General features: G+C 35.2%; 12 protein-coding genes and 1 pseudogene across 19 annotated transcripts; 5 read left to right on the forward strand and 8 right to left on the reverse strand.

Annotated features, from left to right (window-relative positions):
- Positions 1-930: 930 nt before the first annotated feature.
- Positions 931-3439, reverse strand: LOC105155783 (magnesium-protoporphyrin IX monomethyl ester [oxidative] cyclase, chloroplastic). Its single transcript, XM_011071734.3, has 5 exons — positions 2928-3439; positions 2341-2405; positions 1925-2252; positions 1713-1811; positions 931-1352 (listed from the first exon to the last, which is right to left on the reverse strand). Exons 1-5 carry the CDS (start codon positions 3369-3371, stop codon positions 1089-1091), a joined length of 1200 nt encoding a protein of 399 aa, XP_011070036.1. The 5' UTR covers positions 3372-3439; the 3' UTR covers positions 931-1088.
- Positions 3440-3860: 421 nt separating this feature from the next.
- On the reverse strand, positions 3861-8930 carry LOC105155784 (putative protein S-acyltransferase 4). 4 transcript variants are annotated; one of them, XM_011071736.3, is made up of 7 exons: positions 8518-8927; positions 7713-7907; positions 7314-7616; positions 5939-6160; positions 4758-5235; positions 4278-4402; positions 3861-4164 (listed from the first exon to the last, which is right to left on the reverse strand). In XM_011071736.3, the coding sequence occupies exons 1-5, from the start codon at positions 8572-8574 to the stop codon at positions 4765-4767; spliced, it is 1248 nt and encodes a 415-aa protein (XP_011070038.1). In that variant the 5' UTR covers positions 8575-8927; the 3' UTR covers positions 3861-4164; positions 4278-4402; positions 4758-4764. The 4 variants fall into 4 exon arrangements, with proteins under 4 accessions (XP_011070038.1, XP_088733832.1, XP_088733830.1 ...); XM_088877706.1 differs by having other exon boundaries at positions 4278-4398; positions 7314-7907; positions 8518-8930; XM_088877704.1 differs by having other exon boundaries at positions 7314-7907; positions 8518-8929.
- Positions 8931-11987: 3057 nt separating this feature from the next.
- Positions 11988-15786, reverse strand: LOC105155785 (putative protein S-acyltransferase 1). Its single transcript, XM_011071737.3, has 6 exons — positions 15250-15786; positions 14773-14952; positions 14388-14693; positions 13199-13420; positions 12449-12890; positions 11988-12357 (listed from the first exon to the last, which is right to left on the reverse strand). The coding sequence occupies exons 1-5, from the start codon at positions 15346-15348 to the stop codon at positions 12450-12452; spliced, it is 1248 nt and encodes a 415-aa protein (XP_011070039.1). The 5' UTR covers positions 15349-15786; the 3' UTR covers positions 11988-12357; position 12449.
- A 509-nt stretch (positions 15787-16295) lies between these two features.
- Positions 16296-20179, reverse strand: LOC105155786 (histone-lysine N-methyltransferase, H3 lysine-9 specific SUVH1). Of its 2 annotated transcripts, none has more exons than XM_011071740.3 (4): positions 20041-20179; positions 19578-19621; positions 17174-19373; positions 16296-16627 (listed from the first exon to the last, which is right to left on the reverse strand). In XM_011071740.3, the coding sequence occupies exon 3, from the start codon at positions 19367-19369 to the stop codon at positions 17228-17230; it is 2142 nt and encodes a 713-aa protein (XP_011070042.1). In that variant the 5' UTR covers positions 19370-19373; positions 19578-19621; positions 20041-20179; the 3' UTR covers positions 16296-16627; positions 17174-17227. The 2 variants fall into 2 exon arrangements, with proteins under 2 accessions (XP_011070042.1, XP_011070040.1); XM_011071738.3 differs by having other exon boundaries at positions 19559-19621.
- Positions 20180-25683: 5504 nt separating this feature from the next.
- Positions 25684-35828, forward strand: LOC105155787 (alpha-L-arabinofuranosidase 1). The gene is made up of 18 exons (XM_011071742.3): positions 25684-26085; positions 27219-27427; positions 27933-27987; positions 28204-28412; positions 28986-29104; positions 29207-29354; positions 29805-29874; positions 31149-31294; positions 31417-31462; positions 31556-31608; positions 32104-32248; positions 33189-33307; positions 33391-33462; positions 33539-33642; positions 34236-34292; positions 34390-34585; positions 35110-35256; positions 35618-35828. The coding sequence occupies exons 2-18, from the start codon at positions 27251-27253 to the stop codon at positions 35765-35767; spliced, it is 2013 nt and encodes a 670-aa protein (XP_011070044.1). The 5' UTR covers positions 25684-26085; positions 27219-27250; the 3' UTR covers positions 35768-35828.
- Positions 35829-36440: 612 nt separating this feature from the next.
- On the reverse strand, positions 36441-41084 carry LOC105155788 (uncharacterized; annotated as a pseudogene). The gene is made up of 2 exons (XR_016064139.1): positions 40928-41084; positions 36441-40507 (listed from the first exon to the last, which is right to left on the reverse strand). The product of XR_016064139.1 is annotated as an uncharacterized LOC105155788 (transcript).
- Positions 41085-41972: 888 nt separating this feature from the next.
- On the forward strand, positions 41973-54735 carry LOC105155789 (vacuolar protein sorting-associated protein 52 A). Its single transcript, XM_011071746.3, has 21 exons — positions 41973-42128; positions 42289-42466; positions 42559-42641; positions 42749-42806; positions 42907-43002; positions 43377-43478; positions 43875-43958; positions 45404-45484; positions 47168-47311; positions 48245-48336; positions 49003-49084; positions 49531-49713; positions 51323-51438; positions 51539-51597; positions 51805-51905; positions 52499-52549; positions 52854-53033; positions 53139-53273; positions 53589-53663; positions 54067-54124; positions 54221-54735. The coding sequence occupies exons 2-21, from the start codon at positions 42458-42460 to the stop codon at positions 54523-54525; spliced, it is 2094 nt and encodes a 697-aa protein (XP_011070048.1). The 5' UTR covers positions 41973-42128; positions 42289-42457; the 3' UTR covers positions 54526-54735.
- Positions 54736-57107: 2372 nt separating this feature from the next.
- On the forward strand, positions 57108-60837 carry LOC105155790 (E3 ubiquitin protein ligase RIE1). The gene is made up of 4 exons (XM_088877649.1): positions 57108-57769; positions 59479-59598; positions 59866-60163; positions 60445-60837. Exons 1-4 carry the CDS (start codon positions 57282-57284, stop codon positions 60604-60606), a joined length of 1068 nt encoding a protein of 355 aa, XP_088733775.1. The 5' UTR covers positions 57108-57281; the 3' UTR covers positions 60607-60837.
- An 862-nt stretch (positions 60838-61699) lies between these two features.
- PSRP5 (plastid-specific 50S ribosomal protein 5) lies at positions 61700-63186 on the reverse strand. Its single transcript, XM_011071748.3, has 2 exons — positions 63033-63186; positions 61700-62276 (listed from the first exon to the last, which is right to left on the reverse strand). The coding sequence occupies exons 1-2, from the start codon at positions 63109-63111 to the stop codon at positions 61915-61917; spliced, it is 441 nt and encodes a 146-aa protein (XP_011070050.1). The 5' UTR covers positions 63112-63186; the 3' UTR covers positions 61700-61914.
- A 76-nt stretch (positions 63187-63262) lies between these two features.
- LOC105155792 (Ubiquitin carboxyl-terminal hydrolase family protein) lies at positions 63263-65397 on the forward strand. Its single transcript, XM_011071749.3, has one exon. The coding sequence runs from the start codon at positions 63522-63524 to the stop codon at positions 64815-64817; it is 1296 nt and encodes a 431-aa protein (XP_011070051.1). The 5' UTR covers positions 63263-63521; the 3' UTR covers positions 64818-65397.
- Positions 65398-67430: 2033 nt separating this feature from the next.
- On the reverse strand, positions 67431-72058 carry LOC105155793 (uncharacterized). The gene is made up of 2 exons (XM_011071750.3): positions 71931-72058; positions 67431-71517 (listed from the first exon to the last, which is right to left on the reverse strand). Exon 2 carries the CDS (start codon positions 71388-71390, stop codon positions 67617-67619), a length of 3774 nt encoding a protein of 1257 aa, XP_011070052.1. The 5' UTR covers positions 71391-71517; positions 71931-72058; the 3' UTR covers positions 67431-67616.
- Positions 72059-72234: 176 nt separating this feature from the next.
- LOC105155794 (transcription factor IIIA) lies at positions 72235-75100 on the forward strand. 3 transcript variants are annotated; one of them, XM_011071751.3, is made up of 6 exons: positions 72235-72504; positions 72674-72802; positions 73691-73976; positions 74089-74324; positions 74453-74596; positions 74732-75100. In XM_011071751.3, exons 1-6 carry the CDS (start codon positions 72376-72378, stop codon positions 74885-74887), a joined length of 1080 nt encoding a protein of 359 aa, XP_011070053.1. In that variant the 5' UTR covers positions 72235-72375; the 3' UTR covers positions 74888-75100. The 3 variants fall into 3 exon arrangements, with proteins under 3 accessions (XP_011070053.1, XP_011070054.1, XP_088733776.1); XM_011071752.3 differs by lacking the exon at positions 72235-72504 and adding an exon at positions 73457-73604; XM_088877650.1 differs by lacking the exon at positions 72235-72504 and adding an exon at positions 73446-73604 and having other exon boundaries at positions 72676-72802.
- An 11520-nt stretch (positions 75101-86620) lies between these two features.
- LOC105155796 (calmodulin-binding protein 25) lies at positions 86621-87810 on the reverse strand. Its single transcript, XM_011071753.3, has one exon. The coding sequence runs from the start codon at positions 87534-87536 to the stop codon at positions 86877-86879; it is 660 nt and encodes a 219-aa protein (XP_011070055.1). The 5' UTR covers positions 87537-87810; the 3' UTR covers positions 86621-86876.
- Between the last annotated feature and the right edge of the window lie 24362 nt (positions 87811-112172).

A 112172-nucleotide genomic window follows, 5' to 3' on the forward strand; every position in this document is an offset into this window, starting at 1 on the left:
TGCAGGTTCAACAATTATTTTGGACTAAAATTACCCTTATAATGGTGAAGATATACCTTTTCGCATGCATTAACGCGTCAAGACGTATGAGGGTTTGGTCATAAAAAGATTTATTTAACTTACGATAAGTCAGTAATAAGCCAACGATGGTTAATGTAGATTTGTTTTCTAATTTTTTGTTAATATCAGCAAATTCGGTGAATTCTAACTAATGAATGTACTTATTTTAATATCATGAATACTAGATATAATTTTCCAAGCCACAGGGAATTACATTAATTACAACAAATCTCAAGAAAAAAAAATGTAATTATCTCTTTATAATTTTTACTCCTACTGCAACTATTTTTTCAATTTAATTACCTATTACACCCTTTAAATACACGTCTAATTCATTCATGAATCTTAATAAAGAAACAATTTTTAAACCCATCAAAGTTCAGACAAGCCACATACAAGTAGAGCTAACATATTTCATGATGAATTAGCTCCTCAAATTGCTAGAGCCACTTAAAATAAAATAAAAAAAAAAATTCGCTACATTATAAATGATCGCGATTTAAAAATTATGATAAATCAATACTATTAACTAGAGTAAAACAAAATCAATGCGTAAGCTTAAATTTTATTATGATTAATCAATATTTTTCATGATAGCTATGTCTAATATTTGGACTCACTGATCAAAAAAATTTCAATTTTTTTTAAAATAATAAAATTATAATTTATAATTTACAAGAATATTTTTGTCGGTTTAACATAAAATGAATGAAAACCTATTAAAAAAACTAATGGATTGAACTGATTGTAGACACTTGTTAAAATCATGGGGATATTAGTAATTTTTGAAATAACAAGAAGTATTTATAATTATGTCAAACTTTAGAAGAAACTTGTTGCTATTTACTCTTTATATTGTCTTAACATATCTTTAACAAACGAAACCATTCCAGCAATATTTGGAAACTGTATCAGTAGCAAGAATCATACAATAGTTGCTGCTCTACCTCGTACAATGACTTTTATACAACAAAAAGCTGCATGCTCTATAGGACGGCAACGAGTGGGGGGTTACTATCACGAAAGAACTAGTAAACTACTTGAGGTTCAAACTCAGCGAAGTCCATTGAACCAGATTCAATGGGTTTCATGAGGTATGCAGCCAGTAGCTCAGAAGCCAGGCTGGCGATAAGGGGAATCCTCTTCAAGTTCTTCACCAAGGGAATGTCGTCCGACTCTCCGACTGCAAGCAGCTGCTCATTGATCTCCACCATCCTGTCCAACTTCCTCTTGAATTCTGGGTTCTCAACATCCAGTACGGCTGGGAAAATTCTTGCAGTCGTGCGGTTTGTCTGCATGAAGAAGATGAGCATAGGTAAAAGGTTATACGGTTATGAATGATGATAATATTTCGATCTACAATCCCATTTTATTCAAAAGAGTTTGCAGTCTGACCCAATAGTTGAGAACTTGACCATGCATTACCCAGAGATAAATTTGTGTTCTTCAATATTTTACAGGCATCTTAGCATCAGTAATTGATCGGTGGCCATTATTATACAAAATTCTATAGCAGCAAGAGAACTTGAGGGACTGTTAGCTTAGGAGCATTATATGAACCAAGTAAATTTGTCTTCTTGTTTTTGTATAAATGCGACAACCAGTCCGACATTTCCTAACAAAAGACCAAGAGTTTGAGAAAAACGGGTTACCTCAATGATGACATGCATGTCGAATTCCTTTGTGTCAAGTCCAATGCCCTCATAGAAAGCAGTTCTTTGACAGTCATTAAGGTACATCGTCACATAAACCTGCATATCAGATCATCAAAGATGTAAGAGAAAGACCTACAAAAGCTGCATATACGAATACAGCTACATCTTAATAGAAACAACAAGTGGTTCCAGGACTTAAGAGGTACTACCGAGAGACAGAAGAAACGTGCCCACAACTTCGCCTTCCAGTCATTGAGGAACTGCGGCTGTGCCTTCATCAACGCAGAGAAGAAATCACCGTGTCTGTTCTCATCCTGGCACCAGTTCTCAAAGTACTTGAAAATCGGATAGCATTGGTACTCAGGGTTTTCCTTGAGATGCCTGTATATCGTGATGTATCTCCAGTACCCAATCTTCTCGGACAAATAAGTTGCATAGAAAATGAACTTAGGCTTGAAGAAAGTGTATTTTCTCGCCTTTGTTAGAAATCCCAAGTCCAGAGCCAAGTTGAAGTCAGATAAGCCTTTGTTCAAGAACCTGTCAAAAGCAATTCCCTTCCTTTCAGCATTCAAGAAATATATGCAACTAATTAAGTTAGAGGGGCAGAAAAGATTTCGATTCTTACCCAGCGTGGCGAGCTTCGTCCCTAGACATGAGGGAGAAAATCTCAGCTACCACAGGGTTTGTTTTCTGCAGAAGAAGTAGTTACATAAGTTGAGCTGGAAAAAAGCAAATACTGTGCTGAGCAAAACACAGAGCTAAATGAGAGAGGCAATGACATATAAGTTTGTACCTAACTAAGCAAACAACTGCTAATATCAGTAGAGAAAAGTGAATGATAGCACATTTGCAAATTTATGTAAATCCAGCTTCCATATGCTCCTTGATGAATGCCATCATTGGAGCAGGGATATAAGGGTGAATAACAAGACTTTTATGCTATATTTTTATCCTGTCAGACCACAAATGCCACACCTTTTTATGCTATTGAACCAAATGTGCTAAATGCATAAATTGTGGTACTAAAAGTGCATCAGCCTCTATTGCATGCCGTTAAAAGTGCCTTTTTCCCAGGAAAAATATACTCCATTCTATCCACTATAACAAGGACATAATATGAAGCATGATGATGACAGCAATTGCACCAGAAACTTCTATGTAGACAAAAATCAATAACACAAGAAAATGCTCTAGAATTCAAAAAGAACATACCTTCAGCCTCCTTCCCAGCTCCTTGTAGAGAAGGAAACCAGAGAATTCAGCAGTGCAAGACCTCTCCAAGAACTCCACAAAGATTTGCCTCAAGGGCCCTTCAATCTTGTCAGCAGCTTCCTTGAACTCCTTGTTCCTCACAAAGTGGGTCTGGTTGAAATCAGTCTTGAACTCCTGCAGCAGGGCCTCAAACTCATCCATGTTCAGATTCTTGTTGATCTGAGTGTTGAAAAGCTGCTCCATTTCATCAAAGTCTGTGGTGTAGAATCTTGGGGTCAAAAGTGTCTCCTTTATTTCTTGCTTCTGACTCTTCTTCTTGGCCACAGTAGATGATGACATTTTGATGGTGAAGAATCTTGTTGATGGGACTCTTGAGGTTCCTATTCTTGGGGTGGAGCTGCTGAACTTTGTAATGGGTTTTACAAGAGCCATTTCTGCTGCCATTCTTTACCCTTTGTGGAACAGAAATTGAAGGGGGGAGCTAAGGAGCAGCAGTGGGAGATAAGGTGGTGTTTGGGGATTATATAATTTGGTTGAATGATGAAAGTAATTGAGGCTAATCTATCCAATGAAATCTATGAGTTAAATGGGTGTCTGACACGTGGCATGCTACTACTGGGCCAGTACGATTTTATTGGTGGTTTTGGGGTTTTCTGGTGGACAAGAGTTCTTGTGGTCTAGTTCTCCTCCACAGTAGATTTTCAGTTGGAAAACTTCGCAGATACTTATATTATCTTTTTCTTGATCTTTTGTTCATAATTTGAAATGAAACTCGTGGTAACTTCTTGTATTAGCCAATAGTTAGTACCAGCATTCTTACCTTTCAAGTGGTTGATCACGTTTGTCTTGTCTGAATATCAATCAAGAATCCTTAAAATATACAATTCATAGAATATCATCGAATGAGAGAAGAGCTGAGTGGTAAGTCCGATATGTTGCACTAAATCCATTCAAGAATTTTATGTCCTAATGAGAAGAGTCACTTTTGTGCAAGATTTTACAAGCGCACGCGCACAGACACTGAACTTAAGAGAGAAACAACAAAGCAGAGGCAAAGAGAGAATCACTATTCACAAAACCAATCTACAGTCTTTCAGTTTCACATGATTTCTCCCTCAATTTTCTTGCATAACATGTATATTATTGCAGACAACATTGTCTATGACTTCAGTAATTTCTGCTGCAAGCTTGGATGTCGAGGTTGAAAGCCGGCAATGAACTTAGAATGCATCTGTGTCTGCATTCAAACTATCATAAGATTAGTACTCTTTTATAAACCACATGGCCAGATATCGGCCAACCATTGCTGGATAGATTTTTAAATCCCACCCATCTTGGTGGAATTATTACCTTTGTGGCCAATGGGCTGCGTTGCTGTTGTATGTTTTCCGAATTTTGATCCCAACTTTTGCACGCAACATGTCCATTATGCCCTCTTTTTTTTTTTTTTCTTATCTATTTTCATCCATGCCTAACTGTGACATAATAAAATAAATATCCATTAAGCATGTAAGCAAATAAAAGGGAAGACTTAACCAAAATTCAATTTATGATGCTTCCTAGTTCCTCATGCTTACTATAGCACAAAAACCTTGCTTATTTAGGGTAAATATTTGTATAATTAGCTCTAACGTCAGGGGGTGTTATGTAATTTACCTTCATTTGTATTGCAAACACCACCTAAATTTCATAGGTTCATAAATGCAAAAGCATCAATGACGACGATTTTTATGTTTGGTTTTAGTAGTGTACACAATCAAGAAAACAGCCTCAGCTGAAAAATGCAAAATCAGAGTCATCATATAAAGAATATATAGCAAGAAATTTTACCTGTATTTTATGCTTGTGCTGATGCTTTAGTTTGTTCAGATATCATGCCGTCACATTTTTCATCCGCATTGGCATCAATTTCAACTTTCAAGCTACTAATTGTCTCCTTTAAGTCTGGTTCAAGAGGACCGAGCTGGTCAGAGTAAGATCTTTCACTTGCTTCTCTGTCTTTTGTGTTTTCATCAATGTCGTCGAATTCCAGACTACGCAGAATATCAGGAAGAGTGAGACTGCTGTTCTCACCAAACTTGTTTCCCATTTCAATATACGTTTTTTCTTTTGAGCTAGTGATACCATCCATGAAACTGTGGTCGGAGAGTTCCGTAACTGTAACTTCATCCTCCTCTACTATTGCTCGGAAATTGTTCTGGGAAGGTGGGATTTCAGAGAGAAAGACTTCTTTAAAGTTCTTGATCATCCCTTTGTTATATGGATTCTCCTTTCTGCTGTATCGATACCTGAAGTTCTCATATGTAGTCTGCATAAAATGATTTCTCATTAAAGATACACAAACTAACAAAGGGCGAATTCATTCATGTATGCAGAAAAAACATGAACCAGTCAAATGACATGTTCTGCCATATATGAGGCAAGGGCGAATAGGAAGAACCTCAACCAAAATGCTAAGGCTAATGGACTTCAACCCCCAGACCTAATAAACGAGATGAAATAGCTACTAATGAGTACATTACAAAGACACTTAATAGCAGTAGAATAGGACTAATGTATGACATTAAGGGTAGATTACAATAACTAATTATGGTGTTACCAGACCAAAACCTTCTAATTTCAGTCAGAGTAATTAATAAAAACACTTTATTGGAATGTAAATTCTTGACTCAAATAAAGCAAAAGAAACACATTATTCTGTGTTTTAGCTTGACAATTGAAATAAAACTGTAAAAAAGAATCAATGGATTACCGTGAATGCAAACTCATACTTGATTTGATACTGAGATAATAACAAACAATTAAAATAAGATGTTTGTGCCATGAATCTCTAATGTATAACAGCATCTCCGGTCGTCAATAGGAGAAAGAATTATCAGAAACTTTCCTGAGACGTAAAAGGAAATATACTGATTGGAAATTCTAAACGTCAAGAATTACTGACAACAGTTGCGGTCAAAGCCAGAAAATGCTAATATCTAGCTTGCGCACAATTTTTAAGGAAAGATCACCTGATTCGTGCAAATCAAGTAGAAGTGAAAAAATGTCAGGCCACCCACAAACCAAAAAGCAATGAAGCAGTACAAGATGAGAACATCTGATACATAATCACTTGTGATGGCTTTCCAAACACTGCCTTGCCGGTGGAAAATATTGTACCACGAGAGCGCGAATACGTATATGCACAAGATTGTTGATGTTGTGATGAACATATAGAAGAACCTGTAATTACGCTGCATTTATGTACAAACAAAGGTAAATGTTAGTTCAGGCGGAAGATGAGAAGTGTAGAAACCAAATGACTGTTCTACAAGACTAAACCAGTTAGCTGAATTTTAATTGAGTTCTTAAAGCCAGAAAATAGTGTCTTTAGTGAGAGTAGTTTTGTTTTCCAGTCACCAACAAACTATGATTGTCCCTTTGCTACAAGTATCAAGCAGAATTCTTCATCTCAAATTAGTATTATTCACAATTTGAGATTCAAATGTGTATTTTGTCATACATATCCAAAAAGCTGCAGCTAATAAACTGAGTGAAGAAATATATATGGAAAAAAAAGAGGATCTTTAGATACAGATATGCCAGGACATCAGCTAAAATTGATTTTTATTAACAGCCGCTGTAGTTCAGAAGGCACTTGATATTCCTAAGAGTTGCCTAACGCAAGGGTCATTCGTCTAAGGGCCAATATCATCAAAGCAAAAGATTCAGAGGATTTCGAGAAGTGGGTGACCCATATAATTTGACTGACATGTATGTATGGGTTGCAATCCGTGAACTATCCACATAGTGTGTGTCCAGGGACCATACTGATCGTTGGGACTATGTGGATTCAAGAAATAGTTGGCCAGTAGGCACAGATCTTTGACATACCTGTTAGCTTATCCACTGCCAAAGAGTAGGCAGGTGTACACTGGTATCTGAAGGGACAAGCTCAAACATTATATCCAGCAACAACCTTTCCTAAGTTTTGGGCTTAATAAAAGAGGTGCATTTGAAACTTAAAACCATAAAAAACTTACCAACTCCACTCCAGGGTCTAGATATACCTCAAGTTCAATTATACCTAGACTTTGTCCTTGTAACATTCAGAGGCTTTTTCATGAAAATTAAGCATCTAGAAAGGAACAAGCCAGTATTTGAAATTTTACAAAGCACCCAATTACTTTTCATGCCTGTATTAATACAGTTCAACATAATACCAAGAAACTAAATTTGACAGGAGTTGGAATAGACAAAATGAATCAAATTCAGTGAGAAACTTGCATTGCATTTGAAGCAAGCCAAACATATATTCGGATGTAAATGAAAAACATCCCTATCAACCGGCATATTGAAAAACTTTAAGCCATATCAGCATTTGTTTAAGCATATTAGAATACTCACTATACCAATGCATTGACCAATCCATGGGCAGTGATGATCAAATTTCTGAACACAGTTGTTGCAGATGGAGCAATGAGACACGCGGGGAGGACGGTAGAGCAAACAGGTGTCACAAAATTTCACTTTGATTGTGTGTCCATTCACAAGCACATCCTTTGTTCGGGGAAGTTTCAAATGAGGAGTTCTACCATACTCTACTGAAGGAGTGTCTATTTCAATTGTTTCATCACATTCAGGAGGCTTTTTATTCCTAGGGACAATTCCAGGATCTCTACTAGATGTAATAAAGAGAAAGAATACATCCTGCAAAAAGAAAAAAGAGTTATCAACAAACAACATGGTTAGCACTATAACCACTATATCAACAAAATGGTCATGAGTTGAGAATGGTTTACTCACCAACATGGTTAGCACTATAGTCACAATGATTACAGAATACCAAGGAACAGCATCTTTATTCTCACTGAGCGGGTGCCTGATGATAGATAAGATCTTTACACAGAATGCCACGGCTGGACTGACAATTAGGAATGACGACAAAAACAAAGAAGCTACGTCGGGACCAAAGATCAATCTTCCTCCAAACAAGAATTTCTGTAAAATTCAAAACATCAAACAAACCAAACTGTAGGCAGATTGAATCTTGTGTCATCAAAAAGCATATTATGCTTAGATTTCTGATTCAAAAGAATCAGCCCAATAGCACTGTCACACGGAAGCAAAGTGAAATGAAGATATAGATACAAGTTCATCCATGACCGTGCACATATACACACAAAGAAATGCATACTGCCCTCATAAATACCTCAAAAAAAAATTCTCCAGTCACTGCATACCAAGTATATTTTCAACTCAAGGGAATTTTCATTTTCAACTTGAACTTGCAAGCATCGAAAGCTTAAAGGCAAACCTCAAACGAAAAAAACCAGTGATAGTAACATAGTATATGTTGTTCACAACTTTGGTCTTAGTAAATAACCTCCAAAAACTACTGATAATGTAGAACATACAAGGAGCATTTGTGCCACTGTATAATTTCTCTCAACAGATGGAAAGCACTTAATCAAACACAGCATGAACATTTCCATATCGCTACAGTTCCTCTGTTTATTCAGATATCAAAATTCACAAATGCTCTTCTCATCCAATCTTCAAACATCACAAACAATTGATCAAAACAACCATGAAAGGAAAAAGGGCTTACATTATTTCCTCTCCAAACTTGATAAAGCCTCTTAGTTTCGGGTTTTGCTACGTCCATATAGCTTCAACGTACAAACAAACGAGGAAAAAGAACAAAGCAAAAACCCAATTCCAAGCGTTGTTAATTTCGATTGACAAAACCTCCTCTGTTTCCTCCTCCTCCTCGATTCTTGGCAACAGCCTACATACGAAAAGACATCAAAAATATAAAAGGTCCCGCCTTTCCGACATTCTTGATCATGGCATGCAACAACATGCAATAAGAGTTTTATGAGTGGTTTGAATTTTCAAGAAATCGGGAGATGGGGTTTGGCTAGAGACGGAGAGAAGAAAAAACGAAGAAGAAGAAAGTATGCACGGGATGATCAAGAAAAAACTGCCACTTGCCCTCTCCAGATGGATATTCTTAGTAAGAATATTTTGTTCTTCGCTTAAATCTGGTTTATTTTTTTGTAATTTGCTTTTCTTTTGTATAATATGTACAAATTATGAAACATTTTCTTGTCATATCACGCCCACACCTGTATTATATGTTCATACTTTTAAACTATAATAATTTAATTTAATTATATTTTTTAATTTTAAAAATTAAAAATATTTATGTCATAAATCATTGATGTGACACTAAAATGCATTTTCCAAATCCTGACCTTATTTTTTGCTGAAGATAAGGAAATATTATTATTATTTATAATTTTTATGAGACAATTAATAATTCCGTTGAGAGAAAAAGAAAAAAAATCTTTAAAATGTATCATAGAGAAATAGTTTGATTATACATATTGATATCACCAAAAAGCAAGATCGATTAGATTTGTATTATAGGGACGCGATTCAACACGCATTACACAAGAATTTGATACCAGTGACACTTATTCTTTAAATGAGAAAGTAAGAGTGTATTTATACTCATACAATTGTGTTATTTAGGATAGTTATGGATAAAATAGTACTTTAAATTCCCCATCTACGTCCTATTAGTAACTACGATTTATTAGCTGAGTTATTTTAAATTTCGTTATACCATATTAATTTGGTAAGTTTGACTTGGATCTTTCTTTTCAAGAATATTATCCTCTGACTTGATTCCTTTCCTCCATCAGCACATATTATAAAGCAGATTATTTATGATCTTTGCCTAATTTTATGTATATTTTTATTGAATTTACAAATGATAGCATAATTTATTTGATTGGCTTCCAAAAAATTTCTAATTTTTTAAAATACTCTTGAGATCATATTATGTTTTGATATACAATCGGAAACTATAAATTATTAGCATATGATTGATTTTATTGAATTTTAATATTTTAATTCAAAATAGAATCCATCAAGTATCAACTTTCAATATGAAGGCATCGTCATATAAGTCGGCTTGGGCCTCATTGCATAGAAGCTAGAGGATCCCGTTAAAGCACAGGCAGTCTTTAGTTCATACCTATTTTTTAACGATCACAACCTTTTTATCTATATGGGTAGTTGAGGACTGTAGATAGTCCTCTTTTAACGTTTTTCATTTTTCAATTTTGCATTGATGCAAGCTACTTTAACCCCCTACGATCTCGTATCTAGCTTTCCATGTAGTTTCTATAATCAACTATGAAAATACAAAAATATAAGGGAGAAGCGGATGGGAACTAAGGCTTCTTTGTTTGAGAATAACCCTGAGAGCCCGACCAATGAGTGATAACATAGGAATGATGAAGAGTAGAGTTCGATAATAACTGACCTCCTAGTTGGAGGGCAGGAGCGAGAGGGAAGCGAAGCCTGGCGGCGCGTGACTGCTAGGTGGCAGGCACGAAAGAGGGGGCTGGGTAGTCCTTATATTCTTTATAACCTAACTCTATAGACTACAGAGCTAATGAGCTGATACCTTAATACAGATCCCAAGCATTTTTGAGTTTAGGAAATGAATGTAGTAAGGCTCTATTAATCGATCTCTACAAGTCAGCTAGCTTTCAAGAGGAACTAGTATCTTTAGTGAATGACCAAAGGGAAGGAATGTAGCTTTCTAGAGGAAAGACAGTAGAAAACAACTCCTGAATGGACTAGATGAAGGCTCTCTCGATATCTAGAAAGGGAGAAGCTTGACAGAGCGCTATCTATAAAAAAGAAGAACTCAAAAAGGACATTTTGAAATATTATATCGTGAGAGAAAAGCGGTCAATAGGTAAGAGATCAGGAGTTGTCAGAGCTCCTTGCTTTAGGACTCTAACAGCAACTTGACCACTTACTGAATCTGATTTCCTTGAAGCATGGAAGACGAGGGCCTCTCTCCCCTCTAAGTCACTACTCGGAAACTTGATCTCATCGAATTTCCAGTATCTTAATCCGAAATAGAGTCCATTAATAAAATGCACAAAATTATTGGCTTCCAGCTTGTAGATTCGTATATAGAAATTTAAATGAGTCGAGCTTGAGCTTATCTTATAGAAATTTCAAGACTCACAGTCAAACTTGCAAAAAAATAAATTCAAGTTGCTTTTTGAGCTATTCGAGTCTGAAAATTCAGTTTATTGTATTATTAAATAAATTAGTTGTTGTTTCTCTTTATCAAACATTATATCATAATTAATTAAAAATAAAAAAACCTTAATGAATATTGATTAATCACGATCATGTAACAAGTTATAGTGTTTTTTTTATAGGTAAAGGCCCTAACATCAATCGATGAAATTAATCGTGTTTTCATTAATTGTTGAACTCATACTTTGAGTTTGTCAAATGATGCAGTTTGACTCAATTGGTGTCTTATTATGCGAAACATTGTCCATTCTAATTTTATAAATGACTTTCAATTTTGTCTTAACGTATAGTTAGAGAGGAGAGACCTTAAAATTTATAAACTATTAAAAAATTTCTCGTTTATAACCAATATCAAATGCATATTCTATGACAGAAACAGAACCCCAAAATAGGAGAATGCAATGAAAATGAGGGGGGGTTCTTCTCCATTGTTCGAGTTTATTCATATTGATTTCGTATGTACTTGGTTTTGAGTCAATTGGAAATGCTGGGAATAGGGTTTTTATAATGTTTAATTTTGGCCACTAAATATAAGTTGGACATATACAATTATACATATATAAATGCGGAAAATTCTAGTTCGAATTCGATTGGATTGAATTTGTATCAATTATACGACAAGTATAATATATTTGTCTTTAATTAGTGTATAGTTAAAGTGATCAATCACATAGCAAGTGTGATACATTTGCTCTGTGATTGGTTTGACCGAATCTGATCCGGGCAAGAATTTTTCATACAAATATTATACTTATCCTACAATCTGATCCTGATTCCGATTCGACCTGATTTGTGCAAGAATTTGCCCTGATCAAACTAATGCAAGATTTAGACAAACATGTTAAGGGTGACAATGTTGTCCAATTCAAGATTCACACCCCACCTGGAAATAAAAACTCATGTACTTGAACAATGAAACATTTTTCCATATCTGAACCAAACCACTAAAAGAAACAACAAAAATAGTTCATTTTTCTTAATTATAGTTCAAGGGAACAACTGATCACTAATCCTTCCTGAGATTCTCCTGCTTTGACAAAATAAAATTGAGTCCTAATACCCAAAAAAAATTAACAAAGAACCACATAAACCAAAAAAATAAGAGGAATTGAGAAATAATCCTGCCACATCAGTAGAAGAGGTAAACACATACAATCTCCCAATATTCACAGCAATTTTTCTTCTTTGACAAAGCACTCACTGCTAATACATGAAGCACGGATCACGTTCACGTTCTCGTTCTCGTTCACGTCCCTTCCTCCGTGTCATAATCCGTTACAATTAGCTACATCGTCAAATCTTGAAAACCTCCAACCTAAGACAGAAAAACAGCAGATAGAAGCTTCTCGAGACGACCCAAAGACATGAAAGTGGACATATTGTCGGGACAACTTTCAAAAGAGTACCTTATTGCCGAAGCACTGCAGATGATGTTCTCTTGGAGCTTACCTCGGACCCGTCATCATCGACAGTACTATTCTCAGTAGCATAGGTTTCTTCTTGATCGTTAGGTAAGAAATACGGATCAGGGCCGACTTTTCCATCTTTCTCCTTCTTCAAGCTGTCTTCAATTCCACCATAGTCCAAATTCTGAAGAATACTTGGAAGTGGTTTGCCGTCCTTTCCAAGAACGCCGACTTCCAGGTCTATCTTGCCATTGACGTCCCTGCCAAACTTTCGAGTCATCGATTCCATAACTGAGCCTTCTTCTTCAGTCACCCACTCGCGGAAGTTGATCAAAGACGGCACCTTCTTGGAGAAAAATATTTCCTTGAGGTTCTTGACCACCCCCTGATTATACGGATTTTCCTTCTTTTCATAACGGTAACGGAAGTTTTCATATGTTGTCTGTTCAATTGTACGTAAACAAAAACAACCATTAACTTACATGGCATCATATGGACACCGTTAACGTTATCGTGTCTTGAAAGTTCATAATCATCACATTTTCTTTCTGGACAGTTAACTTTTGAACATCTATAATCTATTTCCAGACAAAGCTTATAGGAAACATACTGAAGTTACTAACCTGTATTACTGTAATAATAGGAAAATTTTTCTAGTTCATAAAAATGTCCATAACAAAAATATGCGATACAAAATAAGAAGCTTTCGCTAGACAGTTCAATATAGTATTTGAACAGTAGGTGGCTAACCTGGTTCGTACTGACAAGATAGGAATGAAAGACGCTAAGCCCACCGACAAACCACACTGAAATGAAGCAGTAAACTATCAGGATAACTGATACGACGTCCCCTGCCATGGCTGTCCAAATGTGGACCGGTTCTCTAAGCAGGTTCAGCAAAGAAAATATGAAAACGTATAAGCACAAGATAGTTGATGTCGACACGAACAAGAAAAAAGTCCGGTAGTTTCGCTGCATCAAATCAACACCAGAGGAGGCAAAATATTAGTCTCCATTCTAACATAATGGAAGCATAAATGCGGAAAAATATTCGACATTTTGAACACCCTATAGGCTTCTTACATATTCTGTAAATCAATGAGGATAGAGTACTAAAACATGCTGTACAAAGCTTCCTTGTACTTACATGAGAGAAAGGATTAGTAGGACTATTTTGAGAGGATTCAGACACGAGCCATGGACCTCTCTATGTCTGACCAAAGAAACAATCTAGTACAAGTCCTTCAACATCAAAGTTGCCAACAGAACAAAGTTGCTTGCTACAAGTGCCCATTACTAATTCTAGCCTTAGTTTTCAGTGCATTTCTATAAATCTTAGGCGGCTTGGTTTTCAAGTTTCGCTATCCATAATTAGCCAAGAACATCTCAAATGTTTGCCTATATATCTTTACAAAACACGCAGTTCAATCTTTATTTTTCTTACACTAATACTAAAGACAAAACCAAACATATAAAAGACGCTTAGAAGCACACACACTTATCTCTAACTTTCTCTCTCTATTTTTGAGAAACAAAGAAACATACCTTAAACATAGTACCAAACAAAGCATTACACTATTGGAATATCTGCATTTTTTTGGTTGGTAATAAAGATTTGAACAAGTGGAGTGTTTTCTGGATCAAATGTTTCTTTACATGACAAAAAGAAGTCAATACCATATCGCTTAACACCATCAAACGACAATATGCTGACATTACCCGTTGCTTACAGTCTTTACACTACTTAATTGTTCTTTTCTGTTTGCCTTCGACGACGTTTCTTGATGGTTAGTAACATGACTTTAATCGCACAGGTCCATCAACACATACTGAACTCATGAGGCGAAACCGTAAATCATGATATAATTACGTTGTAACAAATTAAACAACCATCTAAGAACTATCATATAAAGGCATAAACTTTGATCCAAACACTTACAACTCCGATGCACTGGCCCACCCACGGACAGTGGTGATCGAACCTCTGGACACAGTTGTTGCAGATCGAGCAATGAGATGCACGTGGTGGTCGGTATAACAAACAAGTATCACAGAACTTCACTCTAATCGTGTGTCCATTCACAAAGAGATCCTTGGTTCTCGGTAACTTCAAGTCAGGAATTCCGCTGTTGACCCAATCCGTATGTGTAGAGCCATTTACTGTGCCGTCTGAATCAGGCGGGCGGTAGTTCCTAGGAACTATTCCGGGGTCTCTCGCAGACGTCAAGTAGAGAAAAGTCAAGTCCTGTAATAATTCACAATGTAAGAAGTGAAACCATATCATTTAAACATTATTTTCATTGAAATGTGAAGAGTTTCCCCACCAGAACTGTGAGGACAAGTCCCACTATCAATACAACATGGCCATACACGACTTCGGTTCTCGGAATCCATACAAGCATCCTGATACAGAATGCTAGAGCAGGCCCCCCAATCAGGAAGGTAGATAAAACCACTGATGCCCCATCAGGACCAAAGATCAATCTCCCACCACACAAAAACTTCTGAAAAGTCAAGGAACAGAGTCTATGAGTCCCTGCTATTTCATTCATGCAAAGATTCTAAGACAGTCCAATCCAAATTATTACATTCTTGGCAAAGGTTGGCATTCTAAATACTTCAAACAAATATATTTTCAAAAAAACCCATTTTACATTCAACATTTTCTACAATTTCTATAAACACAAACTAAAGAACCCACATTGAAAAATGAAGATCAATTAGAAATACACGTAAGGACAACATCATAAATTTAAACAAATCCAACAAAAACAATGAAAAAATCCTCAGAAAGAACTCACATTGCGACCCTTCCAAACTTGATAAAGCCTTATCTGTGGTCTGGGAGGATCCGTGCATGTGGAGGGCAGAGCAACATCTTGATTTTGAGGCCCACCCATCAAGAAGGCAATTGAAATTCTTCTATTCTCTCCCCTTTTACCTTAATATAAACAAAAAAGAAATCTTCTTCTTTGATTGCCTTGTAATAATAATAGAATAATTTTCTATCGGACATGCATAACAATATCATCCATGAATGGGTGAGAGAAGATCAAGATTTCCTGAGAGGGGGCAGCAGTTTCAGACATGAAGAGGAAGAAGAAGAAGCAAGAAACACGCATAAGCTTTTTTTCTCTGTTCTCCCTCCCTTCTTGTTTTTTTCTTTTTTGGGTTTTTTCTTTTTGGCATCCAATCCTTCCTAGCTACCACCCACCCCTGCTCTACATCCTCTCAACACCCAACTTTCCAAAATGACTTCTTTGCTTTCTCTCTCTGTTTTCTCTCACAAACTCATGCAACGGTTGGTTGTCTTGTCTGAATTCAAGCGGATTTCTCGTAGGTTGCTGTCATCAATTTTTGCATCATAACATGTGTCTACTATATATGATCAAATACGTCTTAAAGTCGTTGAAATATAATCTCAACACCATTCATTTTTTAATTATTACTATTATTATTAATAATAATTAAAGCTTATAATTTAAACAAGAGTCGGGATTTTAAAATGAGTAATTTATAATTTATAGTAAAAAATGACGACCCGCTAGTAATCTAGCAAGCCTAAACTAGGTGGTCTGATAACTAATCCGAATTTAAAGGTGTGATAACATATCCGATTTTGTTCCACAGTTAAATACTCAGCAAATATTATAATTTATCATATTTCACATTTTATTTCAACCGAGTCATATTTGTCCACACACACACAAATATATATATATACAGAGAGAGAGAGAGAGAATCAAATACCCCATTGAAGCCTCCTTGCTCAGAAGGACCATGGAAAGAATGCAGAACCAGACGGGACAGTGATGAAAGGAAGACACTTATAAACAATAAAAACAGATTCATCAAGGTGGTCTAGAAGAACGCATTCCACCTTAGGATTTCAACCAATAAACCACAAAATTCCCTTTACACTTTAATTTCACAGGTGGGTGTTTCGGAGTCCAAAACTGTAAAACAGCTGGTGAAACTAAAGAGCTTTGACACACCAAGTTACAAGCTACAGTTCTTACATACATTATCATACATTACGAACTACACAAATTATAAAAAACTAATGAGGAGTCCACACGCTATTGCTATCTTCACCGAACATTCTGATTCTTTTGCACACCTCGAACTTCTGATACTGCAGATTGAGTTGAGCCTCTTCTTACAATCAGCTTTGATGAACTGAGAAACAACAATGCAGCATGGTAAGAATTTATCACGTGAAATTCAAACGGAATCCAAATCAAAGACATCAGCAACTTCAAACAAACAAAATAAACATCAGAGTCTAGATTCTAGGTAGCTTAACGAATCTTAAACCTTTCCTCCTCTGATATCTTAATGCTGGAAAGGAAGATACTCTAATATGGGGATGTACTGAAGTTTTCTTGGAAGGGAAAATATTAGCTGTGTTATTTTGCTTGCTGCGCCGAAGAAGTAAATTACCAGCTCATGCTCGTAGTTTCTAGGTATATCTTTCTTAATGTTGCATTCGGATGGAAGGATATGGAGACGAGATTTCGAATCACTCCATATTAAATGAATTTGCAATACATAATAATGTCATAAGACAGCTTAAAATGGGAAAAATTCCCTCTTTTCTCATCCATATTAGTTACCAATAATACCCAAGTATCTGTACCATAACGGAAAGTTAACAATGCAGCTTAAGCAGAAAGACATGACTCAAGATAATTCATAGGTATAATATAATAAAAAAAGGCTAACCTTTTCGCCAAGGGAATAAGCACCAAAATCTATCTGTCACCGTACTTGGCGCCGTTAGTAGAAGTATCCTCTGCATTTTGCAGATTCACACAAGCACCTTTTCTTTCCCTTGTCTCGTTTCTCAGGTGGAACCATCCCATAATCATATGTTAGCTCTTGCATGGGAGGAATGTGCTGGATGGCAAAGAAAGCAATATGGAGATATGAGTCATTGTTATTTTCACGTAAAACTGGCTGCCAGAACACATTTGGTGAACAACTGTGGTTCATGAAACGGGCTACATTTCCGTTGTTTTTTGCGCTTATAACAAGCGGGTAAGGGGCTTTTCCATAACCATTAGAATCATCACGGACAGCTTCCAATGGCTCGTAGTAACGGGCAGCGTCAAAGATATAATTATCATCATTTCCACTCCCTATATCACCTGCATTAAATGCCTGGATTACATCCCCTGCATATTCACAAATAAAACCTCCAGCGCGGATGGGATCCCAAGACCTAAGTCCCCAACCTTTGTTCTTTGTCTTGAAAACCTCCAGACGGACCTTAACACCTGCTTGTGACATTCGATTCCTGCAGTTTGGAGGACAGGCACAGGTCTGTCCACACTCATGTATCAAGGATTTGTTAGTCAAAAGAACCCCAAGTGACGAATAGGGGAGAAGGCCATCGTTTTTCTGATTGCAAGGGCAATGGGTATCACCCGGTTGGCATCCACCCATGCAATGACAGCCTGAAGTGGGTTTAGATGTCGAAAAAGGTTTGGTGTATTTAAGACTAGGAGTATATGTAAAGTAAGCAGGTCCCTTTTCACCATCAACATCATTCACAAGAGCTACAGGCTGACTCTCAGCACCTGAAGTTAGATCAGGAAGGATAATACCAGCCCGTGCAGCAGTTCCGTCCTTCCACTGCTGAATTGATTTCCATAATAAAAAAGCTTCCGGCTGCCCAGGTACCCTAACCAGCTTATACTTAAAAACATTGCATCCGGATTTATTTTTTTCTACCCATGACTCCTGAATTTTGTACAAACCGTCATAAACATAGATCTTACCATTTGAACCAGCAACATCCTTTAGACCCCTTATGACTCTTACATCGTTGGCCCGGTGCAAACTCTTTTCCAGAGCAAGATTTCCCCTTTCTAGCTTCTGATCAAACATTTGTCCATCTTTCCTCTGAACTCCACCCTGACCAGAGTAAATCAACACATCACCATCATCCCCATCATCATCATATCCTCCAGATGAAACTATGCTGACAGCGATAGGTTCTTCATCCATGGTAATTTTGACACTCATATAATCTATTCCAGCCATACTTGGAGAATGTAACCCCACAATGCACAGCTCCATTCTAAAGAAGAAAATATCACCAACTTCAACCCCAGGTACATGTCCAATCCTCTTGATGCTATTTGTCCGGACTCCCTTGGTCATCAGAAGTGTACCAGCTTTAAGATCCGGACGTCTAGAAAGCCCTGGAGCCATATCCTTTGCTTCTTCAAGTTGGGTAAGGCGTCGCCGAATTAAGTCAAAGACCAACAGTATGGTTCCAGTAACATCCTTGTCACCATTAGATCTTCTGGACTCGTCAAATTCCTTAAGCCTAAATGACGTCAAGAAGCTATTCACCAGTGATTCGACATCAAACTCTTCACCATTCTCTGCTCCTCTTTTCCTTGGCCGACCCCTTCGCTTCCCTGAATTACTCGCTGCATCACTGGGATGGGCATTGAACCCACTCCCATACTGGTCACTTTGATTCTGCGACTCACTATATCCATCATCCTCAATACCGACAGATCTAGATGCACGATTCTTGGAGCCCTTGGGACGCCCCCTAGTGCCTCCATTTGCCTGAGTTGTTGGAGTCCTGAATGAATTCAGAGGAATGGGAGCTGGTATGCTGCTACCAAACCCAAAATTACCATTATGATTTCGACCACCAGGTGTAGTTTGCTGAGCGTCATTTGAGGCCACAAAAGGGTAAAATGGTTGGACCCCAGGTGGAAAAGGACCAGAGGGCGGAACACACGTAAATGGAGCGGGATGGGGGGTTGAAACTGAAGACACGCCAGGTGGATTGGGGAAAACAGGGACAAGACATCTCAATGGCCTCACATCCAACACCCTAGACTTATCAATTGACCCAGGGGGAGCATTTGACTCGGAACCCAAACCTTGCTCCATTTAACTACAAAACAACACTACTCAATACAGGTTCAAATCACCTCAAAAATGACAATTAACGTACATACAAAACCTCTCAATAACTCAGTCTCTAACTAATCCATCTACATGAAAAAAATTCTTTTCTCCACCAACAAACCCACACAAAAGTGAATGTAGTTATCAAACAACATCACCAAATTAAATCACCTCAATTTCAGAAACGAACCATATATGTACAAACTTTATCAAATTCTCCGAAGAATCTGCTTCCTGCCACATGCACAAGTACATAATCACAGATTAGACCGAAAATGTCAAGAAAAACCGAATCTTTTCAAAGATTAACACTAAATCCCTAATTTTTAGTTAAACCCTCAAAAACCCATTAGAAGATAAACCAAAAAAAAAAGGAGGATAGTTAAAAAAATGCACATGCAAAGCTAGAAAACTTGAGAAGTAAATTCTGAAAATTGACAATGAAAAATTGTTCTAGTTTAACATCTTTCAGGTACCAAAACTTCAAACAATTACTAGGCGTTCAGCAACACCCGCCCAAAAATATCAACTTCTCAAGATGAAACGTGAACTGAAAAATAAACGTGGTGTGCTCTTGCAAGAGATCTTGAAATGAAAAAAATACATCCAAGGTGGAGAGAAAGAGAGAGATCTCGAGATGGAGAAAAAAATACCTCTAGCTCTAACGTTGAGGAAGGTTTCTGAAGGCTTGTCCGTTTGCTCGACAAATGCGTTTAATGTTATGTTTCTAAGTAGCGCAGTCATACATTTTAGTGTTGCACGCGTGAGTTTCATGTGTGTGCGTCTATCTCTGCCTTTATACATATACGTTATGTATGTATGTACATAAGTATTGGCAATTTTTATGGATAATTTATACTAACATCCCCTCAAATTTGGTGTAGTTATACGTTGATCCATGTAATTTATAAATTACATATAACACCCCCTAATATTTATTTTTATCTAATAAATATATCCTTTCACTAGGCAAAATTTCCTAAATTTGTTTAATATTTCTGGAAAAATGAATAAAAAATTATATTTATCCTAATTAATTTATTACTGATTTATTGCAGATTAAATAAATTATTTTTTATGAATGGAGGGGTTTATTTGTAAAATAAAAATAAATATTAGGGGTATTAAATGTAATTTTTCAAACCACAGAAGATTTATGAATAATTACACTAAACATAAAAAAAAAGGCAGTGTACTTACTCCTATTTTTAATTACGATAAATTAACTTGAATATATTTAAATAAAATGAATGAAAGAAATAATGTATTTGTGTAAATTATTGTAAATTTTATTTTTTTCAATTAATATATTTGTATAAAGTATACTCACGTGCTCGTCTATAATATAAATATTACACTAACACCCTTTAGGAGGTACGTATAGCTGTAATTTTACAAAAAAATATGGAGTATTTATATATTTTGGCACAATTTCAAGGAGTACCAATGTAATTTATCCTATTATTTATTGTAATTATAGGCTACAAGTTGAGGCTGGTTATAAATGAAAATATTCACATAAATAACAAGATATTCTTTTGGACACCCATAAATACTCTCAAATCAATTAATGCAAATTTAGGTACAATATTTAATAATTACAATAATTGGAATTCTTACATTATTATTATTATTGGAAATTGAAATTTTTAATTAAATAATGCCTACAAAAGATAGTAGTCCTTTTTGTGGAAAAACATTAATTGCTCCAACCATTAAAAGAAAAAATTGCTTGAGCTCCATATTTTTTAATAAATTCAGTAATACATCAATTCGATCAATATATTAATATAATAAAAAATATATTACAATAAATTTATCCAAAATAAAATACATAGCCATATTGTGTATGATATAATTATATATTTTATACATATAAATTTAAAATTAAATATAATGATCTAAGCACATCCCGTCGTTCTCTTTAAAAGAAAAAATCAAGAGTAGATCACGTAGCATGCACGATTCATATTCATGACGACTAAAATGTGATTATAAAATATTTATTTATGTTGAAATGATAAATATTAATGTGACTATTGAGCATATAATTTCACGTTTTAGTTCCATAAAATAGATATATTCTGTTGCAAGTATTATATGCTTTTATTGATTTTAATTAAATTTTGGGCGTATTAACAATATAGAAATAATTAATGTCTTTATGTAAAAAATCTAATTTTACCATTGTTTTGCTAATCAAGAATTGTATGTATTGCGAATAAGGAATTTCCTATCAAAATTTAAAAAATCCTTCGTAGTGTTTGGACTCCTTTTTTTATTTTTTAGTGTTTTGTTGTGTTTTAAAGAGATATAAAGAGAGAAAAAATAAAGATAAATAAGTATGTGTTAGAGATAATATGTATGTCATGATTTGTTTTTGGAGATAATTTAAAATAAGTATTGTATGTTTAATGTTGTGTTTTGGAAGACAAAAAATTATTGTGCATTGTCAAATCATGTCTTTTTTTTTATATATATTTATGTATATGTGTGTGCATATATATGTATTTATGCTAAAACAGTTGAAAACACCCAAATAAGTTGTTTATTAATGATGGTAAACATTGGGTATGTTTTGACTCATCCGGTAGATAAATTAAAAATTAAAGCAAACATAGTGCTTGTGTTTTGTAGAACTCAGTAGAAAACACCCCTTCTGTTAGTAATTAACGTAAATTGCATTACACGTGCTCTTTGTGTTTTTGGGGATGTTTTTTTTTTAATTTTTTTTACCTTATTTTTTAGTGTCTTTTACTAAAATGCCATTACGGTATTTATATATTTTATATATACATTTTTTTTACTTATTTTGAGTTATTTTTTTTGTATTTTCATCTATCTAAAAAATAAAATAATTTTTTATATTTACTTAAAAATATAAAAAAACCATAAGTTTTTTTTTAATTTTTATTGAATATTAAATTAAATTATATTTAAATTTAAATAATTTTTGTAATTGTTAAAATCGAAATTTTAAAACTATAACTGTTAAATATAAAATTATTTTTAATTAATTAAAATATAATTTAAATACAATAATTATTATAATTATCTAAAATTATTTTTAATTAACTAAAATATATAATTAATTTTTATAATTATTTAAAATTAATTAACTAAAATAGATTTAATTATGGGTCGAACCCGGGATTAAACTGCTTAAATTCATCATGGAGTCAGCGGTTCTATGTATCACGAACTACTTCTATATTTATAACTTTTTATATTTTTTATGAAAACTAAAATTTTCAAATTATATTTAGTAGATTAATATTTTTCAAATTAATGAAAAACAAAAGGAAAACATAGGATTTTATAAAAAGTCAAAATTATTCATATGTTATCATGTAATTTTTTTTTTTAATAAATCCATAGTATAAAATTATATTATAAATTTCAATAAAAATATCAAATATCAATATCTAATTATGATTTATAATGAACTAACATATACATATAACTATTATTATTACGACGAAAAATCCACAATTCAATTGCACAACTACAATCTCATGATTTATTTTGAAAAATGCAGTATTTTTTGTATATATTACGATTTTTTAAAAAAAAATAATTTTTAACAAATGAATCTTTGACGTACATGGTTACTTTTCTGAAACAATAATAATACAAATTCAGTTGTATTATATTACAAGTTGTATTAAAAGTATTGTCATATTATTATTATCTAAAATTTCGAACTTTTTAGACATTAAATATAAAAAAATTCATTACTACCAACCCGGTCCGATTCGTTTGCGCAGTCCAACTCATTTCGGACCCAACCCAATCATGTTCCAATCCGTCTATTTAACACCTCTAAATTTCCAACGAAATACAAATAAAATCTCATACAATGAGTCATTGATCCGCTGAACATTCACCATGTTGCATGCCCTGCATCTATAAATCTAAGAGCGACATAATGAGTATCTATAATTTATTATAAAAGAGAGCACTTCTTTGGTGTCTCTTTCTTTTATGGTCTGTTTTTTTATTTATTCATCTTATATTATATTTTATTAAATAATAAATATTTTAAATAGTATTATTAAAATTTATACAGACATAGTGTGTGCTACAAATACTAATTGTCAGAGAAATAATGAGATTGACAAATTTTAGACCTTTGAAAATGATTTTTCATCTACTTCCCAAAACTAACTTTCTCAATTTGCCAAACAATAATTCATATCTAAAAATGAAAAAAAAGCATTAATTGCAAAATTTTTCAAAAAGGGAAAACTGAGTTATGAAAGAAAGTAAGCCTATGAGGCCTACTTTTATGGCAAAGTTGAGTCCCGTAATTATGAGGTCATGAGTTTCGTTTCTTGTTTATTTTAATATTTATTTATTTTATTTTAGAATATTTTTTTTTTAAATTTGAAGTAATTACGAATAATCATTGTTATTGAAAAAGTTACAGATAGCTCCTCAAATGAAAAATAATTATGAAGTCTGTGAACAGTGATATGAATATTACTACTTTACCATAACTATTTAAAAAAAAATAAAAAAGTGTATAAAAAACTTAAGGTGCGTAAATGAATAATCCATCACGTAAATCAGTGTATAAAAATATTTTATTTTTTTTTAAAAAAAGTATATAAAATTATAATTCTAATCTAAAGGGCTTATCATAAAAATTTGATGAAAATCTACAAAATGGGAATCGGGAATAATTTATAGTTTCTCAAATAACAAGAATATATTTATAATTATATTAAATCTGTGGCTATAATTTATTATATATTTTAATGATAATCATTAGTTAATTAATAATAAATTATTATGAGATGTTAATTAATGCATTAATTGTTAAATTAATTATTAATAATTTAAAATTATAGCATAACTATGTATACAAGAGAAAAAATAATAATAAGACTTTAATTAAAATGAAAGGGGGGGGGGGGTTAGGGGGGAGGAAACGTAGAAGCCATGCACATGTGTTGCTTCCACGGTTGGTCACATGATGAAAGAAATAACTTGACATGAATGAAAGAACAAAGAGGAAAATGTAGATAAAATTGACTATGTGATCACCTTATCCCTTATTTATTTTATTTTACGCTAATAATTGAAGCACACTCGATATATATATATATATAAAATTTAATTTTTTATTATATTTGTTTAATTAAATAACAATTATATTATTTTCGGAGTTTATAATTTTTGTTATTTTACAATTTTCAGTTACATTTTAAAATATATTGTGTTTAAGGAACTAAAATAAAATTAAAATAGTCTACTAGTCATTACAAATTAAATCCAAATTAAATCCGAACTTTTTGTAATTAATATTTAATTAATCGGATAAACAAAAGTCAAAAGTGCTAATCTTAGCATCAAGAATGGAGGACCATTAAAATATTACAATAAAATAATCACAATTCTAATAATATTATATTCGTATATATAATAACAATTTAACATAAAAAAATTCAATTAAATAACTCAAATAAACTCCTGCGTTCAATAGAGGACTTCCAAATCCAACCTACGTTTCGATTTAAATGCAATTTATTGTGCTGGTTTCATTTTTCCATGATCATAATAAATATTTTTTTATTATCGAAAAATTACTGGTATTCTAATTTTAACAGTTATGTAATAACTAATTCATTTTTTGTGGTGAAATGTCCAAAATACATTTATGGATTATGAATTATAATTTTATTTGTTTTTACATAATTTTCAATTATTTTTTGAACTAAGTGGATTTTTTTCTTCTTTCAAGTTTTTCAAATATTTCTATCCACATCATTAAATTTTTTTTAAAAATTAAAATACAGTAAGGATAAAGTCGACAAATTCAGACTTCTTGAAATATTACATAATTTTATCAAATATGAGGAAATATTTATAATTTTTCACTTAATCAGGGATATTCGTAATTATAGTAAAATCAACGAAAGTTGGTTGTAATTTACCCTAAAATTTATTAAAATCGTTAACCATTTCTAGCTGTTAATCAACCACAACTAATCTTGGTATATTATCTCATAATTGCGTTATTTTTTTTAATAATATATCGATTCAACTAATACATTTATATGATTAAAATTAATATATAAATTATATTAATTCAGCAAATAATTAAGGATAAACAAATTATTTGAACTCATTTATTCATAAAATCTGATAATCAATAAGCCCATTTTTAGTTCATAATCACTTATTTCATGATTAAAGGTGATTGAAGAGCAGAAGTTGGGGCTTTGATCATCAGAAAGAAGCAACTCAATAAAAGGCGCTTAGAGGTGACGTTAATGCAATTTGCAAGTGTAATCTGGTTAAAAAAAGTTATCCAGACAGGGTCTGGGTAGAGTTTGCGATAAAAGCTAGAAGCTGCTTACGTTAAGGCAAAGATAAGATGAAAATCTGGACTCCTGCTTTTGGATTTTTTCTTGGCTTGAAGCAATAAACCAACACACTCACTCACACGCGGAGTGTGTGTTCTTTTGCATAACAAATTTCAGTGTCATGAAGTGATTAATGATGAGGATGATGAGATGATGATGATGATTAGCAGAAGCAACTGACTATGAGCTCACTATATAACTGCCCCACTACTCTTTCTCTCCTCATCACAACCTGCGACTGCGACTGCCCTTTTTCTCTCTCACACAGACACGCACAGAAAATACAAAAAGTCGGAGTGAAGACTTTCCCTGGTTGACCATTTCCAGGTGAATTACTGTTCCCAAAAGGGGAAAAAGTTTGATTTTTGAGTTAATAATGTTGTTTTTATCATCATATTTGGTGCTGTGAAATTTTGGTGTAAAATCCCTTATCGGTTCGTTGTAATTCTATTTTGTGTTTCTATGATCGTGTATTCCTGTATGATGGATGTAGAAAGTGAAGACTTTTGATGGAGGGAGAAATTCTTGTTTGGAGTGTTGCACCGTGTATATTTAGCTGTTGAATTTTCTGCTTTATTGGTGATATTTGGCCAAAATTTTGAACTATCATGCAATGTTACTGGAAAAGGGAATGAATTATCTTGGCATTACTATGTATTTTGGGCAAAGGGCAAGGGTCCCTTAGGCTGAGGTGGAATGACCAACTTGGGTCTAGAAATCCCTATTCTTATCTTTTAACACCCCAGAAGAAGAAACTGGAAAATGTATTGATAAAGAAATGACGAATAAGAAGAGCCCATTGACAAATGCAAGTAAAATTCTAAAAATGAATAAGCCCGTTGAATGGTGGTGTGGATTATGCAGTTTAAGTGTTACCTCCAGTATTGACTTAAACTATGATCTTTTAGTGGTCAATTTTTCCTTCATTCTTGTATGCACTGTATCTAGTAATTGCATTAGAAACTCGGTGTACAGAGTATTAGAACTGTATGATTTTTGCAGACATGTGAATTTGAAGAATGTTATGCTAGAGAATAATGTTGATTTATTTGAAAACTCTTTTGAAACAAATTGGGTTCACTACTTTTTGTATTGCAACATATTTTTAGTCTTTGAAATTATTTTTTGTGCTCTCTTGGTACATACAACTTACAACAGTTAGATTATTTCTAATCATATTTTAAAGGCTACAAAATGAAACCGTTTTCGTACACAGAAAAACCAAGGATATTTGGATGGGTTTCCCAAGTTGCTAAAGTTTTCTGTCCAAGCTAAAAGCTCCCTTTCTTGCTATGGTTGGAAAGTCTTACATGCTGTTTTACTTAAGGATACATAAAGTCGTTGAAAATGATAGCTCTATGTTTTGGTACCTTCTTTATTTAAACTGATTTGCACCTCTTTTTCCTTCCTCTTCACTGACAAAAAATAACTGAATTAGCATCTCATTTGGTCTTAAATAGCCAGCACATACACTGGATACAATAAGGAGAGAATGGGTGCAATTACTCTGTTGCGCAGGATTCTGCTTTTCTTTTTCATTTTGCTGAGTGCTTTATATCAATCTTGTGCAACTGGGATTGGAGCAAACCAGACCATTTCGCTTTTTGTAAATGCCTCTGAAGCATCAGCAAAGAAGATACCAGAGACCTTGTTTGGTATATTTTTTGAGGTGAGATTAATCAGCCATGATTCTGTTATCTTCATCTTCATCCCTTATTTTGGTGATAAAACAAGATGCATTATAGTCATTCAAACATGTATGTCATTTGTTTATACAATTTTCACTGTGAAAAGCTGAGACAGTTTGCTTCTTCAAGCAAACGTTCCATAATCCATCTCTTGTTATTCGATTAGCTAATGGATCCGGCTACTATGGATGTGTATGTGTGATATCCTTCTACTATATTCGTGTTGAGTTTCATACAATTGTAAATTATATACCAAGAAGAAATACATTTATAACTATCTATTACTCATTTATTAAAAAGTTGGAGCCAAATATAGCCTTTTGCATGGCTTGGAGACAAGACAATCTGAAATTGTGTTCTCCTGTAGTACTGATTTTTAAAAATGAAGCCTTCCTTAGACTTCTATATGCAGATTTTAGTGTGCCATGATTGTTATGCTGGCTATATATTGAGCTTGCAGTTTGAGACTCTTTGAGATATCTGCAGGAGATTAACCATGCTGGAGCTGGAGGATTATGGGCGGAGCTTGTTAGCAACAGAGGTCAGCTGAAATTTTTTTATAACAAAGCTGCTAAAGCTTCTTGATACTTTCTTTCTCTTTTAAAATTTTGCACTGATTGATATTAAGCAAAATTCTCGTACTGTCATAGTTTAGTTACAGATTCTGAATGAAATTAGCTTGAGCTATGTAGTTTAATGCAGGTCATGTTACTTCCTCATTCATGCCAATACTTAGAGACTTGTATATATAATGCAGGTTTTGAAGCTGGGGGGCCCAACACGCCTTCGAATATTGAACCTTGGTCTGTCATTGGGGATGAATCATCTTTAATTGTGTCAACAGACCGGTCATCAAGCTTTGATCGAAATAAAATTGCATTGCGAATGGAGGTGCTTTGCGGCCATGAAGGCACAATGTGTCCAGCCAGTGGAGTTGGTATATACAACCCTGGCTTCTGGGGAATGGTACAAGTTCTTCTCTTCCAGAGCTCTAGAGGCCTAGGTTTGTTGGCCATGATGTGGAATATAATAGTTATTTTACCTTCTGTTTCCCCAGGTTCAAATCAACATAGTTGAATATTGTTTTGTCAGTTTCTATGCCTCACAATGTGCTATTCCAAACATTTACACTATATTTCCTTGATTTCTTCTGTAATTTAGTCTTCCTCTAGACTTCACTTACCTTCAAAATACTCCTAATAAAGAACAATAAGGAGTTTCTCGATAAAACTCTGAAGCACATGCTGACTTAAATTTTCGCGATCTTCTCCGCTGCAGTATTTCTTAAAACATGTTGTTGCTTCTCGAGTTAGACCTGTGAATGCGTTAGGCCACACCATTAGCTGCTTAAATGCTGAAGATCATTTCACCAAGAGTGTCGTTGTAAATTTGAAGTTTCTCCATGATTTTGAGCTCATGATGGAGCTCTATTCGTCTTGATGTTAGAATAACAGTTTCAACTGAGATCATTCCAGCTAGTAATGAATGTTTTCTTGCTCAATTCAGTTACTCGTTTTCCACTTGGACTTTGTATTGCAGAATATTGAACAAGGGAAGACCTATAAGTTGGTTCTTTATGCTCGTTCATTAGGACCAATTAATGTGTCTGTGTCACTGACTGGTTCAACTGGATTGCAGTTGGCTGCCACTAACATTGTGTAAGCATCCGTGACTCATAACCATAGCCCCTTGATATCCAAGATCTATTAATTCATCCAAGCTTTCTTCTTTCAAATTTAGAGTCGTATTTGTTCTTGCAGTGCTTCTGATGTTTCAAATTGGACTAAGCTGGAGGCTGTTTTGCAAGCCAAAGGAACTGATGCAAACTCAAGACTTCAACTGACAACGACCAGGAAGGGTGTCATATGGTTTGATCAAGTGTCATTAATGCCCACAGACACATACAAGGTGAGTTTACTTGAAATTTGATTTACTATTATTTGGTATCATAGTTTGACTGAAAGATGGACTCACTTTTGAGCTTAAAGACATCAAGGTGTCAGGACTCTTAAACACAATCATGTAATTGTCCTATTATTACGGGCACTAAAGCTTTTAATCTAATGAAATGCTGATATAAAAGTTTCTTTCGTTCCCTTGTTATTTACTTTGACAAATATTTCAGACTCAGTCATAATTTAGGATATCTAACTTACGTGCGGGATTTAAGTGATACTATGATATGCGCTGAAAGGGATAATGAAATGAGATATATTATTTTGTAGCTGAATGGCAGCTTTCCTTTCAAACTGAAATCAAAATCTCAAGTTTGAGCACTTTCTCATCGGGTAGTGATATATCACCATATACCTTCATTTTTACCTTTAACTATAGCTGAGCACTATTCTCTTGACACAGGGACATGGTTTTCGGAATGATCTTTTTGAGATGGTGAAGAATATGAGACCAGCATTTATTAGATTTCCAGGTATGACTTGTAAAATTCTTAGATGTTTCACTTTTCTTAATTCAACTCTGAAAAAATGGTGGACTACATAACCTGTTTTATAATTTTCAATGTCAAGTTCTATATGGTTCTCTTGTCGTCTGTTTTAATTGAGAAGCGGTGGATACTATCAAAGTGATACAAAAGGTCAGAAATAAATGTCAAAGATCTCATCAAATAGAAATAAAGTGATACACTCCCGATAGCATCTTCTGAAGAGTGTCTCCAATCTGAAGATGGGTTGATCATTTTTGAGAACAATGAAGAGTAACCTATTCTAGTAGAATATATTAAGAAGTTCCGATGATTAATCTGGTTATTTCTGTACGGTGTGCTTGCCTCTTGTCAGTTAATCTTTAAGTGATATCTGTCAAAAGATACGGTGTATCTTGGATGTGGTTAAGAAAGTTCATTTACTTGATATTATCCTTTCTGTACATTTATTAGAGTTAATAAAGTAGGATTATAGCTTTATGTATGCTCCCTATGTGAGTATGTGTTCTTAAGTGAACATCTCCATGATTCATCATCCCATGAGAGATGAACCATAATACATGCATAAAACCTCCCTTCTTGAGTTGCCTGACCATCATCAATCCTCTAAACCAGTTGAGTGGACAGAGGTCTAACAAGCTGTTTATTGTGATGTTGACCACATTTATTTGCTTGAGATCAGTAGCTTCTCTTATCTCTTCATCTTTTTGGCTTCTATGATCCCAGGTGATGGCCTTGATTTCCCTTTTGTTTCAGAAATATAAACTGTTCCTATTGCTCAAAGAGATAATTAATGGAGATAACATTTTCCATATTATGGTTAATCCACTTTTTGATGTCATTGATTTGAGGCCTGCCTAAATATCTCTCACTGTTTTGCTGTTGTCACTTCCTATCATTTTAAATTTACTAAACAAATGACTAATTTGCTGAACTGAGGTCCTGAACATCCTCTTTCTACACTTTCTCCTCTAAAGTTTTGCAGTGCATAATTTGGTGGCTTCTGCAAAACCATTTCAAAGGAGTCATAAGTTTTAACTTTACGAGCAAAACATTTTCTCTCTTGAACTCAAATACTCTAAGATGTCAAAATCAATATCTCAACCTTGAACTTCTTAGTTGAAGTTGCTTTAATAATGTTCAACTCTAAAGGTTGTAAAGAGTGTTGTTTGATGTCTGTAACTACTAGAGTGTCTTTAACTCTAAGGTATTGTTATGTACAGCTGCCTCAGTGCAGATTTAACTTGCATCCATGTTTTCAGGTGGTTGTTTTGTTGAAGGTGAATGGTTAAGGAATGCATTTCGCTGGAAAGAAACTATTGGGCCATGGGAGGAAAGGCCGGGGCACTTTGGTGATGTTTGGCATTACTGGACTGATGATGGACTTGGTCATTTTGAGTTTCTCCAGGTACATTGTTATGTCCTTGCGTTTGAAGCTTAGTTCACAGGAAAAAGAACAGGTGTCCTTATAATTCTTAAATGACCATCTTTGTCCTCTTTTTTGCCCCTTTCTAATCACTTCTTCTGCAGCTTGCAGAGGATTTGGGTGCATTACCAATATGGGTTTTCAACAATGGTAATGTTTCTTGTTTAATAGATATCCTCAATGTGTAACTGTTTATCGATTTTAACTCTCTTTTCTCCTTTTGTAATGTCTTATGATTTTCAGGAGTCAGCCACAATGACGAAGTTGATACTTCCAGCATCTCACCTTTTCTTCAAGTACTCATTTAAATTTTGTTGACTTCTATGCAGTTAAGACTATGCATATCCAAATTACCGCAGATGCTAGCATGCTGTATTTCAACATATCATGGAAGGCTCTCTAAAGAAACTTTTGGTTTAGCTTTGATCATTTGCTATTTTGAAGTCAGCCTGTCCAATTCCCTTTGCAAAAGCTGATATTCCTACCTTTTTTTGCCAAAGTTATTTGTTGATGTGGTTATGAAGTTAGAAAATGATGTAATGTTTTAGGCAAATTAAGAGCTGAGGACTTTCAAATCTGTGTGTAGGAGTTGATAAATTATTCATGTTGCTTGTGCCGGGTCCAAGAGTCTTCTTATCTGCACTTTTTTGGCCAATTAAATTGTAGTTCATTTCTTATTCTTAGTTACTTAAGGATTTTATAGTCTTTATGGTTAGTTCACTGGTTGTTTAGATTTTATTCCTGCTTTAGTGTATTAAACCATTAAAAGTTTCACTTTACATCAATTGCAGGAAATTCTGGATGGTATTGAGTTTGCTAGAGGTGATCGTGATTCAAAATGGGGTTCTGTTCGAGCAGCAATGGGGCACCCAGAACCCTTTGATTTGAGATATGTTGCAGTGGGAAATGAGGACTGTGGAAAGAAAAATTACCTGGGTATGAAATATTTTTGGAGTTATTGCTCAATATTTTATCTATTCTTTAATAATCTAATATATTATTTAACAATCCAAAGGGACTAAAACTACAAACATAATGACTAATGATAAATCCACAATCCATATAAATTCATTAGATCAACTCTTCTTTGCTAATACCGTTACAGAGGTCATCGAGGGATGTTTCCTTTCTTATTGAGGTTGATCAATAATTTGCTGACTTACATGATGAAAGTACGTACTTGGTCCATGGTTCTTGTACTAATGCTTTTTATAAGTTTTTTGAAATAAAATATCTTGAATTGTGTAGGAACCTTTGTCGAAGAACGTGGACATTGTTTGTAACTAATTAAAAAGGCTTAACTGCAATGATCACTTCCTTTTCGCATTTTTTGGGTACTCATGTCATTTCTAATTTCTGCTGTTAAGATTTCAATTTCAGTCTTACCATGATTAAACTAGTTTATGTGATTAGGGATCTCTATTGTGCATGTTCTATATAATGTAACTATAATCCTAATAAATGGGTCTCTCAGAATCTCAGTTAAGCTAACAATAAACTTTTTGCTTTTTCCCATCTAAACCTGTCTTTTGTATTTAACAATTAACAATCTACTTTATGCCACTGGCTAAAAAGCTCCTAACATGGGCCAGAAAGAACTCATGCAGCCATGCCAAGAAAATCTAATTTAGCTAAATTTGCTCTTGCTTACTGGCTGTAGGCTGGATGCGCTTAAAAATCCTGAAATGATCTCCAGAAGCATCTCGATCGGCATTAGATGAGCATGACTTGATTTTCCTTTAATTCGACATAGTTGTTTGATTAATTTCAGACCATTGTGTTGAAACCATTGAGCTTAGAACAATCATTTATTGCATACCATCTTCAGTCCAAATATTTCCCTGAACTTTTGGAGTTTTATTTTATGATGTTTCAGGTAACTACCTTAAGTTCTATTCTGCAATAAAAAGTGCATATCCAGACATCAAAATAATATCAAATTGTGATGGTTCTTCCCAACCATTGGACCATCCAGCTGATTTATACGATTATCATGTAAGAATATTCACTCCCTTACAAGCCCTTACTATGTACGCCCCCATCTCTGTAATATGCTTATCCCATACTTCCATGCACAGATTTATAGCAGCGCAAATAATGTCTTTGCTTCGGCACAAAAATTTGATAAAGCATCACGAAATGGTCCAAAGGTTTGCTATCATCACTTTGAAATTTTACAAGTTAGGTGCAGAGTAATGCTCTGGATAATATAAATGAGTGATGCAGGCTTTTGTGAGTGAATATGCTGTCACTGGAAATGATGCGGGCAAGGGTAGTCTTCTAGCAGCTCTGGCCGAAGCTGGGTTTCTTATTGGGCTCGAAAAGAACTGGTACTGTTGCCATATCCCAAAAGTTTATTATTCAGATATATATGCTAGACATGTTGCCTTGATATTTTCCGTTTCAGTTCTTTAGTCTTTCTTATCCCCTTTACTGACAATAACAGTTGAAAATCTATTTCCTTTACAATTATTTGAGATTTATTATCCTTGTTCCCCATATGAAGGTCAAAAGGATGAGTTTAACAAGGTATAGTTTTATTATGATTGAGGGGAGTGGTATTTGATTTTACTTTCTTCAGTTTTGATTTATCCTGATTTGATGGTAACATACCTCAATTTGGCTATTGTGATGATGTAATTATAGATTAGACATCTGAATCTTTTATTTGAATATATATGCTGGTTGACTTTGAAAACAATAATTATCTATCATGGAGCTTCTTTGAAGGCATCTCCTGAATGCCAGATAATCACTTTTAATAAGTTATCAAAACTAACTTTATTTGAAATTGTTTTCAGTTATTTATGGTTACCAATACTTTTACATTAATGTGTATCTTATCACATAATACATGCTTTATTAAGCTTATGCTCCTCTGTGGGAATGCTGATGAAGACTTGTATTTGCTCCTTCTGTTCAGTGATGCTGTCGAAATGGCAAGTTATGCGCCTTTATTTGTGAACACCCATGACAGAACGTATGTTTGACTTTGATCCTTGTTAGTTACTCATTCGTCTCATTTAGAATTTTGCTTCTCTTTCGGCTACTCTAACAAGAGCTGTTCCTTGCTTTAGGTGGAACCCAGATGCAATTGTATTTGACTCGTCCCAGGCCTACGGAACACCTAGTTACTGGATGCAGCATTTTTTCCGGGAGTCTAATGGTGCCACTCTCCTTAGTTCTACCCTTCAACCTAACCCTTCAAGTTCTCTTATTGCTTCTGCTATTACTTGGAAAGATACAGAGGATAACAAACACCTGAGGATAAAGGTGTGGTACTTTACTATTTATACTTCTAGGAGTACTAAATATATTGTGTTAGTACACCTCTTGCATTGATCCGTTTCCCATTTCGACCATAATGTTCAATTTATGACTCGGGATCTTTTGGGCCAGTCAAAGTCACACTAAATTAGCATTCATGTGACAAATCAGCAATCTTTTGTGATGAATAGGTTTGAGTACAGGGCTATATCCCTTTTACCGTGTAAAATACCAGATACATTGCCGGTGGAGCTAGCTTAAAACTGCTTCTCTCATTTAGTCTTCGATCTGTCGATAAAAATTCTTAACACCACCAATTATGTAAAAAGCCACTTTCTTTCCGGACCTTGTCCATTTAAAATTAAAGATCCGGCTTAGAGTAGATATCGTGAAGTTTCTGGCTGATAAAATTTTTTCTATAAACATATTATACATTGTCCTTCTCAAGTATGCTGTTTGAAGCCTAAAGTGCCGCATTTTTTCTTTCTGATGTTGCTGCAACATTTTCACTTCAAATATGAATCTTCCAGGTGGTAAATTTTGGAAGCAATAGCGTGATTCTTCAAACATCGATCGTGGGTTTGGAGGTGAACTCATTACAATCCTTTGGGTCGACCAAGACTGAGCTAACATCTAGCAATGTTATGGATGAGAATTCTTTCAAAGTGCCCAATAAGGTACAAAAGTCTCTATTATGAAAAATGCTGTGCATCTCTTATACTCATTTTACATTGTAGATTCCCTCCTTAAGACCGAATAGCCAAGAGGAATCTGTGTTGTTACACATGATTGCATGAGTTGTCGATGAAGTTTCCCAATATCAAACAAATTCCTTTGTAATATATTCGAACCTTAGAGGGTGTTTACGTAATTATCTATTTTTCCTGCTCTCTTGTCATTCTTCATGGCTTTCTCAGAGCCAACTGGAAGAGTGTAGATAAACAGACTGGAGGACTGTGGATAAACGGTAGATTGCTAAGCACTTTCACTGTCAATTCCTGAATCCTGAAACGTCTTCTCCTCTTCGGTTCTCTGCAGGTGGTGCCTGTCAAAACTCAGCTGGACGACGTTGGTGAGGAAATGGACGTCGTGCTTTCTCCACATTCTGTGACGTCCCTTGACTTTGTAATAAACTCAGACAATATCAGAATTTTCGGGTCTGATGCAGTTGATAAATCTCCGTACTGAATGATACCGACTGTTATAAGAAATTGATATTCAATAAATTAAAATGGCAAGTTAACTGGCATGCATGGTGTTTGTAGCAGCCAAAGCTACTTCCGTTGAGCATATACTTCTGTTCAGAATTATCAAAGTAAGATGCATATCTATATGTACAAGTTTGCTACCTATATGGGCATCTCATTACTAATATATGTATGTAACTATGATATTAAATCCTGGGTAAAAAGTTCAATAATTTTTTTTTCCTGGGATTGGGATATTTTTCTTATGAAATTTAATAACTATTAATTATTATAAGGTTAATTACACTCTGACATTCTCTTTAAATATGAAATTACACTTTTTCTCAATAAATTTTTAAAATTACACATATATCCCCTCTAAAATTTTTTTATTTATATCTAATGGCCTTTTCTCGTTAAGGTTTAGAAGGAAAATGTTGATGTAAATAAAAAATGTTAAATAATTTTTGTTATTTTTGTCCTTATTTAACATTTCTATATGATATTTTTGTACTTATTAGGGGACAAATATAATATATATCTAATATGATTAATATCTTTATATTCCTTACAAGTATAAAATTACTACATAAGAATGTTAATATATGTATACATGGAGTGTGGTTAATGTGATTAAATCGTAGAATTTCATTGTTGCAAGCCAATACTGCCTCTTCCATAAGTTCAACTAAAGGTTTATTAGAATAGAAATGAAACCAAGAGGAAACCTAATAAGCTGATTGAAGTACATATGGGAACAATAAGATGATTCTGTCGCTTATAGCAACCGGCATCCTTAATAGACAAAAATACATGACCAGTAGTTCTGCAATACCAAATCAGACAAACATATGCAATTCCGGTCTGCAGAAAACATTGTTCTCCTCATCCTCCAGTACTGGATAAGCAGCAACAAGAGCGTCCTGCGCACCAATATAGAGAGAATTGTAGATTTTCCAGTACACTTCTCTGACCTTCCTTGCGGGATGGAATAGTCCCTGAAGACAATAGTTCAGTACAATAGCTGCTCCCAATGCAACCCTCATTCCCTCAATAGCTTCCATGACAGCATTGATCACATGTGGGGATGTCTCAAAAATGTTGGGCCAAACATAATTCATCAGATGGATCAAAGCATCCTCGCATCCTAGACCAGCAACCCCCAGGGCCATGTGCTTAACAGCAGAAGCTGCAGTTTGCCGATGAACCAAATCTCTGTCCATGAGAGCATCCTCCAGTAATGGAGTTACTGCATATATGTAGTCTTTACCCATCTCACCAATGTACTCAAACAGAAAAGAAAGTGACTTCAGAACACCATTCTGAACATTGAGCTCAGGCACACGGTATTCATTCATCAACGCAGGCAGAACTGTAAAAGGTGAGCATGTTTCTGCAACAATTGCTATGGCCACAGTTGTGCACACACGATTTTGACGTTCCTGAACCTTTAGGTTATTTAACAGTGTTGCGAGAACATCCTGTGGCCCAATAGCCTTTGCAATATAACCAAAAGTATTCACAGTTGCTCTACGGATACCCTTTTTGTGTGCTTTGAGCATCTCAAGAAGCTCAAAACAAATTCTCATCCACTCCCTTGCAGGGACAAACTCAGCCCCACGATCAGCAATTCTTCCAACAAGATCAATACAATTCTCTTGGACCTTCTCATGTCGATTCTTCAAGATAGGAGTCAGCCGAGGAAGCAAATCCTTAATAGGCGGTGTCATCTTAGTCATACCAATAACATTCACAATAGCCTTGAGAGCACCCAATATTGAACCCAAAACCTCTGGGTATTCCTCACCCAAGTACTCATACAATACAACACCAAGGTGGCCCATAAGTTGTTCTTCTCCACACTGTTTCATAACCACAGCAATCCTAGATATAAGATCTGCTGCTTGTTGCCTCACTTTGGCACTCTTATTGTTGAGCCGCCATTTTATGGTACCACATATCTGAGGAAGATATGGTTTCACTCTCTGACCAAGGGAGTTGACAACAGCACCAAATCCATTAAGCATAACATTGGCATCATCACTGGTCTGCTCTTGGAATGCATAGAGAATCCCATCAATTAATAACTCTTCTAACCGAGCATCAATATCAGATGCCCCCAAGTTAGTAACCACTTTTTCAATTGTCTCCATAACCATCCTTCTATAGGGCTCACTTTCATCTTTCAGGTCTTCCACAATTCTTCCTACTATATCAGCAACACCGACTTTGTTAGCTATCTCCACTGTTGTCTCAACAAGCTGCTTGTAATTTCTCCGGTCCAAGGCCATCCTTCGGACCCAGAAATTACGGAAGAACTCTGGAAGAATATCATTTCTGATATAATCCGCCTCCACACCTTCTGTACTCACACACTGTTTCACCACTTTCAGCACAATTTTCTTCATTTCTTCATCTGGTGACTGGAATTCACGAATCAGAATAACCATAACTTCCTTGGTATAGTAGCTGGCATATATGGCATCCATCAGTGGTATGATAAAACCAATGGCCTTCAGAAAGGCAGCCAAGACTTTCCCACGATGGGATCTGATACCCTTCCACAAAGGCTTCAACACTGAGTCAAAGCTTTCAATACCATATGGGGCAGCAGCCTCAGCAAGCGCAGCCAAAGACAGAGCTGTGATGGTTCTGACTTTCTGATTTTCATCATTAAGCCCGTGTTCAATTATCTCAACAAGGGACCTCAAGTGGGGAAGAACGGCACACCCAATTAAAATTGCAATCTGCTGCACGATTTTGATACCCGTGTGACGAGCTTGCCATGATTTTTTACTCTGACAGACAGCTTTCAAGAATGGCAGTAAAGCAGGAATCCCAAGGGCAGAGGCAACAACACTAAAAGCTCTCGCGGTGGTGTTCCTAACATACTCATCAATGTTATCAATGTCTGGCCGCATAGCAGCAATCATAGTGGCCAACCCTGCTGCCTTGCTCAGATTTGATATTATCTCTCTACCTTCTACACGAGCATAGTAATCCTCATCAATCAATAGAGGCTCAATAACCACCAAAATTTTGTGAACATACGGACGGACCAATTCATCCAACTTATAGAGTACCCTATCAATAACTTTTACCAACAAGTGTCTCTCCTGGTCTTCCAACGTTGGCTGCATGAGAAGTGGCAGGATACGGTTAAACAATGGACCAGCACCAAATTCCCTTGCCTTATCTGTGAGCTGTCTCAGAGCAGTTTTCCTCTGAGGTGGAGTACCGTTTTTAACTTTTAGCAAGAGTTTCATGATCTTTCGCTCTTTCTGCTCATCTGGAGATAACTCCTCTTCATTTTCTTCATTTAGCAGTGAACCAAAGTACTGATAGTCCTCAGGTTTCATAAATGGCAAACCACCAGGCAACTCTTTCGGCACATCAAACTGCTGACCTCGATTTTCTTCAGGAATATTATACAGAGGTGTGCCCATTGGAGTTGGTGTAGCAAGAAGCTTCCGAGCAGGGGTTCTGATAGGAACATAAGAAGCAGGGGGTTCTAGAATCTTATACCCTTCTTGTGGAAACATCGCATCGAGTTCCTCATCAGTTAATGGCCTGTTCCTTTCCTCAATATCCTTCTCCCATCTCAATAGATTATACTGCTCAGGAGTCATTGCGCTCCGCATAATGGCATTAGGAGTTGGGGTAGCCATATCAGCAGCCCCAAAAGGAGTGACACCAGGTGTATATGCTGCAGCAGGGGTAGCACCGGGTGTAGCGCTGCCCATGGTGGCAGGAGTCTCATCCCACCTTGACCTCTGCCTTTTAGGAGTTGGAGTAGCCATCCCTCCCAGCTTCGGCGTGGCATCCCAAGCCATTCCAGCAGGGGTTGCTCCAGGTGTAACCCCACCAGCAGGAGTTGCATCTGAGTCGTTCAGTCTCCCTGGAGTTGGAGTCTCATCCCATCTGTTTTTCCTTGAAACTGATGGTGTTGCATCCCCAATTCTCCCAGGTGTAGGGGTTGCATCCCACCTCCCAATTCCAGGTGTTGAGTCAGGCAAATCCCAGTCAGACCCTGCCTTAGCCTTTTTCCCCTCAGCACTCTCATCCTGAGACATATCCCACCTATTCCTCTTCTTTGGCTTTTCTACGTCTTTCTCCTTTGCTTTTGCCTCCTCTTCTTCCTTCTTCTTCTTTGCAATCTCCCTCTTCACCTCCTCCTCCTTCCGCTTTAGTGCTTCTTCCCTCATCACATCAGCATAAGTTCTCACCTCAGGCCCAGGCGTCTTGTCCAAAAATGGATCATTCCTCTCTGGAGATATGATCCTATTTAACCTCCTCCTCCGGTAGTCATCTTCCCTATCAATAATCTTACTTGGCTGCTTAAATCCAGATATCTCATCCTCCTCACCAGTTCTTAAGGGCTCCTTAAAGAACTGTTTTGGAGCAGTAAATGATGCCATTTTTTTAGCAATTTCATTCTCAGTTGCATCGAGATTATCCTCCTCATCATTCACGGGGATGGATTGTTCATAGCCCTCAAACTTGTTTGCACTATAGAGATCTGTATCAAAGGTTAGAGAGGTGAGTGCAGCAAGGTCCTTCTCCATTTTTTGCCTCTCTTCTTTGACCCTCTGAATCTCTGTGTCCACATCCATTTTCTTGATCTCAAAATTCCCTCAGAAATGGAAATACAAAACCCTCCAACGTCCAAGTCCTTCAGCCAATAAAATCAGCAAGTATTTCAAGAAAAACCACTTAATATCCTAACTTTAATCCCCAAAACCTGTTACAATGAAAGAAAAAATCAGGACAGATCAAACTACACCAAATTATGGGGAAAAGGAAAAGCTCTTCTTTCATCAATTGCCAACAAGCCACAAGGACAACACACCGATACACATGTAAAAACACTCCTTATACTTAAATTTACGCGAGAACCAGCAACAACAGTTTCAAACAGAAATCAAATACACCAAAAGAAAGAAAGTAGGGTTTTGGTAAGTGTCGAATATCTTCTGATCGACTGTTTATATTATTTTTTCCTCCAAATCAGTGAAAGCAAAGATGATAACGCGCGGAAAACATAAAAGAACAATATGAAAACATAAAAATTGAGTAAGAAACGACGCACACAAAAAGCAAAAACGGATACAATGAATGTGTCCGAAACTAGCGATTTCAATAAATTGGGAATTTAACTCACCTCATCTTTTGGGATTTCTGTGGAGTACAAGGGGGGGTGCTAACGGATCGAGAGTGTAATAGGTACCCGAACTATGTGTAAATGGAACCCTACCGACTGAAAATGGTGAACACCTGTTATTATCGGATTCGAGTTCGATATTCTCGGATCGTCCGCTTTGTAAAGTCCGACCCGAGAATAATAGTGACAGGGCTCAATTGGCAGCGAACTATTGGGCCAACCCAATTATCGACCCAAGTTTTTCCGGCCCAATAAGGAGAGGTTAGTCGAAATGACAAAAAGCTCCTTCAGAATATCTTTATAGCCAACATTTGTCCAAAATACTGCTATGTTCTTCAACATACAAAATTTACCGGCTAAACTCCAATTTACTTTGTGTATTTTTTTCGAAAAAGTTGAAAACTCCCTTGTGTTTTTAAAATAAACAAAAAATTCTCTATATTTTGTAAAATTCAATGCGATATCCCTATTTCATTAGCAAAGTATAGGAAACACGCGTTAGCTGCGATTTGTGTCTGGATAAATAATTATATTATTTAGTGGGAGTATTATTAAACTGAACATATTTTTTAAAAATTAATTTTTAAAGAAATCAGTATAAATATATTAATCGAAATAAAATTTATTAGTGTAAAACAGTATAAAACATAGTTAAAATAATCTTTAATCAGTTAAGTTTATTTAAAAGTATATTTTTTTTCAAACACTATTCAAATTTACTTTTATATACTTTTCACTTATTTTACAAATGCGACCCATTTTTAATTGGGATAATTACACTCTCATTCCACGTGGTTTGATATAATTACACGTAAACCTCATGTGGTTTGATGATATTAACAAATTTGATAAATTTTAACTAATGGATGGACTTATTTGTTAGATAGAAGTAAATCTCAAGGGTGTTAGATATAATTTTTCAAATAAAAAATAGTTTACGTGTAATTAAATAAAAATTAAGGTAAATGAATTGTAATTATTCCTTTTTAATTTTATTATATCTTCCAACTTTTTCAACATAAAATACTTCTCTAATAATAGGAGTTTTTGCAAAAAATCCGTGTAAAGATTGGAAATTGAAGTGGAGAAAGCACGAGGGATTTTCACTTTCAGGGACATCAGGAGATATTACTGTGAGTACTGTGGCCTTTGTTGCTCAAAGTAGTCTGTCATCTCGTTCAATATCCTTACTCTCCACCAGGTATGTTTATTTTCTTGATTGTGTATCTACATCTCGACGAAAGAAATCGCTATATAGTGTTTTGTAATTTTGGTTGGTATTGTGATTTTCCCCTTTACATTGTAGTTAAAAGTTACAAAATCCCATGAATTCTACCGACAGTATCCCATCTCTCAAGTAGGTATTGCACTTGATACTCCAACATCTGTGCCATTCGTTGGCGAAGGAGAACGACGAGCTATTAAGCCAAAACCTGATGATCTGATCTGAGATCACTCCGTTAGCATTACTCTCTCCGACTTGTATTTCTCCTTGTGTTGTTTGTCGGGCCGCAACAAGTTTCAAAGAAGATGACTGAGGTAACTACCAATCAATCAACAACTTCTCGCTTAAAGTTTAATTCGATCTACTCAATATTTATGATATTTTTACTGCGGCATTATATGGATAGGTTGAGGCAAATGATGGTCCGACACCTGTTTTAGATTTGGGAGCCGTTGTTGGAGAATTGACTGTTGAAGATGATGCAGCTAGGTAGATCGTAATTTCTCCAGATACTATTTTGTAGGTCGTATACATGTTCAAGGCATAAGTTTTACGATTTCTTGAATATGTGGTGTGCCCTCTCATTTTTCTGTCAGCGATGATGTCTCACTGGAGGGACTAGAGCAAGAGCTTCAAGATTATAAAACTGATGATGTACGTGTAGAACAGGTTTTTGCGCTCTGTTTGTTGATAATATCCATAATTTGCTGCATCTTTTTATTCGTTCATGGGTTTTCTGTGGTTTCCCTTGTAGGTAGTTGCTATCATACTGTCTAAAGGTACAAAATTGCGGGACTACACCAAGGATGTCGAGAATAATCTAAGGCAAATTGAACTCGACTCTATTGAGGTTCTGATTGAATACACTAGTTCCTTTGTTTTCATCTAGGCATTGATATTGATCTTGTTTCCTGCGATATGTTTTTTTGTTTCAACAGTTTCTTGTGCTGTTGGTTAATCCATCCCGGAATGTATCGTCCTTTAATAGATTTTTTACATGATTATAACTATCAGAGCTCTAAAGGGAGAATAGTTTGTAACAAACACAAGTTCCATTAGAATTTAGACATGCCAAAGGTCACTCGATAATGACGGAAGTTTTGGTGGTTAGCATCTGCTTGAACTAATATATCCATGCATCTAGAATGACTATGTCTTAAGTTTTGTAATTCATTTGAGCTATGCTCACTTGTGCAACTCCTTTTCCCTTTTTGTTCAAGTCAGGATTACATTAAAGAAAGCGACAATCTAGTCTCACTTCATGATCAAATTCATGATTGTGACACCATCCTGGCGCAAATGGAAAAGCTTCTAAGTGGATTTCAGGTATCACATCATATACTTTATTACCGTTCAGTTGCTTCTCATTTTACTGAAAGTGTTACTTGGGCATCAGGCACACAAATTTCACATGCTAGGTATGGCACTAGATAAAAACACTTGAAAACATTTAAAGTAGGAGTAAACAAGGATTAAATTGGGATTAAGGAGAACCATCTGTTCTCTTGGTCAACTTTTCGGAATTATGCAAATAAGTTAAGTTGCTGCATTTTTTATGACTTATTTTGTGCAAAGTTCTGAATAAACCTCCTTGTTATACTGCCGATCATTGTGTTTCTTACTTTAATAAATAACCTCTAGTCAATAATTTGTCAATCCTCTATCAATCTCTCTACAAGTTGCACCACAAAGATCATACACTAATTTCCTATAATTTGGTAGGCTGAGATAGGTTCAATAAGTTCAGATATAAAGGTTCTTCAAGAAAAATCTATGGATATGGGGCTCAAGCTGAAGAATCGTAAGGTAATGTTGTTCGTCATACCTCTTTAAAATTTCAGTGCAATTGTTGGACAAATAAGTATGTCCTAGGGCCTATTATGGTGAAAATTTCTTTCTTTTCTAAGTTTGCTTAGTTGGTAATTTTTCCATGCCATCATTTTGCTTGTTTGTCTATCCTTTTCAATGTAATGTAAAGAAGCAGTATCTTATTGTGCACGTCAAAAGAATTATGAATGTCCATCCGATAATAAAACAAAGTTTCCTGGATAGCAAAATGAGAATTTCCCGTAACCTACAACTAAATCATAGTTGGTCAGGTAATTTCAGTCTGCAGTGTGCATCTTCTGTCTAACTTATGTTGACAATGTTTGTTTAAATACTCACAATAAGACTTTAGGTCCTTTCTTGCTTGCTATATCTCGGTGACCTTCCTTTGCTTGCTTGGTATTTCTATTTTGGCAGGGGACAATACAAATTGGCATTAAAACATCTAATATGTGTAGTTATTAAATATTACGTGAGAAATTTCTAATAGTATAAGCTTTTAGATCATTATTATGGTATTGCAGTCAAGCCTGAGTTGAAGTCCTGGTATTCTAACTTGCTGCCACCCATTCATTTAAAAGAATTTAATGTCTTTATGTTAAGTTTTTGGAAAAGGGTACCGTGTTCATGTATGGAGGCATGTTGGAGTTATTAAATCTTAGACCACTTTGGTCTCTAATAGTTAACCTTTTAGATGAAGTGGTCATTCAGTAGTACCTTTTTCTTGCTACAGCTGATTGTTATGCTTCTCCTTAGGTCTGTGTCATTGTTTTCGTCTATATCATGCATCTCAAACTCTATTATCTATGGTACCAGTCCTGAGTGAGAAACAAGTTTTCTTCTCTCAGTTGAGAGATTCTTATGTGAAGAACTGAGCTTCCGTCTTCCAAATCATGCCTATGCATATGAACTTGAAGAGAGAAATAAAGTGAAAGAGCAACAAAAGATTAGAAAGAAGCAACTTTAATTTATTCATTTGGTATTGTTTCTTCTCTGATATTTTTGTTTTGAGTTTTCCAATGAGCAACCCTTTTTGGATCACATGTTTGAAGTACTAGAGTTGTTAACCTATTTGGTTGACATTCTAAAGACAATTGAATTTGAGAAAAAGTGATTCAGAAGGGGGAAGCTAGTAAAACAGGTCCTAAAGTTTGGCATTCTAGAAAATTTTGGGCTGAAGTCCCTTAAACCATCCAGTCCTGGATATGCAGATATCCGGACCGCTTTTTGCATGCTTTACACAACTATCCATGTGGATACAAGACTGCAAATGCAGTAACTTTGTGCTTGATTTGTTGTTATAAAGAGATTATTTCTCTGTACGGTTGTGCAAATTGTTTTCACAAGCTTTTGTGATGTTTCAAATAGCTTCCGTGTTATGCCCGTTATATCTGAAGCCATGATAAGCACTTGTTAATGTACAGGCAGCAGAGTCAAAATTGGCTAAGTTTGTTGAGGATATCATCATCCCACCAAGAATGGTAGACATAATAGTTGATGGAGAGGTACTTCAGGCTTTTGTTGGTGTGGTTCCTACCACCCTCTTCTCTTACTCTTTTGATATTTCATTTCTAAAAATCAAAATATATTCTGCACTTGACTTGAAACTTTTTGGTTGCAACATTTAGATCTTTTCCTTATATCTTTAATGTTTTCCATCTTTGATTTTTGTTCTTGATGAAGCATGTAATGTGTTCTTTTACTTATATAAGGCCATTAAAACATCACACCTCAAATTAGAAATGACCTGGTCAAGCCACCAATAGTTGGGACCAGGATGGGACAAATAAATGAATCGCAAATAATACCCTGGTGTTCTCAAGAGGAGGAAGTGATAAAATGTAAGGCTTCTAGCAAAACTTTCATGGCGTAAAGCATCTGAAAATGTTGAAAATTAGTTTTGAAAATTCCATACAACCATCAATAATGTTCTAGGTCATCAATCTAGTCAATGAAATAGAAACAATAGTAGATGCCTTGTCTTGTTCAATCCACCTTTAGAGCTGAATTAACTCACTTATTCAAAATTGTGCATCTCGAAGGAAACTACAAGTACCTGAAAAATACAAACAAGGGATGAGTTGCATAATCAATAAGTGATTTAAGGATTCCCTATTGGATCAAGGATCATCCAAAAACCAGTACAATAATACATGTAACATGAGATACTTATCAGCGATCAAAGAACATTGAGTTCAATAGCTTTCATTTATCCAAATCCATGAATCGAATAATTATTTAGCTTGTAGGCAATATACTATGGCCAATTATTATATCCTATGGCAGAAAGGTCCACTAACTGGCTATCCATGGTATATCAATCAATCAATATTCCGGTTCTATTCCTGCTGGATCCAATACAATGGTCGGAACTTGTTCCCTAGCCAACAATTACATAGAGGCCCAAAGACATCATTGGCAAATTTGAGAGCTCAAAAAGAGAACATATATGTCCATGTAATTGCAAATCAATTCAAAAATACAATTTGCACACATGACAAAGATTCTTTACCCTATTTTTCTGAAAGAACTGATTGTCCTTAAATATAAAGTTTTATTAGAAATCTGAAACCTCTGATTTAATGACAATGAATCCTTGAAACAATGAGATATATAAATTGCTCTCTGGAATAGAAGTAGAGAGAGGTAAGAATCAACTTACCTGAATTTGCTCAAATCTCATAATAACTCGAAAATCGGCAAAAACTTCACTAATGGTCCTCAATAGAACTCAAATAAACCAATGACAAAATAAGCCAGACATGAATAAAGTTAATTTGGCCTGCATGTTGTTATATGGACTTCCAGATGAATACAATCCTAAACTTTTCCAGAAAGGAGGTGTGTGAGATGAAAATCTCATGCATGGTTCTTGAGCCAGCCCTTCCTATCTTATGCTTAGGGCTTTATTCTCTAATGCTTGAAGCTGTGTCTGTTTCTTTAAGACTTAGAATGTTTTAGTTCTATATCTGTTTTGTTGATATGCTTTGTTTCTGTAACTTATACCATAATTCTAGGCACATCATCTTACTGTGGTTGGAAATCATGATACTAATATATATTACATTGGGCTTTTCTCCATATATTTTAATTCTCAACCTGTGGCCAATGGTGCTGGATGGTTTACTAAATTACCTTATTGCATTATGTCATGGTTAGTGAGCTAGTATTTTGTTAAATATCTTCAGGTGAATGAGGAATACATGAGAACCCTTGAGATTCTCAGTAAAAAGCTGAAGTTCGTTGAAACTGATACCATGGTGAAGACTTCCCAAGCCTTAAATGATGTTCAGCCCGAACTTGAAAAGCTTCGTCAAAAAGCAGTTTCAAAGGTATGTACAAAATTAAACAACATCAACTTTGGAAAGGGGAATTGATCTAGGTAGCATTCATTTCTTACTTGTATTCTGGATAGTTATCATGCATTCTACTCTAAGTTTGTCTGTTCTTCCTGGTTGTGCTGATTGCCAAGAATGTTAAGATATTGGAGAGGCTAAAATGCAGTAAGATACTATATGTCAGTTGGTCTTAAGTATGATCAATACCCTACCAACTCTGGTGAGTTTTCAGAAGTTTGTTGCATTTTGGAGTTCTATATCATGGAATAAATACACTACCAACTCTGATGAATTTTCAGAAGTTTGTGGCATTTTTACCTGGAGTTCTATATCATGGGAATTTCCTGTGTGTGATTAATTTGTATGCTTCCTCATGCAGCACCTTTTCTTCCAAACTTGTCTTCCTTTGGAACTGTGTGTTCGTCTTTGTTACAGGAAGACAAGCATACAGTTCTAAAGGAAGTAGGCATGTATTTTATGCTGGGGGTTGGTGTCCTGCTGTGCTTATGGTGTATTTTACACTGTTATAAGGGACAAACCAGCCTGAGGAAATTTTATACAGACAGAAATGAAGTGTCATCCGTGGATTGGCAAAGACAAATATTACTGGAAGAGTGCATGTTTTGCTGCCAGCTTAAATATTAACATTATGAGTTTACGACCTTTTCTTTTTTTTCTAGATGAATATGCCCATGGAAACATCATTATGACTTTCTATACAGGGAATTTAGAAGCCTTTCAAAGATTTATGCTGATTATGTCTTCTGCATCATGTCCATTTTGCGGCAAAGTCATTGCAATTTGATCTTTCTGTAAATATATCATGCTGTTAGGATTAGCCATTGTATGATTAATTGCTTGAAAGTTAGGTAATTCTTTGATATATACATCTACTTAATCATTTTTCTTTTGTGCCCCTTGTGATAGGTATTTGACTTCATTGTTCAAAAACTTAATGCATTAAGGAAACCCAAGACAAATGTCCAGATCCTTCAACAAAGTGTTCTTCTTAAATACAAGTAAGTTTTATTACATAGAATTTTGAGAAATGCTTCTATGCATGATGAGATATTAGAATTATTTATCCTGAAGTTATTGCTTAACCAGATAGAAACGTTTTGCTATTGTTTTGCTGTGCTTATATACGTGCATGTGTGTGTGTCTATCTATAATCTTTCTCTTTACCAGGTTGATTGTTGAAGGTGTGATATAGGTGTTATAATGGTTGACTTAAATTAGATGCGATTAGATTGGGGGCTAGGCCCTGTCAAATAAACTCTCCACATTACCTCATGGATGAGGTATTACATTAGCTATGTGCAGATTGTAAACGCAATGTTTCCTACGTCAACATCATAATTTATATTTTGACAACAAATTCTTTGTCTGTGGAGAAGATGGATCCAGAATAATGTCTTACCATCTCCTTGAAAAGAAATCAGTTGCCTAGCAATTTCACGAATCTTTATTTCCTGAGCACATGAGAATTTTATCTTGCACTTGAAAAATATTAAAAGGTGTTGCATGGTTGGTTGGGTGGATAAAGTGCTTCATTGTCTTCTTATTGGCTAGTAACACTGTTGTGCTCAATGTGCAAATATATCGTTAACACAGGCCTGACTTTGTGGTTTCTGTAAATAGTACATCAGATATAACACTTTTCATATATTTTGTTGCACGTGCAGATATGTGATTTTGTTTCTTAAGGAGCAGGGGAAAGAGGTATATCTTGAGGTTCGTGCTGCATATATTGACACCATGAACAAGGTAAAATGCATTATAGCAATTACCTTGTGTCTTCATTTTTCGCACTTCAGTTTTAAGCTCTGCTGTATTTTTCAATTATCATTGGTAGAAGGTGACTATGTGGCTCTTCTAACTGCTTGTGTTGCTTGCTACCATAACAGCATGCAAATAGATTTTGAAGTATAGAAAAAATCTGAAGAATTGTTAACTGGCTCTGCAAAACCTTAAGATGCACGGTTTAAGGGATTTGCAATTCTTCATTAATCTATCTTATATCAACTAGGACTGATGTGCCACATATATTATTAATTTTCTTACCGGATCTTGGCCTTCTTTGGCAGTTGTTGGATCTTTCTTTACTAATGTCTTGAAAGGCTCATCAGCACTTTTTTCTTTTCTCTTATGGTAGTTAGCCTCCTCTGTGTGAGACCTTATTCTCATACATTCAGTTGCTACTTTTTTTGCAGGTTCTAAGTACAAAAATCCGAGCTTATATTCAAGCCCTAGAGAAGTTGCAACTAGATATTGCAACATCCAGTGATTTGATTGGTATTGACACCAGAAGCACTAGTCTTTTCTCGAGAGGAAGGGAACCTTTGAAAAACCGTTCTGCAGTTTTTGCTTTGGGAGAAAGAATAAACATTCTCAAGGTGTGCATCTACTTAATGTAGCACATTATTCTAACTAGTAGTTTTCAATGTATAGCAACATGTTTTATTAAACTAAGGGATAATTACATTTTTACACCTAATTTATGGTCTATTCACACAAACCACCCCTGTGTTTTGTGTTATTATGGAAACCACCCTGGCACCTAAAGCAGGGGTAGTTTGTGTAATGATGTTGATGTTGTATAATTTTCCAAAAAGCAGGGGTGGCTATAAATGATGGTGAACTTATGCCTAATTTTTTGAAAGGCAGGGGTTGGTTAGTCGATAAGTAAAGGCGTGTAGATGCAGTTATCCAACGTAATTCATTACCTTGTCAGAGTTGACCTTGGTGTATTTTTTCTTTTAATATCTGCAGCTCTTTCTTTTTTCCAACTTTCCTCCTTTAATATCTGCAGCTCTTTCTTTTTTCCAATTTTCCTCTTTGTTATCTTTCTTGCCAGTAACTGAAGAAAACACAAATCCATGTTCTCTTTTATCTTTATTCGGTTATTTTCTTGGGGATGCTTTTCGATGTGCATGAGTATAAAAGACCTCCGCATTTTCTTTTTAATTTTCCGACTTACATTTGAATTAGTTTTAACACACATATTATTGCTTCCGGTCATAAACATAAACCACATTCGATTTGGATAGTTTAGTGTACTCCATCAATATGGAACTATAGGGAGTAAACATTCCTCATAAATTTCTCGCGATATCTAGGATGTCTGCTTCAATGTCCTTATTGAGGTCTTTATAAGAGATGTCTTACAGATTAATTTGCGACTGCTCCATCATACCTGCTAGAGTGCTGCTCAGGATTTGGAATACATTTAATAGATATCCAAATTTGAGATGCTATGGTGACTGTTTCATGTTATCTTATTCTAGGTCCCTTGAGTTCTATGATTGCTCATGATTAAATGCACTGTTAATTTCAGGCTTTTATTGTTTATGTTCCACGACTCATCTCATTTCCTCATATGGGAACAAATATGAATTTCAATTATAGGGATGTCACAAATGATATATCTCAGGCTATATGGAAACATTTGTTGAATGGGAAATGTCCTGTCTGGGCAGTGATGGCATCCATCTTGATTCCTTTTACTTTTCTAGTCAAGCAAATGCTTCTTTATATTGAATGTGGCAATTTAGACCCAGTTCTACCCAAGGGAAAAAGTATGCAAGGCAAAACCATTGGCGACAAATAGCACATTGTTTATTATCATTTTACACATCCTTTTGCATTTAACTTAATCTGCATGGTGCACTATAACCTGAGCTAAGAATCAACTGGGGCAGAAATGGACTGCAAAAGGTGAAAGCCAGTAGGAAACAGAAAAAGGTTTGGACCGCAATTTTGTTGACACCAGTGGGAGGAAACATAATAGAAAATGATCTCTTTAATGTGAAACTCAGTAGATCGCCTCTTATTGTTTAAGGCTTCACCCCTTATTTCATGGCACCAGTGTTGTTTTATGTTATCATAATCAACCTCTGTCTATAATGAGAGAAGCTGATTTTATAATTTTGACTAGGAATAGTTTATTCTCATCCGGCTTTCCACAGAATTAAGTAATTTGACTGTTCTCTTATTTGTCTGCAGGAAATTGATGAGTCTGCATTGATTCCACATATAGCTGAAGCCAACTCTAAAAAGTATCCTTATGAAGTCCTTTTCAGGAGCTTGCACAAGCTGCTAATGGATACTGCTGCCTCAGAGTATATCAAACTCCTTTTGTTGAATTATAGTAGTGTTTAACTTTTTGTAACAGTATGTATTCTCTTCAATATCTTGATCTTACATGGTATTTATTTTCAGATATCTTTTCTGCGATGAATTTTTTGGAGAACAGTCTATGTTTTATGACATATTTGCAGGTATCTGCAACTGATCTTAAATCTTTAAGTTTACCAATAACTGCTGTCCATAAGATGATATTGGATATCTTGATGAGTGACGACAATGAACCTTTTCCTCTTGACAGCATCAATCTCTTTCCCAGAGCACATATTTGTTTCTAATGATACACAAATTAAGTGATCCATGATAATGATATTGAAACACTTCATTTGCTGAATTGTCAGGTCCCTTTTCAGTAGTTGACGAGCATCTAAATACAATTCTTCCAAATTGTTTTGATGCAATAGGTCTGATGCTCATGATTCGCATTATATATCAGCACCAGGTAACATGATGAACAGATAACAGTGGCTGTGTTAATTTGAATTTCATTCCCAAACAAATGATCGTAGCCGTATTATTTAAATTCAGTCTATGCCAATCCTTCCTGCTATAATTCCTATCGATCTGTATGAAGTCAAGTTTCATTTTTCTTTCACAAGCAAAATTTTGGGTTTGCTAAGTATTTATTTTCCTTAAATGACGGCAATTGTTGCTGATAATGATGGATCTAGTACTTATCATTAATCATTAGATTCTCAAGACCAAGCCAAATATTTTGCAAGTTTTTCTTGTTACTTTTTATTTTTTTTTTTTTTGGTTTAGCATGTTATTTAACGCCTGTTAAGTGTCTGGACTTGAGTGAAGTTAGGTAGCTCTCTCTCTCGCTCTCTCCCAATTTGCAGATACTACTTAGGGGGTGAATGCTTTATAAAGCCTCATACAAAAGTATGGCATTTATGCATCTGAATACGGTTTTCAAGTTCTATCCTTAATACCTCATCTGTATGCATATTATGTATACTTGCATGGTCAATCTTTATTTTGATTCTGTTTGTAGTTTTGGCCTTTTGAGTTTCTTATTTATGTTTTTCGCAGCTTATAATGTCTCGGCGTCGAATACCATGTCTAGATTCGTACTTGGATAAGGTATGTATAATCTTTACTAAGTGCATATGTGGCACAACACCTGCATAATGGATTTCTGCCTGTGGTTCTCCCTGCATGCGTGGTTTTGTGTTTATACACACGAATGGCTTTAGGGCATGATTTGAACCTTTAAGCTCATCTTTAACTCCATGTAAATGTTTCTTATTCTAAAAAATCAATTTTAAATTTTTAATTGCTTTGAGGTCTTTTGTGTAGACGCTGAATATGATTTTATCTTGGTGCATAACTTGGAATAATCATTTGGCATAAATATATCAACACATTGTCTAATGAATCTGTGCAGGTAAACATTTCTTTATGGCCACGGTTTAAGATGGTATTTGACATGCACCTCAACAGCCTGCGAAATGCCAATGTCCGGACTTTGTGGGAAGATGATGTACATCCACATTATGTCATGAGGCGCTATGCTGAATTTACAGCTTCTCTGATTCAGCTTAATGTTGATTATGGAGATGGTCAGGTTAGAGATACAATATAGCTCTTAGCTTTGTGTCCTTGCTAACTGTTACGTTGATGATTAGACTTGCATCATCATTGTTAATGATGATGTAACTACGTTTCACAGCTTGAACTCAACTTGGAAAGATTGCGAATGGCTGTAGATGATTTGCTTGTCAAGCTTGCCAAATTGTTCCAGAAACAAAAGTTGCAGACAGTATTTTTGATAAATAACTATGACATGACAATTGCTGTATTAAAGGTAATTCCGGTACTCAATTAAAATAGGATGCAAAAGATGAAGTGAATCATGGATTTTTTAGCTGATTGAGCTGCATCTTAAGCACACTGATAAAGGAGGCATGTCTGTGCACATAGATGGTGGAGAATGGGAGCTGTAACATGGGCTGCTGTAATTAAAAAAAAAAAAGAAATGGAAATTAAGATTTTGGCCTCATCACTAGATATAAATCATAGATTTGTATGCACATGCAAACTTGTCAAATACATAGACGACTTCATATATTTTTTTGTGTATAATAGCCTGCATCCTTTTTGTGCTTCATGCATGTTTCAGGAAGCTGGTTCTGAGGGGGGGAAAATCCAACAACACTTTGAAGAGTTGCTGAAAAGCAATACAACCATTTATGTGGTAACTGTGACGGATCTTCTTAAGCCTACTTGAGCTGAAATAAGTCCTTTTTATCAAATTATAGTTGGACAGTTTCAGTCCATTATTCTGCTGTTCAGTTATCTCCTGTGAATAATGTTCGTTTTGTCCGAGGAACACCATTATTGTTATTCTTCTCTTTTTGGTTGATAATACCAAGGTTCAAAATCTTTGTTCTAGTTTAAAGAGTTCTCCATTTGGATGAGTAGCATGACATTGAGCAAAATGTGTTCCTTAAATTTCCTGATGGGTAATGGAGCTAATGCAAGTGCTCTCTTTGCTAGGAAAATATTGGCCGCTCGAGGCTTGGATAATGTTATAAGCTAACCTTAAGTGGCATCATGTAAACTCTGTTGGATTTATGGGTGATGAATTTTTAATGCAGGAAGAACTTCTTGTGGAACACTTCAGTGATCTAATCAAGTTTGTAAAGACTAGAGCCTGTAAGTGTGCCGCATATTTTTAAATTTCACTCATCTGTAAATTTATGTTTATGTTTTTCTCAAGCAACCTTTTGAATTTTTTCCTTGTTTTGTTAGCTGAGGACCCAAGTTCTAGTTCTGAGCGTCCACTCACTGTGACTGAAGTTGAGCCTATTGTCAAAGATTTTGCCAGCAGATGGAAAGCTGCCATAGAGCTGATGCACAATGATGTCATCACTTCGTTTAGTAACTTCCTCTGTGGTATGGAAATCTTGAGAGCTGCATTGACTCAGCTATTGCTTTATTATACCAGACTTTCAGATTGCATGAAGAGAATTGCTGGAGGGTCTGCTTTGAACAAGGATTTGGTTTCCATTTCTTCAATAATGTATGAAATTAGGAAATACTCGAGGACCTTTTAATAGTTAAGTGTTGGCATCTATAGAGAAGTTCCTTTCAATATGTATGGTTAAATAAGATGTGTATTTGGCATTATCACCGTGCATGCACTCTAATGTTTTTCTCTCAGGTTCCAAACATCCGAACCGTGTAGGCATTGTTGCTTTGCTTGCAACACCTGTTTCTAAACTCATTATAGAGAGGAATATTTAATCTACTTTCATTATTATCAAGGACTATTTATGGGGAAGTTAGAAAGGTAGGATGAGATTTCAAATTAATTCTGTTATTTGCAACAGTTATTTAAGTGTTTTGCAATTGGAAGATGTTGATGAGAATTCTACATTTCTAGCACGGTAGTCTGTATAAAAATTTGGTTGTCTTAGGTTAACCTCATAAATTCAACTTTATGTGTTGTATGTAGAGGAACAGCCACTACAGAATGCACTGGTCTTGGAGACAATCCCAACTTTCCATATATTTTTGGAAATACCTTGTGGACTTTGATAAAATTTCACATTTGCTTCTTCCAAGGTTTTCTTTGAATTGCATTTGGCAGAGGCAGCAACCTGTTTGAGAGATGACAAGTAATTTGATGAGTCTCTAAATATACTTGAGCTGTCCATATCCATCTCCATCCTGTATCTCTCCTCACTACGTCCTCTTCTCAACCTCCTCTCCGCCCCTAATCCGATTACATGAATCAACCCAGCCCAAATGGTAGATAGACATATGGAATTGGACATGCATATCAACAACTTGTAGATACTCACTCCTGACCGCATCATACCCTCAAATACTTAGAAGAATCCACTTGACCATCCTGATTCTTTGTCACCCAACATGCCCCATAAATTAAAATGGCAAGTTAACTTTCAAATCATCAATACTCTCTTGATTCCAATTATCGTTTAATAATTAGCTCAATCGTTCATTTTTTGTAGTGAATTTACAAAAAGTATATTCTTTTGAACTATAAATAATAATTCTATTTATTTTTTAAAATTTTTATAGACTTAGTGGATATATTTTTTTTAAATTTTTTCATCCACATCGTCCCATATTTTTATATTTTATTTTTTTTAAAAAAGTACAACAAGGACATCATTGACAATTCCAAATCTTTATTTAAGAATTATATAATTTTTTCATACATTATGAGTGTATTTATAATTTTTTAAATAATAATAGGGTATTCCTACTTACACCAAAACTTAAAAAAATTCGTTGTAATTTACCATAATTATATTTTATTTAATACTTGGTTGGTTAAATAGACATAAATTTGTGAATAATTATAAAAGATACATTGGGCCCTTTGTTTTGGGCCTGAATTCATTAAACATCGTAACGGGCCATTTTAATTTTCAATACGTAATTTGGCACATTTTGTTAAATAAATAGTAATAATTGTTAATGAGATGTTTTGATTATTTGGTACATAGTCTATAAATGGGATTTTTCTTTGACGCTGAACGATCTATTTTTCAAAAAGTACAATCACTACCATTCCCCAACTTCAACTTTAGTAGATTTTTCCATAATTTCAAAAAAAAAGACGTTGAAAAAAAAAAAAAAAAACTCTCCTATAACTAGAGACATAATCAAATACAACTTCTATTATGAACTGTCTTAAAATAGTCGAGAAAAGAAAGACTAAAACACGACTTTTTATTTATTTGTTTATTTTTACAACAAAAATCATATCAACGATAACAAAAAAAAATAATAAATATTTTTTTTTCTAATTATACTACCGTTATACATTTTCGCTAGCTAATGCGTGTAAGAATGTATGTTTTTTTATCCTTATAAGTGAATTTTGGTTAAAAAAAATTTGTTTGACTTGTAATAAGTAAGTAATAAGTCAATCGGGGCTAGATATACATGTTTTCATTCAAATTTTTTTCTAATATCAACAAATTTAAAATTTTTTTAATTAATGTAGGAATTTATTCGATAGACAAACGTCAGAAATATTAGATGTAATTTTTTAAATTACATAAAATTTAATAAAATAATTACATCAAATCTTAAAGAACGGGAATCAACTATCCCTTAAAAATAACAAATGAATAATAGCATGTACATTGTAAAAACTTGGAGTCGATGAGGATCATAATCCATTGAAATTGTGTGGTTGTGAGCTTTACCACTTCTAACTCTATCAAAGGCATCTTTCTATCCCTTTTGCTTCCATTGTTTTTTTCTATTGTGGTGGAAAGTAGTTGCTTTTGAACTAACATCCTTATTTCATTAAATACATCCTACCATATATTTTTTTTTATATATAAAATGTGTAATATTATGAAATCTCCCTTTATATTTATATATTCAAACCTTTATTTATTACATATTTAACACCTTAACTAAACAGTCAAATCAAATTTATAAAAGAATCCAATCTCAAGAAAATGATGAAAAAAAGGAATTTTTTCATTTTTATTTCCCTTTTTTTTTCTTTTCTCTCCATTCTTGCAAAACTGTATTTGTACGAGGATTTAGGATGTCTACTTGTCTTTTAGTCAAACCATTTGTGTTGTATGAGTGGACATTTAGACAACATTTTCATCACCCACCCTACCCCCCCCACCCCCACCCCCACCCCCTCGGCCCCCACCAAACTACAGCCATTTCCAAGTTTCCTCCTCTCCCCTCCCCCATAAGTTCCTCCACCAGTCTTCACTCTTAGCCCACATTCCTCAGCTCAACTCCTCCACCCCAATTCAACGCTAAAAAAAGAGCTGTTTTTTTCTTATCTTTTTTCCTTGTTTAAGTGATGGAGCAAGAATACCCGCGACCTTTACTCGGCAGCGACGATGTGGGCACCAGCAACTCCGTGGCCACCTCCTTTTCACACCCTTTTACCAGAATATCCACCAACCCTGACCAGCACAGAATCTTGATAGGTGATGAACCAGAAAATTACAATAATAGCGATGATAACGAGGAGGAGGAGGAGGATGCTGATGGTACAGCTGCTCCACTGACTGGAGACTGCGGCTACTCGAGACCCTTTTTGTTTCTTGACATGATATGGAACTTGGCTTTTGTTGTGGTGTCTGTTTTTGTGCTTTTGGCCACTGTCCACGAACGGCCCTCCACCCCTTTGAGGCTGTGGGTTTCTGGTTATGCTTTGCAGTGCCTTCTGCATGTGGGATTTGTGTGGGATGAATGCGAAAGACAGAGTCTTGATGATGATGTTGATGGGGGTTCTGATTTTCTTTTTTGTAGGGTGTTCTCTTTTTCTGCTCTCTGTCACAACAGGTAATTTTTGGATTAATCTTGGATTTATGTGTTCAAGCTTTGAGTTTGAGATGAGGAACTGTGTTTTTGTTTTGTTTTGTTTTGGATGTTTGTGGGTTAGTTCTGATTTTTGTTTATAAGTGTTTGTTAGTACTGCTGTCCATGTTGCAAGGCAGAAAATGACAGATAGAGAAACATTTCAAGTGTTGACTTGTATACTGTATGCTAGTTTAAGTTCTGTCTATTCATTTAAGGATTGGGTTCTGAAAGATTGAAGAAAAATAGTGTGGAGCCTATTCATATAGTAGTATTTATTTGTTCATTTATTTATTTATTTTTGTGGAATGTTGGTGGATAGGGTGTCATTGCTTGTTTACATTTGAGATTGAACTTCTCAAAGTATTTGTTGCTGCAGTTTTGTGGACATACTCCTCTTTGTTTCTGCTAACCGTTTAATTAGATTTCTTTCTTGTAATATTTGAACTCTCGTAGTAATTAATAATGGTTTTCATTTATGTGGATGTGCGAATGAAAAAATAGTGGCTGTTGAGATGTTCGAGACCGACTTATACCAGTGGTTGTGATCAAACAGTAGGATGGTAGATGTATCCTTTAGATCCGATAAAGTGTTTCTTCTTCACATGTATCTTGTTACTGGATAAGAGTATAAAGTGTACTATTCCTACACTGGACTATGAAAACTAGAAGGAAGTTTTTGAAGGTAGTAGAACCGAATGCATGTAGCACCCAGGTACAGTGGCTGGACAATTGAAATAGAGTTTACATGAGGTTGAATGATAAGCTACTAAGAAAAGTCTAGGTTGAGGGCTTGCTTCAGATGAGAATTTTAAGATGTGTACGAGGCAGATGAGAAGGATTACAGTATGAACATGATCATATCACCAGGCCAGCTGATACGACCAATTTCTGAAATTGATTAAGCTAATTTCAATGATAAATCTTGAGTAGGAGGTCCCTCAGAAATCAGAATGAAATGAAAGTTATGTTGTTAGAGGAATTAGTTTCTGGGTGTTAATAATAAATACAATCATATACATTTTATAAGAACTTATCAGTGGAAACATATTCATGACTTCACTAACTTTTATGGTTTTTATGCAAGTTCTGATATGTATCAGTGTGCAATTTTCAGCAATAATATTCGAAGCAACCACTGTTTTTCAATCTTTTCTCATGAATGAATGTAGTTTTGTACTTATGTGCACATTCGTCTATTAATGAGGCACATCAAGATCTATTCATGGAAATGGAGATTCTTTCGTATCATGAAAATAAAAGAGGATATGATTATTTGCAATGTGAAACAACACGAATCATATGAGCTGAGTTTGTGGTTAGCCCTTTTGCAATGAAATGATTGCTTGGTTAATTCGTAGCATATAGGTGCATAGCTGTCATCACCTGTCTTTTTATTACATCTCTATCCCCTTTTCATTTTGAAACTAGCCAAGGCCACCTAATAAAAAAGTGGAGGAACCAACCCAATTTAGTATTGTTTCCTAGTCATACTTGTAATTCATAGCTGTTGTCTTTTACGCATTCAGGTCCATATTCTCTACTTATTATCCATCCTTTGGTTATAGATAGCAACCCATGACTGAGCTAGTTGGTTCAATGGATTTCTTGTTACTGAAATGTTGGCAGATTGGAAATTAGTATTTGGACGACTGGAGATTCTGCTAAAGTTCTCTTTTCTTTGTCGTTGTCAGCATCATCAAGAAGTTGGAGTCCATTAACACTGTTGTTTCATCAGTCTGGTGGGTTTTCGGGTTTTACTGGATAGTAATGGGAGGCCAGCCCCTTCTGCAGGATTCTCCCCGTCTTTACTGGTATGTTCTATGCCTGTACATTCGGAAAAGAATGTAAATAGTTGTAACAAGTTATCTGTGTGTGTGATATCCGTACACGCGAAAGCGCGCACACACACATATATAAATTTGATGTGTTTGTGTGTTTCCACTGCTCTGAGTCGCCATCTCCATTGTATTATTTTCTCGAAGGGGCTCAGTTTCTTAGTTCTTATCATGCGAATACATTATTGATTTGCTTGGAAGTATTGCATTAAAGCCCTGAGCGATGGATTCTCTAAACTGCAGGTTGTCGGTGGTCTTTTTAGCCTTCGACGTATTTTTTATGATCTTCTGCATTGCGATGGCGTGTATTATTTTCCTTCTGTTGTTCTGTTGTTTCCCAATTTTAGCTACAGTTGCCTATGCAATGACTATTGGAGATGGAGCCTCTGAAAATGATATCAGGTCTCTTCCTAAGTATTTATACCGGCAGCAAAATACTGTAGGGACATCTGAGGGTGACAAGAAGCAAGAAGTTAAATTAACAGCGCTGCCTGGCAATAGTATTTACACAGCGGAACTTGTTCTTCACCCGGAGGACTCTGTAAGTATCTATCGTTTCTCTCATCTGGTTGGCAACATGAGAATTTGCCTTGTCCATCTATGTGCCTTTGTGAACCCTTCTGAGTCTTAATATTATCCTTTAATATATGTTACGTATCTTTTTGTTGTTCTTATTGCTGCATATCTCAATATCTTGGACTCGTCCCAACTTATTGTAAGTTTGTAAGTTCAGCTAACGTAGCTGATTCACGTGGTTCTTCTTTTTCCTATACTTCGTGCAATCGAATTCTAACTAGCCGTGCGACTATTTTTACAATGCAGGAATGCTGCATATGCCTTTACAAGTACGTGGATGGAGCAGAGTTGTGCACACTTCCCTGCAACCACCATTTCCACCATAAATGCATTACTAAATGGCTCCGCATCAATGCAACCTGTCCTCTTTGCAAATTCAACATTCACAGAGGCGAGACGTTGGTCTGACCAATCCAAACTAATACTTATTCAGACCTGTCAACTTACAAGATAGAAAATGACAGAGAATCAAATGTTCCTAGTTTCTTGCAACTAATGTACAGTAGAAAAGGCAAATTCCCTGAACAGTCAATGTAGAGGTAGTCTTGCTTTGGTTATCTTTTATATAGCAAGAACTCGTACACAAGTATGTAGTTTGATTATGAAATATTGGAAGAGCTGTTTTGGCCATTAGTACAATAGTAGACACCAACAGAGACAGATTCCAACTCTTCACCAGAAGGGATTATAAAAAGTAAGTGGGCATTCCTCCAATCTTCTAAAGCATGCTTTTGTGCTCCATTATATCTTATTAATAGATTAACTTAGCCAAATTCAATGTCAGCACCTACCATTGTGGACTTTAGTGTAGTCTGATCAATAGTCAAAAGATGACAACAACGAATAAATGAAACTTCACCATTCTCTTCCTCACAGAAAGAGAACAGGAAACACTGAAGCAATGGTAAGGAAATTGACAACCTAGTGTTGCCTTAGTCTAAAAGACCACATAGTAACACACTCAACAACTAGGATCATTTATCCAAAGTTCTTGTAGCAGCCTGTAGCTATTGATACTGCACCAAGGTCAAGTGTTGGCGCCACACACCAATATCTAAATGAAGGATAAGAATGGACTAAAATGGATGGGACAAAACAAGGTTTACATCTGTTGCAGCCCCACGTCCTCCTCTTTCTAAGTAGCATGAAGAACACATTTTTTTATGTCACCAAGATGACCAACTTCCAACTGCAAAATGGCAGAAGTAGGTCAACATCCTTCTAGACTCGAGATAATGATACAGTACTGTGAATAGCAACTCCTTCAAGTAGCATGAAGAAGACAATCCCAAGTCACCATTATGAACAATTACAGCCAATAAGCTTCAAATTACTCCTGTTTCAAGTGAACCAAGTTCCTGCTTGGGCTTGAGCTCATTCAGCATGAAGATCGCTAGCAGTGCCTCGTATAAAATGAAGCCTTAATTCATTCATAAACGGTAAAGAGAATGACTGTAAAGTGATATAAAACCTTATCATGGCTGTGATAGGGAAAAATTCATTGATAACAAGAAGTGAACAGATTTATATATTAAAGTGGATAAACACATTCCTATTCCATCCAAAGTCAACTTCCAAAGATATAATTGAAACTGATACAGTTAGGTCGCATTTACAATTGACAAAACTGAAATCTTGATGCCGCGAGAGAAGAACTGCAATAAACAGTACAGAAACAAGTTAGCAGTGGACCTGCAACATATCTAGAGTGAACATCTAAACATTCTTGTTCTTTTTCAACTTGGATGGTGGCCATCGTCCCTTCTTCCTTAAATGGCGCTTCCTTACAAGCCTCTTTCTCCTTAGCCTGATCTTCTTTGCCATTTTCATTCTCAACTTCTGCTCGAGCTTTAGCTGAAGCTTGGATTCCAAAGGCAGGTTCTCAATGGGTACACTTTCCTCCTTGCTGTCTGAGGGAGGAGTAGGAGACTCCGGAGTAGTGGAGTCTGTTCCATCAACATCTGAAGAAGCCTTAACAATGAATGCACCTCTATTATTGAGAAGAAAAGGTGCTTGAATTCTGGCCCCAACAAAGGATTTCGGATGCAAAGCAATTGACTTGTTGCACAACCTGAAGACTAATAACAAAAGAACAATTGCCATAGAACTCAGAAACAGCAGTTTTAAGGCTAATAAGAAACTTTACAAATGAGGATCATGATTTTCAATGCCACATATGCTCCCGTCCCCATAGCAACAACCTTAGCTCCTGATCCTCAAACAACTCAGGTCCTAAAAGCTATTTTTAAATGATTCTGATATCTCCCTAAGATTTGCAATACTACAATCAAGTAATGCATATCTATAACAAGATGCAGACCATATGTTTGCCGAAATACCTCAAAGACAGACCTATAAGTGACTGGCCATCCTAAAAGATATAAACAGGTTTGGCAGCATATCACATTGACAAAATTTATTAGTTTAAACAAATTTTTAGGTCAATTTGCAGAGCAGAAAATAAATATACAGTGACAACCGGGGTACTAACAAAAACAAGAAATAAACGGACACATTCATCATTCCCGGAAGACCCAGACGACAAAATAAAAAAAGAACAGAAAATGCAATCCATACCACAAAAGCTCCAGTTTTTCTAGTCAAAATTTGCCAACCAAAGAAACTAAATGGTTGTCTGCAATCCCAAGAAAAAAAAAAAAGACTTCCATAAACATAGAACAACTACAAGTTAAAACAAAGGATACTTCACTTAAATTCACATAAAAAAAAATCACATTCAGACAGTAATGAACAGGCTAATCTTCAGAAATCAAGACTACAAACTGTACAACATTGTAGCATAAGTATTTGTACAAGGCAAGCATTATACTCACAGGTGGGAGCAGCGAGTCCGGGCGTGGAGGATGGAGGTGAAGAAAGAGAGGAGAGGGCAGATGTGAAGAGGAGAGCCATCTCTCCGGTGTGCTTTCAGACTTTGGATAAGCCTCTTTCTGCACCTTTTATTGTTCAATTAAAAGGATTTCGGTTTGGTGGCAAAATGGAAAATATGATATTTACTTTTCTCCCCTTCAACTATTCGAAATTGACATTTTAACCACTATACTCTACCTTGGTGCTGCGTTTTTAAATTAACAAGATGGTTATGGCAAATGGCAATCTTCCAACTCCATTTTCTTTAAAGTAAGCACTATACACATGATATGTTAGACTTCTTTCAATTCTTAGGATCCTAAGGTAATGGATACCGGCAATTTAACACCAAAGTTCTCCATTGACGTTGCAATGGTGCGGTGTCCAGCTGAGGGGAACGGCGGCGTAGCGTGTTAGTCGCCGGAGAAAAGAAGTGTGTCTTCTCCGGCGTTATGAGAATCTTAGACAGATTCATCAGCACATCCCTTTCTCCACTTCCCCGTGGCCCATTCACTGCCACAATCCAAACCCGCTTCAAGAAACCCGCCAACACAGCCCAGACCCGCCTCGAGACGCGCACCCGGGACCCCAAACTCGATGTCCTCGCCTTCCACCGCCGCCGCCTCACCCTCATCCTCGGCCTCTACAGCCTCGTATCCGCCAAGCAACGAGGGCCCTTCGTCTCCTTACAGCTGCTCTCCCGGTGGGTCCCTCACGCCGGTGTCAATACCCTCTCTCCCGGCGAGTTTCTTCGGAAGTACCCACATGTTTTTCAGGTATTTACCCACCCTGTCAGAAGGAATTTGTGCTGTAAATTTACGTCGAAATTTGTGGAATTGCTTAAGCTGGAAGAGGAAATTGTATGTAATATGGAGAATGTTAATGTGATTAAGATAAGGAGGATTCTGTCGATGTCTGTGAATGGTAGAGTTCATTTACATGCAATTAGATTGATGAGAAGGGAACTGGGTTTGCCTGAAGATTTCAGGGAATCCGTAATTAGAAAGCATGGTGAGATATTTAGAATGATAGACTTGGAGATAGTGGAGTTGGTTGATTGGAATGAGAATGAAAGGGCTTTCAATTGTTCAGCAGAGGTTGAAAAGTGGAGGGAAAAAGAGTTCAGAGAGAAATGGTTGAGTGAGTTCGAGACGAAATATGCATTTCCAATTAATTTTCCAACAGGTCTCAAGATAGTTCCAGGGTTCAGGGAGAGATTGAGGAATTGGCAGAGGCTCTCGTATGTGAAGCCCTATGAGAGGGTGGAAAAAGTTCGAGTTCGTACTTGTGGAGGGGTTGAGAGGTATGAGAAACGGGCTGTGGGAATCATTCACGAGCTTTTGTGCTTGACGGTGGAGAAGATGGTGGAGGTAGAAAGGTTGGCGCATTTTAGGAAGGATCTTGGAATAGAGGTTAATTTGCGCGAGCTTCTTTTGAAGCATCCTGGGATTTTCTATATATCGACAAGAGGGAATACTCTAATGGTTTTTCTAAGGGAAGTGTATAGTGGAGGTTGTTTGGTTGAAACAAATATGGTTTATGATGTTCGGAGGAAAATGTTGGAGCTTTTACTTTTGGGTTGTCGCAATACCAGGGAGTTGAGAGAGCAAGAGGAAGCTGGAGAAGATAGAAACGATGCAGCGAATGATGAGGATGGAGGTGGTAGAAAAGATGGTGACTTTGTTATTCCAATTTTAGAGAGCTATTCTGGCAATAATCATGGTTGTGATTTCAATTATCAAGGTTAGAGCTTAGAGGGCTATATGAGTAAAAAGGCAGTTAAACGACTCTAGGAATGTTGGATTTGCAATGGAGCATGCAATTCTCAGTAACTTTGCCAAGTGAGCTTGGCAGATGAAATGACTGGGACTTTGTATAAGTCTTGAACAATACTTCCCAGAAGGCTATGCTGTTATCATTTCTCACAACATGTTAGAAGATTCAGGTTCATGACTTGTTGCTTTGTTTATCTACATTTGGGCTTCAGTTTCAACCAGAATCCCTTGTATTGGTTCATCATTGGCATCAGAGATTGTATATGTGGCTGAAAATTCTTTTTGATGCCACGGTTGGCTGGTGGAAACTGCTGGAACCTGTATTCCTATACTGAGCAAACAGCTGCCGTGCAGGAAAGGAGGATGGATTATGGTAAAGGGGGTGGGGGTTAAGCATGCAAGATGGCACTTCCACTTTTCCAATTTTTGGAAAGTTATTCAGGCTGTAATCTGTATTTGAAGTGGAATTGACATGAACTATCGATCTTGGTGTCTTTGTATTTTGAGCTGTACAGTTGGATATGTTCAAAGCTGGCATAACAATATTCTCCAATACAGCAATTGCAACATCGTCAAAATGTCTGGACAGAAGAACTTAAATCAATAGAATCTCATTGTTGCAAGCCAAGTACTGCCTCTTACATAAGCTCAACTAAAGCTTTATTAAAATATAAATCAAACCAGAAGGAAACCTAATAAGCTGATAAGCTGATTGAGGTACATATGGGAACAATAGAGGACTGTTGCCTATAGCAACCGGCATCCTTAACAGAAAAATACACAGCCACACTTGCTGCAATACCAAATCAGACAAACACATGTAATTTGGATCTGCAGAAAACATTGTCCTTCTCATCCTCCAGCACGAGAGAAGCAGCAACAAGTGCGTCCTGCGCACCAATATAAAGAGATGTTATAGATCTTCCAGTACACTTCTCTGACCTTCCTTGCTGGATGGAACAGTCCCTGAAGACAATAGCTGCTCCCAATGCAACCCTCATTCCTTCAATAGCTTCCATCGCAGCATTGGTAACATGTAGAGATGTCTCAAAAATGTTAGGCCAAACATAATTTGTTGGATCGATCAAAGCATCCTCACATCCTAAACCAGCAAACCTGAGGGCCATGTGCTTAATACTTTAGGGACAGCCGAGGGTGACAAGAAGGAAGTTAAATTAACAATGTATGGCAATAGTGTTTCCACGGCAGAGCTTACTCTTCACCCTGAGGACTCTTTAAGTATCTACCGTTTCTTTCATCCAACCCGGCAACATGAGAATCTGCGTTGTGCATGTATGTGCCTCTGCGAACCCTTTTTGAGTCGTAATATTATCCTTAAACATATGGTACACATCTTTTTGTTGTTCTTATTGCTGCATATCTCAATATCTTGGACTCGGTCCCAACTTCTGAAAGTTGAGCTAATGTAGCCATTCACGTTGTTCTTCTTTTTCCTTTGCTTCGTGCAATCGAATTCTAACTAGCCGTGCGACTAATTTTACAATGCAGGAATGCTGCATATGCCTTTACAAGTACGTGGATGGAGCAGAGTTGTGCACACTTCCCTGCAACCACCATTTCCACCATAAATGCGTTATTGAATGGCTCTGCATCAGCGCAACCTGCAAATTCAACATTCACAGAGGCAAGACGTTGGTCTGACCAATCCGAACTAATACTTATACAGGGCCTGTCAACTTAGAAGATAAAATGACAGAGCAGCAAAATGTTCCTAAATTTCTTGCAACTAATGTACGGTAGAAAAGGCAAATTCCCTGAACGGTCGATGTAGAGGTAGTCTTGCTTTGGTTATCTGAGATGTAGCAATAACTCGCACATAAATATGTAGCTTGACTATTATTGGAAGAGCTCTTTTGGCCATTAGTACAATAGTAGACACCAACAGTAACAGATTCCAACTCTCCACCAGAAGGGATTATAAAAAGTAAGTGGGCATTCCTCCGATCTTTCTAAACATACTTTTGTGCTCCATTATATCTGCTTAATAGATTAGCTTAGCCAAATTCGACGTTAGCACCTACCATTGTGGACTTTAGTGTAGTCTGATTCATAGTCAAAAGAGGACAACAACGAATAAATGAAACTTCACCATTCTCTGCACAGAAAGAAAACAGAAAAGCACTGAAGCAAAAGAAAGGAAATTGACAGCCTATGTTGCCTTACTCTAAAAGACTACATAGTAACATACTCAACAACTAGGATCATTTATCCAAAGTTCTAGTAGCAGCTGGTAGCTATTGATATTGTCACAAGGTGAGCCTTGGCGCTAACCCAATGCCAACATCTAAATGCAGGAAAAGAATGGACTAAAACTGTTGGAACGAAACAAGGTTTACTTCTGTTACAGCCCCAAGTCGCCGTCTTTCTAAGTAGCAAGAAGAAACATATGTTTTTATTTCACTCAACTCACAGCAAGACAATTAGATCCCGGTTTAGAGCTTTAGTCATAAAACTATGACATTTTTCTCCAGTACAGCCGTGCGGTCCAGTACAGCCGTGCGCAACCACAGAACAAGAGTCGCCCAAATGGCCGAACAGAAGAGCAAAAATCATAGAATTTCATGGTTGCAAGCCAAAAACTGCCTCTTCCATAAGTTCAACTAAAGGTTTATTACAATAGAAATCAAACCAAGAGGAAACCTAATAAGCTGATTGAGCTACATATTGGAACAATAAGATGACTCCGTCGCTTATAGCAACCGGCATCCTTAATAGGCAAAAATACACAGCCGCAAGTTCTGCAATACCAAATCAGACAAACATATGCAATTCCGGTCTGCAGAAAACATTGTTCTCCTCATCCTCCAGTACCGGATAAGCAGCAACAAGCGCGTCCTGCGCACCAATATAGAGAGAATTGTAGATTTTCCAGTACACTTCTCTGACCTTCCTTGCGGGATGGAATAGTCCCTGAAGACAATAGTTCAGTACAATAGCTGCTCCCAATGCAACCCTCATTCCTTCAATAGCTTCCATGACCGCATTGATAACATGTGGGGATGTCTCAAAAATGTTAGGCCAAACATAATTCATCAGATGGATCAAAGCATCCTCGCATCCTAGACCAGCAACCCCTAGCGCCATGTGCTTAACAGCAGAAGCTGCAGTTTGCCGATGAACCAAATCTCTGTCCATGAGAGCATCCTCCAGTAATGGAGTTACTGCATATATGTAGTCTTTACCCATCTCACCGATGTACTCAAACAGAAAAGAAAGTGACTTCAGAACACCATTCTGAACATTGAGCTCAGGCACACGGTATTCATTCATCAATGCAGGCAGAACTGTAAAAGGTGAGCATGTTTCTGCAACAATTGCTATGGCCACAGTTGTGCACACACGATTTTGACGTTCCTGAACCTTGAGGTTGTTTAACAATGTTGCGAGAACATCCTGTGGCCCAATAGCCTTTGCAATATAACCAAAAGTATTCACAGTTGCTCTACGGATACCCTTTTTATGTGCTTTGAGCATCTCAAGAAGCTCAAAACATATTCTCATCCACTCCCTTGCAGGGACAAACTCAGCCCCACGATCAGCAATTCTTCCAACAAGATCGATACAATTCTCTTGGACCTTCTCATGGCGATTCTTCAAGATAGGAGTCAGCCGAGGAAGCAAATCCTTGATAGGCGGTGTCATCTTAGTCATACCAATTACATTCACAATAGCCTTGAGAGCACCCAATATTGAACCCAAAACCTCTGGGTATTCCTCACCCAAATACTCGTACAATACAACACCAAGGTGGCCCATAAGTTGTTCTTCTCCACACTGTTTCATAACCACAGCAATCCTAGATATAAGATCTGCTGCTTGTTGCCTCACTTTGGCACTCTTATTGTTGAGCCGCCATTTTATGGTACCACATATCTGAGGAAGATATGGTTTCACTCTCTGACCAAGGGAGTTGACAACAGCACCAAACCCATTAAGCATAACATTGGCATCATCACTGGTCTGCTCTTGGAAAGCATAGAGAATTCCATCAATTAATAACTCTTCTAACCGAGCATCAATATCAGATGCTCCCAAGTTAGTAACCACTTTTTCAATTGTCTCCATAACCATCCTTCTATAGGGCTCACTTTCATCTTTCAGGTCTTCCACAATTCTTCCTACTATATCAGCAACACCGACTTTGTTAGCTATCTCGACTGTTGTCTCAACAAGTTGCTTGTAATTTCTCCGGTCTAAGGCCATCCTTCGGACCCAGAAATTACGGAAGAACTCTGGAAGAATATCATTTCTGATATAATCCGCCTCCACACCTTCTGTACTCACACACTGCTTCACCACTTTCAGCACAATTTTCTTCATTTCTTCATCTGGTGACTGGAATTCACGAATCAGAATAACCATAACTTCCTTGGTATAGTAGCTGGCATATATGGCATCCATCAGTGGTATGATAAAACCAATGGCCTTCAGAAAAGCAGCCAAGACTTTCCCACGGTGGGATCTGATACCCTTCCACAAAGGCTTCAACACTGAGTCAAAGCTTTCAATACCATATGGGGCAGCAGCCTCAGCAAGCGCAGCCAAAGACAGAGCCGTGATGGTTCTGACTTTCTGATTTTCATCATTAAGGCCGTGTTCAATTATCTCAACAAGGGACCTCAAGTGGGGAAGAACGGCACACCCAATTAAAATTGCAATCTGCTGCACAATTTTGATACCCGTGTGACGAGCTTGCCATGATTTTTTACTCTGACAGACAGCTTTCAAGAATGGCAGTAAAGCAGGAATCCCAAGGGCAGAGGCAACAACACTAAAAGCTCTTGCAGTGGTGTTCCTAACATACTCATCAATATTATCAATGTCTGGACGCATAGCAGCAATCATAGTGGCCAACCCTGCTGCCTTGCTCAGATTTGAGATTATCTCTCTACCTTCTACACGAGCATAGTAATCCTCATCAATCAATAGAGGCTCGATAACCACCAAAATTTTGTGAACATATGGACGAACCAACTCATCCAACTTATAGAGTACCCTATCGATAACTTTTACCAACAAGTGTCTCTCCTGGTCTTCCAACGTTGGCTGCATGAGAAGTGGCAGGATACGGTTAAACAATGGTCCAGCACCAAATTCCCTTGCCTTATCTGTGAGCTGTCTCAAAGCAGTTTTCCTCTGAGGTGGAGTACCGTTTTTAACTTTTAGCAAGAGTTTCATGATCTTTCGCTCTTTCTGCTCATCTGGAGATAACTCCTCTTCATTTTCTTCATTCAGCAGTGAACCAAAGTACTGATAGTCCTCAGGTTTCATAAATGGCAAACCACCAGGCAACTCTTTCGGCACATCAAACTGCTGACCTCGATTTTCTTCAGGAATATTATACAGAGGTGTGCCCATTGGAGTTGGTGTAGCAAGAAGCTTCCGAGCAGGGGTTCTGATAGGAACATAAGAAGCAGGGGGTTCTAGAATCTTATACCCTTCTTGTGGAAACATTGCATCGAGTTCCTCATCAGTTAATGGCCTGTTCCTTTCCTCAATATCCTTCTCCCATCTCAACAAATTATACTGCTCAGGAGTCATTGCGCTCCGCATAATGGCATTAGGAGTTGGGGTAGCCATATCAGCAGCCCCAAAAGGAGTGACACCGGGTGTATATGCTGCAGCAGGGGTAGCACCCGGTGTAGCGCTGCCCATGGTGGCAGGAGTCTCATCCCACCTTGACCTCTGCCTTTTAGGAGTTGGAGTAGCCATCCCTCCCAGCTTCGGCGTGGCATCCCAAGCCATTCCAGCAGGGGTTGCTCCAGGTGTAACCCCACCAGCAGGAGTTGCATCTGAGTCGTTCAGTCTCCCTGGAGTTGGAGTCTCATCCCATCTGTTTTTCCTTGAAACTGATGGTGTTGCATCCCCAATTCTCCCAGGTGTAGGGGTTGCATCCCACCTCCCAATTCCAGGTGTTGAGTCAGGCAAATCCCAGTCAGACCCTGCCTTAGCCTTTTTCCCCCCAGCACTCTCATCCTGAGACATATCCCACCTATTCCTCTTCTTTGGCTTTTCTACGTCTTTCTCCTTTGCTTTTGCCTCCTCTTCTTCCTTCTTCTTCTTTGCAATCTCCCTCTTCACCTCCTCCTCCTTCCGCTTTAGCGCTTCTTCCCTCATCACATCAGCATAAGTTCTCACTTCAGGCCCAGGCGTCTTGTCCAAAAATGGATCATTCCTCTCTGGAGATATGATCCTATTTAACCTCCTCCTCCGGTAGTCATCTTCCCTATCAATAATCTTACTTGGCTGCTTAAATCCAGATATCTCATCCTCCTCACCAGTTCTTAAGGGCTCCTTAAAGAACTGTTTTGGAGCAGTAAATGATGCCATTTTTTTAGCAATTTCATTCTCAGTTGCATCCAAATTATCTTCCTCATCATTCACGGGGATGGATTGTTCATAGCCCTCAAACTTGTTTGCACTATAGAGATCTGTATCAAAGGTTAGAGAGGTGAGTGCAGCAAGGTCCTTCTCCATTTTTTGCCTCTCTTCTTTGACCCTCTGAATCTCTGTGTCTACATCCATTTTCGTGATCTTAAAATTCCTCAGAAATGAAAATACAAAACCCTCCAACGTCGAAGTCCTTCAGCCAATAAAATCAGCAAGTATTTCAAGAAAAACCACTTAATATCCTAACTTTAACCCCCAAAACCTGTTAAAATGAAAGAAAAAATCAGGACAGATCAAACTACACCAAATTGGGGAAAAGGAAAACCTCTCCTTCCATCAATTGCCAACAAGCCACAAGGAAAACACACCGATACACACGTGAAAGCACTCCTTATACTTAAATTTACGCGAGAAAATACACCAAAAGAAAGAAAGTAGGGCTTTGCCAAGTGTCTAATATCTTCTGATCCACTCTTTATATTATTTTTCATCCAAACCAGTGAAAGCAAAGATGATAAAACGCGGAAAATATAAAGGAACAAAATGAAAACGTAAAAATTGATTAAGAAACGACACGCACAAAAAGCGGAAATGGATACAATCAAATCAACTAAAGATCCCAACATGCATGTGTACGAAACTAGGGATTTCAATGAATTGGGAATTTCAACTCACCTGATCTTTTGGGATTTCCGTGGAGTACAAGGGTGGTGCTAACGGATCAAGAGAGCACCCGAACTATGTATAAATGGAGCCCTACCGACTGAAATTGGTTTAAACCTTTTTATTATCGGTTTTGAGTTCGATATCGGATCGTCCGCTTTGTAAAGTCCGACCCGATAACAATAGTGAACGGGCTGAATTGGTAGCGAACTATTGGGCCATCCCAATTATCGACCCGAGTTTTATCCGACCCAATAAGTAAGGAGAGGTTATTGCGAATGACAAAAAACTCCTTCAGCATATCTTTATAGCCAACCCTAGTCCAAGATATCGCTCTTTCGTTGCTCTTGTCCGGCCACGGAGCTGGGACTTTTTCTCCTCCCGTCGCCGCCGCTCTCCGGCTCTGTTCTTCTACATACAATGTGTACTGGATAGATGCGTATTTATACGTATAAGAATGGAAATTGAAGCGGAGAAAGCACGAGTAGTGATTTTCAGGGACATTAGGAGATATTACTGTGAGTACTGTGGCATTTGCCGCTCCAAGAAGTCTCTCATCTCGTCTCATATCCTTAGTCACCACCAGGTTTGTTTATTTCTTGATTGTGTATCTACATCTCGATGAAAGAAACAGCTTGTTGCGATGTTGTGCTATAGTGGTTTGTAATTTTGGTTGGTGTTGTGAACGTATGTGGATTTTTGTTGCAGTTTGATTGTTATTTGGTGAATGATTTTTTGGTTTTTTGATGGTGCAGGAGGAAAATGTAACTGAGGTAAATAATGGGACAAGCGGGGGGGATAAATTGAGTACTTGTGAAGTGTGCAGTTCGAGTTTCCGGAAGCCTGCTCATCTGAAACAGCACATGCAAAGCCATTCTCTAGAGGTGAGCGTTCTTATTCAGTTTTCTATTTAAGAATTTTTCGTATACTTGCTAATTTGGAGTATTTGGTAACTATCCTGAGTTGTTTCGGAAAAGAACGTTGGAAATGCTTAGAAGTAGATAGAATGCTGAAGTTAAATTGTGTTATGGGAGAAACATAATGTTAGGAATGTCTTTAATGGGTTGATTGGCATGCATCTTTTTCCTATATATAGAATGCTTGGACATAAGTATTTAGTCTACTCTGGTTTTGAGATTGCAAAAATCATGTTATGGAAGGAAAATATATATGCTATATATATATATATATATTAATATATGCTATGATTTGCGGCAATATGTGCTAAGTGTTGTTATAAGCATTGAGGCACGACTCCCACATGTAGTCCCAGATTATGAGAATCACAATGCAGTGCGGTGATGAATCTAATAATGGTCAAAATTTGAGAGTAACAACTGGCTTTTGTATGGATAACCTTGAACTTTAAGTACCATTGTCCGAGTCTTTTACTATTATTATTTTGTTGCCAAATGCCAATATTCTGCCTTCGAGCCCAAGTTATTCTTTTGTTGGTATTTGAGCTTTTTCTTTCCTATCCTTTATTGTACTGTTTGTTATTTCTGGTACTGTGTCTGTTGAAAATAGATACCTTGCAGATTGAAGTAGGATGGACAAAAAGAATGATCATGTATGATTTGGCGTGAGGCATTGGATCCCACATAAAAGAACTCCAAAATGCAAGAGGCATCAAGTACCTTGAATGGATTAGTACCAGGTGGGAGACCGCCTGAGAAGCTCTGTCAAGTGAGCCTCTGTCACGCTCGTCATTCTTTCAGGTCTGAGGATATAGGACTATGCTTGTTTCTCAAGGTAAAATTGTTCTGTTGCAGAGGCCTTTTACATGCCCAGTGGATAACTGTCACTCCAGCTATAGAAGAAAGGATCACTTGACCAGGCATATGATCCAACATCAAGGGAAGTTGTTTGAATGTCCTATTGAGGAATGTAAAAGAAGATTTGCATTTCAGGGTAATATGAAGCGGCACATAAAAGAGTTGCACCAAGAATCCTCTTCGACTAATGTTGAGCCTCCAAAAGAATACGTTTGCCCAGAACTGGGATGTGGAAAGGTGTTTAAATATCTCTCCAAATTGAGTAAACATGAAGATTCGCATGGTAAGTTACTTTTAACTCAGCTCCAGCAAGTTGACACTTTGGGGAACTCCAAATTCTGGGATACAGTAACGCCACCTTTTGAACATATGTTGTAATTCATTTCTGAATGCAGTTAAGTTGGATACAGCGGGGGCCTTCTGTTCAGAACCAGGTTGTATGAAATATTTCACCAACAAGCAAAGCCTTAAGGAGCACCTTTGTTCTTGTCATCAATACATTGTGTGTGATAAATGTGGATCCAAGCAGCTGAAGAAAAACTTTAAGCGTCATCTTAGTATGCATGAAGCAGCCATTTCCATGGAGAGGATAAAATGTAGTTTTAAGGGATGTTTGCACACATTTGCTACTGTAAGATTCTGGCCGCCAAAATTCATTTGATTTGCATCTCGTCTAGCTTTGAGAAATTCTCTAAATTGTGGCAATCCATGTTGCCTTACTACGTATCCTTTTTGCTGACATGTCTGTCTCTTGTACAGGAATCAAATCTCAATCAACACATGAAAGCTGTGCACTTGGGGCTCAAGCCATATGCCTGTAGTATACCAGGTTGTCACATGAAATTCGCATTCAAACATGTCAGGGACAAACACAAAAAATCTGGATACCATGTCTATACCCCAGTAAGTCTTGCTTTAGCAATTTCTGCAGCACAAGCTTCCCTTGATTACACGTCCCCCTTTTCATTTCCAGAGCATCATGGGAAGCTTATATGAATTCTGACCAAATAATATCTCACCCTAACCATACATGTTCAGGGAAATTTTGAAGAGTCTGATGAGCAATTTCGCTCTAGACCCAGAGGTGGCAGGAAACGAAAGCGTCCGACCATTGAAACTCTGCTACGGAAAAGGGTTGTACCACCTACCAATTCAGATGTCAGTAAGCTACTTTCTGCAGACTCGGATGATTAGCAGAGGTACACTCAGCTGTCCCTAAAATGTTCTCTCAAATCATCCTATATATTACACGGACTACAACGGTGGGTAAAGCATATTAATCAGCCCCTCATCTTTTATTCGCCTATATTTACCAGTTATGTTGAAATATGTTTTGGCATATGGATCTATCAAGTGGAAATATCACATGTTTGAGTTAGAAATCCAAATCTATTGTTAGTTTCTTCATGGCTGGGGTCTTCAGTATGTTGGATCTTTGTGCTGGCTTTTTGCAGAATCAAGAACTGCTCTAATTCAATTCTTGAAAAGACCATTATCCTAACTCAAATATTTGAAATTCATTACCGCCTATTTTTATCTTAATTTCCTCATTTGAAATTTATCTTCTAGCTATATCTATGCTAATATAAAAAAGAAAGACCATCGACATTTACATATGGCAGTTAATGATACCACTGCACTAATTTTTTGTGAAGCAAAAAATGCCCATCAACTAATAAGATAATTAATTTGTTCAAGTTTTTAAATTTTATATTAACTGATAGATTAGTATTCTTTTCTTTCTTTCTTTTTTTTTAAATGTAATGTATTGATTTATATATGTTACTCTTATTTATAATATATTTTAAAACGTGAAAACAACGTGCTATAACAGCTGGTACACGATTATAAAGAAAAGATGATTCTTAGACTCAAATGATAATTTTGATGCACCTGCGCCACATTATTGTAATACCAAAAATGTCGTTTCATTGATAGAATCTATTTAACTTCTCAACTTATGGTGATGAATTAACTATTAATCATATCTTTTAGAAAATTAATGCAATAACTTGTATGCACAAATTAAATTTATTCCCTTTTGTTTAATTATTGTTAATTAAAATAAAAATTGCATATTAGTATTTGTGTTGCATGTAACTATAACAATCACTATTGATATAATATATATTGTACAAAGTTTCAATTTTTAATTTATGTCAAGTAAAATCTATGTTGATAATTAATGCATTACAAAAAGTTATCAAATAGTTTTTGCATGTGAGGAACCGTAAGATAATAACAAACTTTAACATATAAGAACAAATTAGGAGCTTTAATAAAATAAAAATATTAGTAAATTAGGTGCAGGTAGTCCGTTCCATGACGTCTTAAGTATTACAGAGGAAACAATAGGATTACGAACACTCAAATTAATTCCAAATTGTAGTTTTATGTGGATCCAACATGGACCAACCCTTGATCTGATATCATGTCACCCGCGTCGAAGAGGTCCATTCCGGGGACTTGGGCTGTGAGCCCAATTGGGCCCTTTCGCTGTAAGCCTCTACATAATGGATATTAAGTAATAGTAATTTTAAAGTTTTTTATAATCTCATAATTTCACAATATTTTTGTCTCACCCACTGCTCCATGTTTCTGTAATTTCAAAATATTTTAATAATCTCATAATTTTATAATTTTTTTTCCATACACCCACTATTCTATGTTTCTCTCTCTAATTTCAAAGTTTTTTTTAATAATCTCATAATTTTACAATTTTTTAGTCCTTTCACCCACTACTCCATGTTTCTCTCTCTATAAATTTCTCTATGTTTGTTTTTCTAACAAACTTTTATATTTTTAATAAACTTACAATTTTAATATAGCTTTTCTTATCACCTCACTCCCCATTTCTTTATTCAACTTTTTTCTTTCTTATTACAAATTTCTTTTTTTTTTCATTTCACCTTTTAATTCTTTTTTATATGCTCGTTAGACTGCGTGCAACGATGATGACTGACAAAATAAAAAATGACCATATAGAAAATTGCAAAAGACTTACTATAATGTCAGAGTATTAAAAAGACTAATAAAGTAGATAATTCTTTGTAAGTAAGACCACTATGAATTGGACCCAATCTAATCTAGTGATAGAAATTACAACAATCTAAACTTTATGACATGAATTGAAACTCCAATGTCCTAAATTTCTTCTCCTGGAAGGCTTCTCTTCTTGTCAATTTTTGAAGGAGTTTTAGTGGGATGGGATGGTCAAATTGACTAAAATTCTTGATGAAAAATCATCTATATTAATTTAATGAGTCCAGTCAAGAAGCCCAGTGGGTGCTGCTTTAGACCAAGTCCTCCATGTTAATTTTACTTAGCTTTTTATGAAAGAATAGTTGGAGCAGTTAGAGTACTCCCACTATACCTATTCTCATTCTCAATCTCTCCTTGACAAAGAATAGGAAAAAGAGAAGATTCCAAATGTACTAACCTTTGCTGCTATGTTATTTTTATTTTTGAAGTTTGTTTTACCTAATTTATGTATATAAGATAATGTTATGAATGAGTAGGCTATCGAAAAAATAATAGTAATTTATTTTTTTATTTTTTTAGGGGTAAATTTCTGTATTTCTATAATCTCGGAGAGGTAATTGCTATTTTTTTTTCTAAGGGCGTAATGTGTTTATTTGCATATCACAAAGGGGTTGCTTGTATTTTTTTACGATGCATATAAAGTTGAGTTATATCCTCTACCAATTTTTTCTAGAAAAGATAAATTACATTGACATCCTCTTAAGTTAGGTCAAGATACACACTCTCTGCCTTGCAAAATTACAGCTACACCACCTAAGGGTGTCAATATAATATTTTTCAAGAGGTGTTTGTGTAAGCTTTGCTTCTAGAAATTAGGTGTATTTCTGATACATTCTTTCAAATTCGCAAAATTATAAATATACCCTTTTAGGTTATAACACAAAATTATGTTGCAATATCATCGAAATCGTTGTTTTTGAGTGAAAATATAATCTAATGACTAAATCATTAGCTTTTAATTTAATTGTTACAAATTCGAACCTCACTAAATATGTACGACCCGTTCATTCATGTAGGATATACACATGACAGTAGTGACCGACTTATAATACTTGATCTAATTAGGACTAAAATCAAACTCTAGTTTATTGATAAGTCGAGATAGTTTGAGAATGCACCGTTAAACTCTTGGGGAAAAAATTAAAAAAAAATATTTCATAATAATTAAATTATTTAATTGATTAATCAGAATGAATCATAACCCATTCTAATATTTAATCCAAAGTGAGTAAATAATGAGATGATAAGGCATGAAGTAAGATGTATGGAGCAGAGAAGAACGTGAGAGCAACAGAGAGAAAAGACTGAGCAGAAATATATTATCCTTTTCACAGTTAGACAAAGTCAATGGCCACGTCACTGTCTACAGACCCCACACCAAACCCCTTGTTGGCAGGTCAACAACCTCCCCCACTATAAAATTTGGATTAAAATTAAATACAATTTACACCTTTCAGTTATATCACTTTCATCAATTACTAAAAAATTCAATTTACCTTTTTCTCTTTTTAAATAATTTACATATATTTTCTGATACGTGCGATTTTAGCACAGGTTCAACAGTATTGGATCTTGACGATGAATTGGGGCTCATTGAGCAAAATAACTTGAGAAATAGGACTTGCAAAATAACACGTTAGCACTCCGAGGCTCAAGTTAGTTTCGATTTTAAGAATAGATAAGTGTAGAAATAAATCATAATGCAAAATTGAGATAAAAATAAGAATTTCGTAAGAGAAATATGATCAGAGTGAGAGATAAGAGCTGCAGCAGAAAATGGCAGAGTAATTTCCAGATTTTTGAAATGCTTCCCCGTTGGGGATGTTGCCTGTATTTATAGAAAACGTGTCCCTCTTCGTAGGGACTCTTCACATTACCTGCAATTCCAAGAAAAAGGGGCAAGAAATCTGTGAATAAGGCACGATTCCATCTTATCCTTAGCTTGATCAGCACGTTCTTGTTTTGAAAGATAACTTCTTTTATTTGAGGACTCCTACGCTGCAAGGAGTCCAAAGTCTTGGGTACGTCCTCTTTCTCCTAGGTTGGGTTTTGGAAGCCAGACTTACAACCTGACAAGCCTCTTACTGGGCTTACTTCTTGGACCAATTTTGATAATCTTCTAATGGGCCGCCTTCATCATGGGCTGATGGACCCAGTTTGAGCTTCGCGACCTCTTTTGAGCCAAGAGCTTTTGGGTCATACACATCACTTTCATATTTGAATTAGTATATGTAAGGTTATTATTGTAGTGGTAATTATGTAACTAAAATGGAATAATCCTTTTTTGATTTATCTTATTGATCGTCAGTAACACTGCTTCACTACCAGTGATACACTAAAACAAATGTACATCATGTATCGGATATAATTTTTTTCTCATCATTTCTTCCGATCTCACACTTGACTAACTTAAACATTAAAAAATCTTAGTTAATTAAGGACCTCCCAATAGAGTCGACGTTCGCTCATTTTCTTACATTTCAAACACTTATTCGAATCGGACTATCCTAAAAACCATGGCGATCTCCTACCCGAGTAAGCATTTATGTAAATTTTGACTTGGTGGGGTGTACATTTATTAATGTAAGTCTTGCTTGTCATAATACCATACCTCGAAATGATTTATTTTTTCTTGTGATGTATACCCATACCAATACAAAATTCAATCCTTTCCTCAAAGTATGCTTCAAAGAATTCATTGATTAAGACTTATACGGTGTTTATTTGTTTAAATTATAAAATATTGGGGAAAAAAATTCTAACATACGAGTTTATAATTATGTTGAATTTTATAATTTATATTTGAGAGCAATAATTTATATTTTATAAGCTCTAAAAATATTTTATAATTATAAATACATGGTTTAATATTTCACTAAATTTAAAAATTAAATAAATGGGCTTTCTTGATACGTACCATCAAGTTCTAAATTTTATAAAAAAAACATTTTATGATTTTTTGTTAAAATATTCTACAACATCATTGTATTAATAATATTATCTTATGATATATTCTTTACAAATATAAATTCAATATTAAAATTTCATTTAATTGTCATTTTTTGTTAGGTTATTAATTATTATTAAAAAAAGATAAGTTACATCGAGCTCTTATGAAGTTTGATATAATTATAAATATTATCTTTTTATTTAAACAATCACTAATACCAAATGATTTTAACGATATATCAACAATTGGTCCAACCTGTTAGTTTTTGTTATTAATTTTTTTTACAGTGAACTGACTAAAATGCCCCTGTGGATCATAATTATTATTTTACTAATTTTTAAAATTTTTTAGTATGTACTAAATTAATAATTTTTTAAATTTTTTCATCCACCTTATTTAAATTTTTTATATTAAAAAAATACAGCAAGAGCAAAATTAACAACTCCAAACATTTACTCATAGATTATAAATTTAATCAAATATCAATATGATATTTATAATATTTAAACAACAAAGAGAAATTATAATTATATTAAATTTCATATGAGCTCGTTTTAATTTATTTTATTAAAAAAAATGAACATTATTTCTCCCCCTAATTCTTGAAATAATAAATAGACATATCACCAATATGTTGGTAGACTTTGTGATTGAGAATTCAACTGTGTGGACCCCCACACAGACGACAAGTAGAGTCAAAATTGGAGAGCAGCCGTCTGATGATCCGCTGGGAATATTGACGGTTGATGTAGCAATTATTGGTGTGACACGCGTCATCAGAGATGGGCTTCTCATTAATGTACGGTGGATTTATGAATCTTCCAAATAGTAAAACCAAAAATTACTCTATTAGTCCCTTGCTTTCAGATATATATCACACTAGTCCCCTAAATTCCAATTTCACCACACCAATTTTTAAGTCATGAATGTACAGTTTCCAAATTTGAATAAGATTAAAACATGAATAACATACTTGACAGTTAATAGAACAAAATAGCCATTTCAATACAAAATTTTTGGATAAATTACAACAGGTTCTTCTATGATTTGTCATAATTATAATTTTTTTTTATTATTTAATATATTACAAATACTCTTTAATATTAATAGTCGTTTAACAAATACCCCCTCGTGATAGCCCATTATGGAGGGGTATTTATTAGACAATCGTTAATTTCAAGAGTGAATTTAATAATTTTCAAACAACGAAAGGTATTTATAATTACGATAAATTTTAAAAAAACTCATTTTAATCTGGTCTAATAATAGACACATGTTACACACAACAACACAATTATTATTTGTTGGATTTTGTAGGAGGAGAGTGACAAATTGGACTAAAATGTCCACAAAACAAGAATGTATGGGCTAACATTATATGGTGCAATTGATATCTAAGAGGTCAGTGAGACATATTTTCAAAAGTTTTAAGGTATAAATTGTTTGTAATAAAAATAAAAGAAAAATTTGGAGTCAAGTCAATTGGAAAAGGACAAGAGAGTACAATCAAGTACAGCAATCCTTATTTGACTCTTCACACGTTTCTTTGAACAGTTCAACTCCATCTATATATGTATATCACACACACATGAGATGAGATACCTTGTAAAAAAAAAAAATTTAAAAAATAAATAAATATATATATACTTATTATTGCTTTTACGTTTATGATTATTTTTTTCCCAAGTGTTCATTGTCTTGAGTATTGGAGTGCTAATATATATTTTGCAGATCCCCAATCTAAGGCTTACAAAAATCCAGCCCCAAAGATCTTGAGTTGAACTCATTCGACGAGTAACTTTTTGGTCGCATCATTTTAAAAATAATCTATTAAAGTATTTGAATAAAATAAAACCATCGATCGAGCTTATCTTATTAATGATAATTTAATTAATTTTAATAAAATAAAACTAACTTAGAGGGTGTTTTCTAAATTTATTTCCAACATCTTATAAGCTCGTACTGATATAAGTTGCGCCCAAAGTTAATAAAATGTTATATGAATTTATAAGATGATTGCAGCAACAAATTCATAATTAATATGATAAGAATTGAAGAAATTTGTTAAAAATCGTAAAAATAATTTGGAACTCCTTACCTATATTGACGTGAGCTTATAACTCTTAATATTTTTACCAAATATTTTTTAACATTTTATAAATTATTTTAAAAAAGTTTATATACTCGCTATATTGGCCTCTTTATAAGATTTTGAAATAAATTGCGGACTCCTTACTTCTTTCGGGCAAAAAGAAAAGTCTATAAATTTCTAATTTCGTCTTATTTTTAAATCTTATAAGCTCCTATTTTAAATTTTTTATCAAACATCTTGTAATATCTCATTATTAACTTTGTGTGATAGAAGTGGTAATATATCACAAATTTGGTGACAATAAATTTAGATATAGTCAATATTGCTATAGGTGAGAGATAGTTATGTAAATAGACTGGAGGACACAATAATTAATTAATAATTACTGTAAATTGTACATTAATATTTAATATCAATATGTGATTTAATTGTATTTTTCATCCTCTAACAATGCATGTTTGATATTTTAATCTTTTTATATTATTAAAATTACAAAATAGACCTGCAAATTTTTAGTTTTTCCCAAATTTTATTTCAAAAAATTACGCAATAGCAAAAATTTGATGTACAATCAATATCGAGCTACTTAATAAGAAAAAATTCTTATTGCTATTCTGTATTTTAATATATGTGTTAAATAATTTTTTGCTGAATTTGTTAATAAATAAATATTCGTTGTTAAATTTCTTAGCAAGTAAATTTCTTGTATTAAATTTCGACTCAGCATCTGTCCTTTATCTTTTATATGAGGTATCCCTAATAAAATCAGACGAGTCTTCCCAAATGAAAGTAAATATTTTGGGCAATTGTGTCCTAAATTCGTGAAAATTGAATATATTCAGGATTATTTTGCATTTCTTATAATTAAAGGACTAATATGCTAAATATGCATAATTAAAAGATAAAAATGTAAATAATAGTAGTGATTTACTATAGTTTTTAAGTTGTGGTCATTTATAGTGAGGCAAAAATTCAATTATTTTTTGTACTGCTTAATCTATTTTAGTAGTAGTTGTTAGTTAATTATAAATGTTAGATAATGATAATCGGAATATTGATCACAAAATTATAAATTATCTCCCTGTATTATTCAAAATGTTTTACATAAATCCCTGTAAAAGTAAAATATAATTTTATTCTCTATTTTTTTTTTTTTGGAAAAAAAAATCAAATTACCCGCTCACCAAGGAGGCAATGTGCTCCTTTTTTAAAAAATAAGAGAGAAATGATGTTTTATTTTTACACGATTTATGTGAACATTTCAAATAACACAAAGGGTAATTTACATTTACCCGTTATTACATACCTAAACGATTCACTCAAGAAATAAAAAGATAATATAACTAAAGAAAACTATTAAAATTTTATACTTGAAAGTAATTAAAGAGTGCGGACAAAAGCTTTTATTTACTTTCACCAGAAAAACATATAATTTTTCATTATAGTTAATTACTATGGTAAAAGAAATCATTACAAATAAAAATTAATCACGGATTCGCAATAGTTGTTTCTAGCCGTATTTCTGCAAGTAACTTCAAAACATTGGATATAACTAAAATCATGAAAAATATTTTGGCCATAGCTAAAAACCATAACAAATATTGATTAACAATGATTAAATATATATTTTTGGATTAATTATATTTGATCGTGATTAATAGTCTTAATTTACCATAATTTTAAATTTTGCACATTTATAGTATAGGGAAAAATCAAATTCTTTTGTAGTGGTTGAAATTCAATTTAGTATCTACATAATTTAGCATATATATATATATATATAGGTGCATATTTGATTTAAATGAAATAGTAAAATTATATAGTAAGATAATTTTAATAAATGCTAGTTATATGTTTTAATATTTGAACTAATATCATGAAGGGTTATTACATATGGACTAAATTAAGTAATTTGTATATGTCAACAGTATGTGATGCTTAGGTCACTATTAGTAAACAGTTGGCTATTAATTATAAGATTGATGTTGACCCTATTATACCTCAATATCACCATATATATATACCTAATATAAATTATTTAATTGATTAATAAACTCCCAAAAGAATTATATTTAATTTCACCATATAAAAAAGAATTATTTTAATTTCAATAAGGAAAAAAAAAAAGTCTGCTTGCTTTCTATATCAGCTACAAACAATGAGTTTAAGCAATTTATAAGTTTTAAAACACAACAAAAAAATATGATATGTACTGTGATAAAATATCAAGTAATAATTTTAAAGTTATCGCAAGAAATATATATTAAGTGTCAATAATTTTTATCTTAGTATTATTATAATTATTAGTGTAAATTTGTCACTAAATGCAATTAGTGACGCATCTGTAGTGACAACACAATATGGCAACAATTATAATTTATTGTCACTAGCTTGTCACTGTATATGTGCCACTAATTATATTTAGTGACAACTTTGTGCACATTCTTTCGTCACTAATTTTTACTAATAACAGTTTTTACAAAATAATAATTATTATTAAAATATAAAATTTATTATTTTGATAAAATAAACATTTTTGTCATTACATGTATATAATTAGTGACAATATTAAAATTATAACTTATTTTTTTTAACATTAATTTTCTATTTTTTTTTTTTTGTAATGAGACCCCTTTCTTTTGCGAGACGTCTATGAAGTTATAGTAGACAATAACTTGTAAAAATGGGGCATGAATTACATCATATGCTGCATCACTATTTAAATTAATTCAAATAATCTTTTGTTGAGCTAATTTCAAATATATATATATATAGGAGAAAAATAAAGAAATATGTAGACCCTAAGTCAACCTATTGCTGTTACCTAACATGCTACAATATTATTTGGATCTTGAGATAGTACTTTTGACTTGAGCAAACATTTGCAGCGGTATCCCTTTTTTTCCTATTTAAATCAAATATTTTAAAATTTAAATTTTGAAATATAATTATTTTTCCAAAGTGTATGATTGTGGGAAGATGCCTTCTCGAAGATTAAGATCACACGTTGACAAGTTGCTTGGCCCTATCCAACAAGTAGTGTCATTTTTTATATTGTGTCACCCTAACAATTCAATGATATCAGTACAAGATTTTTCATAAGACATCTCATATTTAATTTTTGGATGCGTGAGTGTTATTAAAATATAGGGTGGATAGCAATTTATCCTCCTATAATATTGAAAATAAATACATTATCTTCGTATAAAAAAATTATAGCAATTTACCCCCTTTTACTTTTTAAAATGAAGCAATTTACCTCATTAATACAGAGAGGTAAATTGCTTCATTTAAAAAATCATAGGAGGTAAATTGTTCTATTTTAAAAAAATATAGAGAGGTAAATCGCTATTTATTTTTTCATAAGAGATTATTTTACTCATTTACGATATCACAAGGAGGTTGCTTGCATTTTTTCCTTAATATATATATATATATATATATATATATATATATATTAGGCTTTTTGAAATCAAAGTATCTGAAGTTGATGGAATTCGATAATATCCTCTGTTTGCAATTCTTAGTTGTCGATACCCCAAGGATCCGCTAGATAGAACGGTCCTGCACATGTGAATGTAATAACACTTTATACGATTGTATTGACCTTTCAAGTTACAGATATATCTGTTTTTTTCTTTTTTCCGATGATTTACATAAGTAAAATAATATATGTTAGCAATCAAATTTTGAAAACCATTAAAACCAAAAAGTATTTTTAACATAAAAATTATTTTTCCATATTTAATAAAATTCCAACCCAAAATTTAAAATAAGGGATTCCAAAATCCATAACTAATAAATTAAATGAATTTACAAAAAAATCAAATTATTAAATTTCTATTTTGACTTATATCTCATAAAATATGAATTTATTTTAACGTGAAGTGATTTAAAATTGTGGTGGTAATGAAAAGAAGAAAAATATGGAAATTGTGGAGTAGGTGATGAAGGCGTCAAATGTGCTTAGATTGGGGCACCATACCAAAGCTTCATTAATGCATCCAACTACACTTGTTGACTACAGTCAACTAAACTATCCCTATATTACTTTTGTTTTTTTTTTCAATTATTTGTATAAAATTCATCTCATTCTCCTTTACTTTTAAGATCTGAGAAACTTCATCCAATAATACTCACTATATTTATTAATTAAAAAGCTTAATTAGTACCAACTCATATTGAACGCACACACATATATATATATTGGAAAAATTAACTTGGGCGTTTATTGTTACGTCAAAAATATCGTTAAAAACAACACAATTCAAATGTTTAGATAGTATAGCATTTGAGTGTAGGGTACAATTGTTGTCTTGCAAACCATCAAATCCCTCTTCAATATGGTTTCAATTGTTCAAACTTATTTGAATTATTGTCGAATTCTGAAAATTGGGTTTCAATTTGATTCGATTATTTATTTATTTGAGCTCGAACGATCTTTTATTAGACCAAACAAGTATCAAACTTGAGTAATTCGATACTTTTTATTATATTTTATTTTTCTTTTTTACTAATCGGGTCGAGCTCGACCAAAATTTAAAAATTTATATAAACAAAATTCTGTTCGAGTTTGATTTAATAAATGTAAAGAATCAAGTTCAAACACATTTTTGAATACACCAACAAAGTTCTCATTTTTTTTTTTTTTCAAATACTACCGACCCTCGATTTACAACTTTCTCTAAAACTTATTATCGTATTTCACCCCCAAGTACTAAAAGTTATAATCTCATTAATTAGGTATATTTCTTCTACTTAGATAATATCCATAATTATGCAAATCAGTACAGATATTATAACTTAATAGTAGTGAGAATCTAACATGTCTAATTGACAATGATTCATCAAAGTACTGTTTGGCAATTAATATTTATACCACGTAATTTATCCAAGAAAACAGATACTTCATCACATGATGATGGGAAAATGAAATAAGGAAATTAATAGAACAAGAGTTACATCCTTACACGCCATAACCCCACCCCAATCCCCTACCCACAGATATTAACAGAAATTCCCTCTTTACCCCTAGCTCCACCTAAGTTTCCTGCGGGCTAAACGGAATCAAAAACCAAAGGGAAATACGATTGCACTCACTACATAACTTTCCAAGATTCAAGAGTGGGAAAGCTACAAAATGAGTCCAACTCCAGCCCACTCGCGGTTGCGCCACCCTCACCCACCACCGTGGACGGCGGAGGCAGCTGCGCCACCAGAGACGGGGTGGAGCCCTCCAGCAGGAAAGCAGATGTGTCGAGTGTTGGCAGGGCGCTACTGGGCTGAAGCCGGCTGACTACTCTATGCGGCTCGGGCTTCAGCACAGGCGCCATGGGCAGCTGCGCGTTCAACCCGCCGAATCTCACGCCCGTCACCTGCTGCACCATCTGCCGGAAATTCGCGGGATCCGCGGTGATAAACGTCGTCGTCGCGCGCTTTGACGCCCGCGACTTCCGCTTGGTGACCCTACCGCTCGGGGGGACGCTCCGGCGCTGCTTCGAGACAGGGGCTTCGTTCTCCGATCCGCCGGAGGCGGTCGGCGTATGAAACGGCGTATCCTCCGGCTTGGGGAAGAGGGACTCCACAATTTCAGTTGAAAACGCGTCGCCATCGGACGAAGTGGCGTCGAACGACTTCTGCAGAGCCTTCGTCAGGGTATCGGTTTCCTTCGTGTAGATATCGGAAATCCAAGCGTCGGAAAATGGGAGCCGGAACGACCACGGCTGCTCCATCGTCATCAAATTATCAGAGGACGCCATTTTTCCCGATCAAAACCCAAACAAAAGACACGCACAACACACACACAAGCACAATTCCCCTAAAAAAAACAACCTCCTCAGAGAAAACCCACACAAAATCTTCCCACAACAGCAAAAATGGATGAATTAAACAGAAAATTACGCCATCAAAGCAGTTCAAGAAGGGTGGAAAAGCTAGCTGAACACTAGTAAAAAAGGTAGTAGTAGTTCTGAACTCTGCAAGACGATGAAGAGAAGAAGGTGGTGGTGTGGTGTATGGAGAGAGAGGGAAATGGGGAGGATGAGGGGATGAATAAATAGGGCGGTGGGGAAGGAGGAAGGAACCGCGTTTCTTGGGCCACGCGGCAGGATCAGATGTACGGAAAACTTAACCATGGTTTAATACTGTGATTAATTAAATTCTTATTTCTCACTGTAGAGGTAAATTAAGTAGCTGCGGTGGTGTTTGACTGTTGGAGCCGCTTTTCTTCGGCTTGTGTTCCTCGGCGCTTTTGAGCCGTTGCCGTTATCTAACCGCAGTTTGTCACCACGACCAATCCAGGGCTACACTGTTGATTAACAAAAATGGAGCTACCTTAATTTTCTTTTCTTTTTTGGCTACTGTTATTGATATTTATATTTTTACGAAATAATTTTGTGACTACATCTCATGAGTTTTGATATAATTATAAAATTTTCTTGTTGTATGAAAATTTTCAATTATTTTTCTCAAATTAATATTAATTATGTAGTCCTTAAACGGTAAGGTAAAAATTACTACTTTACCCATGCTTTTATTTTTTGTCGAAACAAGTATTTGAGAAAATGTAAAAGAATTTGAGGGTGGATGAAGTAAATAATTCATTGAGAATATTAGTTCACAAAAATATTTTATAAAATTCTAAACGGATGAAAGCCAAATGGAATTGACTAATTGTTAGACGAACGTTAAAATCAGGGGGTATTCATAATTTTCAAACAACGAGAAAATATTTATAATTACGTCAGACTTCTGGAGAGATGTCTGTAATTTATCCTTATTTTAATGACCTCATATCAAAAAAATTATTTTTTTTGAAAAAATAAAATAAAATTAGAGTTGGAGGATCTAAAGCCCTTCAAATTTAGAAAATTTTCAAATGAATCCAAATAATTTGTTATTAGGAATTTAAAATTAATTCAAATGAAACCTTAATAATTTTCAAAATACTTACTTTTTCTTTCTTGGATTAAGGAAATTAAGATTTAATTATTTTGCCAATTCGTTGAGACTTTCTAAATGAAATGAAACAATACACATTATAATGAATAAATTACTAAATAAAGTAGAGAATGGTCATGAATAGAAGAGATGGTAACGGGTCGGATTTGAAATAGATTTAACAGACTTGAAATCCGTTCCACTTAATTTTAATTGGATCCAAAATTCGTTCTGACCTGTCCTGAACTCGTCGTCCACTTCATCGATGTTTCTTCATTTTGTTAAAGATTAAAAAAAATGAATTTTAATTTTTTAGAAATAAAAGCAGACTTCTCAAACCATACTAATTCAATTTAACGTCAATCTTATACTGATAAACACTATAATTAAATATTTATAGACATCCCTTAATTTTTCAAAATTCAAAAATCTTCACTTTTATTATATAGATTTAGGGGGTTACATGCCATGATGGCTCTGTTACATTTTAGCAGTAATTTCGTACAAAAAACAACAGTAATTCGACACCCAAAAACAACAATTTTCAGCAGCAAATAAAACGAGAAAAGTAAGAGGGTAGGATTAGATGTTACCATGAGTTTTCAAGATCAGAGCACCCGTGGCTCTAATACCACTGTTGGGTGGATATCAGAAATACCTATCCAACTTTTACAAACGAATATAGAGTACGAAACTCCTTAATAGGCCAAAATAATTACAAAAATTATAATGGTTACAAAAATAATAAGATATGAACAAATCAAATGAAAAGAATACTGCAGTATCAATTAAGCTCAGATTCAAGTTAGATCCTTTGAACACACAAAAGTGCCGTACAGTGATGAGAAAAACCAAATCCTAACTCCAGACCCTGTTCCTCTAAAGGACTTGGTTCAAGGTGGAGTATGTTATATTTTTGTGGCCCAAGTTTTAGAGACCCACTTACCCGGTTCACTCGGACGGACCACTATCCGACCCACGACCCGTTTTGACCCGATCCGAGCTGCTCCATTTCTTAATCGGGTAATCCTAGTTTTTATCTTTATTTTTCTCTTCCCCTTCATCCGAACTGCTCTGTCTCTCTCTCCTGTCTTTTCTTTATCGTTTCCCCCGCATCTCCACCATGGTTGCACTACTACCCGAAAACACCACAACAGGTTCTGTTTCTCGATTACACAGATCTTTCTTTTTCTTGGTCACAGAGACCTTTATCACTCGGATTCACAAAGAACTTTAGGATAGAAGATAGCAGGATTATTATAAGTACAGCATATACAACAGATCAGTTGCTGTTCTCAGTTGCAAAAGAAGGATTCAGTAGATGAATATAAAGACTCGAACTGGCGTTTCCTAGAGTTGCGTTTTTATTAAGTGACAAATGACTTTATTAGGTTATTTCTCATTATTTCAATAAAAAATCTTTGATATTAGGTAAACAAAAATGAGAATACACATCTATGTAAACACACAAAAATGTTACAAAGGACATAAGTAGACAACAAAGATATACAATACCCGTAATGAGCATAAAATATTGCAAAACTATGGTGACATCCTGCACGAGAAAAAGGATTGTGTAGATAGAAATGAAGACTTAGAAATTGAAGGTGAATGGCTAATGTAACAAGACGCAGATGGCATTTGTTGGCGCAAAAGATAAAAACAATACATCACTTCTTCTATGTTCAAAATGTAAGTAAAAAATGTTCTACCGTGACACACACACGCACACGCACACACACACACACACACACACACACTCAAACACACCTAGACACCACACACTCAAACAAACACACACACACACACACCTCACACGCACACACACACACACAGACACCCAATCACCACACACACACACACACAAAAAAAGATGCACAGGCAAGGTAATGAAAAAGTCGGAACAAGGAGGGGGCATCATTTAGCAAAATTTCTCAAGTTTGCGATCGATAAAATTGAAAAAGAAATGCAATAGCTGATTAGAACATATAAAAATATATTCCTGAACATCATGATCTCAATAGAAACCTGCTATACCATATCATGATTTCAAAGAGGCTGATCCAGAAACTAGATAATATTAATTATGAAATCATTACCCTAATACAATTACATAAATAAAACACACTAGAAATAATGCAACCTTCTTTGCTCCAATAATAGCATTGGGTTCAAAAGAGCAGCAATATTAGGTTATTGTTCTTCATTTCAATAAATATTCTTTCATATTAGGTAAACAAAAATGAGAATACACATTTATGTAAACAAACAAAATTGTTACAAAGGACATAAATAGACCACAAAGACATACAATAACTGTAATGAGCATAAAATATTGCGGAACTATGGGGCATCCTCCACGAGAAAAAGGGTTGTGTAGATAGAAATGAAGACTTAGAAATTGAAGAAAAATGACAAATGTAACAAGACACAGATGGCATGCGTTAGCGCAGAAGATAAAAGCAATACCTTATTTCTTCTATGTTCAAAATGAAAGTAAAAAATATTCCGCCGTGACACTCATACACACACCCACACACCACGCACTCACTCTCTCACACACACACACACACACCCACACACACGTACACACACACAAACACAGACACACACACCCCACACGCACGCGCACGCACACACACACACACACCCAATCAACACACACACACAAAAAAAAAGACACATAGACAAGGTAATGGAGAAGCCGGAACAATGAGGGGACATCATTCAGCAAAACTTCTCAAGTTTGTGATCGATAAAATTGAAAAGGAAATGCAATAGCTGATTAGAATATATAAAAATATATTCCTGGACATCATGATCTCAACAGAAATCTGCTACACCAGATCATGATTTTCAGAAAGGTTGATCCAGAAACTAGATAATATAACTCACAAAATTATTGCCCTAAAACAATTACATAAATAAAACACACTGGGAAATATTGCACCCTTCTTTGCTCCAATAATAGCATTGGGTTCAAAAGAGCAGCAATATTTGGTTATTGCTTTTCATTTCAATAAATACTCTTTCATATTAGGTAAACAAAAGTGAGAATACATATGTAATGTAAACGCACAAAATTATTATCAAAGAACATAAATAGACTACAAAGACATACAATACCCATAATGAGCATAAAATATTGCGGAATTATGGTGGTATCCTCCACGAGAAAAAAAAGTTGTGTAGATAGAAATGAAGATTTAGAAATTGAAGGAGAATGGCAAATGTAACAAGACGCAGATGGCATTCGTTGGCGCAGAAGATAAAAACAACACTTCACTTCTGCTATGTTCAAAATGGAAGTAAAAAATATTCTACCGTGACACACACACACCCCCACACACACCCACACACCACACACTCACACACACACACACCCACACCCACACACGCACACACACTCACAAACACAAACACACACACCCCACATGCACACACACACACACACACCCAATCACCACACACACACAAAAAATGCACAGACAAGGTAATGGAAAAGTTGGAACAAGGAAAGGGCATCATTCAGCAAAACTTATCAAGTTTGTGGTCGATAAAATTAAAAAAGAAATGCAATAGCTGATTAGAACATATAAAAATATATTACTGGACATTACGATCTCAACAGAAATCTGCTACACCAGATCATAATTTTCAGAGAGGTTGATCTAGAAACTAGATAATATTAATCACAAAATCATTGCCATAATACAATTACATAAATAAAACACACCAAGAAATTCTGCAACCTTCTTTGCTCCAATAATAGCATTGGGTTCAAAAGAGCAGCAATATTAGGTTATTGCTTTTCATTTTAATAAATACTCTTTCATATTAGGTAAACAAAAATTAGAATACACATCTATGTAAACATACAAAAATGTTACAAAGGACATAAATAGACCGCAAAGACATACAATACCCGTAATGAGCATAAAATATTGCGAAACTATGGTGACATCCTGCACAAGAAAAATGATTGTGTAGATAGAAATGAAGACTTAGAAATTGAAGGAGAATGGCAAATGTAACAAGATGCAGATGGCATTCATTGGCGCAGAAGATAAAAGCAACACCTCACTTCTTCTTCTATATTCAAAATGGAAGTAAAAAAGTTCTACCGTGACACACATGGAAAAAATATTATTTTAGTACGCTAAGTATGCCTAATTTTAATTTTAGTACGATAACTATGTCCATTTTTTTTTAGGTCCAGTAACTTACGAAATCGCTTACTTTTTGTCCTCTGGCAGATTTTGGGACAATTTTACCCTTATGAGTGCATATAGACTAAAACTGCCTTTCAAAGTTGCATAGGGGTAAAATTGTCCAAAAATCTGTCAGATGACTAAAAATAAGCAATTTCGTAAATTACTGGATCTAAACAAAAAATGGACATAGTTATACTAAAATTAAAATTAGACATACTTAGCGGTCTAAAATAATATTTTTTTCATTGCATCAAATCTCGATTGGCCACTGGTCGAAGGGAAGTTTGGCTTCAGAATTTGAAATCAAGGCTTGGGGTCTTTAAAATACCTTTTTGAAATGGAAGCTACTCTTTCAAAATTAGAATTGCTATTTCACAAAAGATACATCCTTGATCGCCTTAAAGAAATAGGAACGAGTCGGTGCAGACCTGTTGTTACTCCAATAGATCTAAATCAGAAGCTCGGAGATTGCAAAGATGGAAATCCTATTAATACAACTCCATACTAGAAGTTTGTAGGGAAATTGATTTAGCCCTATTTTATCCTATTTATCCTATTTATCGTTTCCCCCTTCAAAATCTCCGGCTTCCATGGGATTCTTCCTTAGCCAAACCAAATGGCTTAGGAAGGACTCTATTGCTTTGTGTATCTTCACCCCTTTATAAGGGCCTCTTCCTCCTCGGTCGAGAGACACCGAAATACAAATTGCTATCTTCTATCCTAAAGTTCTTTGTGAATCTGAGTGATAAAGGTCTCTATGACCAAGAAAGAGAAAGATCTGTGTGATCGAGAGACAGAACCTGTTGTGGTGTTTTCGAGTAGTAGTGCAACCGTGGTGGAGATGCGGGGGAAACAATACAGAGAAGATAGGAGAGAGAGACAAAGCAGTTCGGCTGAAGGGGAAGAGAAAAATGACAACAAAAACTAGGATTACCCGATTAAGAAATGGAGCAGCTCGAATCGGGTCGAAACGGGTCGTGGGTCGGATAGTGGGCCGTTCGACCGGGTAAGTGGATCTCTAAAACTTGGGCCACAAAAATATAACAGGCTCGTTAACTTGAAAGCAATCCTTTCTACGAGTGTGGATCTTTTATAATACTTTCGTATTATATATTGATATCATACTAATGATTGACACGTTTTTTTTTAAATGTTATAAATTTAAAGATAAAGTTGCCTATTATATACTGGTGTAATATAAAAGTATGATAAAAGATCCTTCGCTCTCTAAGTACACCACTTAAAAAATGAAAAAAAAAATGAAAAAATGGAATATAATATTTGTGGGATAATTACACTTTCCTCCTATGAGATTTGGTATAATTATACATAAATTTTTTTTTAGTTTGAAAAATTACATCGTATACCCCCAAAGTTTACTTCTAATAAATAAATCCTCCATTTGTAAAAAATCACTAAATTTATTGATATCGACAAACAAACTGAATGAAAATTAATACTTATCATCGATTTATTGCAGGTCAAATAATTCGTTTCGGACTAAACTTAGCTTACAACGGTAAATATATACCAAGTCACATGTATTAACATATAAAGACACATGAGGGTAATTTGGTTATAAAAAAATTATTTGACATGCAATAAGTCTGTAATAAGTCAATTAGGAATAATTATAGATTTTTTTTAATTTTTTTATTATTATCAACAAATTCAATAAATTTTAACTAATTGAGAAACTTATTTATTAGATAAAAATAAACTTAAGAATATTAGATATAATTTTTTAAAATACAAAATATCTACGTATAATTATATCAAAATCAAATGTTAAAAGAGGAGTGTAATTCTCATTTATAAATCTAAACCCCCCCCCCCCGCCCCCCACGTGATGTCCCCCTTCACTTATCTTTGTCCATCTCATTTCCGTGTGGGTCCTCAAGAATCTTTTTGAATTTCTACTAACTTAACCTTTTCCCCCCAAAATAATTATGGGTTAATTATTTAATTATTATTAAAAAAATAAATTATATAAATATATTTTATTTAAAATATATAATAAAAATATGTCAAATTATGGATCACATCTGCGATTCGATTTAAAAAACTTTTTTTTAAAACAAATGCAATTCCACGACTTCATGTCGTGGAATCGATCCACAACATGATGTTTTTTATTTTTTATTTTAATTTTTTTTGTTTAATTTTTTTTATAAATTAATTATATTTAATTAATTTTTAACAATATATTAAAATTTATAAAATTATAATGTTAAAATTTTATTAATTTTAAAAATATAATGAACTATATAAATGTAATAATGTATATTTTTTTATACAATTCTAAAAAATACAATGAACTAACAATTATTATTAGCAACCTCGCACCGACAGATTGTATAGAAAAATTTTTTTGTTGGGTTTGTTGCATTTCACGCATTTGCGATGTTTATTCTTTTTTTCATTTAATTATATTTTTTTATAAATTAATTATTTTTAATTAATTTTTAACAACATATTAAAATCTAAAAAATCATAATATTAAAATTGTATTAATTTTAAAAATTATAGGGGACTATATAAATGTAATAGATGATTATTTTTTTATACAATTATAAAAAAATACAATGAACAATACAATTATTGTTGACAATCCCGCACCGATACATTTGATTGTATAGAAAAATCTCTTTGTTGTTCTTTTTTAAAGTATGAAATTTTTTGTCATTAGTAATTATTATGATAAAAAAAATAAAAATCAAGAAAAATACTCAATAATGACAGCTATGCGATGACTACTGGTCGTGTGTTTTTGTACATAAAAATATTAGTCAGTGCTGAAAATATGGACAAATACTAAATAATTCCGGTCAGGATTTAAATTTTTATATTGCTTTTATTTTTTAATGATAAATAATATTGATTTGCTATGATTTTTAAGCCGTATTCATTTATAATGATGTAGGGAATACTTTTTATTTTTATAGTGGTAAGGGAATATGTTATTTTTGTCAAGAAAAATTTTCTTTAAGATCAAATATAATAATTTCTTATTTACTTATATAATAAATAATTCCATGCTATCATATAATTAACCATTTTCTAAAAATAATATCATAATTATACTTTATTTATGTTATTAAATTTAATGCAATATATAACAACAAATGAATGCATTCCCCCCCCACCCCTATTGATTAGTTAATATATTTAATATTGATTATAATTACTAATTTATAATTATAACTATTGATTAGTTAATATATTTAATATTAGTAATTAGCATATATTAATTATTATGGAATAATTATACTCCCCTTCCTGAAATTTGGTGTAATTACATATAAACCCCTTGTTGTTTGAAAAATTACATCTAGTACCCCAGAGTTTGCTTCCGTCTAACAAATAAACTTTTCTGTTAGTTAAAATTCATTGAATTTGTTGATATTAATAGAAAAACAGAATGAAAAAATTAATATAGATCAAATAAGTTTTTTCCGGACTAAATTAAACTACTCTTATAATGATGAAGATATTCCTCATCGCATGCTTTAGTGCGTGAAGGCGTATGAGAATAATTTGGTCAGAGAAAGATTTATTTGACCTGTATAAGTCGGTAATAAGTCAATCGAGGTTAAATATAGATTCTTGTTTTACTTTTTTTGTTAATGTCAGCAAAATTCGATGAATTTTGACTAAAAAAGATATTTATTTGTTAAACGGAAGCAAACCTCAAGGTGTTAAATATAATTTTCTAAATTATAGGAGATTTACGTATAATAATCCCATAAAATTATAAAAAATTTTTGTGTAATCCCTTTAATATAATATATTCGTTAAAAATAATAATAATAATAATAGAATGATAGTCCACACATAACGTGGGCTATGTTGAAAGGAATAAAAATTATTATGATGACTTCACATGAAATTGACTAATATGTTGGAATTTTGACAGCAAAATCAAATGTATTTCCTACAAAGTCTTTGTCCACTGTTGGCCGCTCGCCACAAACGCCATGCCTTACATGCTTCACTGTTAGCCGCTCGCCACAAACGCCATGTATTTTACCTCGTTTTTATATGATTGGTTTTGACAAAACCTTATTTTTTTTTTTGGGTGAAATGTAAGTTTCATTCATCCAAGAAATATTTACAATGTACTCCGGGCATACCCGGAAAGATACAAAAATCCCACGCTAAAGATTAGGATACAAGCAAACCATGTGGGAAAAGAGTCCAAAGGACCCTATACAATGTAACCTTGACATATCTAATGAGCCCCTCGGGACAGGGCGTTGAGCCCTCAAAGATGACTTCATTGCGATGCCTCCAAAGTGTGTAGACCGTGCATGCCAAAGCGAGGTGTCGCGCTTTGTTCTGCACGGACGAACCAATTTTCTCCTTCTTGAGCCACTTGGTCGCGCTTTGAAGGGTTGACATAGTCCTGCTGATGCCAATCCAGTGTCGGATCCGTGACCAAACGAAGCTACTGAACGGACACTCAAAGAAAAGGTGCCTGGCCGATTCCTTGGTGTTGATGCATAATGAGCACAAATCCTCCTCTTGGAGGAACCCAAGTCTGTCCCTTGTGGCTAGTCTACCGCGCATGCCAAGCCACAAAATAAATGAGTATTTTGGCGGGATAAAAGCCTTCCATATAGCCGCTTTCCAAGGCTGCCTCGCAAGCTTCGGCCGGAAATACTCATAAGCTTTTGACGTTTGGAGACCCTTAGGGGTAGACCATCTCGTCAGATGTTCGATTGCTGCTTCTGGAGACCCAAAGTCGGTGACCACCCTATTGCGGATTTCGGCAAGCCGTTGAAGGAGTGGAGAATCCCCCTTCTTCGGTTGCCATTCCCAAATTGACGCACCTCTGAGGTAGACACCGTTGACCCACTGCACCCACAACGTGTCTGCCTTGCGGTGGATGTTCCATAATACACGGGCAAGGAGTGCCACGTTCCAGGACTGGATATGTCGAATACCAAGTCCGCCTTCTTCCTTGGGATGGCAGATTTCCTCCCAAGCGACCGGTGCCCTGCCGGAGTTCCATAGAAAATTCCTGCAAAGCCGGTGAATTTTCTCGATAACCGCCGCTGGAAGTGGGAAGACTTGGAGCCAAAAACACTCCACCCCCTGAATAACTGAACGGATAAGTTCCAGTCGGCCTGCATAAGATAATGATTTGCTCGTCCACTTCGAAATGCAGTTGGCTATTTGATCCACAAGCGGTGAGTAGTTGGTGACCGAAAGCCGCTGCGCCGCAAGTGGAATGCCAAGGTATCTAACCGGCATCTCACCTCTCGGAAATTCCGTCTGAGCGAGAATCCCGTCAAGCTCCTCATTATGAATGCCTGCTGTGAAAATGCTTGACTTAGAGGTATTGACGGTGAGGCCGGAAACGTCCCTAAACTCCTGAAGACATTCCATCAAGATATGGATAGATGGAAGGTCGCCACGGGAGAAGAGCATGAGATCGTCGGCAAAGAGGAGGTGCGTGATTTTCAACTTATCACATTTAGGGTGAAAGTTGAAGTCCGATGTAGAAGTTTTCCTCTTGACCAATCGTGAGAAATATTCCATACTGAGAAGAAAGAGTGCCGGCGACATCGGGTCTCCTTGTCGAAAGCCTTTCTTCCCCGGAAAGAACCCATGAAGGGAGCCATTCATAGCCACTGAAAAGGAAGAATTGCAAACGCATTCCATAATCCATGATATAAATAGTGGAGGAAAGCCATACCCGTGAAGAACTCGGGAGAGAAAGGTCCACGAGACCGAGTCGAACGCCTTGCGTAGGTCAATGTTGATAGTACATCGAGGTGAAATCCGTTTCCTCGAGTACTGCCGCACCATTTCTTGGGCCAAGAATATATTATCAGTGATATTACGGCCTCCAACAAACGCAGCTTGGCATCGGTCAATCAAGTGCTCCAATGCGGGAGCTAGCCGGTCCGAGATAATCTTCGTGATGGCTTTGTAAATGACATTGCAGCACGAAATCGGCCGGTAATCCGCGACGTAGGTGGAATGATCTGACTTCGGTACGAGGGCAATGATAGTGTGGTTGAGTTGCCGTAGCATCCGCCCACACCTAAAGAAATCCAAGACGGCCCTGCAAACTTGATCACCCACGATGTTCCATGCTTTCTTGAAAAAGCACGAGGAATATCCATCAGGGCCGGGAGCCTTGTTGTCGCTAATATGGAAGATGGCATCCTTGACTTCCAATGGCGTGACTGCCCGGCAAAGCTCCATAGTGTGCTCAGGGGTAAGTAGGGGACCCCATTCAAACACACCATCATCGACAGGGAGGGTGTGAGCCTCGGTGCCCAAGAGTGATGTGTAGTAATCAACGAACTCTTGTGCAATATCCTCGGCCGCAGTGATAACGGTCCCGTCCGCCCTAGTGATTGCCCCGATGGAATTCCTAGAGACATTTCGCTTCACCATGTCGTGAAAGAACTTGGTGTTGCGGTCCCCCTCCTTAAGATGGTGGATTTTGGCTTTCTGATAGAAGAAGTGCCGTTCGGCCTCGGCAAGGAAGACAGCCTTTTTCCTAAGATCTCCCAAAGAGTCCCGTAGCGCCACGTCTCCCGGATTGGATTCAAGTCGGTTCTGGGCTTCTTGCAAGGCAAGCTCAGCCTCTGTGGCTCTGGCAGAGATATGGCTGTAATGCTGCTTATTGAAAGCCTTGAGCGCGCTCTTAAGTGTTTTCAGTCTCCTGCAAAGGCTGAATTGCGGCGTCCCATCCACGCTCAAGTTCCATCTTGCTTCAACAGTAGCTAAGAAATCCGGATGATCTGCCCACATATTGAAAAAGCGAAACGGTTTTGGCTTAGTGGGAGTATGATCAAAGATAGAAATAATACCCGGAGAGTGATCGGAAAGGCATCCCGGTGGATTGAAATGGGCACTGCAATGCAAGCCGGCCTCAAGCCATTCATTGTTGTATAAGACCCGATCGAGCTTGCACCATACGGGGTTGCTCTCGTTGTTGGAATACCATGTGTAGTAGCAGCCCATAGTGGGAACGTCGAGTAATCCAAGTGCCACACAACAGTCCACAAAATCTTTAAGCTCATACCAGGTCGGTGCCACCCCAAGCTGCTTCTCCTCGGGAGATTTCACACAGTTGAAGTCGCCCATAATAAGCCATGGCATGGTAATTGCTTGTCCCAAATCAGTAAGTTTATCCCACATGCTCCTTCTATTGACAACAGAATAAAGACCATATGTAAATGAAATATAGAAGGAGAGTTGAGAAGACTTATTCGTGGCATGGCAGTGGATCACTTGGGGTGAAATGTCAATCGGATGTAGGTCAATCACTGCCGGGTCCCAAATCACAAGGATACGTCCGCCGGCGATGGTGTCAAAGTTGTTGGTTTGGCACCATCCCGGAAATGAGCGACTTAGAATCTTCGGAATAGTAGATGCTGCTAGCTTTGTCTCCAAAATGCCCAAGAGACAAAGCCGGTTATTCTTAATGAGGTGGGCGACCCCATTGTGTTTGAGAGGCCGGTTAAAGCCCCTCACATTCCAAAATCCTATCTTCATGGGGATTGAGGGGGGGACTCCCCTTCGGCCGTCTTTTTCGATGTCCCGCCCGACGCTGCATTCTCCTCGGTCCTCCACCCGGGCATTTTTTGCTGTGTGGCCATGGATGTTTCAGATGAAGAGCTAGCACAATCAGCCGGTGAAGGAACCACTGTAACCTCAGATTTTCGTGGCTGAGCTGCTCTCATATTGTGCTTCCCCTGTTCCTCCTTGCCGGCCGGTGGAGAAAGCGGCTGCTGCACCTCTACTGCCGGCTTTGCTGCAGTTGCTACATTTTTGCCCTTGTTCCGTCTGTGCACGATCGTCCATTCAGCTGGTTTAGTCTTAGCTGCCTCGGCCGGCTTAGCTGTTGCAGCAATAGGGGCGGGAGCGGCTGGGACGGCTGCAGGGGGAACGGCCGTTAAACCTTGGCACGCCTCTTGCAAGTGCCCAAATCTGTTGCAATCTGTGCAGAATTTCGGAGTGAATTCATAGACCACCGGCTGCTTTCGCGTTATGCCGTTTGGCATAACAAACTCCACTTCTTCTTTCAGTTTCTTTGAGGCATCGACTTCCACCAAGATTCGGGCATATGAGACTCGTTCCATCTTCATGGTCAACGTGTCCATGGCGATCGGAGTGCCCAGTCTCGACCCTATTTTGCCAAGGGCATTCGGATGCCAACACTCGAGCGGTAGCGATGGGAGTGTAGCCCAGACCGGCGTAAGGCTAATGTCGTCCTCCTTAAACTCGAAGCATACCGGCATATGCTTCAGTAGGAGCGGCCGTCCGTAAACGAAATATGGGCCACCGGCCAAGATGCGCTGGCTGTCCTCCTCGCGTGCGAAACGGAATATAAGCCATCCACTCTCGTGTTGCTGGAAACTAGCCCCCCAAGATTGGGATAGGGCGCGGATCGCCTTAAGTCCGGGGAACTTGCCGGCAATGTAGCCGACAAGGCAAAAACCCAATTTTGCTCGGACATCAAGTAGGTCATCGGAACCCAAGGTCAGTGGGCCATCATCAACTGTGTATTTGTTGAGCTTATTTTCAGCGGTGAGTTTTCGATTGGCGCTGAATAAGCCGGCGAATGAGACTGTTTTGTTGCCCGTATTTTCCTTCACCGGCAGTTTCCCCTCCGGCCGGTTATCGGTGCCGTTTTCTGTAACATTCTTTGTGATATGGGAGGGAGAGTCCTCCATGTCAGCAATGAACTCAGGAAAAGTCAAAGAACTCACCTTGCCGGCAGCGGTGGTGGCGGTCGGTTTGGTGGACGGTCCGGTGGCAGCATTTTTGGCTGCTGCAGCAGCAATTTTTCCAGTTTCAGCAGCGGTGGTGGTGGTCGGTTTGATGGCCCGACCGGTGGCAGCATTTATGGCAGCTGCAGCAGCAGTTTTTTCCGTTTCAGTCGCTGCCGGTGGCCGGTCGGAGGGCTGGCCGGAAGCAGAATTTGCTGCTAGTTTCATGGCCTTCTTGGTCTTTGCCATGGCTGATTTTTTGAACCAAAGAGGATGTGCAGCAGTGGGAGAATATGCTGCAGAAATTTGCAGCTCCAAAACAGGCAAAAAGCAGCAGAAATTGCAGGAAACAGCAGGCAGCAGGGAAAGTGCAGAAACAGCAGTGCAGCAGGCAGTTTATGTTGCTGCCAGAAAAGGAAACTTTTCACCTACCTCCGGCAGCTCGTTTTGGCCGGAAAAAATGGCTGAAAATTGGGCAACAGCAACAGCAAAATGATGCAAAAATGAACAGAAACTGCAGCAAGGTTCTATCCATGCAAATGGCTGCAAACTGCAGCAGTTTTTCGCCAAAAACAGCAGCCAAAACAGCAGTATTTCTGCAGAGAAGATGGTGGAAAATTGCACAGTTGCAGCAGCAAAATGGTGCTAAAAACGCACAGCAATGGCAGCAGATTGATGGCAGAATGCAGCCCGTGCAAGCAGCTCGAAATTGCAGCAGAAAACCACCCAAAACAGCAGCAAAAAACAGCAGAAACAGCCGAAAAACAGAACCTGTTTTGCAACTCCGGTGGAGGCTTTCCCGCCGGCAAGACGACTTCAAAACCCAAAACCGTTCGGTAGAAATGATGAGCAGCCGAAGGGGAAACGTTTAATCGGTCCGGAATTTGCAGAAACTCGAAGAAGAGACATGGAAGAGCAAACCAAAGATGAGGCACTCTAGAGAGAATTTTCTAGAGAGAGAAATCTCTTAACCTCACTACTACTGAGAGCTCTTTCTTAGCAAAACCTTATTTTGATAATACATATTGTTGTTCTTGTCAGATTCTCATTTTTATATCCATGTTCTCGTAACTCTGTCACTATATTTGGTTTCATTTTGATTTATTTTGGTGTGTCCTGTGGAGATAAAGAGAGAAAAACAAAACTAAATAAGTATGTGTTAGAGATCGTATGTATGTTTATATATATATATATATATATAAAATTATATCTCTTTTATATATATTTATATATATATGTATGAGTATGTATATAGTTTTTTTAGTTGTAGGACCTATAAGGCTTATAATTAGTGTGGATTTATTTAAACCAAAAATAAATGAGGTACTATCTCAAAACACCACAAAAACCCTCAAAGCAAATCAGGCCAGATATTTACCATGTCAAGATGGGCCAAAACTGAAACCAAACACAATGTATATTTTTTGTTTCTCTTAGAATGTAAGTTTGAAATTAATATTTGAAAAATGTGTAGGTCACAATTGAAATGTAAAGTTTTCGTGTTCGTCATACTAATGAAATGAGAAATTATTACAAATGAATTTTTTGAATTTGATAATGGGTTTTTTGGTACAAAATCTCTACTTGGGTCCTGTGAGTCTTCACTTCAGGAATGCGATCTTTGATTTGACTTGCTATGGAACTTGATGGTTTGATCTCCTTCAATGTTGACTTGGGTATCAATAACGTTAATTTGAGATTCTTTCAACATACTGAAATATTTAACTTGAACACAGACATTTCTTTGTGAAATTGGTGATTCGATTTTCGGTCAATATCGACTTGTATTGTGATTAATGTTAAATTCATAGGTTCCACATCGTATTTACAAATTAAACGTCAAAATCCAATGATTTTCAGGACGAATGCCTTAGCTTTTGTCTTAAACATTAGGGTAAATTACAACGACCTCCCCTGAGATTTGACATAATTACGAATACTCCCTCATTGTTTGAAAATTACAAATACCCCCCTCATATTAGATGAAGTGTAATCATTGGATGGAGGTATGAAATTTTGCCCTTACTGTATCTTTTTATTTTTATAAAATTTAAAACTAATAAAAAAATTGAACGGGATGGATGAAAATTTTATAAAAATAATAAAAAATTATCCGCTTAGTCCATAAAAAATAAAATTATTATTTTTAATCCATAAGGACATTTTGGTCAGTTTACCTTAAAAATGAATGGAAACCTAATGGATTGAGCTAATTGTTAGACGATAATTAAAATTAAGCGTATTAATAATTTTTTAAAAAATAAAAAAATATTCATAATTATCTTAAACTTGAGGGGGTTGTCGTAATTTACCCTAAACATTAAATGCAACGAAAATTTTTTCTCTAAGTTTCATTCAAATGCATTTTTATAATTAATTTTTATACATTTCGAAGGAAAATCATTTACACGCAACAAATGACAAGAAGCACGTCCAATCATGCTGGATAGGATAAAGACATTAATATCGTAATTATCCAATAAAATCTAATAAATTATGTTTGGTATTCTTGAAATTTATTTATATTTAATAATAAATTTCTTTGTTAGTTAAAATTTATTAAAAATTTTAATATTAATACTAAATAAAAAATATTTTTTATCATCAATTGACTTGTTACTCATTTATTGCAGGTGAAGCAAACTTTTTTGACTAAACTACTCTTATAACTATGAAGATATACCTCCTCACATGCATTAACGTATGAAAATGTATAAGGCCAATTTGATTATAAAACTAAATTATTTGACATGTAATTAAATCAGTAATAAGTTAATAAAAAATAAGTATAAATTTTTATCTAATTTTTTTTTAATATCAACAAGTTTGGTGAACCTTGACTAGATAAAAATAAATTTACTTGTACCAGAAATAATTATTTTAAATAAAAAATAATTTATGTGTAATTAAAAAAAATGCAGGGGAGGGGAATGTAATTATTTATTAAAATAATTATAAAAAAAATTGTAAAAATAAGTTTAACAAAAGCATAAAGGTAAATGCCAAAACCTCCCTTTCTGGAGGGGCAAAATTGGGAAATTCCATATTCAAAACCAAAGTGGATGGCGCCAGCTGTGACGTCATGATTACAGTGGCATGACGCACGGATGACGCCAGCAGAAATTCACCGAAAGCTTTATTATTTCTGTAAGTTTCATTACTCCCAATACACGGACAGTCTTTTTGCCCGAGACGGCTTATCCGGCGCAGCTCACCTCGGCTTGGCATGGTTTTATTGTGGGTTCTTTCATAACTGTTGTAACTAACGCCGTTAAGCATTTTATGCTAATCCTCCCTTTTTATATCTTTAAATTAATAATTTAGTTATTTCTGATTGCCCATTTTTTTTCATCCAATTCTTTTTTTGTTTGAATAGATTGCAATTAAATAATGAATATAATAATTATGCATCAATTATCAATATTGAATATGTATAACTAATCGATAACTATTAGGGTATATTACACTCCTCTTCGTTGAAATTTGGTGTAGTTATACGTAAACCTCATGTGGTTTGAGAAATTACATCTAGCACTCCTAAAGTTTGCTTCCATCTAATAAATAAGTCCCTCTAATAGTCAATATTCACATAATTTGCTAATTTTAACAAAAAAATTCTAAATTTACCTTCGATTGACTTATTGCATATCAAATAATTTTTTTATGATCAAATTCAATGAGTTTTGGCCAATAATTAGATTTATTTGTTAGACGAAAGCAAACATTAGATATGCTAAAAGTAATTTTTCAAACCATAAATGATCTACATATAATTACACAAAACTTCAAAGGATGAGAGTGTAATTATTCCTAATTATTGTTACAATTAACTAACAACTGCTATTAAAATAAAACAATACCTATACATTGGTGGAATTTGGAGGGACATAAATTATTTGATTTACACATAGTAGACAGCTGAGAAACGCACGTACGCCCATATTCTACATGATGATAGAAAGCGTGCAACATGAGTGGAATTTTGCAGATACAGATAAAAAGCGTGTAATCATGTTTCGTTTTTGTGTTAATCTCATCTTATTATGGAAAGAATGCGCAAAAGATGAGGTTAAATTGTCCAAATTGGTAGACTTTGTGATGGTACGTTCCGCATAAAATGAAATACTTTTACTCGACAGTTGTAATATTCTTGTTGATTTTATACACTTGTTTATGCGCACGAAAAGCATACCCTAACTTTGGGATACGAGAAGAATTACATTAATTATTGTGGGGTTCATTTGGAATTTTAGTATTATTCTTAATTTGATTATAAATGCTTTTTTGTTTTTATTGTAAGATACAACTGCATAGTATTTATATATTTATGTTAAACAATGCTAATATCTAATGTAGACAAATGTTTTTTATTGATTGCAAATGAGGAGTTTGAATGATTTATAATCGTGCGGCCTCTTCCCTCTAGTGAGATGCCTTTTCAGGACAAAATCATAAACTTCATACATAGTTAGAATGGACAAGACACTCTTAAAGTCTTCAAAGGTGTATTAATCAAATCGCAAGCCACATCAACATGAGACATAGAAAAGCCATATAAAATCATTTTTTGACTAAATATGACATATGTTATCAAAGTAAAATTACAAGCAACTCTCTTGTAATATTGTAAATGAGCAAATTACCCTCTGTGAACTTTTTATTAGCACTTCACCGCCCTGTATTTTTAAAATGCAACAATTAGAGAGGTAAATTGCTTCATTTTAATCAATACATGAGAGTAATTGTTATTGTTTTTTCCATAGAGGATAATTTGTTCATTTGCAATATCATAAGGCGTAAATTGCATAAAACCCATTTTATTAAATAAAAAATAAGTTTCTACTAAAAATTTAATCAATGTATTTTTGTATATAGTGATTAATATATGTGTGAGAAAAAGAATGTTTCGTTTTCTTTTATTAAATTTATTTAAATAAAATTATACTAATTTATAATAAAAAAAAAAGATAATATACTAGAATGAATTAAATTAAAGAATTAGATTTATAAAAAAAAACAGTAGAAATTAAAATAAAAGGAATTGTGTGATATGATTGATAGAGTGATTACATCTTCACAATTCCATTGAAAAAAAAAATGATTAATAAATGACTAAAAATTAGGTGGTTTCAACTTTCACCTAATGCCCAAGTACATATCCGGAATACAATTAATTAAAAATATAGGAATAAATAGCTTAATTAATGACTTAAAACAAAGATTATTAATTATTACCTATGCCATCATATTTTTTAAATTAATTAAGTAGACTACTATTCACTTGATAATTGTCATATATATATATATAATAAATAGGAAAAGTGTCATGATCATGGCATATGTATTAATTTTTAAATAAATTGATTATTACTTTTACCAAACTATTTTTCTGAAAAATTCACATATACTTATATATATATATATATATTCTATTTTAACAACCAATGGTCGAAGTTTTGGCCTATCTAGCGATTCTCTTTTATTGATAATATTAAATAAATTATAATAACTCATCTCGATTCATCGAGCAATATATTTATTCAACTCAATATATTAATATGACTAATAATAATAAATAAATTACAATAACTTATATCAAGTGAAATAAATAGTCACACGTCTGGTAAGACTCAAAACTGTGACTTTAAATTTGTTGTCGGAATCTCAGCCTTAACCAATTAATCAATAATATACGACATCAATGCTGCTCTCTAGCAATTCTGGAAATTATTTAATTATTATTATTATTATTATTATTATGCTTACGCCAAAATTATGTTTTATTTATATTGGCTGGCAGGTTAATTCGAACGTTCTATATATAATTAATTAAAAAATATAACAAATAAAACACCGAATTTGAAGGTTATAACATTGAATTGAGAGGGTTTTAATTTAAGCATCAAATAATCTTATTTTAATGCATGCATTAAAATGTGGATTTTTTTGTAAAGTATGATTCTATTTATTTATCTATTTTAATTATTTGATCTTTAGTATAGAATAGGAACACTGGCGTACAATCACCCAAACTCCTATTTTCTTGTTTAAAAGAAATAATTCAATATTTTATTCACTTTTTGGATTATTATATAAATAATTTAAAATAAATTAAGATGTATACATTTGTTTTATACACACATAAAATTGTAAATAATGCATGAAGTATAATTCAACATTTATATCAGCTTTTTAAATTCTTAATTTAAGCCCATTTATGAAAAAACTATAGCTTTTTGTTTTCTCCCACCACCAACTTTTGAAATTTATGGTGAAATTGTACGTATTAGATTTCTATATATATATATATATATATATATATATATATATTTCACTTTTAATTTCAAATATTTATAATTTGGTTTGCAGCTTATGTATATCTGTGTTTGAATAAGATCTAAATCCATTAGAAATGCTACAACTAGACTCTAACTCTTTTTATTTTAATCTTTTTTTGGGTTAAAAAAAAATAGAAAATCAGGGATGAGCCCAATGACACCACAAACTGGCACTATAAAACGGCCAAAATCTCTATAATTGATTTATTATTGTCAAGAATCAAGGTCTAACCACTTGAGAATAGAAAAGTAAGGTGAGGCCGATGACACACCACAGACCCATGTCATGAAGGATTGCATTTGCACTATGTGTGCTGGTCAAGGTCCTTATAATCGATTTACAGTTGTCAAGAATCAAAGTCTAACCACGTAAGAGTAAGAAAGCAAGAGTGAACCCGATGACACAATACAGACTCACAATATAGAGGATTGCATTTGTATTATGTGCGTCGATCAAAATCTTTATAGTTGAATTATTGTTGCCAATAACCAAGATCTTAATCACATGAGAATGGTAGAAAAAATAAGGGTGAGTCCACAGACCTGGGCTAGGGAGAATTTCATTTTCTCTATTTGTGCCGACCAAAATCTTTATAATTGACATATTGTTGCCAAGAATTAAGGTCTAATCACATCAGAATGGGAGAAAAAGGCAAAGGTGAGTTCATTAACACCCCACAGACTTGGGCCAGGGAGGATTGCGTTTGCTCTATACGTGTCGATCAAAATCTTTATAATTGACTTACTGTTGCTAAGAATTAAAGTCTAATCACATGAAAATGAGAAAAAACAAGGGTGAGTCCACTGACACCTGACAGACTTGGTCTAGAAATGATTGCGTTTGCTCCATGTACACTGATCATGATGGGGGTGTTACCCTCATCATTGAAAAATGACAAAAAAGCCCCTAAATTGTGGAGAAAATACCCTAAAAATCAAGGATCCGCACACAAGATACATGGGTCGGGTTTTTAGGGCCTAGACCCGCGTGTCGACCCGAAAACTATCCTCTTTAAACGACTTGATGCTCCACCATGCGATCAAGAGCAATGAAGCCTCGGATGAGGACACATGATCCAATTCATACTGTACACTTGGACTCTATAAATACTTTAGATATGAGTCATTTTAAGGTAATGTGCATTTATTGCTCACCTTTAAGCTTACAGATCGCATATTTCTATCTTGATCCGAACTAATTTGAGCGTCGGAGGGTCTTAACCAGGGACAAACTCGACTAGTCTAATGTACGTATTTAATCTGAATACGTAATGAGCTGAAATATGACTAAAAAAATTCCATATTCAATCTGAATCAAACCAAAATTTCTGTAACTTATTATTGTTAAAAATTAAAAGTTAAAAATACGAGAACCAACAGATTCAATTCTTCCAAATGCCGAGACAAAGAATCGGATCGACATCATTGGTGTGGCGACGTAAGATCCTTAATCACTTAGATCACAAATTGTTGAACCCCAATTTCCCACTAGCGGAAACTATGACAAACACTTTGATAATGCCACATGCAGGTCGAGAAATAAAAATCAGAGTGTGAACAGCGACAACAAGAGAAGCAAATCATTTGGTAGAGGTTGGAAGGCGGAAAACGCGTTTTCTGGCATCGTGTTTGTTTGCTCAGGAATGGAGCTTTTCAGGCTGTCTGCTTGTCTGCTGCTGACAACTGATAACCTTCCCTAATAAGTATGAAAGCGTGCATCACAATTCACCACCTCTTCACATCCACAAAACTACAGCAGTAAATTTTGACCACAAACATAAACCCTAAAAAATATTAATAAATTACCGCACGCTCACTCTCTGTCAGCTTGAAAATTTTGAACTCAATCAATCCATAATTTATATTATATAGTACTCATTTCTCCAATCATAGGACGACTCATCACTGTCTTTTCCGTTATAATTCCTGACCAGAAAATTTACCATATGTTACTATGTGAGGGGAAAAAAAATATTAATACAATTTACTTCCCTGTTTATTATAAAAGATAAATTATATTTTGTTATTTAATTATATATATTTTTCATGATTTTTTTATATTAATTTATTATTTTAATTTTAATTTTTGTCATATATGACCTATTTTTTGTTGATTTTTTTGACAGAAAAATATTATTTCTTGTACATATGTAAAAAGAATCATATCACATAACCTTTAAATATTACATATCCACTGTATGTAGTTTTTCTTGATAAAAAATTTGATTGAAAAAAATAATTATAAATGACAAAATGCAAAATTTCGTAAAGTTGAAATGATCAGTTGACACCACAAAAGGTTTAGATGTCCAAGTGTAAAAACGATCGAATAGCAAAATATAATTAATGCTATTATAAATTGACAAATTGCACGCTATGAAGAATTAATATCAATTTATCTCATGCGTTTTTTAAAAATAAAGTAATTTATCTTTCTATTTAAGGAAATAAATTGCTTCATTTTGAAAAACATATGCGTAATATTTTTTTTATTTTTAAAAGCATAGAGAGATAAATTATTATTTTTTTTCATAAAAATGTAATTTATTCTTTTACAATATTATAAGAGAGTTGCTTGTATTTTTGCCGAATTAAAACTTACAGAAGAATAGGTAAAATTTGTGGGTACATTTTTTACCTACTTTATTGGCACTTAGTCTTTTATATGGGGGGTGGAATCATGGTCCAAGTTATGTACTTAACTGGTTATTTATGTCAAGAAATATGATTTTCCTTGTTGTTGATAAATACTATAGTTAAAACTAGAAAATTAATGGTGGGAATTGCATCGACTATTAACCGTTATTTCTATAAGTAAGGTGAAAACGTAAGTAACAGTAAAAAAACTAAACTATGATAAATATTTTTATTATATTTAAAATCATAGTAAATATGAATTAATTATGGTCAAAATTTAAATTTTTTCCACCAAAATAATATTGATTTGCCATGATTCAGTACAGGTAGGAAACAAATGGTCTTTTATAATATTTTTGCCGAATTTTAAGATTTATGATATATGAAAAATAAATAGACAGACTTTTTTACAGGCAAAAATTTTTGACGGAATATATGCCAGATTTCATATTATTTATTAGTACTAATAAATTCCTCCCTAAAACATTAAGAAATATAATTCCCCATTTCACATTATAAGCTCTTATTTAAAAATAATAATAATATGTATAAGTAGATCAATTAAATTCCAGCATAAAATGCAAATCTCGGAACTTTGTAGTAAAATTTAGAAGTGAGTATGTCATGGGAGAAAAAGACGGACAAAGTGGGGTCATATCTATTTAAGTGACTTTTATTGATTTCATGACATTGTGACAAGGGACATTTGGGGACCAGATTTAGACATCCTTATCTATGACTTTTTATGTAAGTAATAATACAATTTCAATTCAAATTTCTTGCTATATAATTCAAACTCCAACCAATCATCGTATTATAAATAATTTTCACCCCCTCATTAAATTAAAATACATAACGCATATCAAATATTAATTTTCTCAAATAACCATCTTATTTGAAAGTTTAAATTATTCAGAGAGGAGAATCATTTAATATTTTAATACGGTCCTGCCCTCATGTGTGAATCTTGCACGTGAAACTTCACTTTTTGTAAGTATGGGTGGTGGTGAGATTTGAATTCATGACCTCTTATTTGATTTGACTTTGGTACCGAGTTAAACAACCACTTTATTTGAAAAATTAAGCTGTTGGATACGATAATCATTTCTTATCAATATCTTAACAGTTCAGATAAATTTAAGATTGAACTACAGAAAATAAAAAAAAAAATTATCACAGTTGATCTGAAAGTTTGTAAAATGACCTGAATCGAACAATACAAAAAAAGAAAGAAAGAAAGAAAGGAGAGAGAGAGTGGTTAGTGAAAATGAGATGAAAGATTGTGGCGTTTGTGAGATAAAATTATAATTCAAATTGAGTTTGGTCGAATTTAAATTAATAATATAGTATAATACATTTAATGTGTGAGTGGTGTATAATTAAAAAAATAATTAATTATATAATAAATATAATATATTTATTTTATAATTAATTTAATTACGATTAAATTTGATTTGGGTAAGAATTTTTTAATTTTCGAATGAAAGATATGCGATTGAGATTTGGTGCGTTAATGTTTGTACATGTGGAGG

Source organism: Sesamum indicum, linkage group LG2 (assembly GCF_026168435.1).
Source record: "Sesamum indicum cultivar Baizhima isolate 11 linkage group LG2, ASM2616843v1, whole genome shotgun sequence".
Classification (NCBI taxonomy): domain Eukaryota; kingdom Viridiplantae; phylum Streptophyta; class Magnoliopsida; order Lamiales; family Pedaliaceae; genus Sesamum; species Sesamum indicum.

Bases quoted from the DNA above. Each gene is read 5' to 3' on its own strand.
- LOC105155783 (XM_011071734.3), bottom strand. From the start codon at position 3,371: ATGGCAGCAGAAATGGCTCTTGTAAAACCCATTACAAAGTTCAGCAGC. The intron at 2,253-2,340 runs GTAAGAATCGAA...TGCTTTTGACAG, and splicing joins GACGAAGCTCGCCACGCTGG to GTTCTTGAACAAAGGCTTAT. The intron at 1,812-1,924 runs GTAGTACCTCTT...TCTGATATGCAG, and splicing joins CACGTTTCTTCTGTCTCTCG to GTTTATGTGACGATGTACCT.
- LOC105155784 (XM_088877706.1), bottom strand. From the start codon at position 8,574: ATGGACGTAGCAAAACCCGAAACTAAGAGGCTTTATCAAGTTTGGAGA. The intron at 6,161-7,313 runs GTGAGTATTCTA...ACATAAATGCAG, and splicing joins TTGGTCAATGCATTGGTATA to CGTAATTACAGGTTCTTCTA. The intron at 5,236-5,938 runs GTGATCTTTCCT...CATTTTATGCAG, and splicing joins ACTTGATTTGCACGAATCAG to ACTACATATGAGAACTTCAG.
- LOC105155785 (XM_011071737.3), bottom strand. From the start codon at position 15,348: ATGGGTGGGCCTCAAAATCAAGATGTTGCTCTGCCCTCCACATGCACG. The intron at 13,421-14,387 runs GTAAGTGTTTGG...GATTTGATGCAG, and splicing joins TGGGCCAGTGCATCGGAGTT to CGAAACTACCGGACTTTTTT. The intron at 12,891-13,198 runs GTTAGCCACCTA...ACAATTGAACAG, and splicing joins ATCTTGTCAGTACGAACCAG to ACAACATATGAAAACTTCCG.
- LOC105155786 (XM_011071740.3), bottom strand. From the start codon at position 19,369: ATGGAGCAAGGTTTGGGTTCCGAGTCAAATGCTCCCCCTGGGTCAATT.
- LOC105155787 (XM_011071742.3), top strand. From the start codon at position 27,251: ATGGGTGCAATTACTCTGTTGCGCAGGATTCTGCTTTTCTTTTTCATT. The intron at 27,988-28,203 runs GTCAGCTGAAAT...TATATAATGCAG, and splicing joins GGAGCTTGTTAGCAACAGAG to GTTTTGAAGCTGGGGGGCCC. The intron at 29,875-31,148 runs GTATGACTTGTA...CCATGTTTTCAG, and splicing joins AGCATTTATTAGATTTCCAG to GTGGTTGTTTTGTTGAAGGT.
- LOC105155789 (XM_011071746.3), top strand. The intron at 51,598-51,804 runs GTATCTGCAACT...CTGAATTGTCAG, and splicing joins GTTTTATGACATATTTGCAG to GTCCCTTTTCAGTAGTTGAC. The intron at 53,034-53,138 runs GTTAGAGATACA...TACGTTTCACAG, and splicing joins TTGATTATGGAGATGGTCAG to CTTGAACTCAACTTGGAAAG.
- LOC105155790 (XM_088877649.1), top strand. From the start codon at position 57,282: ATGGAGCAAGAATACCCGCGACCTTTACTCGGCAGCGACGATGTGGGC. The intron at 59,599-59,865 runs GTATGTTCTATG...TCTAAACTGCAG, and splicing joins GATTCTCCCCGTCTTTACTG to GTTGTCGGTGGTCTTTTTAG. The intron at 60,164-60,444 runs GTAAGTATCTAT...TTTACAATGCAG, and splicing joins TTCTTCACCCGGAGGACTCT to GAATGCTGCATATGCCTTTA.
- PSRP5 (XM_011071748.3), bottom strand. From the start codon at position 63,111: ATGGCTCTCCTCTTCACATCTGCCCTCTCCTCTCTTTCTTCACCTCCA. The intron at 62,277-63,032 runs GTGAGTATAATG...TTTTGTTATTAG, and splicing joins CGGACTCGCTGCTCCCACCT to TCTTCAGGTTGTGCAACAAG.
- LOC105155792 (XM_011071749.3), top strand. From the start codon at position 63,522: ATGAGAATCTTAGACAGATTCATCAGCACATCCCTTTCTCCACTTCCC.
- LOC105155793 (XM_011071750.3), bottom strand. From the start codon at position 71,390: ATGGATGTAGACACAGAGATTCAGAGGGTCAAAGAAGAGAGGCAAAAA.
- LOC105155794 (XM_011071751.3), top strand. From the start codon at position 72,376: ATGGAAATTGAAGCGGAGAAAGCACGAGTAGTGATTTTCAGGGACATT. The intron at 72,803-73,690 runs GTGAGCGTTCTT...GTTCTGTTGCAG, and splicing joins TGCAAAGCCATTCTCTAGAG to AGGCCTTTTACATGCCCAGT. The intron at 74,325-74,452 runs GTAAGATTCTGG...TCTCTTGTACAG, and splicing joins GTTTGCACACATTTGCTACT to GAATCAAATCTCAATCAACA.
- LOC105155796 (XM_011071753.3), bottom strand. From the start codon at position 87,536: ATGGCGTCCTCTGATAATTTGATGACGATGGAGCAGCCGTGGTCGTTC.